Source organism: Hibiscus syriacus, unplaced genomic scaffold (genome assembly GCF_006381635.1).
Source record: "Hibiscus syriacus cultivar Baekdansim isolate YM2019G1 unplaced genomic scaffold, ASM638163v2 tig00111832_pilon, whole genome shotgun sequence".
Lineage (NCBI taxonomy): Eukaryota > Viridiplantae > Streptophyta > Magnoliopsida > Malvales > Malvaceae > Hibiscus > Hibiscus syriacus.
Window position 1 is genome coordinate 670,512 of NW_024063190.1, and position 144,179 is coordinate 814,690.

At 35.1% G+C, this 144,179-nt stretch overlaps 14 protein-coding genes and 4 pseudogenes across 14 annotated transcripts; 13 read left to right on the plus strand and 5 right to left on the minus strand.

Annotated features, from left to right (window-relative positions):
* The first annotated feature begins 11,573 nt into the window (after nt 1-11,573).
* LOC120171291 lies at nt 11,574-22,947 on the plus strand. The gene is made up of 5 exons (XM_039179014.1): nt 11,574-12,256; nt 12,341-12,391; nt 12,492-12,564; nt 15,782-15,954; nt 22,927-22,947. Exons 1-4 carry the CDS (start codon nt 11,574-11,576, stop codon nt 15,938-15,940), a joined length of 966 nt encoding a protein of 321 aa, XP_039034945.1. The 3' UTR covers nt 15,941-15,954; nt 22,927-22,947.
* On the plus strand, nt 20,071-20,757 carry LOC120171292 (protein NETWORKED 3A-like). Its single transcript, XM_039179015.1, has one exon. The coding sequence runs from the start codon at nt 20,071-20,073 to the stop codon at nt 20,755-20,757; it is 687 nt and encodes a 228-aa protein (XP_039034946.1).
* A 15,405-nt stretch (nt 22,948-38,352) lies between the features above and the next one.
* LOC120171327 (serine carboxypeptidase-like 45) lies at nt 38,353-40,682 on the plus strand. Its single transcript, XM_039179038.1, has 9 exons — nt 38,353-38,870; nt 38,953-39,048; nt 39,213-39,305; nt 39,394-39,473; nt 39,562-39,843; nt 39,924-40,048; nt 40,154-40,246; nt 40,325-40,442; nt 40,520-40,682. The coding sequence occupies exons 1-9, from the start codon at nt 38,516-38,518 to the stop codon at nt 40,667-40,669; spliced, it is 1,392 nt and encodes a 463-aa protein (XP_039034969.1). The 5' UTR covers nt 38,353-38,515; the 3' UTR covers nt 40,670-40,682.
* Nucleotides 40,683-43,806: 3,124 nt separating this feature from the next.
* LOC120171325 lies at nt 43,807-45,062 on the plus strand. Its single transcript, XM_039179037.1, has 2 exons — nt 43,807-44,236; nt 44,936-45,062. Exons 1-2 carry the CDS (start codon nt 43,847-43,849, stop codon nt 44,984-44,986), a joined length of 441 nt encoding a protein of 146 aa, XP_039034968.1. The 5' UTR covers nt 43,807-43,846; the 3' UTR covers nt 44,987-45,062.
* Nucleotides 45,063-51,212: 6,150 nt separating this feature from the next.
* LOC120171294 lies at nt 51,213-54,293 on the plus strand (annotated as a pseudogene).
* LOC120171267 lies at nt 54,281-56,964 on the minus strand (annotated as a pseudogene).
* A 4,742-nt stretch (nt 56,965-61,706) lies between these two features.
* On the plus strand, nt 61,707-63,600 carry LOC120171295 (ethylene-responsive transcription factor ERF113-like). The gene is made up of 2 exons (XM_039179016.1): nt 61,707-61,956; nt 63,017-63,600. Exons 1-2 carry the CDS (start codon nt 61,722-61,724, stop codon nt 63,598-63,600), a joined length of 819 nt encoding a protein of 272 aa, XP_039034947.1. The 5' UTR covers nt 61,707-61,721.
* Nucleotides 63,601-70,114: 6,514 nt separating this feature from the next.
* On the plus strand, nt 70,115-73,142 carry LOC120171266 (uncharacterized protein At4g14100-like). The gene is made up of 3 exons (XM_039178999.1): nt 70,115-70,567; nt 70,637-70,768; nt 73,068-73,142. The coding sequence occupies exons 1-3, from the start codon at nt 70,231-70,233 to the stop codon at nt 73,121-73,123; spliced, it is 525 nt and encodes a 174-aa protein (XP_039034930.1). The 5' UTR covers nt 70,115-70,230; the 3' UTR covers nt 73,124-73,142.
* A 149-nt stretch (nt 73,143-73,291) lies between these two features.
* LOC120171339 (protein NRT1/ PTR FAMILY 6.1-like) lies at nt 73,292-75,809 on the minus strand. The gene is given in 6 exon segments (XM_039179048.1): nt 73,292-74,270; nt 74,354-74,934; nt 75,022-75,239; nt 75,342-75,480; nt 75,482-75,590; nt 75,768-75,809. Coding segments are annotated over 5 exon segments (1,911 nt in total). The 5' UTR covers nt 75,581-75,590; nt 75,768-75,809; the 3' UTR covers nt 73,292-73,396.
* Nucleotides 75,810-77,287: 1,478 nt separating this feature from the next.
* LOC120171296 lies at nt 77,288-83,442 on the plus strand (annotated as a pseudogene).
* A 275-nt stretch (nt 83,443-83,717) lies between these two features.
* On the minus strand, nt 83,718-84,940 carry LOC120171341 (probable beta-1,4-xylosyltransferase IRX10). The gene is made up of 3 exons (XM_039179051.1): nt 84,659-84,940; nt 84,338-84,579; nt 83,718-84,264 (listed from the first exon to the last, which is right to left on the minus strand). The coding sequence occupies exons 1-3, from the start codon at nt 84,923-84,925 to the stop codon at nt 83,751-83,753; spliced, it is 1,023 nt and encodes a 340-aa protein (XP_039034982.1). The 5' UTR covers nt 84,926-84,940; the 3' UTR covers nt 83,718-83,750.
* A 2,716-nt stretch (nt 84,941-87,656) lies between these two features.
* Nucleotides 87,657-90,176, minus strand: LOC120171340 (indole-3-acetic acid-amido synthetase GH3.17-like). Its single transcript, XM_039179049.1, has 5 exons — nt 90,067-90,176; nt 89,536-89,909; nt 89,350-89,451; nt 88,442-89,268; nt 87,657-88,363 (listed from the first exon to the last, which is right to left on the minus strand). Exons 1-5 carry the CDS (start codon nt 90,094-90,096, stop codon nt 87,792-87,794), a joined length of 1,905 nt encoding a protein of 634 aa, XP_039034980.1. The 5' UTR covers nt 90,097-90,176; the 3' UTR covers nt 87,657-87,791.
* A 12,276-nt stretch (nt 90,177-102,452) lies between these two features.
* Nucleotides 102,453-103,353, plus strand: LOC120171333 (ethylene-responsive transcription factor LEP-like). The gene has a single exon (XM_039179043.1). The coding sequence runs from the start codon at nt 102,497-102,499 to the stop codon at nt 103,265-103,267; it is 771 nt and encodes a 256-aa protein (XP_039034974.1). The 5' UTR covers nt 102,453-102,496; the 3' UTR covers nt 103,268-103,353.
* A 1,615-nt stretch (nt 103,354-104,968) lies between these two features.
* Nucleotides 104,969-107,431, plus strand: LOC120171297 (annotated as a pseudogene).
* Nucleotides 107,432-108,017: 586 nt separating this feature from the next.
* Nucleotides 108,018-108,909, plus strand: LOC120171307. Its single transcript, XM_039179024.1, has 4 exons — nt 108,018-108,151; nt 108,231-108,309; nt 108,394-108,489; nt 108,571-108,909. The coding sequence occupies exons 1-4, from the start codon at nt 108,036-108,038 to the stop codon at nt 108,877-108,879; spliced, it is 600 nt and encodes a 199-aa protein (XP_039034955.1). The 5' UTR covers nt 108,018-108,035; the 3' UTR covers nt 108,880-108,909.
* Nucleotides 108,910-114,705: 5,796 nt separating this feature from the next.
* On the plus strand, nt 114,706-117,942 carry LOC120171331 (acyl-coenzyme A oxidase 3, peroxisomal-like). Its single transcript, XM_039179041.1, has 13 exons — nt 114,706-115,212; nt 115,391-115,508; nt 115,575-115,682; nt 115,771-115,943; nt 116,026-116,125; nt 116,200-116,274; nt 116,370-116,500; nt 116,600-116,735; nt 116,817-116,936; nt 117,015-117,161; nt 117,239-117,343; nt 117,426-117,527; nt 117,622-117,942. The coding sequence occupies exons 1-13, from the start codon at nt 114,755-114,757 to the stop codon at nt 117,865-117,867; spliced, it is 2,019 nt and encodes a 672-aa protein (XP_039034972.1). The 5' UTR covers nt 114,706-114,754; the 3' UTR covers nt 117,868-117,942.
* Nucleotides 117,943-122,793: 4,851 nt separating this feature from the next.
* On the minus strand, nt 122,794-123,326 carry LOC120171298. The gene is made up of 2 exons (XM_039179018.1): nt 123,178-123,326; nt 122,794-123,121 (listed from the first exon to the last, which is right to left on the minus strand). The coding sequence occupies exons 1-2, from the start codon at nt 123,324-123,326 to the stop codon at nt 122,794-122,796; spliced, it is 477 nt and encodes a 158-aa protein (XP_039034949.1).
* Nucleotides 123,327-140,009: 16,683 nt separating this feature from the next.
* LOC120171278 (optic atrophy 3 protein homolog) lies at nt 140,010-143,013 on the plus strand. Its single transcript, XM_039179007.1, has 4 exons — nt 140,010-140,324; nt 141,270-141,404; nt 142,214-142,300; nt 142,595-143,013. Exons 1-4 carry the CDS (start codon nt 140,196-140,198, stop codon nt 142,799-142,801), a joined length of 558 nt encoding a protein of 185 aa, XP_039034938.1. The 5' UTR covers nt 140,010-140,195; the 3' UTR covers nt 142,802-143,013.
* Nucleotides 143,014-144,179: the final 1,166 nt, after the last annotated feature.

Genomic DNA, 144,179 nt, shown 5'->3' on the forward strand with positions numbered 1-144,179 from the left:
TCTGAAAAAAGGAAAAATCACAAATTTAGTCCTCTAACGTGGAAACAGTTGGCGTCCACGTAACCATAAACTAATAATTCTGTTAGTCAAAATGGTCAAAGGTACAAATTGATGCAATTAAATAATTTAAAGGGTAAAATTGATACGAAAATACGATACGAAAGAAATTGATAAATTTGGTCTATTATAGGGGCATCTATAACCCAAACCTTAAAAATTTGAATTATTATATTAACAACACAAATATAAAGAACAAATTACTTTTAATAAAAATAATTTTATTAAAATTTAAATTAATTATATCACTTAAATTTTTTAAAATATTATTCATAATACCTAAAACACAAAAAATAAATAATTATATTATAATAACTTACTATTTACTATAGAATATTATAAAGTTAAATATTTATACGAAATTTAGAAAAATATTTTATCATTTATATGATTAATTGTTTAATGTTTTGGAACACCAAAATATTTAATCTTAACTCCTATATAATTTAACAATAAGATTTAGTGGATAAAGTAAAAACAAAAAAAATTAAAAACTACATGAGAAAAATGTAGAATAACTTATTTTAGATTTTATATCATGTTGTTAACAAATATAATATAAACACTCTACTATGCCGAAATAAACTAACACCATTACGCTTTTTAACTCATGAAACTAATATGTATTAGATTGTATTATTGACTCTTATAGTTTTATTTTTTTATTTTTTTAATATATATTTTTTAAAATATGCTTTACATGTGTACTTCCGAGTCATCATAAAACACTTAGAAACTTGAAGAAAGCTCATCCCCACGATGAGCTTCCCAATCAAGGAGCGTTTCCCTCAACCGCACCTTTTCATCTCATACTCTAAAAGAATGATATTTTGATACATATTTAACATGGTGTTGGCAAGATAATTAGGGGTGTTCGGTTTAAGGAATGTAATATTTTTATAGGATGGGATCATATTTTTATGTTTGGTTGGCCGAGAATCTCATTATCGGTAATGTTTTATTACCAATAGTAGATTTTTTGAGGTATATTAACGGGAATGTCATTACCTCACTTTCCTTAGGTATTGTAACATTACCGGCGTTTTGGACTAAAATACCATTAAATTTTTATTTTTTTTCAAAAATATCATTCTTCTGTCATTGAATAATAAAAATTCTACGAAGGTTAAATTACAAATTTATCCTTAAATTATTTTAGATTTACAAAAAAAGTCTATAATTAAAATTTTATATGAAGTTCAGGGGTTAAAAAAATTTACCCTTTCATTAAACCTTTTTTATATTTTTAATTTTATAAAAAAATTATATAAATATTATGAATTTAATTTTTTAAAGAAAATATATAAATATTTTACAATTTTTAATATTATACAAAGATATAATAAGGACAATTTGGTCAAATATACATTCCAATAATCTTTTATTCCTTTAACCAAACACGGTAATCTTACATTCCTGCTAAACCAACCAAACACAAAATACAACATTCTCAGTAATCCTATTCCTTGATAATCTTTTATTCCCACTGATAATCTTACATTCCGTGAACCAAACGCACCCTTAGGAAACGCGTCCAAAGGGATGAATTTTCCTCAAATTATCATAAAGCATATTTAATAACATATACTTTAAATTTTAAAAAAAATTATAAAGATTAACAATATAATTTAATACATATTAGTTATATGAAATAAGAGCTTGTTAGTTTATATAGACATGGTAGAGTCTTTATGCTATATTTACTAACAATGTGAGACATAATTTAAAATGAGTTCTTTTATCTTTTTCTCATGTAAATCTTTTTTCTTTTAATTAATACATCAAGTTAAAGTTTTTTTTTTATTATTATTAAGTAAAAATATTTTAGTTAATGAAAATAAAAAACTATGACTTTATGTGTTAAGTAAAAATAAAAAAAATAAAGATTAAGAAAAAGATAGAAAAACCAATTTTCACTTATATCACATATTATTAGCAAATAAAACAGTAAGACTCCACCATACTTATATAAACTAACAACCTTATACTCTTATTTTATAGAATTAATATATATTAAATTACATTATTAGTCCTATAGTCCTATCATGTCTGGTAAGACGCTCTCCTAGGCGCACCTTTTTACCTCAATTTCAAAAAGAATGCCAGTTTGTTATATATTGAATAAATGGTGTTAGAATATTGTTTTTATTTTTCCGGGTGATATTTGAATAAATTATATAGATAATATTTGGATAAAAACTATAATTTTTAGAAATAATTTTATAAATAATTTTTTTTTAAATAAAACAAACGAAAAAAACGATTAAATAAAACTGTTTATTTTAGAGAATTTGAATATAATTAGTATTTGATTATATTCAACTTAATCAAACTTCAAATGTTAATCAAATATTATATAAAACATGGAAACTCGATTGAGAAAAATCACCAAATTTTAGTCGAAGGAAGCGTTAGTCAGGCTAAACACTACTGATCACCGCAAGAATTTAGAAAACTCAGCTGTAAACGCTTATCGGAAGCTAAAGACCAACATTATAAAAATCGAAGTGATCAGATTTATGGGGGAAAGAGCCTTTCTTCGTGAAACAGAAGAGAAAACACGTTGAAATAATACTGCGAAAATTAGAAGAGGCGAAGAGATATCTGAGCATCAGGTTTAAAAAGCTCGATTATGAAGCATCATTGCTATCAGTGAAACTGTAATATCATTCATCATCTGCTGAGATCTGCATCCTCTTCGCTTCCAATCACAATAAAAAGATAAAAATCAATTGAAACTAGATAACAAAAATGTCATACTTCGATGCTAAGAAAATATGAAGAAGATAATGTGAAGAACGGTGGCTCGTACGGCATATGCAGCTCATTATATATACCGCATACTCAGCCTCAAAACCCTAATTGCGAGGCAATTATCAGCCGCAACGACGTCGTCTGTTCACCGAATAAAACGGGTCGTTTAATGAGCTTCTAGGTTACCTAGTTTTATTGCTGAAGGGTAAAAATTCCTCTAACTCTTTTTAAAAAAAATAATAATAAAGGATAAATTCTGCGTTTAGTATCTAAAATATCAGTTTTAATATTTAAACTTTCAATTTTTTTAAAAACATACCTAAAGTTTAGTTTCTATTTTATTTTAGTACCCTATTTAAAACTTATTGTTAAATTTAAAAAAAAATTGAAAGTTCAAGTATTAAAACGGTCCAAAATTGATAGTGTAAGTACTAAACGCATTAAGTTTTTAACGGCATGGTACTAAAATAAAATAAAAACTAAATATCATGTATGATTTAAAAAAAATTAAAGTTTAGATGCTATACAAAACTGATAATTTAGATATTAAATACGTAGTTTAAACAAAAATAAAATATGGCATAGTATAAAAACGCATCCGAATTGATTTTTATACGTTAAAAATGTATTAAATATTTTTAAAAAATAATAAAATATATTTTTAATCAGCATAATACAGATATAATGGTCTCTTTTATATGCAGTCCATTTTGTACGTGTGACATAATATAAATGTTTATTTAAGTTTAAAAGAAATTTTAATGAAATTTAATTAGCAACTAAAAACTAAAAATTAATACAATTATCAAAATTTACATGAACCGTGCTATAAAGCTTCAATTTTCTATATAATTAGAATGTTTTTGAGATAAAAATATATATTTGAATGTATCAACAAACAATGCCAAAAGGAATCAAACTATTGAATATCACCGATAAACTATAAATCAGAGTCTAGTGATCTTAGAAAATTATCAACGAACACAAATCACGTATCCAAACTCAATTCGATGGTCTGAAACATGAAAGATCAACAAGATAACAAATAAACACAATCTTAATCAATCAATGAAATGTAAATTCAACTTTTTAAAAAAATTAAAACAACCACTAACAAAAGACCGAATATATACCAAAGGTTAAGTTATTAAAAACAATAAAAAACAAAAGTGTGATAAAAAAAATAAAAAATAAAATAAAGAATAGCTATGACCAACGAACAACACCAAAATTTATGTATTCTCCTACAAAAGAAAGTTGAAAAAAAGAGGTAATGGACGCTTTATGATTTTTTGATGGAGACTTGGAACGGAATAGTTAGTCCATAGAGCTTCAACTTTACGTTAAGCAATCTGATCTGAACTCATCAACTTAGCCCAGACTCCTAGACATGTATAACCCATTATCCTGAACTCAGATTTTACCTGAACTGACCCAGACCCATTACGCAAGCCTGTGAAAATTTTGGATTCTTCAAGGTGGGGACAATTTCAAGGCTAGAATCTGAAGCTATCAAGTTCTTATTCCTTTACCACGTTGTGGGAAACGGAAACCAAGACAGCCAATGGCAATAAAAGGGTTGGTCCCGACGACAATGTCTGTTGGGGGGGGGGGGGTTTGTAGTTCCAGAATGCGCCGATGGATCCCTTCGCAGCAACTGTCGCTGCCGTCACCGATGATGTTCCATTAAGATTCTTTTATCTGTACGATTGACTACTTAAGTAGTTTAGTTTTAGGTGAGTTTTAAACTCGGTGGCAACCAGAAAAATGAAGACAATGATGGGAATTAAGAAGATTGATTAAGGTCTGCTATGCACGCGCAGTCAGGAGAGTGGGGCCGGCGACAACCCCCCACTCGTACGTCCAAGCAAAGGCGTGGAATTTTATGGCCCATCCCTTGCCCCTTTCCCTTCACGTGCTTGAATTCCCGGGAGGCGTGGGCGTAGAAAAGGGCGTAGGCCTGCCCTCCACTTCTGCTCAAACTATAATACTAAATTGTGGCTGAAACGCGACTCGCATCGTAACGATTTTAAAGTTTATCGTGACGTAATATTAGCGTAACATAATAAGGGAATCGCATTACAATTTTTACGGTCTAAAAATGTTATATAATACCGCAATAGGCAAAAAATTGTGCCACAACACTGCAACAACGCCGCAACGAACATTCAAATTATTCGAAATATAAAATTACATAGATAAAATACTTGAATATTTTGATTTAACAAAAAAATAATATTAAATATTAACAAACATTTAACTTATGATGCATCTGTATATAATTGAAGATTGACTATAAGAATATGCCATTAAATAATAATTAATACTATAATATTAAAATATGAATGTAAAATGTATAAATATAATGTTTTAATAATAATGCGAATTTTTAGACACAAATCACGCCTAGAACAGTCGTTACGTAACATTGACAGCGTTCGCAACCGCTACACCGCAACGGAGACTACTACTATGGCTCAAACCATCAATCGTTCAAAAACCTAATTTTCTCTTTTCATCTGTTCTGTTAATCAGCCACAACATGCGCATTGTTGTTTATGATCTTTCTAATCAGATAGAATCTAATCTAACCTATCATCATTGTTTTTTTTTCGTGGAAACCTGTGACTGAGATCGGCATCTTTTTATGCTCTTACGGTCCCAAGACACGGTGCTGTCGTGTTTTAATTCAGTTGAAAGAATGGCTGCAAGTGATGTTATCATGGTTTTAATTAGAATATAGTATGTAAAAACATAGCAATCATAGCAGGCTTTGCATGCATAATACATAATATGTGTGCATGCTTGCATAGTTTTGTACAAAAAAATCACACCATGGAGATGCTTTAACTAAGAAGAAAATGGCAGGGAAAAGTAAGAAGAAAATGAAAATGAGAAAAGGTCGGTTTGAGTGTAATTACCGGCACCCTTTTGTCATTTGACAGTAAAAGTAATAATAGCAATGATGAAACCAAAGAAAGTGGAGAGTAGGTTTTGAAAGAAAGAGGGAAAAGCCGAACCCAACCGTCCTAGAATAAATGAAAACAGATGCCCAGAAAACAAGAATGTTGGTTCATTTATGTTTTCCTGTTTGTTTGTCTCTCCAAAGTTGACTAGGAGGAATAGCAAACGGACACGAATTGGAATATTTGGGTTGGCATGCAAAGGTCCACGGGTAAGTAAATATTTTCTTTGTATTTTTATTAATAATTTATTCTTATCTATTAAAAATCTTATGTCCGTCCTCTTTGCAACTATGACCTTATTGACTAAGCGAAAGGCACGAAAACCCTGTCTGTAGGGCTGCCCCTTCTTCCAAGCTTTCATGTTTTACTTTATATCAACACATCAAAATTATCAGAGCAGTCATGGCGGATTTCATCAAAACAGAGTAGAATACTCGTGAGACGTGGGAAAAGTTTTGTTTGCATTCGAAGGGGGGCATGCGATGCAATGCAAAGTGATGATCAGAAAAGGAAGGGGTTCCTATAGAAAGTTGGCCCCCTTTTTACTTTGGAACGATCGCCCCACTCACAGCACCAGGCCAAAACTCTGCACCAAAGCCTACAAATTAAGGGCATCTCCTTTTTCCCCAAGACCAGTCTATCAAAAGGTTGCAAACCAACCTTTTTTTTCTCTTTAACTGATTATTTATTTTATGGTTTTCATCCTCAGAATTTATTTTTTTCTTCTCGTACAAAAATTTTACGTTATATATATATATATATATATATATATATATATATATATATATATATATATCGATTTTTAAAACAAAATTCTGAATCCACCGCTAAACCCAACCTAATTTACAAGCCTATAATACACATAATTATTACTTTATGTCAAATTGAATGAATTACAGAGGTCTTCCTTCTTCCAGCTTACAACTCATATTAAGCACCCCCCATGATTTATCGCGGTTATGACGAGGTGAGCCTCCATTTTTTATTTGAGTAAGAATATTTGGATTCGTTCATCTTTATTTCTTTATATTTTATCGAATCACAGTTGATATGCGATAATATGAAAGGAGAAGAATGGGGACAGGGACGGAGCCACCTTATGTCTAGGAGGCCACCGCCTCCCTCCCCTCCCCTCCCAAGTTTTTTATTATTAAAAAAATATAAGGGAAAATATGAAATTAGAGCTCTAAATTTTAATTTATTTTAATTTTATCCCCTAATTTTTTATTATTAATTATATTTTCCCCTCGTTTTCTAAAATTAATTATATTTTATCCCTTAAATTGGAATCCAAATTTAAAATTTCACATGCATATTCAAGGCCATGCATTCTCTCTCTCTTATCTGTTTGTCTCGATTTCAACAAATCAAACCCCCACTTGTTTATCACATGCATTTGACTAACAGCGCCACTCATTAACCCGCATGCACATGCATTTGTCTCCCTCAATAGTTGGTAAAATGGTTAGTTTGCCCTCTTAGAACCGCACTTGGATTTATAAAACAATCCCGTATGTGCTATGATGATGGCATTGATGATGCCATGATGACAGCTTTTAAGCCTTTTAAGTTTTAATCCCTTGTATTGTCTAAAAAGAAAGAAAAATTAGTGGGCTGTGGGCGTATGAAAAAATTAGAGGAACAACCCCCGCACTTTCTCTAATGGGAGCACTGCACATTGCAAAAAGCTAATGATAGCCGTGCACGTACATCATTCTTTCTTTCTTTTCAAAGTCTAAATTTTGAGACAGGATCCCATGCATGATGATTATGTATACACCAATACTTGCACCTCGTATTTGTTTCTTTCCTCTGTATATATCGTTTGGAGACCATATTCATAATCATTCAATTCACCTCTTTCTTGCTGTCGTTTTTCTCTTTGTACTGTCCTCTCCATCCATACCTTTGGTACCAATATACGCAGAGACACAGCTTGGAATTAGACAATCGATACATAACTTTCACCATCTTTAACTCCACTTTTTTGGTATATAAAAGAATCCTATAAATATCATAGAAGTTCTATATTTTGAGTTCAAAACTTTTGAAAAAAATCCAGATTTTCTTCAAAAAATATTATACACACATTAGTATGGTACGTATAAAAACACGTAATTATTATAAGCATGGTTTTCAGAATCGGACCGGTCAGCGAACCGACCGTGCTATCGGTTCACTGGTTCAACCAGTTAAACTGGTCAGATCGATCGGAAGAACCGGACGACGTCATAATTAATTAATTATTTAAAAAATTAAATAAAAATACCAAAAACATTTAATAAAAAATGGTTTTTTATATCACAAGTCATATTCAAAGCAAGTCATAACATATATAAGTTGAAAACCATAAAATCAAGTGAAACAAAATGATTCAAATCAACTACAACATAATATTTAAGGTAAAACATATTAAATAATAAATATAATTATATAACTATAATCAAAAAATAAATTTGGGGCAAAAAAATCATAACAAACGATGTAGTTTGGTTTAATTTAAAAAAAAATCTCACATAGCTAAGAAACATAGAAAAGCATCACAAAAGTCTAAAGTGTAAAAATATGAAAACAAAATAATCTCACATGACTAAGAAACATAGAAGAGCATCCCAACTGACTTCTATAAATAATAGAGGTAATTTGACATTCAAAATCATAGAGCTTTTTGGTGAGCACAGAGCGAACTATTCATTCGCTTCAATCGAGCTCAAATTTCAGGCTTTAATTGAGTTTCTAATATTTTTTTGAGTTCGAGCCTTTTTGAGTTCAAGTTTCAATATTATATTTCGAGTTCGAGTTGAACTTGATAACTTTTAGCTCGTGAGTTTTTGAGTCGAGTTGAGTTTACTTTTAAAGTTTTTGAGTTCGAGTCGAGCTCAGCAATACTCGAGTTCGACTCGGCTCGTTTAACAAACGACATCGTTTGATTTAATCTTTTTTTAGAAAAAAATAGAATATCGATTTTCAACCGGTTCATGGTCCGATCCGGTTCGAACGGTTCACAGCCAGTTCAGCGGTTCCTTCCCGTTCACTAATAGCGGTTTAACCGGTGTAGATTAAACCGAATCAGACAACGGTTCCCGGTTGAACCGGCCGATCCGGTCCAATTTTCAAAACATTGATTATAAGCCATGAGCGAGATCGGACGATCGGTGACAAAAGCACGCATTTGCAAGAGATATGTCCATCAATTAATCAACAACGACAAAGAAAAAAAGACAGGGATAATACATAAACCAACACCAAATTCTTTCTTACATATGAGATTTACTTTGTATTCTTAATATTTGTAACCGTGTCTATGCAAATTACGAAATCACTCCCAAACAAAACCCAATGTATTATATATATACAAAAGTATAATTTATGTGGGGCACTTTAATGGAGAGACGAAATGGGGCTGAGGGTGTCCAGTCCACTTTTTGGAATCTTGAAGGTGAATGACATCAATCAATGCTTTTGTTCCAAGGTAAAGGTCATTCCAATGCCATGGACTGGCATCCGGAGGCCACGCTTCCCTATATCTTTTATTGCTCCTGTGCTCCTCCCTTTACTTAAACCCTATGACACCAACATACACAACTAAAAAGGTTTCCTATGAACGCATTTGAGTAGAAAGTCAGATCGGACATTAATTGCAGAAAAAGAGCTGCGTTGTTATTAATGAAATGGGGTACCAATTGTCTCATCATCCCGGATCCAGTTAAAGGGAATTTATTAATCAAGGCATGTTTGATGGGCTTGAAAGAAAGAGTAGCAGCTTTTCAGGTCAGGCATCTAACACCAGCCATTGTTTTGAACCAAGTATTGTATTAGCTCTTTGATGTTATATATTATAACGAATGAGAGCACATGCATGAGCAAGGAATGTCGTAGCCAAGCCCACGTCGTGGTGTTTGAATTCTCGGGGTCTGAGGAAACACCATCATGCGTGCATGCCAACCCAAGCCCTTACTTCTTTCTTTTAAGGAATACTATAATTTAACTCTTAATAACATACTCCAAATATTTCCAATTTCTTAGTATTATTTGAAAGGTAATCTCATCATGCCATGCCACTCCTCTTGTCTTCTCCGCGTGTCTTATTTCCAGGACCCAACAACCATAGTTCTTAAAGGCTGCTGCAATGAACCATAATTTTTGTGATGAAAACTAAACAGCTAGCTTTGTCGCTAGAGAGATTTGGCCAAACGTTTGTTTGTATGATATTTTCTTAGGAATTAATAAGAATGAAATGTATTAAAATATTAATTTTTAATTAATAAGAAATGAAATGCACTATACTGCTAACATTAATTATTATGATTATGATTCGCAGCATCGTACGGTATGAGACGCGTGGGGATATTTAGAAGTAAATGTGAAGCATATGGGACGACGTGATTAGGGTTTAACAGTTGTCTGATTTTAAACATTCCAATTGTAATTTTTAACTTCAGTAGGGACGGGATACATTTATCCATAAACCTTCTATTTCATTTAAGAGTGAGTATTAAATCTAATTTAACCTAAATTAATAAATTTTAAATTAATTAAGCTGATGAGTCTTACTTTAATATTTAGAATTTATCTAAAATTTTTCAAGTAGAGTCTAATCAAGTTAAATTTCTATTTAAATTTAATTATAAGTATTTATAATGTTACGTGATATATTAGTTTAATTTAACGATTTCTATAATAATATAAGATATATATTATATTTTTTTTTCAAATTATAATGTTATTTAATAAATTAAATTTCATTTAAATTATAAAACATATTTATAATTTTGTTTTTTAAAAGAAGATATTTATGGGAAAAGTATTGATATAAAAGAATAAAAAAAGAAATGTTGGAAAGAGAATTTGCACAAAAAGACAATAAAAAACAAATTAAATAAAATGCAACGTTGAAGACTAAATTGTAAAAAGAGTAAATTTGTTGTTAAAAACGTGAACTTGAGTTACATATATATTTTATAGTGTTAGAGAAATATGTGGTTCAAATTTGATAAAAATATACTTAAAGCGAAGTGTTCGAGTTAGTCGAGTTGATTCAAAGTTAAAAAATTTGAGTTAATTGAGTTGATAAGTCATATTTTATCACTTGACCTTTAATTGAAATTTTTTGAATTGAGTCTAATGAATAAATTTTGATTCGAGTCAGGTTTTTGAATCGAATCGGGTTTTACTCACCCCTAATTCCTTTAATGCCCAAAAAGGACCTTTCTGTGATGTTCTTGAAAGAAGTAGACTTTTCTAGCTATTTTACTGTCCAAACATGCCTTAATGCTTAAAGTTGTTTCCTTGGGGGACCCCTATATTATTTTCCGATTAGAAAAAAAGGGGTATGAAATTCGTCTTAATAAAGTCAAAAAATCAATTACAGTTGGACCTCCCTAAGAATTAATTGTTTAATCTGACTGACTGACCGGCCACCATCCCTCTCTCTCTCTCTATCCCTTCCTGCAACTATTTCATTTCCGCAACCTTCCAATCAAAGAGAATTAATGGGAACTGAGATTCACAACGTTTATTATTAGACTCTTCCATGTCTACAATAAAACACAAGATCCTGGATATTGGGTGTCTCATGCTTTTTTGATTTCTTAACTCCAAAATATGGTTATGGCAATAACAGTTGATTCTTCGACCGGAAAGATCTTGTTCATCCATGGCTGATGTTGAGTTCAGGACTAATCCGGGAATTCGTTATCAATATCAATATCATCAGCAGCAGCAGCAGCTTATTCTTCTTTCTCCTTGTTATAGTCGAAGCCGGGTGTTCGTGTTTCTGGGTTTCCGGATATAACCATGGTTCCTGCTGAAAACCTTCCTCACGGCGGCGGCGAATTTTATGGTTTTTGTGGCGGCGGCAGTATATACACGGAGAGTTTTGGGCATATGAGCCGTCTTCGTGGTGGGTATGATTTTCACACCGAAGCTTGCTTAGGAATAGGATCTGATTTGGAAGCTAACCGCATGGATAATAGCGTTAATGAGGCGGGGTCCAACTCCAAGGATAATAGCCATCAAGAAATAGAATCAGAAACAGATGAAGGTTGGCTCCAACTCAGTATAGATGGTCAAGCTCAGGCAACAAGATATGATCGCAACAAGCACGACCTAGACGATCCAACGGCCAGAACAGGAGGGTTGCTTGAGCTGGATCTATTACCCGGTGGTAGCTCGCAACATGCGAGGCCATTAGCCCCAATCTTTCATATGCCCGAGTTTCGAGCACCACCACCGCTCATGCATAGTTTTAGTACATCTTTATTCTATCAAGACCAACAACAAGAGAGCAGCTCCATGTTTAGGCCGATACCCTCATCTTCATCTTCTTCTTTGATGCCATTCGGGTCCTATTTTGCCAGACCATTTCAGGTTCAATCCGAAATGCATGTTGCAAGACTGAGCTCGGATGTTACAATCATTGATCCTCCTAGAAGACTCCATTCTGGCATTTGGTTTGTGCTTCAAGCATCGCAAAACCAGTAAGTTGCTCAAAACAATAATCCTCCTCAGCCTTTTCTTTTTGTTTGAAAATTTTTGATGAAATTCGCTCTCTCTTTGTTCAGAGCAAAAGAACCGTTCCTGCCTCAGATTCCAAAAAGCTACCTGAGAATCAAGTAGCAATGCTTATCCCTTTGTTTTACTGCAAATTTACCCCTTTCTACGTACTTATTTCGTGTGTTTTCTTTTTGTCCTCATTTTTGTTCGAATCTTCAGGGGCGGGAAGATGACAGTGCAGTTATTAATGAAGTATCTGGTTAACAAGCTGGTACTGGAAAGCGAATCAGAGGTATTTAAAACAAAAACACTTAAAATCTTAAATGCAACTCCCTTAGTTTAATTTTTCATTTTAGGACCACATCTCTTTTGCTTTAGATTACCAAAACAGCCAAAAAGAGAAAATCAACCCATATCTTTAACAAGAAAATTTCTAACACGACTTTATAGGACTTGGTTCTGGTTGGTGCTAAAGACATGACAGAAACAGCAGAACTAAATGCATGTTTTTCCCCCTTCTTCTACATTAAGGTGGGAATTATATTATTTCTAGGAGACCCATTTTCTAATGGAATATTCATTAGCCCTTTAACCCGTAGTTTTTGGCTCTAAAGATTGCCAACATGTTTTAAGCATTAGGGTAACCATTCCATTAGCTAACTGAAAATAATCGTATGATCCATCGGTATAGCATCTCAACTATTAATTCCAATTTTCACTTACTAGAATTCAAACTCTGATAGTATAGAAACAAGTAAAAGTATACGATAATTTTACGATGATTCGCCTATAATATCTAGATCTCTTATCACTCATAAATAAAAGGATGTTGAACACCTGTAATACTTGGACGTCTCACCGCCTATAAACCAGAAGATGCCAAGTGTTTAAACATCTTGTATTCTCATGTACAATATACCAACAATGATAACAACTAAACAAAACTCAATTGTTTTACATCAATATTTTGTTTTAGACATCACCCAGGACAAAGACAAAGAGGGAGATCACGAGTTTATTGATTGAATCCTTGATTATCTAGCTAGGTTAAAATTACGTGCTATAGTCTTTTAATACCGAAACATATATTATATAATTAGGTATCTCCTAGTGTTACATTACATGCTCTAGTCTTTTAATACCAAAACATACACACACGTATTTAGGTATCTTAGAATTGGGATGAAAATGGATCAAATTGTTCAACTTCAGAATCAAAAAGAATTTAAGAAATATTTAACAAAAAAATAGGACTAGGGCTTAGTCTATCTAAATTTAAAACTATCATGGATATAAAATATAATTAAATCAAATTTACAAGATATAACTTCACTAGTTTCAAAACTGAATAAACTTAAAATGTAATTAAACCAAAAAAAAAAACGTAGCTCCATCTCTGTGTGTATAGGTATGTTTCCAATATCAAACAACAAAAGTTGATGTCTTTCGGGTAAATAAATGTCATGCTCTTTGCCTTAGCTTAAGAAACATTATGCTTCTTTTTGTTGTTGTCTTTCGGGTACGCCAAGCCATGTTCACAAGATATATGCCCACAATTGATCAGTGCTAACCAACTCTTCTCAACATTTCATCTAAAAATCGAAACGAGACAAAGATCTTGAGACAGCATGATTTTAAATCATTAGATGTTAGTTAACAGTAGTTTGGCCTTCCTTCTTTTGTCCTTTGCGTCACCTCCAAAGTATATAAAAAATATCTAAACCATGTTAGCTTGGACCTTCTGTTTTGCTGTACCAGTATCAATAATGTATTCTAGTCTTATATATATCTTTAGGTCAACTCTAATGCCGTGGATCGATCCATATATAAATACTTTATTCTAATAATTATATAATATAATAGTAATAATAATAACTTCCCGTGTATAGTCGTTTCGGTCAACATGTGCCATGCCATTGGTTTTTAAGAATTCTTCACAACCTCCAGATGATATACCATCTCTTCTGTCTTAAATATAGTATATGGTATAGAATCAAGTGTTGTAGTCGTCTCGTCTAGGAATAGTCTTGATTGGACGAGGATGGAGGTGTAATTACATCGTAGGGCCATGGGAATCACACGTGGCCCCTCTCAGTCTCAAAACCCTCCCCATCTGCATGTAGTGGCGGATGTATAAATAATTTAGGGTTTACACGTATCTATTTTAGAATTTAAATTATTTTATATTAATTATTTATTTTATTGAAGATGTCCATTCGTGTGCTCTGTCGTCTCCTTTCGTCATGCTTTCGCTTCTTCAATCTCAGCTTCCAGACAGGCCAGCTCATTGTAGTCCCTCTTATTTTCTGAAAGTGTGATCGAAAATTACCACAAAAAAAATATAGTAAGTGCACCACTTAGATGGAGTTTTTAAAGAGCCCATCATCACACCACGACCAACCACCAAAATACATTAAAAAAGAAAAAAAAAACATAGCCCCACGTATTTTACGTCGGGATAAAGCAATGCATGAGGGATAATTCCACAACAGAATCATTCCCAGTTGTTGAAAAATAACAAAATAACAAATAAATAAAAGCATGAAAAGACAAATGAAGAGCCTCCCCATGAAAATGATTTGTTTATTGTTGGTGAACTCAGTGCATGCAGCATGAAATATTAGGGTTTTTGTTTAACATTGTCGTTTTTTTAAAAAAAAATCTCGTTTTTTAAAATTAAAATATTAATTAAACTAATTCCATGTTAACTTTCTTTGATATTTGGCTAATTAAATTGATTATTTTAGGTGATTTGTTTTAATAAAAATCCACGGGATAAATGATTTTTCCTTGGGAGTAAAGTCTAGGTGGGTGCCCTAATGATTATTTCGGGCAGCTAAGTAGTAGAAATAACGGGCAGGGTTTGGACTTTAGACGGCCGATTTCCATGCACGACCGCTGACCTAAGTTGTAGTTATGTTTTTTTTCCTTCAATTTTTGTGGGTCTTTAGAGGGATGAGTATGAAAAGTTTGAGGGAGAAATATTTGATGGGTAAAGTATAAGTTTCAAAGAGATGGGGCATAGCACATAGCTTAGACAAAGACGTATGCCACTGACAAAGCATGACTTCACCACTACATGTATACCACTAAACCAAACAACAATAATAAAATACTAAAAAAAATAGATAAAAATCATCCAAGAAAGAATAAAATTGCATATTCCCCCCCCCCCAACATTCTCATGTAAGATATATTTGCTGTAAAACAAACGGATTATCACAGATAAATACTTTGATTTCATCATAATCACATGTTTAAAATTCAAAGATTAAAAAAAACATTTTAAACGTATTACCATATACGTATAACACTAAATTTGTTTACACATTATAGATGATGGTAATAGAGACATGTACATAAATTGGGGACTGATATAGATTGGGATTGTTCTCTTGTAGCAGTTTTGCTGTATTTTTTTTGGATGGAATATAACTTACTTGTCCAAAAAATATAACACTAAATTTTATAAAAACAGACATTCGCATTACTCACGGTTGGTACCGCAGGTAGAGATAACATGCAGAGGGCAACAGCTTCAACCTTACTTGACGTTGCAGCAAGTAAGAGATGAAATATGGAGTTCAAGGGACGCAGTGACTTTGCTTCCACATACGTCAACATCTGATCATCTCATGGTTTTGCACTATGGCAGGAACCCTAATTGAATCTTTCACCTTTAAATTTTCCTATGATTTTAATCTCCTACGTTTATGCCATGTATCATTCTTATTTAAGTTGCGGAAACCCTTTTTTTAACTTTTTCTTAGGCTTAAGGGTCACATTTTTTTTTGCTCAACAAGAAATTTTTCGCCTAAATCGTAAGTCTCGTTAAAAACCTCCCTAAACTAGGTGGAGGAAAAGAGTACTGACGATTAGGATCAAAACCACACACATAGACCAACTATCACTCGAAAGAAAGAACGACAAATAACAGAAATCACCCCAACAACAACCATCTAAACCGGCTGCCTGCTCCCAACATTGAGCGTCCATGTAAATGCCTACCATAGAAACAAAAAGATAGTAACGAACAATAAAGAAGTTTTCCACCGCGACCATCAAACATCCAGCTTGAATATAGCAGCACCTGATTTAAACCAGCTCTCAATTACCATCAACCCCAAAGTTTGAAACGAGATTTTCGATGCATGCCCGCTATTGCCACGAACACTTCACAAACAAAGCTCCTCACTACCCAATCAAACAAACAACCAGCCACAAGAAAACTCATAAACATCTCAAAGGAACAGACCAAGACAACTCAGAAACAACACCAGACAATCTAATTGCAGAACAAACATAACCCTGTACAACCAGCAGCCAACCACACTCAATACTACTTTGAGAGTAATAATATTAATACTCACTCGTCCAGCAACTCAATCTTCAAAACCTTATGGGACAAAAACGGAATTAATCAACCAGATCAACTACTTCTCAACCCCAAGTCAAGCTTATACTTTAAAAATCCGAGCTTAAAGAACGAACAAGAACTTTCCAACAAACAGTACGAGTTAAATATGATTTCACCATTGGAACATCCAAATAATTGAAGCCAACCAAACGCTCGAAGAGCTACTGCTATTGATCAAAACCACCACATCACAGCTTATCAGAGATTGAACTGAAAAACCATACATAGATTCCCCTGAAGCAAACAAGAGCTTCCACTCAAAGCCCCAAGAATGGGAAGATAAAACTAGAAAGCAACCAAAACAATAACCCCTGGAAACTAAGATCTCTAAGACTTCAAATCTCGAATCTAACCAACAAGGGGAACTAGCAGAACCCTCCCACTAAAATCGACTATAATCCCACTCAGACAGTAGACCCTCAGCTTTAGCCACTGCTTACAATAATCTAAAGTCAAAAAAATCATCACACCAAAATCTCACTATAATAGTTTCACTAAAAACCTCTTGTTACTTGAATTAACACAATATCAATTCTATACGTCCTAATAATCCTCCTTAGTTCAGAAGTTTAACATTTGAGACCATATTTATCCCTGTAATATACCCTCAATTTATCATTTTTGCTCCTATCATATTTTCTTATAAATTTAACTCTCAAAGTTACTCAATTGGATCATTTTATACTTTCCTCTAACTTTAAATCCTAAATTAGGTTATAATTTAGGGTTTTTTAGTTATGGATAAAGTACAGAATAATGCAATTGAACAATTTCAAGGGTTAAATTGATACGAAAATACGATATAAGTGAAAATGATAAATTGAGTCTATTACATGATACACTTTTGCCTTTTTTTTAAAAAAAAATCTCTAATTGATGGATAAAATAGCTTGGGAGTTGCTCTGAGTGGCGACTGGCGAGGGCAAATAGCGTACGCAAATTGTATTTTTTTTTTCTGAGCTCTGCTGGCTTTCATGTTTTAAAGTATTATCATTATGTGTAAACTTGTACAAATTTTACTAATTGATCCATTCCCCACGCATAAACTCGTGTCTTAATTTATTATCTTCGTGTCCAATCAGGATTAGGTAAACGAATTGGGAGTTAGTTTACTATATCGATTGTAATATGAAAGGGCATATTTATATTTTTAATTTATATAATAATTTATTTTAATATGAAAGTGTTTATTAAATTTCTTAAGACACTATTCCCTTTTCAAACGTAAGAGACATAAAATTGTTATGATTAAATATTTGATTAAATATTAAATTTATTTTCATGAAATATAATTTTTTTAGTGATTAAATATTTGAATTTATAAATATATAATATGTTTTAACCTTAAGAATTATAAGAAAAGATTTTAGAGACATAATTGTTATGATATCTCTATTTGACAGATAGTTTTGTAAGAATGTTGTGAGAAGTAAACATTATATTTGTAAAATATATATTAGGTTTTAAGATAAGAATATGTATATATATATATATATTTAAATTCTTTATAATCTACATTTATTTTAATCTTTTATATAATTTATTTTATATTAATTTTATTTTAATACATGGCTCAAAAATTAATAAAAAAAGCCAAGTCAATACACGATTAGAGAGTTAAATAATCAAGTGATCAAAATAAGAGCAATTCAAACGTTCAATGATTAAATCTAAAAAGTTAAACTTTAGAGAGTAAAATAAGAGTGAAAAGAAAGTTAATGATAAAATTTGTAATTTATCCTTAAATTTATCAAATTATTGCAAAATAATCATTGTGAAGCTATGATAATTATGAAATTTTGATAACTTTAAAGATCTTTTTATACAAGTTAATAAAATTTAATGATTATTTTATAATTATTTGATAATTTTAATAACTCATACTCATTTGATAAATTTTAAAAATTTAATCGTTTAAATATAATCGAATCGTCTCTGAAATACCTTATCCTAAAAACAATAGACCTGTCATGTATGTGCCACTAAACGAAGCTTTCGTGACCCATTTCTTTTCGGTAGAAAATGCCTTTAAAGCATAGAGAGAGAGAGAGAGAGAGAGAGTTCAATTTCTTTTTCATGAAAAAGATCAGCCAGGAATTAAGAATTCAATCCATGACCTCACCTTTCATCACGTTTGTAGTGGATTAGTGGGTGGCCGAGATAGTTTGTTGGTGACCATCCAACATTAGATCAGGCTAAATTCTTGCTACCAAATACTTTGGATAAACATTATGGGCTATGTTAATGCATGGTCTGCCATACAACTTACCAAAGCTTGTTTGCATTTTCCAAGTCTTGTTTCCAAATGATAACTTTGGGATATATATAGACACAGGGACAGAGTCAGGATTTTAATTTAAGGGAAAAAATATAATTTACAATAGAAAATAGGGAAAAATCAAAATAAATTAAAATTTAAAGGCCTAAGTAGGTAGTTGTCCCATTATTCTTTAATGATAAAAAAATTAGAGGGAAAATTCAAGATAAATTAAAATTTAAAGGCCTAAATAGGAATTGTCCCTTTATTCTTTAATTATAACAAAAATTGGGGGCACCCCAAGCACCTGTGTAACTCCGTCCCTATACAATATATATTTTTCTAATTTTACATAGATTTAAGATCGTTAGATAAGTATAAATAGACAATTGAAATTAATAATAACAAATGATAATATATTCACTCAAAAAGAATAATAATTTAATCTCACATGTCTATTTGCACTCATCTAACGATTTATAACCTATAAAAAATAAAAATATTTACATTGTATAAATGGATCCTAACCTTATGAATTTTGATTCAATATGTAATGTTATATACAAATTTTCATACGATACAACCATGCACGTAAGACTTTAATTTTATTTAATTATACACATAAAATTTGTATTTTAATTTAACTATATATTTAAAAAAACATAGTACCAACTTATTTTTCTATTGAATTAAAATGGTCATTTGTCTCATTCCCAATATTAATAATTTAGGGCCTATGCATGTTAACAAGTCTAGCCAACTCGTTTCCTTCCAGCAATATGTGTATGTTAAGGGTTGCATTTGCTTCAACAAGACACAAGCTCGATAATAGTCCTTGGCTCAAACAAGAAGGCAAAATAAATTTTTTAACTTTATTCCTACGCGTTTGAAATCAATTTGTCTTCAATTATGTGGGGTTCTTTGCCCCTTGCCCCCTACAGTTTCTTCTGCTTTTATCTTTGGCTCATCTCGGCTCATGTGCTGCTTACAAGAAATATACATTATTCAGTCGAGATTGGCGATATAATAGATTCAAATGGAATGCATTAATGTTACTGCAGCCTCCAATGGTAATGTTATTTATGCTTATAATTATATTGCTGCATGTTCAGACTTTGTAACATATGGTTTGTGAAATGTTTATGAATTGTTCAGACTTGGTTGCGAAGGTAAATGCGATTCTCAGCATTATCGTGCAAGACGACGGGGATTCATTCGCCAAGAGAGCTGAAATGTACTATCAGAAGAGGCCTCAGCTCGTCGAAATGATCGAGGACTTGCGCAGAACCTGCCGCTCCTTGGCTGATAAGTATGACCAGCTGAGATCCCAACTCAACTCATCGAGTCCTGTCGGTCGAGTTCGAGGTAACGGATCGGTGCAAGATCGTGATCTCGGGGATGAATCGCTGGACGATGATGTCTCGAATGTGCAAGCTGCTGATCGGGACTCCATCGAGGACTCGAAGATGACACCGGAAAACGAAAGCTACTGGGAGAAGAAGAATGTGATCAATGGCATTGGATTCCAGCGCAATACGAGTGACGGTTATAAAGATGCCATGTTAGAGCATGAGAGAGTGTGGAATGAACTAAGGTTCAAGGTGTCGGAACTTGTAGAGGATAATTTGAGTCACCAAGCTGAGTTGATAAGGAGAAATGACGCGAAGAGAGAAACCATTAAAGATCTTTGTTCCAAGATGAACATGAAGGATGAGAACAAGGCCATGAATGGAAACCATAGAGTTACCAGGAAGACTCAGTCTCATGTATCAAGATTAAAGTGGATATTCCTTGGAAAGTTCATGAAATGAAATACAAATGATTAGGTAGGTTTGTTGGTTTTTCTTTGGACTGGAATATTAATATTTTACTCAATTGCTTTTCATTTCTCTTGGAAGGCGTTTGACTCTTGAAATATAAAATTATTATAAAAATATTATATTAGTTTGTTTAACACCAACGTAATATTACATTGTTTGGTTGGAATAATATAAGATTATTTGAACCGTAATATTATAGTATTTAGCATGGATTTAATATTACATATTTACATTGTTTGCACTATCTTAAGGGACCTTGTCAATAATTGTGTTTATTTTTTAACGGAGAATAATCAAAACAGAACAAAAACATGATGTAACTATCATTTTGAAAAAGAATAATTGAATGACCAATATGAAACCGCTGGAATAAATGAGTGACTAAATAAGTTATTTATCCTATAGAAAATAATTTAGATATATATAATTTGGATAAAATCATGTACAGACTGATGCTTTGTATAGAATTTCCGTTGGACCGTAACACAAGCCCAGTGATTTGATGGCTTGGAGATTTTTTTGGGTTTGCGGTGCATATATATATATATAGGATCCACGTATACTATGCAAAATAAATAAGTTTTACACTAATGTATTATTATTTGATTTAAATAAATAAATGTCTTGGATTTAATTAAAATTTATAACCCATAAATCAATATCTTTTAACTTACTATAAAACAATATATCTTTCTACCTCAATCCTAAATTTTAAATTTTAAACCCTAAAATCTCAAACCCTAAACTTATATGTTAAATTATAAACCCTAAACCATAAGCTCCAAAGCTTAAATATTAAACCGTAACCCTAAAAAGAAAAAGTATTATTTTATTATGAGTTGAAGAAATATTCATTTATGAACTATAAATTCTAATTAAAGGTAAGTCATTTATTTATTTAAATCTAACGACTATAAACCAATGTAAAACTTATTAGTTTACATAATGTAAGTAGATCTTAAGTCATATATATATATATTAGTTTTACACCTTTTTAGGACTACTGGACGAGATAAATTAGAGGATGTGATTAACAGTAGAAAAGAGAAGATATTCATTGGAAAAAAAAGATGAGAAGATAATCTCAGACTTTGATTTCCCTCAATCTAACGATCCTATGTAAAACTAAAAGAATTTTAAATAAAAAAATAAAATACTTTAAAAATAAAAAAATAATATATGTGCATTGATAAAATTTTGAAATATTCTGATGTTGACCGTTTATTTTGAAATTTAAGCCATTAATTATTGTACATTGTACATGTGGAACTCATGTTCATATAACGAATTTCATAAAAAATATTAAAGAAATAAAATTAATCATTTGATCGAACAAAAATTATATAGAATTCGTCATATCTTCATGACAAATTCGAATTATTTATTGTATTTTTTTGAAACTCATTATTTCCGGGCAACAGATTTTAAAAATACAATAATAAATTACATAAATTCTAAATTAATTTTTAAAAATTTATATTTTCTCAATTTTTTTCCGCTGGGGTTATTTACTTGACTGCAACATCTGCACCACATCATATTAATGTTCCACTTTCATAGCATAAAGGAAGGGTTTTAAATTTTGTCATTTACCTAATGTACCGTTGCAAAATGCCCGTTGAAATATTGGAGCAGTTGGGGCAGCTCTTCTTTAATTAAAAACAAATACACCAACAGCGGCTCCAGCAGAGTATGGTACTCAGCACGCGCTGTATAGTCTGTGCTTTAAGCCCCCAAAGTCCCAAACCAAATCCTCCACGTCATGTGAGTGTGGCCGAGAGAAAAGATGGACGTAAAAAAAATTGCACTCTTTTTGTAAAAAGGTGCGCATGGGAAAATGAGAGAGAGACCCAACAAAACACCAATGAGGCACGACTTGTTCTTTTTTTTACTTAAATTGATCTTCCTTGTCGGATTGCCCATATAGCTCAGTTGGTAGAGCGTAAGACTTTTAATCTTGTGATCGTGGGATTAAGTCTCATTGTGGACAATTCATAACGGAGGTCTTCTACGGAAGCTGCTCTCAACCTGGCGTTGTGGGCAGCCTACTATCTTACCTCTCTCTTACCCTATTACATATGGGAATAGGGTTAGCTAATTTTTTTCTTGTCCATTACCAATTCTAAAAATACTAACATTGAAACAAGGTTGTGGATATTTAACCCTTCTTTTTATTTTTCTATAAAATGATTAGATGGAGATGATGGGGACAAGCGGCCCCTTTAATAATTTTTTTTAAAATTTTATAAACTCGTTCTCGTATAAAATTTTATATCTATCAATGTGGAGGATTATGTTGGTGTAAAACTAATATTCAAATACACCTTGTGTGTATGGAAGTTAGTTGAGGTGGTCCAATCCACTAGTGAGACGAGGGGAGGGTGGTTTTATCTCAAGGAGGTATCGAGATGGATGAAGATCTGTTGGTATTGGAATGCATGCTTTTGGCATGATGAAGATTGAAGATGTTTTTTTTCTCCAAACATGCTCAAGTGGAAATCATTCACATCTTGACCCCATCATCATCTGCCCAACTAAAAGACGGGGCCAAGTTTCCATAGTCTTAAAAGTAGTCCACATTTGGTTGATTTCTCGAAATCGATATTTGATTCAAATTTGATGAATTCTAATCTAATTTAATATTATTTTTAAATTCATGTTCAAATTGAGTTTTTATAAGGATATGGTCGGGTTAGGTTTGAGTTTGGAGTAAAAAATCGAACCCAATTTGACATGATCAAACCCAAATAATAATATAATGACTACTTGTATATTTAAGGATAATTACAATAATACAATTCCTTATATTATTTTTTCAATTAATTTATTTAATAAAAAAATTATATGTGATTGTGTGGTGTCGAATCGAGTTGGGTGTGAGTTTTAACCTCAAAAACCGGATCGGGTGTGACCCTCCTAAATCTGCATCGAGTCGAATGTGGATAGAGTTTAATTTTCAAGTTACAGGTCAACTAAAAACTAATCCGACCCGACCCGACCCGTGACCATCTATTTATGTGACATTTGCACCCATCATTCCCCCATTCTCTTGCAAACAAGCAACTTCAGCTTTTGCATACAGATGAATAGCTAAGCTTAACTGTGGGAAATGGCCTTTTGAATGGTATATCAGATGAGGCGATATTGTATATATTATCTTCAACCAAAAGGCCCCTTTTAAAAGGTATATCATCAAGTGATTACAACAGATCGAAAAGAAAAAAGAATTTATTAGGGTCAGAATAATCAAAACTATGATTGAAGGAATATGGTAAAACATATATTTGTCTTGTGGGGTCTTATTTCTACCTACAATGTCCATTATAAAACTGGGCAAAAACTTCAATATCGGATATTTCTTTCTTTTTAAAGTTAAGTTGCTTTTCATCTGTATGTTACTCGGTAAAATACAGTATTGATTTGGTTGGAGGAGGGGGGAAAGGAAAAGAGAAAACCCTAAAAAAGTAGCAGAAGAAACCAAAATGATGGAAACTTAACTTTGCTTCCAGTTGAAGACTGAGTCCACCACAACCCACACAGGCGTGAGCTTTATGCTCCACTTCCTGCACATTTTCCCAAGCTAACTGTTCTTTATGTCTCAAAAAGGCACATGTATGTATGTATGTACACATACATGCATGCATTTTTCTCAAGCTTAGTGTTCAATGGAGAGGCTTGTAGGTGGGACAGGTACATAGCTAAGGTAATTCAATGCAAAAGCGGAGATTTGGTTTCAACAGGAAGCACACAGTTGTGGGTAGGTTTACTTTTCCACTCAACCAAAACCAAAAGTCTTATTTCCACGATAGACGGAGTAAATTTTGGACTTCTTTATTGTTAGATTTTCTTCTACCATTTAATACGTTTCTCTTATGTTGAACGTGGATTAGGGGCACTGGTACATGCATATAATTTATGGGTAAAACATAAATTTGTAAAAAAAATAGGATAATTTTTAGGGATGGTCAAAATACCCGGACGGGTCCTGATCCGACCCAATCCTATAGGTGCGATTTTTTGTTGTTGAAATTTTGGGATTCGATGCTGGTCGGGACGATTTATATAATAGATAAGTTTGGGACTGAGTAGAGCCAAATTTAAGGTGAAAAATCATTGACCCAGTATAAACCCTTCTATATAATGGGGGTGTTTGACAAACAATTGATAGCTGATAGCTGATTTCAGTCGTTGGTTTGACCAACTGATTTGATTAACTGTTTATATAGAAGTGTTTGATAAAATTTAGTTGATATCTGATATGGGTGAAATGACAACTAAGAGTATGATACATTTAGTTGTTAAGTACATATATGTTTTATAATACTTTAGTCTTTATTGGGGTGAAATTATTCGGATAAAATAATTTTGACAAAAAATTAAAAATTCCATAAGAAAATTAATGAATATATTTTTGAAATTTAATATTTACAAATATTAACATTGTGAGATTGATATATACTATTAATATTTTATAAAATGTCAACACTAGATTTTTTATACTTTCATGTTTTGCTATATTTTTTAAATAAAATATGTTTGAGAATCTGCAAGTAAAAAATAAAATAATAAAATAAAATTTCACTAAAATATATTAGGATGAAGGCTATTTCATTAAATTAGGTTTTATGGTAAAGATGTAATTATGAAAATAATAAGGTCAAATTTGTCATTTAACATCTTATTTTGCAATAAACTCTCTCAAACCGTTGGATTTTCCAACGTTTTCATTTTAAGCTTATTTTACACAATATGCTCTTTCAAAAAAGTGTTTACCAAGCACTAAAAATAGAGCGTTTGACAATAAGCTATTGATGCTCAAATAAGCTAAAAGCTATTCAAAAAGTTGTTTATCAAACGCCCCCAATATATATTTAAGAGAAAATAACCTCGGTGACCAAAAATGTCTTATAATATACGATTTTAACCAACTTTTTTTGGATTTGCCAAAATTACCAACTAAATCGCAATGCGATCGATAATTCGCAACGCGATCTCCGGTATCGCAAATCAGTTTCCAGATTCGCAACGCGATTCTGACTATCGCATTGCGGTTTTCCAAATTCGCGTTGCAATTTTCCGACTATCGCAATGCGAATATGTAAATCGCAATGCGAGTATGACTATCACAACGCGATTCTGACTATCGGAACGCGATGCTGACTATCGCAATGCGATTTTCAAAGCGCCATTATTATTGCAACGCGTATTTTTTTTTCAAATTCCAAACACGAATATTAATATATCGAAACATTAAACCGTCAACAGTATATCCTGTAATCGTAACTCATAACTTAAAACCCTAAATCACAACTCAGTCCCATCTCCATCTCTCACTCTCTAAGGCGACATCCGTCCCCATCTCCGACGAAATCAGTCCCCATCTCCGACGAAATCCGTCTATCTCCATCTCTCAGAGCCACCCTCACAATCATTCACCGTCAGAAATGGAAAATCAACCAAATCAACCACCGAGGGTTAGTTTTTTTAATTATTTTTATTTTGAAATTTTTGCATTATTATTAGGTTTTTCATATTGAAATTGATGATAAGTTTACTGGTAATTTCAATAATAGATTAACCATTTCATTTAGATTGCTTATTAAATTCATTCAATTGCTGCCAATACTGCTAAACTGTTTAGTCTTTAAACCCTGTGAATTTAGTATTTGTCTTTGTTTTATCTTTTGGTTGAAGTAATGCAATCTATTCAAGTTTCAATTTTAGTATTTGAAACCGAGAATCACAACGCGAAATGAAAATCGCAACAACAGAATCGTAATGCAATTTTAGTTTCGCGTTGTGATTTTCATTTCGCGTTGTGATTTTCATTTCGCGTTGCGATTCTAACATTGCGATAGTCAAATTCGCGTTGCGATAGTCATTTTCGTGTTGCGATTTTCATTTTCGTATTGCGATTTTAAGTTTCAGAAACTATTCTTCTTCTGCAAATTGAAACTTGAATGAATTGCATTACTTCAACAAAAAAACAAAGTCAAATACTAAATTCACATTGTTGCAAATTTAAGTTTGAAGAATAAACTACTACTCTTTATGTTTATTGTTCTTGGTATATCTTCACAGTGTAGTTTTTGGTATATCTAACTTGGTATGTTTATTGTTTTTGTAGAACTTTTATTCGGCTCAATTGACCTTAAGAAATAAATTAAGCCTGACCAAAACAATTGCGTCGAAGTTTTAACATGCACAAAGAAAAATATTTGAGGATACTTGCTTCGGGCCATGGATGAAAGTACAACATCCGGGTGGAGATGCTATGTTGACCCATCTGTTTCTTCAAACCATGACTAGTGATCTACCAGAGACTATACAACGTCGTGATGAAGAGATATGGTTTGATTTTCCACCGGCGTATACGTGTTTTGGGCGGGAGGAGTTTTGCTTAATCACCGGCCTACGCTTTGGACACGATGATGTAGATCGGTACACTAGACATATTACCCGCCTATCATGGTTATCCCGGGTTTTTCCTGAGCTGTCAATGGAGAAGCCGAATTTACACGTGGAAGACTTGACGAGATTATTGAATAAGAAAGATGGTTTTACTCGGATGGATGACGTCGATGTTGTCCGAGTATGCCTTCTAATACTTTTGCATGCCGGCTTTTTAGGCAGAGAGGCCAGACAACCTATTCCTAATGATCTAATTAAATTGGTAGAGGACCTAAATGCATGGAACCTGTTTCCGCGGGGTTCATATCTATGGAAAGCTACATGGAATAAGTTGTCGTCTGCCTTTGATGATCGAAAAAGTTTGTGTGGCGATGGTTTCAAATACACTTTGTCAGGCTTTATTTGGGCCTTTAAGGTAAGAATTTTTATATAATGTTTCTAAAATTATAATTAATTATTATTGAACAATTACTAATGTTTGTTATTATATTGTTTGTAGATTTGGATATTTGAGGCCTTTCCCGCCATGCAGACATATGCATTAAAAACTTTTAATGATATTCCTAGGGCTATTTCCTGGAAGAGGAAACGGACCTTGCAGCAATGGGAAGATTTACTACCGTATACGACAATAAATAATATAAGTTAACACAAATACTATCATATGTTTATAAACAAGTTATTACTAGTACACGTTTAACTTTGTTTGAGCTTTTATATTGTTAGAAGTCCAACACTCCATTACAGAGGCTGACACCCACGGAAGTTGAGCTTGCCACTGATTGGTGGCAAGCTAGTAAGCGTTTTTTTGATGGCACGGATGATGAGCAGCCTCCACTTCGAGAGCTATCACCTCACCTAGAGCCATCACCTGATCGACCCGACTATACACCTCCACAACGAGAGCCATCACCTATTATGTCACATCATTGAGCCTCTTCTCCACCATCACCTCGTGATAGGCGACCGAAAAAGATGCCACGACGTTTATCTCCCTATTCTCCACCTCCACCTCCACGTGATGAGTTAGGGGAGTTACGTGATGAGGTCAATGCCTTGCGTGAGGAGGTCGGTACTTTACGCGATGACAATGGTGCATGGCGTGTTGAGGTGTCTACTTTACGTGGTGAGGTAGCCACTCTACGTGAGATGGTAGTATTGTTGCAGAATGAGGTTCATACTCTACGCAACGAGGTAAGTTTAATATTTTTCATATTTAACTTGATGATAAATTTACTCGTAATTTCACTTAGATTAACCATTTCACTTAGATTGCTTAGTAAATTCATTCGGTTGCTGCCAATACTGTTAAACTATTTATTCTTTAACCCTGTGAAGTTAGTATTTGTTTTTGGTTGTCTTTTGGTTGAAGTAATGCAATCCATTCAAGTTTCAATTTGCAGAAGAAGAATAGTTTACTTTCGCAACGCGAAAATGACTATCGTAACGAAAGAATCGCAATGCGAAATGAAAATCGCATTGCGATTCTCTCGTTGCGATAGTCATTTTCATGTTGAGATAGTCATTTTCGCGTTGTGATAGTCATTTTGGCGTTGCGATAGTCATTCGTATTACGATTTTAAGTTTCAGATTTTATTCTTCTTCTGCAAATTGAAACTTGAATGAATTGCATTACTTCAACCAAAAGACAAAGACAAATACTAACTTCACAGTGTTGAAAATTTAAGTTTCAAGAATAAACTACTACTCTTTATATTGTCATTGAACCTGCACTAAACCTATATGTTATCCTTTTAAATATTTATATAAGTGATTACTTCTGGAATGTTATCTGATGCATTTTGTGAACAATGATAGAATAATGACTTGGGTGAATATCGTGCAAGTTTGAAATATATTTGTCTTTGTTTTCACTGTTTAATATCATGTCTGTTTATTTACTGATTTATGTATTAATTTATTTTTAGCGGCCCGCTAAGGTGGATGCTCTACGTCGAGTTTTTCTTGCAAGACGGAGTTCACGCATCAGACGGCGTGCACGTGCCATTAAGTCTCCGTTCAACCCAATAGTACGGAGAATCCGTAAGAAAAAGCCCGACTCACCTGTCATCATTCAAGAGGCCTTCCCTATCGTTCAAGAGGCCTCTATCATCCCTCAAGAGTCCCCTCTCACCGTTCAAGAGGCCACTGTTATCGTTGAAGAGGTCCCTCCCAACATTCTAGATCCCGATTCACACGACATAATATATCGAATTATTGAGAAACCCCCTCACATGCCGGACATGATGGATGACTGTTGGCTTTCGTATAAGTTACCGGCCAGTAACATTCCGGCAGATGAAGTGGAGAGGAAACAACTACCGGAAACAATTCTGGATAATACCCTTTGGGCTAAGACTGCAGTTGATTTTTATCTACAGGAGCGGAGCCAAGGGTGTTACGCTGATATATACAAACTCAACGATGATATGCATTTGTTGATTGAATGGTCTTGGTGGGGTGTGTTATTAGGGTTGAAGACAATGGCTATTTCGATGGGGGGTAAGTCTTATATTTCTTCTTATATTTCATTTTGATTAATTTTTTTTAAATTTATGTAATTCACTAATACATGTCTTTTTTTGTAAAACAGCATATTGATGCATGGGTGTCACGTCTTCTAATAGTAAGGGCTTTGAAGAAAAAAAAAATACGCGATATACAATTATGCCGACGTCTTTTCACGTAGTTCACTTGAAGAATCAACGACAGGAATCATATGTGTTGCCTAATGGACAAGCTAAACTTTATCCTGTATGGTGGGAGGTAGATAAGGTTAGTATTTATTTTTTTAAATATTTTAAAGGTGTTCATAAATAAGTGCGCAATTTGAATTATTACTTATGATTGCATGATAAATAACATATCATTGTCTGATTTAAGATATATTATTAAGGGATGGAGCTCTCATTTGGCTAAATTCTTGGATGCGATTAATTATTGGACTTATTCTGGAAACAAGAAGCCAAAGAAGTTCAATGTTACAGTTATCAGAAACGAAACCGCGCCACAACAAACGCCGGAAGCCAGAGAGGATTGTGGTCCTCTCGTATGCATGTGCTTGGAGCGTTTGACGACAGGAAGTACACAGTTTCTACCTCCCACCGATAGAGATATAAGTGCAGTAGGCTTGTGGTTTCGGCATTTTATGGCTAGAGCGATATATTCGAGACGCTGCCTACCTGCATCTGCGTTATGAAAGTGTCCATAAACAATTTGTAAGTCAAATGCAAGTGTTTTTAAGAACCTAGAATTCAATAATAATTTGCTGTTTGTTGGTTTTAGATGTGTAGAAAGTGTTATTTGAGCAAAAGTTTGGTTTCTGCAGGTTAATCCTTGAAGTGAGCTGCGTGAAATTGATGTATGAGTGCATAAACAACTGTATGGGGTACACTTTTTTTGATTGTTTAATTGATTTTTAAAAGTCTGATTTGTTTAATTGATGAGGAAAATAAGAATTATTATCATTTTTCGCTTGTTTAATTGATTTATAAAAACTGATTTGTAAAAGTTGATTTGTTTAATATTGATGTGTAAATAATTCTTATTTGTGCTTGTTTAATTGATTGAAATGTAAAAGTTGATTTGTTGATTTCAATCTGCATCATATTGAAGGCAAAAGACCTGTTGGAGGTACACTTTCGCAACGCTAAACTCAAAATCGCAATGCGAAAGACAAAATCGCAACGCGAAAGTCAATTCGCGTTGCGATAGTCTAATACGCTTTGCGATTTTCTCGTTGTGATAGTCAAATACCCGTTGCGATAATCAAATTCGCGTTGCGATACTCAAATTCGCGTTGCGATTTTCTCGTTGCGATAGTCAAATAGCCGTTGCGATAGTCAAATTCGCGTTGCGATAGACAAATTTGTGTTGCAATTTTCTCTTTGCAATAGTCATATTCGTGTTGCGATAGTCAAAGTCGCGTTGCGATAGTCAAATTCGCGTTGCGATAGTCAAATTCGCATTGCGATATTCAAATGAATGTGTAATAAGTGATAACAACTGAACAGATCATAGCAATGTTCAAACTCAAGTTACTAATACATGCCTAACTGAAAATGTTAAAAGTTTACACATAATACAACGTTTGCATTTAAAAATCACCTAAGTTAATAGTCCCAAAAGGTGAAGCCGGTTGTGATTGGGATTTTGATTTTGATTGCGATTTTGATTGCCTTTTTCTTGACACCATATGAGCTTTGAATTTTGATAATGATCCATATTTTGGTAGAGGAAAAGATGATTGTGATGGCACTGGTGATCCACATATCAACCTTGTATGACCACTTTCCTTGCACCGACTACATGTCGATCTCTTATTCTCTTCACCCTTAAACGGTATACGATCGTGACTTTTTGGTCGGCCAGGTAGCCTTCTGTCCATGGCTAGTGGCAAAACTATTTGTAAGTCATCTGGTATGTCCCACTCAGAAGGATATGGAATAGGGTAGATAATCTCGGCATAAGTCTGTCGATATACTTATGTAGTGTAGCAATCCATAGCGTATGCGCTTGAATCATCTTGGTTTAGATGAAGAGCAACTTTTATAACATGCCCACACGGATAACCAGATGTTTGCCATTTCATACAACTACACGTTTTTGTATTTAGATCAACAAGCCCATTTAAGTTATTATCCAGTACTTCAAACAAAGTGTTTGAACATGGTTCAACTCTCCATGACGTTGACTTCACAACACGTTTCGTTATCTTTTTTTTTAAGTTCATGGTGTAACACGATGTTCCAATGTTCCTGTAAATTTAAATAAATAATACTTAGTAAAATATATGATAAGTTACGAATTTAAAGAAATAATACATGCATGGTTTCTTTTCTTGTAGTACCACTGTTGAATAGAGGCTCGAAAAAACTCCATTAATATAGTAATAGGTAATTTCCGAGAATGACGACTTAGAGCGTTGATTGATTCTGCACTATTAGACGTCATGAAACCATATCTTGCTCCAAGTTGATGTACTCTTGACCATCTTTCAAACCCGACATCTTCTAGTGTTTGAGCACACTGAGGCAAAACATGTCTTAAACAATTTATATGCTTATTAAAATCCACATCCTGATAAGCTTTTACAGCCTTCCAGTATGTCCATTTGTGATTTTTTATACCAGCAGACTTTGATTTTAGATTTCTATATAAATGAACACCACAAATTCCATGAAAAGCATCTGAGAAACACCTTCTAACAGCGTTGTCAATTGAGTTTGCCCTATCGGATATGATTGTCAGATTGCTAATAGGACCTATGCAATCCCTAAGATGCCCCATAAACCATGTTCATGAATCAGAGGTTTTAGATTTGCCAACCCCGTAAGCTATTGGTAGTATCCCATTGTTAGCATCCATGGCTACTGCTAATAAGTTTACTCCAAGGTATCGATATTTTAAATGTGCTCCGTCAACTATAATAACTGGGCGCATGAAAGTAATAAACGAACGAATCTACAAAATCATATACACAAGAAATATAATCATTTAAATGTGAAATGCATGTAACTAACAAAAATGAGTCAACATAATTATATTGATTTACTAACCGCAGCACCAATGGCGATAAACAGCAACTCAAAGCGTCCATCTCTATCTGTTTTGTTATGAGTTACCGACCCAGGATTTTTCAGCTTTAAATTGTGACAATAAGCCGGCAGTTGGGCAAACGATGCTTCTGGCGACCCCCTCAATAATTCCAAGGCATAACATTTGGCTCTCCAAGCTTGAGAATATGAGATACTAATCTTGAACCGAGCATTCATGTCAGTCATAATTTCATGTCCCTGATATACCCTGCCATTCAAAAACATTAACTCAGCCAAAAAACCACCCAACACCTTTTTGTTTGCCTGTCTATGGTGAGGAAAAACTTGGGTTCTTGAACATGTATGTTTATCAATAAAATTCCTATCTTGAAACATTTCGTAATCTTTTATCCTCTTTGCAATCATACGCCACGTACAGTTTTTGTCAATCATACACATTGTTTCGAAACGATCTTTGCTTGATTTGTTAACTTTTAGTTGATAGCCATCTTCCACACATTTCGTATACAAAGCTATCTTCAAGTCTTCCTTTGTATCAAAACAATCATCTTTCTTGATACGAATACTTTTTGTGTAACAATCAACTGCTATTTTTACCAACTATTCTTCCGGTATCTGAAGTAATTCTGGCATATTCCAGTTATACTCCCGTGGCATTTTCTTCGGGGACTTTTCTTCGGGGATTTCTTCTTCTTCTTCTTCTTCTTCTTCTTCTTCAGGGTTATATGAATTACAGAATGGATGTTCAACATGTTCATTCACAGTCGTAACTTCCTCCTCCTCATCATCAACAACATCTTCCTCGGCAACGGTTGTTTCATCATCAAAATTCGGGTATTTATCAATATCAAAATCATTACACGCAGGGTCTGTTTCTTCTTCTGAAACATCATCAAAATCCGAGTATTGACCAAGATCAAAGTACGGGTATTGACTAAGATCAAATTTCGAATACCGACTAGTACTCACAATTTTTTCTGTTGGCTCATCATCGTCTAACTGGTTAATACGAAAACTAGAATTTGGTGCTGAAAGTTGATTGGGATTTGGATTAAGGAAAGGTTGTGGGTTTTGAGATTGTGTTTGGTATTGGAAATGTGGTGAAACAAAATTTGCTTGGTGATGAAATTGTGGTGAAACCATTAAATTTTGAGCACCATAAACTGGGGTTGAAAAACTTAGTTGATTACTACCCGCTACTGACCCAACTTCACTACTTCTAGGTTCAACAACATACAATGTAACATCATCTTGCGAAACACTAATGTAAGCAATGAATCGTTCAACATCTTCATTGTCGGTTAACAAATAAACTTTACATTTTCTCTGATAAGATAGCCTAAATCCACTTAAGGGCTCTAAATTCAATTTATTTGCAACACGTAACATTAGAGGAAGATTCATGGGTAAAGGCATATATTATAAAACACCATGAACATTCTCCCATGACCCTCAAAAACACAAATCTATCCAAACATGGTCAACATTAGATGATTTCATTATTGTAAATTAATTTACTAAACAAACGAGCTACGAAACTAAAACTTGTTGCCGGATGGGGAAGGATGTCGTTGGATATATGAACGGATGTCGCCGGAGAGAGTGATAGATGGAGATGGAATGAGTTGCGATTTAGGGATTTAGGTTATGAGTTGTTTCTGCTGCGTAGTTATATATCCAAAATATTTGTGTTGCGAAACTAAAACCTGTTGCGAATTTGAAATTCAGTGTTGCAATTTACATACTCGCATTGCGATTTACATATTCGCATTGCGATAGTCGGAAAATCGCAACGCGAATTTGGAAAATCCAAAAAAAGTTGGTTAAAATCGTATATTATAAGGCATTTTGGTCACTGAGGTTATTTTCTCTATATTTAATATCTTAAAGATTTTTATTTTTATTGTTAAAATAGTTTTTTAATTGTTAAAAATGTAATAGATTTTTATAAAATATATTATTTTGATTAGGGGAGTTTAAAATGGGTATCCATATTTTTGGGGTACTCGATTCTTCGGGTAGTATTGTCGGCCAGTGTCCCGGCCCGTTATATCCGGGTACTTGTTACTCGGGTACCAATAAAACCTGGATACATGTATTTTCAAGTCATATGTATTAATTTATATATTCTTTTATATTTTTTAAATTCAATTTTTTTTTAAAAAAAAGTCACATATGAAACACGTAAAATTTAAAAGTTCATAAACATAATAAATACATAAAATTAATTATTTCAAGTTAGTTTTAATGACAAATATTTGGACATATATATATTTAAATTTATTTCCAAAAGAAAATATTAAAAATATTAATATCAATCGTGATTTTTTCTTCAAATCTCATATTGATAAATTAGTGTTTTTTTGAAAAAAAAATAAAACTTAAAAGCATATATTACAAAATTAGAAAGAATTTAAGGATTTAAATTTAATTTTAAAGTAAAATATTAATGAACTTAAAATAAAAAATAATTTAAAACTAATATATATATATATATATATATATATATATATATATATACACACACACACTACCGTGTTGGATTGGGTATCCGGTTATAAAAAAAATTGGCCTAGATCCGGCCCAACTCTCTAGAAAAATCATGGGTTGAGTATTTTTTTTTAAGAGAGTTACTCAAGTTTTTTGGATTTAGGTCGGTAGGTCAACGGGTTGAATATTTTTGAACAACCCAAATTTTAAATAGTTTAAAATATAATAAATAATTATAGGCTTAATTAGAAAATAAGTGCCTAAACTATATTATTTTTCTTAGGTTCACAAATTTTTTTATTCATCTAGGTGTCTAACATTACAAACGTTATCATTTTAGGTGTCTCAACCATAACATTAGTTAAAAAACTCGTTAAGTGACACGTAACACGTTCTGATAATTTTAAAAATTTTATTTAAAAAATAAAAAAGTATTATTTTAAAAAACATCTTCTTAAAATGATTCCCATCACTGTTGGTTCCCCATCCCGAACACCCTCCGTCCCCCAACACCCTTCGTTCCCCTTCAAATTTCCAATGGTGATTTGGGATTAGGTTTATTAAGGGCTATTAAGTTTCCAAATTAAGGGGTATTAAGGTTTATTTCCAGATTAAGGGCTATTAAGTTTTAGGGATTGGATATTTGGAACTTTAGAAATTAGAGATTTAAGTTTAGGAATTTGAGAATTTTGAAATTTGAGATGATAACAATGGCGATGGTCAATCATTGGGTGGTCGACAATAAATGGATGGTCGTTTAGCGACGGATGGGTGATCGGAGATAACTAGTGACCAAAATAAAGGAGATTAGAATAAGATAATTTATGAATTGTGGGGTATTTTATACAAAATAAAAAAATTAGAGTTTTTTAAATATAATAATAATATTTTAAAGTTTTTCTAAAAATAAAACATTTAAAATTATCAAAATGTAACATTGTCATTTAACGAGCTCTTTTAATGGCTGGCACAAACCAGACGCCTAAAATTGTAATATTTGTAACGTTAGACACCCGGATGAATCGAAAAAAGTGTTGACACCTATTTAAAAAAAGGGTATAGTTTAGGTATTTATTTTCTAATTAAGTCATAATTATAAATATATTATTGTAGAATATATTATTTAATTATTTTAAAATATTAATATATTTGAGACGAGACGAGTCAGAATTAGGGTTTTAGTATAAAAGTCGGAGCGAGTTCAGATGAGAAAAAACTAACAATTATCAGGGCGGGTCAAAATCAGGTGTAATCAAAATATTTTTGGATCAGGGTTAGATGGAAAAAAATGTCCCTCCCCATCACGTGCATATCCCTAATAATTTCTAATTATCTTAAAAAAAAGATTAACTACTAAAATGATAATTTCTAATTATCTTTAAAAAAAAAGATTAACTACTAAAATGAATCAAATGATCACTTTAGTTTCAATTTTATTCACGTTTTTAAAAAAGTTATATCTTATTAATTATATTATTAATTTATTAAATTTTTATCTATTATATCATCGATTCTTATACTTTAGTCATTGAATAATTATTTCTAATTAGATTTTTGATGTGACATTAATAAAAGAAGTTAATTTTTAATTTAATTCATAAATTTTAGATAAAATATTATTTTAATATTTAAACTTTAAATAAAATATCATTTTAACAATATATTTTAGATATAATATCAATTTAATCATCATTTATGTAATATTTTTTTCTTTGTTAAGTAGTTAAAGGAAGTGTTATTCTTTCTTAAGATTTTAGATTCGAACAATTATATTCGTAGGATTATTCTTAATGACTAAAAAAATCTTGAACATATATTACTATATAATCCCATAAAGTATTTAAAAAAATTCCTTAAATATTATTTTCTTCATTTGTTTTCTGCCCCTGCTATGTTCACTGTGCTGTGGTATTTGTAAAGCAAAACTAAAAACAAATGTAAAAAGACCCAAAAAGTAAACAGTGGGAAAGCATTAAGCATTTGGTGTGAAAGAGAGCAACTTCCCCTGCACACGACACAATATGCAGGTTCTATCTTGCTAATAAACCAAAGCTGATACAAACAACTTTGGCTTTCTGGATTTCTTTCCTCAGTCTTTCATGTTGAGTTTCGTAGATTCAATACAGTATAACAAGTAGAGCAGTAGAAGAAGTAGTTCCTGTTCACGGTTCAGCATCCCTCAACTGCCACAAGCCATCTCCAAGTTCAAGAGAAAGTGAACAAAAAATGTACCCAACAAGCATCTGTTTCTGCTCCTACAATAAAATACACTCCTTTTTATGTTTATCATTAGGCTTAATTCTCAAATAAGTACCCAAACTATCTCTTTTTTGTCAAATAAGTGCCTATGGTTTTTTTACTCATCAGAGTGCCTAACGTTACAAACGTTACCCTTTTATGTGCCTATATCGTCAACGCCGTTAGTTTTTTCGTTAAGTGACACGTGTCAACACCTAGTAATTTTAAAAAATGTACATAAAATATTAAAAAAATTATATTTTTTAAAAAGAAAAAATATAAATTTCAAAATAACCCCTAAACTTTGAAAAATTTCATTTCAATCCCTAAACCCACGTCGATCATTGCCATTTACCGTCGAAGAAGCTCCATCCAACCTCCCCTTCCCCCAGAGACCATAACTCCTATAAAATCGTGACCAGTTGACGATCAATCGACCACAAATTAACATTTTAAATCTCGCAAACCCTAAGATAAAAATCGTGATCCCACGCAATTTCGACGGTTAATCGGTGACAACTATGATGACATATAATTAGGATTATGTCAACGTCGGCGATGGAAGTGGTGGCTGGAGAAGGCGACGACGGCATATTAAGATTATGATTTAGTATTTTGGGGATATTTTATAATATAAGAAAAGTTAGTGATTTTTTTATAAACAAAATAATACTTTATTATTTTTTATAAAAAAATAAATTTTAAAATTATCAAGTATTGACACATGACACTTAACAGGAAAACTAGCGCGGGTGACGACTTGGACACCTGAAAGAGTAACGTTTATAACGTTAGAAATCCGAATAAATACAAAAATACCGTAGGCACTTATTTAGAAAAAAATCGTAATTTTAGCACTTATTTGAGAATTAAACCTTGTCATTATTATATAAAGAAAAGTAATAGAATAGTAACAAAAGAACAGCGACTCTCTTTATAAAATTCAACCCCGTCCGGCAAACATTGTTGTTTAACTCGTTTTTCTCCTTCTTCTCTCCCTTTCTCACTCCGGGGTTTCCTTTTTAGTCTTATCTGAGGAAAAAGAAGACACCATGGATTGTTTAAGCTGGAGATCAGTGGCATTGGGTTTATTTCTAGTTGAGGTTTTGTTTTCTGTTCAAGTCGAGTGTTTTCCAGGTCTGTTTGATCGGATATCTGGATTACCGGGTCAACCCAAAGTCGGGTTCCAACAGTACTCGGGCTACCTGACCGTCGATGAGAAGAAACAGAGAGCTTTGTTTTACTACTTTGCAGAAGCTGAAGTAGATCCAGCTTCAAAGCCTCTAGTCCTATGGCTCAACGGAGGGCCTGGATGCTCTTCACTTGGGGTTGGAGCCTTTTCTGAGAATGGACCGTTTAGGCCTAGTGGTGAAGTGCTGGTCAAGAACGAATATAGCTGGAATAGAGGTATACTTTGTCTATTTATTGTGGTGCGTTCTTGTTTATTGATCAGTTACTGACTTTTCTTTTTCATCTCATTGTTTTGCAGTGGCCAATATGTTGTATTTGGAGTCCCCAATTGGAGTTGGCTTCTCTTATTCTGCAGACGACTCCGCATATGAGGCTGTTGGTGACAAGATCACTGGTAAAAACTCTCCATTCTAAACCCATTTTCATAATATTTACAGTAATGCAACATTCATGCAACATTCATTGCTCACCGTTCTTGTTTTGTTTCTTGTTTCTCTCTCCTTGTTTTCTGTAAAAAGTTCGTCTTTTTTCAAACTTTGTCTCTCTTTGTTATTGTAGCTAGGGACAATCTGGTTTTTCTGCAAAATTGGTTCCTCAAATTCCCCCACTACAGGAACAGAAGCCTCTTCATTACAGGAGAAAGCTATGCTGGTATCATTTTGCTACATGTTACTGTTTCTTTTGGTGTGAAATTGACACAGCACTGATTTTGTGTTCTTCTTTTTATGTCTAAAACCAGGTCATTATATACCTCAGCTTGCAGAGCTTATCACTCAGTTTAACAAGAAGGAAAAACTGTTCAATTTGAAAGGAATAGCCGTGAGTAGTTCGGTGAAGAAATTTTCAGTCCTTGTTCTGGTGTTGTTTTTTCTCTTTTAATTCGCTTGTTTGCTCCAATTGATTGCAGCTTGGTAATCCTGTTTTGGAATTTGCTACTGATTTTAATTCGAGGGCTGAATTCTTCTGGTCTCATGGGCTGATATCGGATTCAACGTACAAATTGTTCACAACTTCTTGTAACTACTCGAGATACGTCAGCGAGTACTATAGAGGGAACGCTTCTCCAATTTGTTCAAGGGTGATGAGCCAAGTGAGTACCGAAACCAGTCGATTTGTCAACAAGTATGATGTTACACTTGATGTCTGCATATCATCGGTGTTCTCGCAATCCGAAATCCTTGGTCCCCAAGTGAGTTCAATTGTAAATGTCTAACGTTCTAGTCTAGGTTTTGTTACTTGTTTCTAACTCTGGTTTCTTTGCCTAAACAGCAAGTTGGTGAGAAAATAGATGTCTGTGTGGAAGATGAAACGGTTAATTATCTAAACAGGCAAGATGTGCAGAAGGCTCTCCATGCTCGTCTCGTCGGAGTCCGTAAATGGGCTGTTTGCAGCAAGTAATTCTCTACTGCAGAACTTATATCCAATGATTCACCTTGTTTATTTGGATTTGAGATTTGAGACTTTGTGCTTATGCATTCTTCCTTGTAATTTTCTCGTAGTGTCCTAGACTATGAACTGCTAGATATTGAGATACCAACGATCACTATTGTCGGCAGACTCGTGAAAGCTGGAATTCCAGTCATGGTGTACAGGTAAAATGGTCCACTGTGAAAGCTTTTCTTCATGTTTCTCTGAGTATAGTACTCACAAGAGTCTCTTTTTAAATACAGCGGAGATCAAGATTCTGTTATCCCATTGACTGGGAGCCGAACATTAGTCGATCAACTGGCCAAGGAATTAGGCTTGAGGACAACCGTGGCTTACCGAGTTTGGTTCGAGGGACACCAGGTAAATTTCAATGAAAGACTTTTGAATTCTGAACTATGATTGTATTATTATATGATGCTATTACCATTTGCTTGCAGGTTGGAGGGTGGACTCAAGTTTATGGTAACATCCTATCCTTTGCCACAATTAGAGGAGCATCTCATGAAGCCCCGTTCTCGCAGCCGGAGAGATCACTGGTTCTGTTCAAGGCATTTTTGGCGGGGCGTCCGTTACCGGAAGCATTCTGATCTCTCAACAGTTGAGAGTTCTTGAGAATACAGATGGAGATCGTAAGTGAACTGAAACTGAAAATTTGAAAATTGCATTTGTTTGTTTGTTTGTTCCCAGTTGCTTATCACTCAATGTTGTATATATACATATATATATGCATTATGATGGGAGCTTCAAGTTGCATTTCCAAGCAATTGAATTCCAAAGCTAGTATAGGCTTCAGTAACATGACCGATCAGGTGTATTTAAGCATAATATGTTGCTTCCATACATCAAAATATAAGCTGCACTATCATCTTCCCCAGAATAACTGTTCCCTATTTCCCAGATGAAGCATATCGGTTAAACATCAAAATATAAGCTGCAGTGTCGTCTAGATTCAGCTGAGGTTAGATTTCTGTAGCAGTATTTTCCCAGCTCATGATTCCTGTGCCTGCTAATGAGTTCAAAAGATTTGAGCAATGACTTTGAGTTCACAGTCCAACCTTACGTGAATATTAATTATTTTTATTTTATTTTAATGGTAAAATTTAAAATTTTTAATATAAAATTATTTATTTCAATATTTATCATATTTTAGATAAAAATAAGTAATCAAATGAGTCAAATTTAGGTCAGGGCTAGAGATGCACATAGCCGGATTTAAATCCGATCCGGATCGGATAAAAACCTATCCGGTTTTTTCATTAAGCCAAAAAATCGGTTTATAAAAAAATCGGTTTGGATTATAATCGGTTTGGAGGGCCGGATGATGTAACCGGTTTTCAATCCGGTAAAAATTTCGATTTTTAATCTGGTAAAAAATCCGGTCATCCAATTTTTTAAACTCCAAATCGGATTTTTAAACCCCAAATCGGATTTTTTTTCGGATAAAAAATTAGTTTTTTATCAGGTTTTTTTCAAACAGGTTTTTTATCTGGTAAAAAATCCGGTCGTCTAATTTTTTCCTAAATCGGTTATACTATCATGTTTTAAAATATCTGATCAGGTTTAAAAAAAAATCGATTTTTTTTAAAATCCGATTTCAGATATTTTTTTACGTAAAATTGGATATTCATTTTTTTTGTGCGCGTCTAGGGCTATACATTATTTAAAATTGAATCTCAGTCAGTTTCAGCCCGTGGACTTCTCTAATATTTAATTACATATGCTACATAAATATCAGGAAAATATTATATTTCATTTATTTTTAAATAGTGAAATGAATAATTTACCAGGTCAAGTTCAGAAAAATTATAGAAGTCAACACAACTCGATACATAAACAAATCTACTCCCAAATACTATCCCCCAATTTTCTGATTAAACTAGCGATTATAAAGTAGTATCAAATGAAAATAAATTTTAAAAAATACTTTCACAAAATATAATATTTTACGTAAAATCATTCAAACATCAGAAGATATTAATTAATCAATTTTTATAAATATTTTATTTTGAATTTTTTTATTTTCACCTTTGAACGTAGATCAAACCAGCAAAAAATATATAGGTTTAATTAGAAAATAAATTTATAAACTATACTTTTTTTTTTCAAATAGGTACCTAAACTTTTTTTTGTTTCATTTAAGTGTTTAACGTTACAAACGTTGCCACTTTAGGTGTTCGGACTGTAACGATCGTTAAATTTCTCCGTTAAGTGACACCTGTCACATTTAGATAATTTTGAAAATTCTATTTTTTAAAAATAAAAATATTATTATTTATAAAAAAACTCTAATTTCTCTTAAATTAAAAAAAATCCTAAATCTCTAACATGTTGACATCGTTACTTTCGGCCACTACTGTCGACGTCTTCCTTGCCATCTTCCTAGTCATTCGATGTCATCCTTATCGTTGATTAGTCGTCAAGATTGCTCGGGGTCACGATTTGCAACATCGGGTTCGTCATGGTACATACGTCGATTAGCCGTTGATTAGCTCTTGTTCTAGTGGCTTTTCATGGGGTTATTGAACTTCAAGTGGAGGTTCTTTGATGGAAAAAGGCGGCGGACAACATGAGTTTAGGAGTGTAAATTAGGGATTTCAAAGTTTTTTTTTGTTGAAATTTTTGGGGGGTTTTTAAAAATAATTTTCAATTTAAATTTTAAATAAAATTTTAAAATTACCAAAACGTGACACATGTCCTTTAACGGTCGTTACAACCGAGGCATCTAAAGTAATAACATTTGTATCGTTTGACACTTGAATGAATAAAAAAAGTTTGGGCACCTATTTAGAAAAAGTAGTATAATTTGAAAATTTATTTTCTAATCAAGTGGTGTGATGAAAACAAATATTAAATTGCATGAACCACAACTATAATATATAAATTGAATGCACATGATCACATAATTGCACAGATATCTAACCTCAACTCAACAGCTACATCCAACTATTACACAACCCATTGCATTATTACTTTATAATGCCAGCCCTCGCCTCCTCCCCTCCCCCCCTCCCCTATAAACCATTCTTTCGTGCATTTAAAACCAGCTTTCCCTTTTGGTTACCAAATGCCCACGGCACAAGCACAACCTCCCACTCCCTAACTTTTTACTCTTTTTAAATGAGTATTAATTTTGATGTCACGTGTCATATGAATATAATTAGACATTAATAAAGAAATATTATGACACGTGACATCAAAATTAATATTCATTTGAATATTAGGGTAACTAGAATTAGAATAAAGCAAAAAATTAATACTCATTTGATAAAAAGCAAAGACTTAGATTAATATTCAAATAGGTACCCAAGCTTTTTTTAAAAATAAATGAGAACAAACCGGATATAATTAAGACATGTGACATCAAAATTAATAATCATTTGAATACTAGGGTAACCGAAAATTTAATTTTGGTTACCCCAGTATTCAAATGAGTATTAATTTTGATGTTACATGTCAAAATTATATTAATAAAGAAATATTAAAAAATAATACACGGAATGTTAATGAGAAGAAAAAAAAATGGAAATAATGGAAAATTTTAAAAATAAAAAACCATTATCTCAGTTCTATGTCTGAAAATAAAAATAAAAAATTGATTTCGTGACCAATATAGGATAGAAGCAATATATTGGTGACTAATGGGTCTAATTTACCCTTAAATTTACCCCAAATAATTTAAAACAGAACCCTGAGCGAGCAAAAGGCGGTGGATTGAAACATTAAAATCCCCAGAGCCGGTTCCCAAAGCCAACTTCGAACGCACCATGGGCGATAACTTTAAACTCCGAGTGCAAAAAATCTTCGGAACTCTCCAATCTTCGCAATCTTCATCTCAGCCGCAGCAGCAGCAGCAGCAGCGACCGCCTCTCTGGTCTCTCTCAGATGATGAGGTCGAGAGGAGGGAATGGAGGAGAGAATCCAACGCCGATCGGGAGGATACGTTGTGTTCGTCGTCGTTTGATGAGTTCTTGAAGGAGGAAAGGAAGTATAGGAGTGGAAGACGTAAAGAACTGGAGGATGATCTCGATAACGATAACGACGACAATGAAGATTATAGAGGTTCGAGTCGGTCGCTTAGTAGAAAAAATGACGATTATGGAGATGAGTTGGAGATCAGATCTTATATCGGAATGGATTTCACTCTCGAAAACGAGGTATATTAAATTTTCTTTCGTTTTCTAAACTGTATAAAATTATTTAGCTATTCTTTAATTTGGTTTTTAAACGTTTGTTCTGTTTGGTTATTTATTCCGCCTTGTACGAAAATTATCTGGTTATTTAGGTTAAGAAATTTTGATTATCACGGGCGATTAAGCTGAGTTTTTTAAGGAAATACTTAGATGAGTGGTCTTAGAAGCTTTTCGGCCTAGAAATTGGATCTTATGAACGTTTATTACTCTAGAATTATACGAATAAATCAGGTTAATTATGGAAGAAGAAGAAGAACCCTTCATTTCTGAGATGATTGAAAACCTGCAGCCTTTACAATTTTTTATGGACGGATTGAAGGCGTTAGGCACATCTGGAGTAGTATACGAAGATGGTTTGAACTTAGTATCATGCCTTTACTGTGCTGAATTAACTAAAATACATTGTTACTTATGCTAACTTCAATGGTTCTCAAATCTCATGTGATTTGATTTATTTATTCTGCGCTCTAGCTCCATAACAAGAAAAGGAATCTTACGTTGAGTGAGTATGGGGGAGAAATTGTTTCAGTTGTTCAACGCATTTGAAAAGAATGTGGTGAATATTATGTGTGCAGAGTGCCTGTGTGTTTTACACCCCACCTATTCCTTTTCTCCTTCAATCTATCTGCGGTTGAGCTGATTTTTGTTTACTGTGTGTCATAGGAAGAGGAAGACCAATATGACAGTGGCTTCAGGCAGAGAAAATGCTGGTGAACGCCTTTATATGAATGACATTACTGATCATGGGTCTTTTTTGAATTCTCATTATATCCTTCAAAGAGCATTGAACCATACTAGTAGCAAGGACCACCGCGCAAATCATATGGTAGCAAAAATCAGGCTGAAAGAAGATGATGAAAAAGGTCAGAAAGTCAATTATCGTGATATGCCAAATTCAGAAATTAGGGAATCATTAGACGTGAAGGAAACCAATAATGTTTGCCAATTTAGGTCTATATTAAAAAGGAAAGACATTGGTACGGGTTTCAAGCCGCAAAAGAGGGTGAGGTTCGACTGTGCTTATAAAAATGATCCGGAAGAGCAGTTTGAAGAGTCTGAGGACAATCATTCTGAAGGTTCACAGCTGATGTAGCTCTACCGGCTGAACATGCCAGATCTCTTCCAGATTATTTACGAAATCCTTCCAGGTATACATGCTATAGTTTCTGTTCATCAAGTGAAGTTGGTGAAGAATCTAATGCTCAAACTTGGGACGATGTCCTTAAGCTTGATTCAAGCTCAAAATCTACAGAATCATTGTCAGAACACGATGATGCACCTCGTGATCTTCTGAAGTCGTTGACTTTTGTCCCAAAGAGAAAATCAGGCAATCTTCAGCAAGGAAGCGGTATCTGTGACCTTCAAGAGAAAATCACAGCCAGAGGAATTCGACCTAGAGGGCTGAAGAGAACATCTTTTAACTACTTAAAGGTTTGCTACTGAAACATGTTGAATTAGTTTTAAGTTGATACTGTTTTCTCGTGTGCCCAAAACTCCTAAAATGATATTATTGAAATGTAAGGAAGGTACTTGAAGTATTAATTATAATTTTTCTTGGTACATATGGTTGAAATGTGGGATTACTAGTTGGATAGAAAATTATTTATAAGCACTTTTGATTAAATTGTATTTGTAATTATTAAAGAATCTTCAATATTAAATTAAAAAATATTGACATGAATCTATAAGATACTAGTTTTTTTATTAATCTAAGGTGATTGCAAAGTAATATATGTTTCTATGACCTTTAAAAACAACGATCTTCTTCCATTTAGTTAAGTTATTCATGCTGTAAGATACTAGTTAAATTCTATAAATTTGATTAACTTAAATACTACTATCTCCTTTCCACTTAAAATGTCTATTATTGACTCTTTATTTTTTAAAATTTATTATTGATAAAAATATACAAAAATATTTTAAAAGAACTAAACAGTAGTTTTAAAATATATAATTTATAAAATTTAATTTTTGAAATGTATAAAATAATTATAGTTAAAAAGTTTAAAAAATTTACTTTTAAAAAGTTAACAAGAAACAATTTTAATAGGACGGAGTAGTATTTTAAAAATATCTATAAATGATTTAATATGATTTTACATGAGCGTGGGATTTTAAGTTAACGCTTTTTGTTATGATATAAGTTAATTTAATTATTGTAATCAAAATTTACTTATATTTTAAGTCAGTAAAACATTTAAAATTAGATAATAAAGGAAAGAACGATGAAGAAAATAGTATCATCTAAATCATTGTAAAAATTTTGTATGAAGAACAATTTTGATAGCAGTTTAATACTATTTTTAATTATTTCTTTATTTTTTATTTGAAATAATTAATTTGATAAAATGAATAAATTTCAACAATAAAATTGTTAGTCTTACATTATCTCAACAATAGACGGTACCTATATTTCAACCCATATTTTTTATTTTTTTATTTAACAAAACAACACTTAAAAACTATTATTTAAAAGAATAATATAATTTTAGTAACACGTCATGATATTTCTAGTATTATAATTAATCTAAAATTAAAGTTTAATGTTTACATTGAAACGTTTTTTTATCTGGTGTGTCTCCGGTGATCCTTCTTAATCCGTCTTGCTCTCTCCTCATTTTGGTGTTGTTTCACTCTCTTTCAATGGACTGGAGGAAGCTATTTGGATGTCAATATGGGCAAGAGCTACAATATTTCCCCCCTGAAACACGCGACTCAATCCCTATTGTCCAGCCACCACCAGAAGTTTTCGAAGCAGGAATTGCTGAATGGGGTTCTTCATTGGTGGGTCAATTTCTAGGGGTTGCACCCAATTTTACAACAATGCAAAGGATGGTCGAGAATTTATGGAACAACCATTCAAAAGGCGTACGAGTCTAGGTAAGCTTCCCAGACAACAATCTTTACATTTTTTCATTCAATAGTGATTCTGCGAGGGATTGGGTGCTGCATAATGGTCCATGGCATATCTTGAATAAGCCTCTAATCCTAAGGAAATAGGAACCTAATACTAAAAGACTTCAATTCAATCTTTGTAAAATTCCTCTGTGAGTGCATCTCTTCAATGTACCTCTCGAATTGTTTTCGAGAGAGGGCCTTTGCTACATAGCTAGTGCCATAGGAAACCCACTAACCATGGACTCAGTCACTGCCTCAAAAGCAAGATTAGAGTTTGCTAAAGTATGTATTGAGGTTGGAGTGAAAGATGAAATCTCTAATTCTATAGATGTTATTCTTGCAAATGGCCAAACAACAACTGTTTTTGTCGAAGTTCCTTGGCTTCCACATAGTTGTCAAAAATGTAACAAGTTTGGTCATAATGAGAAAGCCTGGCTCGCTTCTAAAGTTTCAGCTCCTACTAATTTACAAATTTGGAGGAAAAAAGGTGAAACACTCCCTGCTGTGCAATCTAATCTTCCTGGTAACTCTGATTCTTCCTAAGCTCATTTGTCCTCTGATTCTCCTGCAGAGAATGAGAATCCTTTAAAACAAAAAGAACCTTCTAAAGAAACAGTTAGCTCTTCAATGACACCCTTTGATCCTGCTGTCAATAATGATCAACTTCTATCTTTTCCTGATATTAAAGAGGTCTGCAATACTTCAATATCTTTTGTACCTCAAATTGTATCTATTGTTTCTGATCCTTCTGCCATCAATGATTCACCTTCATCATTTCCTGATTCTACTGAAGTCTGCAATACTTCTATAATTCCTATACCTCACACTGACTCTACTGCTGAAGGACTGACTAATTCTCCTCTTGGAAATGTTATTGAATCTTCTAATGTTCCTAAAAGAGGAAGATGTCGACCTGTAAAAAAAAAAAGACATCATTAAAAGGATCCTCCAATAGATTTGAGGTCTTAAGTACAGTTGATGAAACCTCTCCCTCCTTAGAGAATCTCAGCAAAAAACCTCGATCTGCTGCTTTAGAAGTGGCTTTGTTAATCAAAGACTTAAAATCTAAAAAGAATGAACATCTAGACAAGTCTAACTATGTATCTGACAAAGTTATTGGGGGTGAATTAACTTCTTCATCTCAATGATTTTCTGCTTCTGGAATGTTAGAGGATTGAATAATCCTAAAAACCAGAATAAAATTCTGCACAGGGACATTCTCTACAAGGTTGATGTTCTTTGTCTACTAGAGACCAGGGTTAAACTTGAAAATTTTGAAGCAATTCTAAAACTCAAATTCAGTAATTGGAACTTCTACAAAAATTATGATTATGCTTCAAATGGAAGGATTTGGTTCATTTGGAAAAAAGAATTGGATTTATCATTCTGTCAAGCTACTGGCCAAAGTATCACTGCTAAAGGTCTTCGAAATGGTGTCCCTTTTTTTTATCTCAGCTATTTATGGTAACAATGATGGTACTAAAAGAAAACAGCTTTGGCAACACTTAAAAGATATTGACTCTAATTTTGGATCTTTTCCTTGGATCTTAGAGGGTGATTTTAATATCTATCTTCAATCTTTTGAAAGTTCTGACCATGACATTCTGAGTCCTTACACTACCAATGATATGAAAGATTTTCAAGACACTATCCATGATCTTCTTCTTCAGGATCATCCTTTCTTTGGGCCAACTTTCATATGGAGCAATAAACAAAAAGATTCTTAACTTGCTAGGAAACTTGACAAAGTTCTTGTTAATTCCTATTGGGTAATCTCCTTTCATAATTCTTTTGTGGAATTTCTTGCACCAGGGCCCTCTGATCATTGTATGGCTCTTGTTTGGCTCAACAAAGATTCCTATACTAATCACCCCAAACCTTTCAAATTTTTTAACTTTTGGACCAAGCACCCTAGTTTCATTCATGAAATTCAGAGCTCTTGGCAACAATCAACACAAGGAAACCCTATGATATCAATTTTCCTCAAACTAAAGAATCTTAAGACTTGCTTGAGGAATTTAAACAAGGATTGTTACAACAACATTTATGCTAGAGTCAAGCAAAAGAAAGCTGAGCTTGAACAAATTCAGCTCTCTACTCTCAACAGAACTACTTCTATCGAATATGAGCTTATTATTCAGAGTGAGCTCTATTCTCTTGAACAAGCTGAAAACATGTTCTTAAAATAGAAGGCTAAAATTCAATGGCTCAAGGAGGGTGACAAATGCTTCATCTTAATCTGTCCTCTGAAGCTTTAGTAGATTTAGAGAGATACGATTAGAGTTCTAGTGAATGATCAAGGCAACAAACTTGAAGATTTTAATGACATGGCCTCTGAAGTTATTCAATTTTTTAAAAAACAGTTGGGCGATGTTGATCCGAATATAAAAGGCAGTGATCCTCAAGTTCTAAAAAATCTGCTTCATCTTAATATGTCCTATGAAGCATTAGCAGATTTAGATGGCCCTGATGGTTATACTCATTTTTTCTTTAAATCAACCTGGTCAGTGGTTGGTGAGGATGTGATAAAAGCTGTAAAATACTTCTTCCATAACTCTTTCATTTTACCAACTTTTAACTCTACTATTATTGCCCTGGTTCCTAAGATCACTAATCCTAGCAAGGTAACAGATTATAGACCCATCTCCTGTTGCTCTGTGGTCTATAAGGCAATAACTAAAATTCTTGTCAAAAGGCTGACAAACTTGTTTCCTGATATAATTACCCTAAATCAAACAACCTTTGTTAAGGGTAGAAATATTTTTGACAATACTCTTATAGCCCAAGACCTAGTTAAAGGCTATGGAAGAAAGTCTATTTCTCCAAGGTGTGCTATCAAGATAGACCTTCAAAAAGCATTTGACTCTCTTGACTGGGGATTCATTTCTTCTATCCTCAAAGCCATTGAACTGCCTCCAAAATTCATTGCTTGGATTGAAGCTTGTTATTCTAAAGCAAGATATTCAATTTCTCTCAATGGTTCTTTAATTGGCTATTTCAAAGGGGAAAGAGGTCTAAGGCAAGGTGACCCATTATCTCCTATTCGTTTTGTTCTAGCAATGAATATTCTCTCAAAGCTCCTGAATCTTACTGCTGCCAGAGGTTTATTCGGGTATTACCCAAAATGCAAAAAAATTGGTCTCACCCATCTTACTTTTGCAGATGACCTTATTTTTTGCAAATGAAATTTGGAATCTATTGCTGGTGTTATTTTTGTTCTTAATAAATTCTATGATATCTCTGAGCTTCAACTTAATGTGGCCAAATCTGAAATTTTTGCAGCAGGAATTTCTCCTAGGAATCTTGAAATCATTAACATTTCTACTGATTTCAAGTTTGGTCTCCTGCAGTGAGATATCTTGGAATTCCTTTTGTCTCTCGGAAACTTACTACTAAAGATTGCTCATCCCTTATTGACAAGATCAGATTAAGGATCCACCAATGGTCTGGAAAGCATTTAAGCTATGTTGGTCGGTTAGTACTTGTCAAAACTGTTTTACAAAACATTGCAAACTTTTGGTGTAGACAATTCCTGCTTCCCCAATCTGTTATTAATAGAATCAATCATCTTTGCTCAAGATATTTATGGAAAGGCTCTGACACTTCAGCCTCTGGTGCAAGAGTTAGTTGGAGAATTATCTGTAGACCCAAATCTGAAGGAGGGTTAAACTTAAAAGTCTTAAAAACGTGGAACAAGGTCTGCATGATGTAACTCATTCGAAACCTCCTTGTTGGTCAAGGCTCCTTATGAATTGCATGGACTCATACCTATGTGATCAAATCTAATGATTTTAATCACATGTTTTCAGGTGCTTCCTCAAGTTACACATTCAATAGACTTTTGAAGCTGAAAACTGAGGCCATCCCTATCCTTAATGCATGAATTACGAATACTAAAGGAATCTGGGAAGAGATTCGAATCAAGCATGACAAAGTTCCTTGGCATAAGCTTATTTTGTTTCCACTTCATATCCCTAAATTCAATATTATTACATGGTTAGCAATCCTCGATCGACTCCCTACTAGGGAGAGACTTTTACGAATGGGAATCACCAATGCTGGTTATTGTATCCTTTGCAATGATGCCCTTGAAACGAGAAACCATTTATTTGCTGAATGTACTATGGTTACTGCTCTTTGGAACGGTATATTAAATCTGTCTCACTTGTCCATACCTTATGTGTCATGGGAAAACAAGCTTGCTTGGGCTTCTTCAACTTGGAAAGGTAAATATCTTCAAAACAAGCTTGCTTGGGCTTCTTCAACATGGAAAGGTAAATATCTTCTAACCTCCATCATGAAGATTGCTTGGCGTGCTTTCATTTACAAAGTTTGGGAGGAGAGAAATAGACGTATATTCCAAGGAAAGACTCTAACTGTTGAAGATTTACTTTGTTCTATTAAAGAGATGGTTGGTGCTCAACTTAGGAATAGAGAACTCAATAGACTTGACAATTTTAATATACTTCTTTGTAACAATTAGAGTATAGGCTAACCATTTTTGTTGTAAATATCTTTCTTTGATCCTTGCATGGGATTTTTTTGTAAAGAACTCTTATTTAGATAATAAAAATCTTACTTATCCAAAAAAAAAAAAAAAATAAGTGCCGCAGCCAGAGGCGCCCCCAACTGATCTTACACGTGAGGCAACGTTGCTTTTCCATTTAAAAAGTTTGTTTAAATTTCTCTTAATTAAGCCAATTATTTCATGACATACATACGTTGGTGGAAAAAATACTTCTTTACTTATTGACAACGGCAACTATGCAGCCAAAATTCCAAATACACTGAAACTAGCGTCTCACCTCCGTACACGGAGCCTCCGTTGTTGGCTGTTGCGTGCCTCATTCCCACATTGTTTAGAAAGAAGCAACCAAACGCATGCATGCTTCATTACAAAGTGATGGGCTTTTGTCATCCTCATCTCTTCGTCTTCGCTAATTCTTTAACATTACTCCGCACATTCATCTTTAAAATTCAACCCATGCTTAGATGTATATATTGTTCTCTTTGGCCATCTTAGAGTGGACACAACCACACTAAAAGGTAACGATCATGAGCCTAATATAAAGGTTATCGGTTTTAGTAGCCGTGGAGATGGTCGGTGGCTTCACAAAACTATGGTGACGCATTGACGAAGAGTATTATGTTCTATGAAGGCCAGAGGTGGGGGAAGTTACCTTCTACTCAAAGAATCACATGGAGGAAGGATTCCACTCTTCGTAACGGGTTCGAGATCAGTGTAAGTTATTTTCGGTGTCTATATGGTGCAATGAGCTAATGATCTTTGCTAAACCAGCTGTATTTTTTCGTTGTAAGGTTGATTTGGTGGGAGGTTACTATGATGCGGGTGATAATGTTAAGTTCACTTTTCCAATGGCTTTCTCCATAACTATGCTAGTTTGGAGTGTATTAGAGTTCGGCCAATCCATGGGATCGGATCTGCAGCATTCCATGGAGGCGATTCAGTGGGGAACCGATTACTTGCTGAAAGCCACTAGCATTCCCGACTTCGTGTTTGCTCAAGTCGGCGATCCTTACGGCGACCAAAACTGCTGGGAGAGGCCTAAAGACATGGACACCCTCGAACGCCGTATGAGGTGAGTAAACAGTTTCCGGGATCAGAAGTTTCAGCCGAGATAGCAGCTGCCCTCTCGGCCTCTCGATGGTGTTTAGACCGATGAGGATATTCTGCGAGGCTACTCAAAAGAGCGAGAACGGTAAACGGTAGCACTAAATTGATCTTCTTCGGTGTATCCAATTATGTTATAGTTATGTCCAATGAGTAACAGAGCAGTTTGTCTGGGGTCAGGTTTTCGAATTTGCAGATAAGTACAGGGGATCATACAATGATAGTCTTGGACCATGGATGTGCCCCTTTTACTGTGATTTTAGTGGTTATCAGGTTATGTTACATTTAAATTATCGGCATATATAAATGTCGACTCGAATTGAATTCCGATCTCAAACCGAAGCTTTCTGTGGTGAACACAGGATGAACTAGTTTGGGGTGCAGCATGGTTACTGAGGGCTACAAAGGCTCCCTATTACTGGAATTATGTTTTGGCCAACATTCAAAACTTGGACAAGAGTAGTAGCTTTTCAGAATTCGGATGGGATACGAAGCATGCCGGCATCAACGTGCTCGTTTCCAGGGCAAGTAATTAAACTTACTGTCGTAATTTCTACTTGTTCTTGTGAGAAACTAACATTATCTGAAAACTTACAGCTGATTAATAGCCAAACTCCATTTGTTCCTGAAATCGTTCATTACAAATGCAGACAAGTTTGTGTGCTGTGTTACCCGAGTCACCAACTGTATCGGTCTCCTACTCACCGGGCAGGCTCCTTATTAAACCCGGCGGAAGCAATTTGCAGCGCACGACGGCTTTATCGTTCCTTCTTCTCGTGTACAGCCGCTCTCTGAGTCGAGACGACCAAGCGGTCCATTGCGGCAATGTTGTCACCAAGCCTGCCAGGCTAATACAAGTTGCAAGAAGCCAGGTAGTATATAACATGTCTATATCCCTGTCTTGCTCTTTGAATAACTATCATTACTAGTTATCGTAATTACATCAAACTGTAATTACGATCACTCTCTTATCTTACTTCTATTGTCAATCATCTTCACCGGCGTTCTTCATTGAACGCGATGATTATTCCGATACAGCTGTTTGAACATTACAACCGTTGAATATGCAGGTGGACTACATATTAGGAAGTAATCCATTGAAAATGTCATACATGGTGGGATACGGCAACAAGTTCCCGGAATAGATATATCATCGGAGCTCGTCTTTGCCGTCCGTTATCCAACATTCCCAACACATCGATCGCGAAGTTGGAGGAACCTACTTTTTGAGTAACAATCCTAATCCTAATTTGCTAACCGGAGCTATCGTCGGAGGAGCCGATATCAAGGATTATTATGCTGATTCGAGAGCCGATTTTACACACTCCGAGCCGACCACATACATTAATGCACCACTGGTCGGCCTCTTGGCTTACTTCTACTCACATTAGCCTTGGTCAATTTCTAGCAAGTACTGATTAGCAAACAAACAGTTAAGAAGCACAAACAGTTTAGCAGCATGAGTAACTGCCCAATAATGAGTGTATGATTTTGGCAGTCGCATGTCAGCCTGCACGGTAAATTTCCCCCCAAAGACCGCTGATTAGGACATTGTCAACAACCTGCAAAACAAACAAACAAGCACACAAATCCCCTTTAGACGTATAATAGATGCTTATCAGGGTCGTGGAAGAAAATCGGCCTTTGTTACAACGGTACGTCCACAGTTAGTAGCATCAAGCTGCCATCAAGGGTGTTAGTAGCTCCGAAGTTAAGGGCAGTGACACCCCCAAATACCATATGAATTATTATGTTTTCGAGCCAATCAACCTAGTCACTAAAAAGATCGGAGTTTGTATGTAGACCTAGGTTCCATTGAAACACTTGATATCCGAAAAAGAAGTGAAGAACCACTTACTAGAAAACGCAATCGCGTCATTTTGGATAGAGAATGCCATAGTGGCCAGGACGATACAGCAAGGTAATAAAAGGCTTGACAGGAACAGTACTACCACTTGCAGCATTTGACTTGTCACCCGAAGGAGGAAGGAAATCATGATGGTTTACATTTACACCACCGACATCACACGAGCTCTGATCAAAGTACACAACACGAATTGGCACACCCAAAGCATCTGAAAGGGCAGTAATGTGCACACGATCACTCTCTTCACCCATTGGCTCTACGGATGATATGCAAAACTACAAAACAGATTATATTATGAGAGGGAAATTTAAAGTCACCAACTTACCAGAATGAATACGTATTGAAGAACGCAGTCCAGCTGCTCAAGGAATAACTGAAATTTTTTCACATTGAAGCACAGATAAAATAATGGTGTTAGAGATGGGAAACCATAAGCAAGGTGTTTCATGAAGAAAACTGTCAGCCTAATAAACGATATATGAAGACATCAGTTCTCCCAAAAAGTGCTTGTCAAATAGGAAAAAAAGACCTCGCACCAAAAACCAACACGGGAAAACTAAGCCTTCAGGTACAGGAGACTAAGCCACAACATAGAATTTAAAATAATTTTAGCTTCCTTGCACATCGGCATTAGTCCGGGAGTTATTTTAAACAAGATAAATGCTAAGGGCTTTGTCCTGGAGAAAATATGAAAATGCATGAGCACAGAGCAATAAAACATCTAATAACAGGGTAAAATAACCCCCATAATGTCTTGAGTTTATAATTCATGTTTGGAATGGTAAAGAAGACCCCTATGTTTAGCAATACTAAAAGGAATTGAAAATGGGGCAAACTGCACAATAACCAAGACAGCTAATTGCCAATCATATAAAAATGGAATAAAATGAACTATTTCAGCTAAGAAAAGGGGGAAAAAAGAAGGAAAATTTTATATTTTACCACAAAAAAGTCCTCAAATGTAAAATCTGTATAACCTAAACCTTGAAGTGTCTTTCTTCATTCTTGAACATTGCCTTTGATACGGTCAACCTCCAGAGGAGGGGCTATGACCGCACAATATGTGCGACGGAACATGGCCCCAAAATAGTAAGAGCATCAAAAAAAATTAGATTTATTACTATTGTTACAATAATAGGTACTCTGACATACAAGGTATGAGAACATAAAACTCCGGAAAAAGCAGTTTCCATCTCCTCGTGTTCTTCTAATGGCAGCATATTGTTGCTCAAGTACATGCATTCAGCATAACCATCAATGTCTCTTCTTTAGAAAAAGATAAATAACTAAATAAATAAGCAAACAATTGTCGCATCAAGGATTAAAATGGACATAAACATGAAAGAAAGATACCTTTATTTTTTCTAGCAATATAGGGCTTCCTGATTCATATTCAGCTGCCAACATAGAAAGTGGCTCCTGCAGTTCCATATAACAAATTTTCTTGGCATCACATGGAACCAGTAAGTTTAGCAAAAAGAATGGAAGTTGTCCTTGCATCATAATACTCATGCAAAGCGAAAATGGGAATCAATCAGACAAAAAGGCCCAATGATTTCCAAATATCATGCTAAGTAAATGAAAGGGAAAAAAATCATTCCGGCATGTAAATAGGGGACAACTAAGCAACAGCATAATACCACGACTTGCGTTCTAGTTATTTAAGCTCCTAAAAGTGGTAATGTCTCGGCATGAATATATGTAGAAATATTGTCCATTCTTCATTGGCATGGCCGGATAATCAGCACTTGACAAGGAAACAACAACCGAGAAATGGCCTTGGGGATAAAGTGATAGCATAAAGAAAATAAGATGCAAAAACTGTCATATTGCGACACAAAAGATACTGCATATATGAACTGGTAAATTCAAGAACCGAAAATGGTCAGACAGTTTTTTATATAACGCACAGAGGCAAACTGAATGTTAAAAAAAGGTAAGAAAAGAGATTCAAAATACCATGCAAGAGCAGTTATGCAACAATGCTTAGAAATCTCAAAGAACCATGTGCTTTTCTCACCTTGTCACCTACAAGTGGAACTTTCTTGGCTTCCTCAGCATGAATGGCAGATTGTTGCTGCATGATATCATCATCTGCGAAATTTCCCCAGTCATCAACTTCAGAAATGGAAATGGATACAGCAGACTCCTTTTCCCCATCAGCTACCACTCCATCTTGATTTCGCATCTTTCCTTCACACAAATTCAAGTACGTTCAGGTTTATCAATAACCCCTGCCTCCTAGCGTGAATTTGATATCTGCACTTCCTCAGAGAAAAGTGAAAAACATGCATCAGAAAAACGAAGAAATTTCCCGAACAAACAAAAGGTTATGGCCTCCACATAGTGAAAACTACACCACATTAAAGTACTATGCATCTTCATATCATATCATGAACCAAACCAATCAAATAGAAGATCCCAGGCCCCATGCGTTTCTTATATTACGATTTTACGATTCTACAATGAAGCAAAGGAGTCGGAAAAGTCCATATAAACTGGTTTCATGTACTTGTTTGCAGAGTTCTCACCAGTGTAAATTATAAGCAGTCAAGAGTTTATAACAAGTCATTATGAAAATAACAAACGTAGCGGTGAACAACTATACAATTTAGACATCCATGCATGATGAATCGAAGTTATTTAAATTACCGTGAAAATTTACAGAATCTATATCAGCGTGATTCTTATTTTTCCACTTTCCATACCATTAAAATATTTTTCTTGGAATAAGCATTAAGCAGCAAGCTTTTGCTAAACAAATTCAATACGAACCACTATTCTGAATCTGAAGTAAAAATCGTAACAAAAAGGAACCCATTTCAATCATTAAACGAATAGAAGAACAAGAACAAGTAGGAGTGTGTAAAAAAAAGCTGAGCTTACAAAAAGATGAAATTCAATTGTGTTGCTCAATTTATGAGAAAAACTGGATAAAATGATAGATGAAAGAATGTTAATAACACTTCTTTCCACGTCCATAAATTGGTAATTTAATAATATGACCATGTTGTTTCACTCTTTAAGAAAAAAAAAATGAAATACAAAAACAATATCAATGAAAATATGTCTTTTAGAAAATTACACTAAAAAATATAGTAACAAAGAATTGATAGGGATTATCATTTTACTCGATCCTGATGAGTTTTGACAGGTTTTAATCAAGTCAAGATGGTTTTGAGAAGAATGAGTTTTTTTTTTTTTATTAATCTGGGATAAATATAATGTAGTATATGTTCAAAGATAACTCTCAACTATTTGACATTAAACGTTCACACTCCTAGCATTCCTAAAGCTTGAACCCGAGATCTCAAGGAATTACAACAATTCCCAAAAAGAATATTCAACTTAGCCACTAAATCTTGATTTTAATCAACTTAATCCTCTAAAGGTCAAATCTAAACTCAATTAGGTCCAAACAGCTTGCATTTCATTCAATTGAGCCTCAAATCCAATTTTTTCAATATCAAGAATTCGATTTATTTAGGAAATTTTTTTAGGTTAAACTATACCAGAGACCACTCAACAACAGCCATTTTTCATTTCGATCACCATTTTTTGAATTCTTGTCAATCAGACCACATATGTCATTACCTTATTTTAAATATTATATTAATTTTATTTTAAAATTTATTTTTATATAAACAAATTTTAATTTTTTTAACATAATAAATAATATTTATATATTATATATATATAATTATTAAATAAACCTTAAATTATTAACTATATTAAAAAATTATTTGATGATTATATAAAGGATTGTATAAAAGTTAAAATATAGTTTAAAAATATAAAAACCTAAAATTTACTTTAAAAAAAATATATGTTAATTTCTTAGTTTTCTCTACCATTGTTCATAACATATTATATATAAAACAATGTAATCCAAAATTGATTGAGGGACTTAGGCCAGCGGTTTGGGCGTGCTTTGAAAATTGTGGGGGTTGGAGGTTTAATTTTTTTTTTTGGATAATTTTAATTTTTATTATCTAAGATGTAGAATTCTGCTACATAAAATCTCCCATCAATGGGATAAAAGACGACCTACTACAACAAAAGTGGGTGGTCAACACCCCAACTATTACAAAGGTAAATATTGAGACTATCTAATCTATTTATATTATTTCCTCTTAATTGATTACCTACAATCTCCTTAATTGAACTCAGAATTTCTTTCTCACTTCTTGTGCTTCCTCGGTACAATCTTCTATTTCTTTCCTCCATAAGGAGTAGATTAAAGCGCACAAAGCAAGTTTCAAGATAGTAGTGAGGAGAGACTTACCTTTCCAAGCACCACTGGCCCAATCTAACATGCTCACCCATGGTAATGAAGGAGTGCTTAAGCGGAAGAGATTCAGAATAGCCTTCCATAAGGAAACTGCCAGAGAGCACTCGCTAAACAAGTGGTCCCTATTCTCCGTAGCCTCATTGCAAATTATATATGAACCATCGTTTATAATTCCCAATCTTAGGAGCCTCTCTCTAGTTGGGACTTTATTTAGAACAGTCATCCATGCAATCATGCTATGTTTGGGAACGTGTAGAGGAAACCATATCAATTTGTGCCATGCGACTTTATTTCCTTTTACCCGTATTTACTTCCATAAATCTTTTGCCGTCGTAGCTCCTGTGGATAAAACAGAGATTGCAATTGCCTTTAGTTTAAGTAAGCGTCTGATACACCAGCTAGAATTTGTTATATCTTCCACTAACAGAAAGTCTACATCTTTGACATAAAATAAAATAAATTAAATAATTAAAACAGAGATTGAATGCATTTAAATAGTTGGGTGATCTCTGGTATAGTTTACTCAAAATTTTATACTATATTTAAGGGTGTTACATATTTACTTATCACTCCATCTAGGGTTGTAAACGAGACGAGTCGAGCTCGAGTATTGCTGAGCTCGACTCGAAAACTCTGAAATAGAGCTCAACTCGACTCAAAAACTCGCGAGCCTAAAATTTTCAAGCTCGACTCGAACTCGAAATCATGAACTGGAGCTCGTAAAAGCTTGAAATTAAAAAAAAAAGTCTTAAACTTAACTCGACCCCTCAAACTCGAACTTGAACCTTAAATACATAAAAACCTTATACTGCATTTTAAAAATCAACACATAAATGTTAATATTATTAATAATTTTTTAAAAAATAAAATTTTAATACATTATATTTTAGAGTTGCTTATGAACTTTTTGAGTCGAGTATCAAGTAGATCGTTTAATCGATGAAAACATTTTTAAATCGTTTCCAATGAGTATAATATCATTGTATGCCAGTAGATTATCTTGTTGTCTCTGTTATCAACACTAAGATTCAATATATAAACTCGTGCAAAATTAAGGAGGTCCTATATCGATTCTCTCTCATTCCCTAGGTATTCATCTTCTTCACAACATCATCTTGTTTTTATTTTCAACAAATCAGTAAATGTAATCATCCACCTAAGTCAGAATGAATAAATCGTCTATAAATGTTGTAACCGTAATTAATCATCAATGAAGTTTAATATCATTTGCACGTATCAAAATCAACCAGCAATATCTTAATTATTATTATATACAACTATATAATAAAATATAAAATAAAATACATGAGTTATCGTATATCCGAAGGGGAAAATATCTATTTCTATTCTTCCCCTACAAATTAAATAAAGTTAAATGAAAAGCAATTGAATCCCAACCACATATTAATATATATATATTTATATTTTAGACAAATAATCAGTGGTGGACATACGTTGATGATAAAGTAGGTATTTGTCTATTCTGAAATTTCTTAAAATTCGAATTATTTTCTTTAAAACTTAAAGTTTTCTTTATTAATATACATGTATCCATCCTAAAATTCTATGTCGTCCACCTTAAATTTTGATCGAATAAAAAATTATATTATTAATATATATGTGATCACTTTTAAAAAAAAAATTAGGTCCTTCCCTGCCAATTACTCGCGTGCATGCGAGAATTATGTGCACCGTTGGTTGCCTACTTGCCGTTACATCACTATTTACTTTATTTATTTGCCTTTTTGTTTTCAAGTGGATTTGTAAATTCAGTGTCTGATATTGTCTTAACACCACATTGATTTATTCCTTTATTTTGCTTTGGATTAATATACTATCTAATACATGAAATTAATTTCAAATTTTAAAATGGTATGCATAATTTTTATTATCTAAATCGATAATTTATACAGTTTCTTATTTAAATTGATATTTGAATTTATTTGTGCCGCACATATAGGTACCAAGCTAGCACTAGAATATATGAAAAAATTCAAATAATTGTTCCAATTGAGACAAAAAAAAGTATAAATTTGAACCATATTCGAAAGTTCAAGTACCAAATAGTATATTACCCCTTTTTTATATTCCTTTTTTAAAAGGTTAAAGGTATAGTTTTAGTAGTTAAACTTAATTTTAAGGTTTTCAATTTGATATTTACTTTTTTCTTTATCCAATTAAGTACCTAAACTTATTTTCATGATTTAAATTGGTACTTGAATTTATTTATTTTAGTTTAAAATAGTTTAAAAAAGTATAAGTACTCATTTGGAAGAAAATACAAAGTTCATGATTCAAGTTGAAGCAAAAAGTTAAGTTCAAGTATCTAATTGAACAAAAAAAAGTTAAGATACCAAATTAAAAATCTTAAAACCAAGTTGGAATAAAAAAAATAGGGACCAAAATGAACCTTAAACCCAAGTTTAAACACCGAAATACATATTTACCCATTTAGAAACTGTCCTTGTAACGCTGGAGATAAAGCAAGAAACTCCAAAACAAGTTTCCAGTATCCGGTCCAGCAAAACCCGAAAATGTCCTCTTCTAAATATCCTCCCCTTATTTACCCCATTATATAACTTAACCCCAAATATAATGCACCCTCACTTCAATCTCGCTGTCTCTCTCTGATCCTCTCCTGTCTTATTCCCATTCATAATCACACGTATTCCCATTCATAATCCCACGTATTCCCATTCATAACCATTCTTCCGATATCCGCCAACTATTTACATAGTACTTTCAGCTTCTGTTTTTTGAGATGGCAAAAAAGGTGGATCGAAGGTATGGGAAACGTCCACTTCCATCCGAAATATCGGAGGATCAAAGCAAATCAGCAGCATCTCCATGGCCTGAACCATCGGACATGACGGCCATGGTCACTGCTCTTACTCGAGTCATGGGATCCGATGAGCACCAGCAGCAGCAGCAGCATAGCTTCCCACAATCATCACCGGCACCCTCATCAACGCCACAATCTGCGGTTCAAGATCAAGGTATATACACATCTATGGCCGAATATACCTATTTAAGTTAGGTAGCAATTAGGGTTTGCCGCCGAACAAGTTTAAAAGATTACGTGTTAAAGACGGCCTCGTGTTCCTTTTGTCTGCCGACTTTCTGATGCTTTAACTTGTTTTGTCCGTATCAGCCTCGATCTATCTCTATATATAGTGAAAGTGAGAGAGATCTAGGCAGAGGTCGTCGAGGGAAGAAAATGGAAACTAAGAAAATCTCCACGCTAGGGTTAGTCAAGTTCAATGTCTCCAACGGCTAAGTCCAAAGCCTACTTTCCGTAAACAACCCTCTTTCTCTTTCCACCAATAAGATAAAAACCAGTGTACTGTACTGCGTTTACACTATATATATTCTTCTTATCTATTTACTACTGGATAAGATCTTGGAGTTTCCATTACGTGGGATGCTATCACTTCTTTTTGTAGTTTCTTCTTTGACCCTGGAAAAGTGACTGCTCATATGAAATCTGGGTTTCGAGATTCTTTGTTTCTTGTGGTGCTAAAACACCTGGAAAATTGTTTGTTGATTATAGGAAGGAAAGTAGTGATATAAATTACATTGAAACAGTCATGATTGCATGTAGCTTTCCTTTTTTTTTTAATACATTTGCAAAAGGTGTGGTGATAAACCATTGATCAGAAGTAGTGCAAATGCTTGTTTTAGATGATTAGAAGGTAGTATTTCTTTAGAATCTTTCTTAATTATTAGTAATTCTATATTCTATAGAACAGCTATTCGAACTGGAGACTATAGGAAGAACAACATTCATCCCATCACTGAAGTTGCTTAACGAATATTTATACGAGACAAATGTTTTTTTTTTGTTTTGTTTATTGGGTTTGGTTAACTTTAGTCCAACATTTCGACAACTCTAGAATTAAGAAAAGGAAACAAAGTTTGGTGACCAAGTTGCGACACAAAACTACTTTCATACACATTAGAGCACTGCCAATTGCCATGCAGAACCCTTGTATTTGTAAATACAAAGATATAAATTCTTTCTTCTTCATGTGCATTGCCTGTTTTTTGTATGTGAAGAAAACAAGAGGAAAAGACATTACAGAGGAGTGAGGCAAAGGCCATGGGGAAAATGGGCAGCTGAAATTCGTGACCCGAAGAAAGCAGCCCGAGTATGGCTTGGCACTTTTGACACAGCTGAAGATGCAGCCCTTGCTTATGATAGAGCTGCTCTCAAGTTCAAAGGCAACAAGGCAAAGCTAAATTTTCCTGAACGAGTCCAAGGGAACCGGGAGGTGAGCCATTTAACTGGTCCCGGAGACTCGAGCTCGGTCCGTTCCGAACAAAATCCTACACCGGTGGTAGTCGAACCTTCATCATGGTCGACTCAGGATTCATACCCTCACTTGTTTCAATATGCTCAGCTGCTTTCAAGTAGTAATGATGCTGATATCTCGTATTACACCTCGAATCTCTTCAACTTCAATCAAGAATCTTTATCTCCTCAATTCTCTTCAATGTCTGCACCATCCACACTACCATCACAGTACTACCAGCCGGACCTTACAAGATTGCCGACCAATTACGATGGCTCTTCGGGTCCTGAATATTATCATCCTCAACAACACGGGAAGGACTTCGATCCCAGAAACAGAAGCGAGTAGACAAATTTAGCTTCTCAAGTTTTTCAAGAGGGAATTTGCTCCAATCGAGGAAAAAGAACTCCCCATTCCGAGTCCATCGCTCCCGCTCCTTGATCGCTATGCTCCTACGTACTAAATTTTCTTTAATTCTTATAACATGCATGATTTCAACTGGTGCCACCCCTTGTATAAGAATTACACATGTACACTGTAATTCAGAGATACGAATAGGGAGTGAGAGTGTGATTCATGTTTCCTATGAGCACCATAAGTTTCAAGTTTTATGATCTGTTTTCTTCTATTTTATTGTTTTCTTAATGCATCAGAAGAATTAATAGAGGAGGAGGGAAACCTATGAAGGTCCTTCCAATGTTTTTCTTCATCTTTTTATGTTAAACTATCTAGAGACTTTCCTTTAATTAATTAAATTAAGATGTAATTAACATCCCGATGAATTATATACTCCAGCAAGTTCATGCAGTTTTTGACTCGTTGACTGCAGGCAATGGCAAATCCATAGTGTGAGGGTGGCCACGTGTTCACTGAAATCTGAATTTTTTTATTAATTATTTATTTTACTAATAATATTTATCTTAAAAATTTTCGGTATCTATTTTAAAATTTAAATTTTTTTATTAATTAATTATTTTACGTACAATACATATCATAAAATTTTATTTATATTCATTCTATTTAAAAAATTTATATTATTAACAAATATATATATCTATCGTCAAAAATATTTATAAATTAACTACCAACTGCAGGAATCATATACCGTAGCTCCTCGGGACTTGATAAAGTTCAAGGCTAGCAAATTAAGCACTCAAAATTCTTACTTATCTATTCGATTGATATTATAATAAAAATTGGACAGACATGCCGTGCCAGCTTTTGATCAAATGTGTACGTTTAACTGGTTAATATATTCTTGATTGAATAAAGGTGTATTTTTTTATTAATTAAAGAAGTGAGAGAACTTAAATCTTCAACTTAGGATTTATTACCTATTCTATATCTTAAGCTACCATCTCCTTTCTGTATACATATATAGCATAGGTGAAAGTGTAGTAACGATGATAAAACATCGAGGGAACAAATATATCTTAATTTATACCAACTTCAGCGTTGGATCGTTTCAAAAATATAAAATACATCATTCATGCAGTTTTACTGTGGGGGGCATGTGTCTGGTATGGAGAGCCGGTATCGATGAATTGATGCGCACCGCTTTCCGATGGAATAGGAATGGGAGGTCTATCAATCAAAATCCAGAAGAAAAGTGGGGGTCACTTCATATACGATTATGTACTCGAATAGATTGATGGCGCCTGCCTTCATGTTGCCTTTCACCTTGATTCTCATTTATTGTGTTCACTTGATCAGAATCAAAACGACGCGTTTTCCACTAACCGCATCACCGTCGTATCAAAAACTACACCGTAAACTACTTTTTTTATTTTTGGATTTTAGTGATGAGAATATTAAGAATGTTTTTGTTTCCAGATTATTATCAATTACTGCTGATAACATATTTTAATTATTATTTTGCATGTAATTAGCAACTTTAAACATTCTCCTCCCTTTTGAACTCTATCTACATGAATGGCGGTGACTTGGATTTTGTCCCGTCTCCTCTTTTAAAGAAGTGGGTAAGTGATTCGAGAGATATCAAACGAATAATAAATATATGCTTTTTTAGTTAAAAGAGTGTAAGGTGGGTCCATATTAATTGTTAAGTAATAAATAAAATTGTAGTCTTTGGAGAATTTTGAGTTCTCTGCATTCTTTGGAACGTGGCTGATGTGTCCACGTAATATAAGGTTAATTTAATAGGTTTTCATACATTATTTGTGTTAACTTATTGGTACCTTATTTATTATCTGGGAAGATTTTCAATACCATAAAAGAAGTTAATGATTATAATTTCAAAATGGAAAAGAAATTTTATGCATGACGGTCCTTTAATCCACTTTTGAATAAAATAATAATGTGTTTTTTGTTTGAAAATGATACGGGTGTTTCAATGATGAAATTGACCATTAAACAAAACGCATGCAAAAGCTCGAGTGGGCCTTGGTCTAATTGTGGAAGAAAACCATATTTGGTGGGACATCATGATCCTTCAAAGCCCAAGAACCCACAAAACGACAATACAAATAATGGGTTTATAGCAGGGATGCCCCCTGTACCTTTTTTATATATAAAAAGGTAAACCTCTACCCTTTACATTGTACTCATGCACTTAATGTCGTCCATCAATATTGCATTGGAGTCTAGCGATATTGAATATTAGTAATTTATTGACGCTTGACATACGTTGATATAACACGATAAAATAATATAACATATGTTATGTCATCTAATATCATAACATGATGTGTATCATATTATTCGAAATAATAATGTCATGTGTCATATCAATAATAAAATACATATAAAATTAATACGTCAGCCATATATGTCGATCATTAGTGAACTAATTATTTTCTTTCGATGTAATGTAAGATATTTTAATTAAAAAAATATTAGGATCTAAAATACTTCAATAGAGAAATAAGAACCAAAATAAAATTTATACAAATAATTATAGATGATTTTATCATTATGTCTAATAGGTAATTAGAGTACAAGGACAAATTAGATATTTAGAAAGTAGAAATACCAGATAGAAAGAACCAATAAAACACAGGGGCATCGATGTCATTCTCCCAATAAGAAATGAAAAGGATAAGCTTCTTCCTTTTTGAAAGCCCATTAATTAATAAACAGAAAGAGAGTAATTAAAAAAAAAAAGGGGGGGAGAAAGCCGCGTGAAAAATGACGTGACGTGCGGCTCCTCTTCCCTAGGCAGCGATAAAGTCTCGTTTCAATCAGGGGATAGGGGACCAAATGCAATGCATCTTCACTATCCTGACGTGCGGTATCCTACTTTCGGCTTCAGCACGTCAATTCTTGCGGCTCATCATCATCTCATCCCTTGTCTTCCCTATTTTTCTCCCATTTTACTTTGAGATCTTATTACTTTCGAAACAATGTTAATAGTTTAAACAATTAATTATAATTGATTTTATAGTCTCAAAATTTTCTGAGTAAATTACACGTTCAATTTTAAAATTATCGGTTTTGATCTATTTAATTTTAGTATTTAAACTTTTAATTTTTTTAAAATTATACTTAAAATTTAATTTTTATTTCATTTTAGTATTCACCGTTAAAATTTAGTTTCTGTTTCATATTTGTATCTCGTTCAAAATTTAACTTTAAGCTTTGAAAAGATTAAAACTTTAGGTAGCGTTAAGTTTTTAACGACGGATACTAAAATTAAATAAAAACTAAACATTAGGTACGGATTTGAAATAATTGAAAGTTTATGTATTAAAATAGATCAAAACTTAGAGTTTATGTACTAAAATAAGTCAAAACTTACCATCTATGTATTAAATGTGTAATTTACCTTTTTTACAATGTTTATAAATAAATCGTTGGACTAGATTATAAGAATTTATATTATTTTTGTTGGGATTGAATTGATGAAAATGATTGGGTTGGGATTTGGGATCGAATAAAACGGGACACATAGAGCATATAATTTTCTGGGCTCATCGTGCGGTAGAGAAAAAAAGGAGTCGGGAAAGGAAAATCATACCATGATGATTGCAGACGATATGCGTGAGAGAACACAAAAGAGAAAGCGAAAACCAAATTGACATGAAAATGGTTAAATATTCGGTGGTGATGATTGAAGCGTGTATTAACACTATAAAACAAATGGGTGAATGGACTCATTTTGTCTTGTGTCAATTTTTGGTAATTAAAGCATACAAGCATGATATGCTACAATAGCATTATAATTAGACAAAACACATGACGTGATACGAGTAAATGAAATATTCTCTTATAAAACAATAATTATAAAAATAATTTGTCAAAAGAGTTCTTAAGAGATTTTTTTTATATAAATTATAAAAATTATTTTAATATAATTATAAAATTAACATTTTTATATAATTTTAAATGACATAATAATAAACAATTTCTTTGGAGGTGTAGGCTGTTTTTTGACGCTTTGTTACCAAGTTTTTTCGTAGCTTCCAATCGCAACTTAAACATGGGAAAAAATATATAGTTGTTTATTTATCACGTAAATTTTTATTTATTTTAAAAATATATAATCCCACATAGATCGGATTAACTTTTTCTTCTTTGATTTTGTTTAGGTGGTGACGACACTGGTTTTAATATTGGTTATCGACTGTCGGTTGTTTTTTTTATGTTTATTTTTTAATTTTTTAATAAGAATAATCATGTCTTTGTGGCACATTTATCTCTGTCTTTTGGTAGTTTTCGATTTTTTTTGTCGTTGTTTTCGTTATCTTTTTTTCTCATGGTTGGATTTGACATTGCCACATCTTATCAAAATGACGCGTATTTATTATCATATTGATTTTTCTGCTTTGGACCCTTGGATTAATTTGGATACGTGTATTGCGTTCGTGAATAATTTTCTCACGTCGCTTTACTCTAATTTACGATTTTTCGGTGGTCTTTCAGTAGCTTCATTTTCTTGTAGTTCGTTTGTCGATGCAGCCAAATTTATTCGTATCTTTATTTTATTCAAAAAAAAATTTGTTAGATTTTTTAACATTTTCCTTCTTTGGTCATTATGATCTAGATGGTTAATTTTGGTCTAAATGGTAATAAGAAAATGTCATAGTTATATTTTAGGTTTAAAACTATGCTTGTAAATCTTAATTGTAATTTTGGATATTTTATATTTTTTAATAAAACAAACCACTTTCTATAATATATATATATAATCCCACGAGTAATAAAAATAAATTAGTCAATTTAGTTTTTTGTAATAAAATATCATTTTATTTTTTCATTGATATTAGTTAAAGATTCGATTTTGAATAATTTTTTCTCATATAAAATAAATAAAAATAAAATACTTAGAAATATTTTCTAGAGAGTAGAATAATAGTTTCATTAAAATCTAGCATAAACCCAAAAAGAGGGTTTGGAAGATAATGGACCTGTGAATGGGCAACGTTTTGCAGGCCGAAACTGATGCAGGGATATTTTTTGTCCCAATAGGGTAAACGGTTAAATTATTTGGGAAAATAGAATAAGTAAACGTTTATTTTGGGATCTAAGACATTTTATATAATGTTCGACGTGATGAGTTTTAATAAAAAAATATTTTTATTAAAATTTGCTACCTCGATATGACGAATTTTAAATCACTATAGTAAATACTGTAAATCTCTAAATTGACTTCTATATACTCTATTGGGCAATTAATTAAACTGTCCGCGAAAAAACAAACCCCTTGAGGCGCAACTAAGGGTTTGAACAAGCTCTGTTCAATCAACCAGGCCATATAAATTGAGCTTTTGCAATTCCTAAAGTTTCTGCCCCATGCATCGAATTTACTATTTTCCCTCACATTTTCTATCTGAAATGAGATGATTTTATTGACATTTTTAGCTAAAAAGTAATAACAAGGAACCTGCATCAGACCCTGATTAATTTTCATTCATTAATACGTAAGAAGAATAACCATCAACAGTAAAAAAATGTGTATTTTTATACACAAATTTACATATATGCCTGATTTTATAAGATTCAAACTATTCAAAAATGGTGCAAGGGGATGACAATCAACATGTAGTAGGTGATAGGAAAACGCTAATAATTAGATTATTATTTATGAAATTTATCCAAAATAAATAAATATGCAATAGAAGAAAAGAAAGGAAGGAGACGAGAGTTGGTAGAGGGAAAGAAATGAGAACAAAGAAACAAAGAGTTAATTTCATTGGAGGTCTTTAAATTATGATCTCTATTTAAAATTGGTCTCTAAATTTCGAAACTTTTCATTTTAAAGGTTGCATTTAAGGACCAAATTAGAATGATGTTATAATTTGAGGTCCTTATTTACAATTATCTCAAACAGATACGTTATGAAAACTGTACATGCGCATATTTCATTGGTTTGTTAGTTGTTACGACTTGAAACGACGGTCAATTTGATTATGTATTTGCACAAAAACTGGAAGAAGTAATATAGAAATCTAGCTTAGTATAAAAATAATTGTCTAAAGAATATCTTGAAAAATATTTTAATGATTAAATAATTTTTCGTTAAAAATAAATGTCTAAAGTTTTCTATATTATATTTTTATGTGTCTATTGTTAAAAAAATCATTAAGTGACACATACCACGTATATATACTTTTAAAAATATATTTTTTTAAAAATTGAATTTGACACGTGTCACTAAACGAATTTTTTTAACCAAAAATTACTAAAAATTTAACAAATAAAACTTTAATTATATATTTTTAACGAAAAAATCTTTAAGAATCAAAAGTTAATTTAAATTATAGTTTAGATATTTATTTTTACATTAAGCCTATAAATCTTACCTACCTGCCACGCGTCATCTTCATAATAATAGAAACGCCGAGAACAAAAGCAAACAAAGATGGCATCCGCTGACCAAAATTCGAAGAAGCCCATGCCCAGTATCATCGTCTTCCTCATTATCACTTCGTTTGACTTGTGCAAGTCCAAACCCGAACAAGACGACCTGACCCCCCCCCCCCGACTCCATGGCCGCCCCAATTCCACTCCATTCTGGTCATGAACAACAGTGTTATTCACGAAGTGATCGACCTCTGGTACGATTGGCCCAACGGAAGAAACTTCAACATCATCCAGCACCAGCTGGGGAATGTCTTCCACGACCTCGAGTGGAACAACGGGGCTTCCTTCTTTTACACCCTCGATTCCTCCAAAACCTGCAGCAGCGTTCAGCTCGAGGTCGGGATTTTACGCCCCGACTGGCTCGACGGAGCTACGTACTTGGGTCAGCGAGAGGCGGACGGGTTCGTTTGCAATGTGTGGGAGAAAGCGGATTTCATCACTTATTTTGAGGATGTGGTCACTAAGAGACCCGTTCTCTGGATCTTCTACACCCGTGAGTCTAACTGATTTCGATTCAGTTCAGTTTTAATCTGATGAATGAAGGTGAAAATTGAAAGTGTAGGGAGGGAGGCGCATGTGATAACATTTGAGGCGGGAGCAGTTCTTGATGATTCCAAGTGGCAAGCCCCCATATACTGCTTTCACAACACCACCAAAACCACCACCCACAGATTGCTGGGTGGAGCTCTCAAAGGTTCTGCTATTCTATGAAATTTCCTGCTTACATATTTATTTAAATTTGAACTATTGTTATACTTTTATTGTTACCCAGTTCCCCTAGGCTTCCCCCTAATTGTTTCCTTCGAAATATTGCATCATCTTCAATTCATATTTGCTTGCAGTTTTAGATGGAGATTCTTCCTTGTACAGCTCTGTGAATAATACAATAAAAAATAATAGGGTAAATTACGTGTTTAATACCTAAACTATTAGTTTTGGTTCATTTTAATACTAAACTTTCCAGTTTTTAAAATCATACTTAAAGTTTAATTTTTGTTTCATTTTAGTACCTATGTTCAAAATTTAACGTTAAGTTTAAAAAAAATTAAACGTTTAGGCACTAAAACGAACCAAAATTGATAATTTAGATACTAAACGCATTAAGTTTTTAACAGTGAGTACTAAAATGAAATAAAAACTAAACGTTAAGTATAATTTTAAAAAAATTAAAAGTTTAGATAGTAAAACGGACCAAAACTGACAATTCCTAAATAATATTTGAAAGACACGTGATAAAAAATCTTCCAAAAAAAAGTTTTTTGAATACTCTATGATGATTAAAAGATAATATATATTTATAATCTTTTTAGTTGTTATCGACAGTACACACACTTTATAGATTCAATTGTTTAAAGCCATAACCTTTAGGAATAACAACTCATGTAATTACTTACATTGCTTGACGAGTTAAAAAAATAACAAATATGAGAAGCTCGTATAGAAATGCTAATGTGTAATGAGGATAGAAAATTGTATGCCACGTTGTCATGATTGTATGATGAAAAAGAAAAATCTTTGAATTCTAAGTTAATTGAAAAATTAAGTGTTTTTTGGGTAAAAAAACTAAGTGTTTAAATTATATATTTTAAAATTTAAAATTAAACTATGTGTTATACATTCATAGGTTAATTTTTTTTAATGGATGTTAACAATTTAATCATATTTAATAATAGAATAAAACTTTGAATACCTATTTTAGAAAAGAAATTAAACACTCAAAAACAACGAAGTAATAAACCTTGATTTCTTAGGTTTATTGGTCATCTTTCATAATTCGGAGGTCTCCTACGGAAGCTGCTCTCAACCTGGCCTTGGGGGCAGATTATTATCCTACCTTCCTTTTACCCCATTACATATGGTAATAAGGGGTCAGCTAATTTTTTTTTTAGGAAAATAAATCCAATATGAAAAATGTAAAGGTGGGAAATGCAAAGGTCGGTCCATATTTCAAGGCCTCATAAAATTGTATTGTAAGGGTGCCCAATATTGATTTGAAAGCTCAAACCGAGTGAAAAAAATGAGGCCCAATATGCAGATTATTTGTTTTTTTATTGAATAGTATGAAGTGGTTACGAGATAATATATGTGTGAAAAAATTTGTTTTATTTTATTACACTTTGACGGAAAAAAAAGTCATTGAAACTATTTTTGTTTCTCTATAACTACATATATTTAATTTATTGATCAATTAATTTGAATTTGATATTCCAGAGGTTCGTGGAAGCAACCCTCACAAGGTTTGTTCTATTCACAATGCTAAGATTCAAACCTCCAATTCAGTTTGTTCCATTTATAATGCTGAGATTCAAAGATCCGATCTTGCTCAAGAGATCTAACGCCTTGTACTACAAGATCAATGGGTAATTGGTAACGTTGTTACTTCTTTCTTTCTTCGTTTGCATTTGAAGTGGGAAATGTTCAATGTGTATGCTTAAACTTATAAATTTGCTTTATTTGAAGAGAAACTTGCATAATTTTGGCTAAACTAATGGCATGAAATACCCAATGGTAGTGGCATGCATCAATCTCCTAGTGTATGAGATTTATGTGAAGTTATATTATTTGCTTGCGAACATAATTATCGTGGAAACAACTCAGTGATGTGTAATAATCAATGTTAGCTATCATTTACTGCATATTCTAAGCATGCCGATTGTGCAAAAAGTATGAGGATTTGTTCTGGGATTATGTTAATCTCAAACGCCATGTTGTTTGTGGTTCTTGAACCAACAGATTAAGGTTGATTATTGAAATTCCAGGGAATGCAAGTTACTATGCATTTAAGATGAGTTACCAATACTAATCTCCATCTCTGTAAGCCATTATTCTTGCAGATATGACATCCAACCACCTTGATTAGATATGTAAATGCTCTCTCTTTATAACATAGGACCCATCATCATTAACATATCTGACACAACACCAGTTATCTATTAATGAACACATGAATTGAGAGGCCATGGTAGGGCCACTTGAATTATTAATGAACACAGGGAGCATGAGCCATCAGCCTCGGCTGGTAGCAGTTGAAGAACGCAGAAACCTCTGAAAACCCCGTGTAACCGACCCGAAAATGACCTTAGGGAGAGCTAAGATAAGATAACATAAGACGAGCTGATGCCGCCACCGTGCCGGTGTGGTATTTGTTGTGTAGATGATGAAGAATTGTAGTACATTGTGATAGTGTAACATAATGGGCATAAGGAATGCATAAACATACAAGAAAAAGTAATTGACGTGAATCTGAAACTTGTGGAACTCGGTTTAGAGCATTTGCTCCATTTGCAAACCCGAAAAAAGAACATAAATTTTATATCCTTATTTAGCTATCCTCAGCAGGGATGTTTTGTTTGTTTTCGCTGACCTCGAAGTTCTGCTCTGTCCTGTACTTGTACCTATGTGCTGAATACAGGAAAATGCAGAAATTGATTATAGAAAGAACTGTAAGCAGCCAGTAAAAGTAATCAAATTTCGCTTGGTTTATATTCTGAGATAGCCAAGATTGCTGCTTATTCTCCGGATTCCTTGTAGCTGATTTGACGATACTGTTGATTATACTGGCAACGAAACAACCCAAGCCGCCGGATAGAGCAGCATACGCGGAGCCTATACTCTTCATTGCATCCGGAGCTTCCTCGTAGAGGAATTCCAGTAGGCCGACAATCGAAAACACTTCGGCTATACCGATAAGGCAGTATTGGATCAACAACCAGTATGCACTTAGATCAGGCATGGGAGTTAGGAAATTAAATTCGTAGCCATGTGTTACAGCGTAGCCTCTTCGAAACCTTTCGAAAACCCCGGCCCAGGCCACGGATAAGATGGAAATAAACAGACCAATGCCTACTCTTTGGAGCTGAGAAGCACCGTGTGGATGACCGGTGATGCGTCGTGATATAGGAACGAATACAGAGTAGTAGAGACATAGTATGAGAAATATGCTGAGGCCTGGAAACACAGGCATGCATGTTATTGGGAGTTTCAGTTTACCCATGTGAGTATTCAACGTATATGCCTGTTGTATTGAGAGTGTCAAAAATTCTGTTAAGATAGCATTAAGCATTATCGTGCAAGCCGGTATCGGAATAAGTTTCATGAGTATCTTGACTTCCTCTACTTGAGTCACTGTGCAAAGCCTCCAGGGACTCGGGTTGCCACCTTCTTCTTTCAGCTTGAGAGCCGCCTTGTCCAAGCATCTGCAACACGAAAAAGCAGTGAAATCTTGTGAAACAAATCAATTTGATCTGCCATTGATAAATGGAATAAGAGCAGCCTATACCTGAAATCATCTGTATGAGGTATTTTTCCACTTCCCTTTATAGCAGATTGTCTTCCAGGGAGTTCATATAGGCCGACTAACTCGCTCCTCGTAAAAGGGACATGTCGTTTCTTGAAGGCAGCGACCAGCACCTGTGCGACTCGGGTTAGGGGACTGCCTCCGGGCAACCTATGCCTGTATAAAGGAGTACCTGCAAAGAATATCATGTTGGACATTCCCATAGCTATAGCTAATGAACCGAAGGCGGCTCCCCATCCATGCTCCATCCTAATGTATACTACCAGAGTGAATGCTACAATTGCCCCAATAGTAACACATAGGTAAAAGAAGTTGAAAAATCTATCCAGGAGGGACTTATAATCTCTACTTCTTTCATCAAACTGATCAGCCCCGAAAGAAGAAACACAGGGCCTTATACCCGCGGCTCCGAAAGCAGTTATATAAAGGACTGTATAAATATAAACCATCTGCCATGGTTTTGCAGGCTCACAACTACCCAAAAGCAGGGACAGTTGATCGCATTGGTCTTGATTCGGCATGAATATCTTCATTGATGCACATAAAGTTATCCCTATCAAACACTGTAGGAAACAAGGATGACAAGTGATGAAAGTCGAAAGTCGAGCACTTAACAATGGATTCTATAGGTAAGGGATATGATGTCTCACCGCAAGATAGACTGTGGTGAATATCGCTATCGTCCAATATCGACCAAGATAAGCATCGGCAAGAAAACCACCAAGGACAGAGGACGCTTGAGATATCCTCAGGAAGTTGTTAACTACATTTGAAGAACTTGAAAAGGGTCTATGCATAACATAGAACATAAAGGCCACCATGTTCACCGATAGGCCGAAATAAGCCATCCGCTCGGCCATCTCGTTCCCTGAATTGATGGATAAAGAGTAAAACATACTTTAATTTTCACAAAATCACACACGTGCAGCATACAATAGTAACCTAAAGCAGAAGAAACTATTGGACGTACCAAAAATAAAGAAGGCAGCAATCCATCCACCAGTCTTTGAAAGATCTGCTATAGGCTTCCCATGGATATTAACAGGCGTTGTTCCCCCGATATAACCACGCCCGAAAGCTGTTCGCCGATTTTCAGACTCGATAAAAAAACACTTCCAGTTTCTTCCTGGAATTTCCATCCAAATCCAAACTAGCTGGTGTCTGAAGCAGATCTTCAGGCGACTTGATTTCTCTGCTGGTGCTACCCATATCCCTTTATCTCCCAGAAAATAAATTTATAAGCCTTCCCGAGGATCAAATCTGACTGCTAGAAAACCGAGCATTCCAATTAATGTCGAAAAAACATGTTAAATGCATGGTCTATATAAGTTCTACCACCGATCACTTCAATTGAATGACTGAAAAACAGAAACAAGAGCAGGTTTACTTTACATACCTCAATGCCAAGGAACTTGCAGCTCAGAGTTCAAAGAGTAACCTACTTGACCAACTTTAATCTCAGAGAAGAGAATTCAAGTAGATGGAGGGGACAGTTAGTAATCACAATCAATTTTCAAATATTTTTTTTAAATGATAAGAAAAAACAGTGTCTCATACACCATAATAAAGGGAGATCCAACAGTCCATGAGGACCTATCAGAAAAAATAGCCAATAGTGTAATAAATGGAATGAGAGAAAGTAGAAAGGCAATGTATAGACAAATAATAGTGTTAGCTGGAAGGTGGCATTAATTGCGGCTGCTACAAGCGTAAGATTTGTGTAGTTAACGTCACTAACTCGGCGTTTTGAACTGTACCGAGACGAAAATGGTGGCATTTATAGCTTCGAATTCAAAGGGCTAAAGACTACATATCTCTACTCTTTGCTACTGGTTTTGCACCAACGGCCATACAAAATTGGCGGCTTTTAAGTTTGATTGAAATGGAACTGTGAAAATATAGGTGCAAGGCAAAGCAAATGTCTACCATTTTAGGAGGCTTTTATGTTCAAAGACATGATGCTTTTCAGGGTTATTGTCATTGTCTTATGAACATATTTTTTTGCCCCGCATACGGCGGTGGTGGATCCAGAAATATTTTTAGAGATATATTAAATTTGAAAATTTTTATATTGGGTGGATACGTATAAAATTTCAGGGTAGACACCAATAATAAAATGAATAACTAATATAAAGAAATTCAGATTTCAAAGTGTACATGTGCCCACCATCAATCTGCTTTGCGGCTGCCACTGCCCCCATATAAATGCCGACATGTATGTACAAGCTTTCTATTCTCTTTTCTTCGACCTTTAAATTCACCATTGTCTACTAGAATTTCAGTGTTTGATTCTTAAAACTTCTTATTAGAAATTTTCAAGTGAAAAATAATCGGAACAAAATCGATGCAGAATAAAAATATACAAGATATGAAATTTAATACACCGAATTTAACATTAAAAATTAAGATAAAAATTAATTCTATCGTTTTTTATAAATAAATAAAATAATTATGACAGTATAATTTAAGGTAATTACAAGTGTTTCTCTCCAGAATTGGAATAATGGAATTTAAATATAAAACATGTAATTAATGTTAATAACTTGCCTTTTATATTTAATTTTGAATTTAGAGATTAATCTCATAGAAATTGATATGGACAGCCTACGCCATTAACGCATGCACTTAGTTTTAAAAAAAATCATTATATGAAGTAAAAATCATAATATGGATAGCCTACGCCATTGACGTATGCATTTTAAATGACGAATTCTATTAAAAATATAATTAAAGATAGTTTCAAAAAATTTAATTAAAGACAACTTACACCATTGTTTTTTTGTTACAAGAAGAGCCACTAAGAAAACTAGTGGATTAAACGATAGATATGCTTGTAAGGTCGGCCTGGAATAGCTCCAGAACCTCCTGAGGAGGATTTTGAAAGACCAATACTCTCTGATTGTCATCATCTCCAATATGAGCTATGGTATCCGCAAGCTGATTCGCCCCGCGATTGATATGCGCAAAACGGACCCTCCATTGCTGGTTAACACAACTACGGATCCTACGGATAACGCCATCGTCCGTGACTTGTTCCGGAGAGTTGAGGCACTTCACAACTTCACTATTATCGATCTCTACGGCCACATCGCGATAATCTTTGTTCCAATCTATATATAGACCATAAAAAATCACCCAAAGCTCCGCTTGAAATATGGGATATCGACCAATCTTTCTATGGTAGCCAGCTAGCCCCATTAGTGTTATCTTCCCTTACCTGCCTATCCATGCTCATCGCTGTCGTGATTGAGCTCGAAAGAAGCTTGCATAAATCTTTGCAAATATCATTTCTTCTCGTAAAAGTTCCGGCTAGTCGAAAAAATGACATGTTGCAATGTTTCATTGTATCTAAGTACAAAGATGGTCGCCCAACTACAGAGGCTGAAGTAACCGGCTTGCTTATTGCTGCGCTCTTTGCTGGTTAGCATACCAGTTCCCTCAGCTTAAACAGGTGCCTATCTCCTTCGTCATAAGGAGTTCCTATCAGCTGTGGTGGACGAGCAGAAACAACAAATGCAAAAGCATGGAACCAAGGTTGATCATGATGTTTTATCCGAGATGGACAACTTGTATCGGTGCATTAAAGAAGCCCCGAGACTTCACCCTCCACTTATCATGCTTCTACGTAGCTCCAACACCGATTTTAGTGTAAAAACCCGAGATGGGAAAGAATACGACATCCCGAAGGGTCATATTGTGGCGACATCACCAGCATTTGCAAACAGGCTTCCTTACATCTTCAAGGATCCAGACACACATGACCCTGACAGATTCCGTGTTGGGAGGGAAGAAGACAAGGTGGCGGGTGTTGGTTTTTGGCAAAAGTCCCACATTGGTTGTGTATAAGGAGGAGGGGAAATTCTTTTGTTATAAATAAAGCCCTTCTCCTCCTTAGTTAATCATCCCACAAATATAAGCCTTCTTCTATTTTAAAGGCTATTTGTATTCTTTCTCTCTTTGTAATATTTCCTCTATTAGTGAAATATTTTGGTGTTCTCTTTTATGTCTATTTAATAGCTATTGTCGGGTATAGTTGTTGTCAATTATTGTCCTATTAAAATTACTTGTCTTGGTAGTTCTGTCTAAGGAAAGTGGGTTTTAAGAGGGACCATTGTGACCCCTCCTCTTTCCTGGGAATCTACCTTGGGGTGATTTTTAGTACAATCGTTTTCACACTAGTCACCTAGATAATAGTTTTCAAGGTGAATCTGTTATTGGTGGAAATTAACCCGAATTTCACAACAATTGGTATCAGAGCTCTTGGTTTATTTTAGTATGCTCTGTGGTTGCGGCTTAGGCTGATCTTCCACATCAGAAAAATTTCCTTGGGATAATTGACATTCTGCATTGGCAGCTATTAAATAGAATTTGTAGCAGAAATGACAGACGCTTCTTCATCTTCAATTTTGGCAAGAAATGCTGTGACAAATGTTAGATTTGCAGTGGAGATTTTTGATGGCACCGGTCATTTCGGCATGTGGCAAAGCGAGGTTCTAGATGCCCTATTTCAGCAGGGTCTAGACATTGCTATTGAAGGAGAGAAATCAGATGATGTTGAGGAGAAAGAATGGAAGAGGATCAATAGAATGGCATGTGGTACTATTCGATCGTGTCTTTCTAGAGAGCAGAAGTATGCATTTTCTAAGGAAACTTCTGCAAGTAAATTGTGGAAGGCACTGGAGGAGAAATTTTTGAAGAAAAGCGGTCAGAACAAACTCTACATGAAAAAGAGACTGTTCCGCTTCAACTATGTACCAGGTACCACTATGAATGATCACATTACTAGCTTTAATCAGCTGGTGACTGATCTGATGAATATGGACGTGACTTTTGAAGACGAAGATCTGGCTCTGATGTTGATGGGATCACTTCCTGATGAGTTTGAGTATCTTGAAACTACTCTACTTCATGGGAAGGTTGATGTGTCTCTCAGTGAAGTAACTGCTGCCTTGTATAGTTATGAATTGAGAAAGAAAGACAAACAAGAAAACACAAGTGTCGAAGCAGAAGCTCTTGTTGTTAGAGGCCGTTCCAAGAGTCAGAATAAAGGAAGCAGAGGGAGATCGAAGTCAAAGTCCAGATTGAGCAAAGATGAATGTGCCTTTTGTCGAGAAAAGGGCACTGGAAGAAAGAATGTCCCAGGCTAAAGAATAAAGGCAAACCTGAAAGGGGGAAGGCTGTCTCAGAATCAAATGTGGTCGAGTATGATGATGGAGATTCAGATTTCGCATTCGCTGCTACGCCATCAACCAGCTGTTCCAGTTCATGGCTGTTAGATTCAGCTTGTAGCCACCATATGACCCCCAATAGAGAATGGTTCTTTGATTTTAAAGAACTAAAAGGTGGAATTGTCTACACAGCAAATAATTCCCCTCTTGACACACTTGGGATTGGTTCAATTCGCTTGAGGAATCAGGATGGATCAATCAGAACCTTAACAGGTGTCCATTATGTACCAGATTTAATGAGAAATCTCATCTCTGTGGGAACCTTAGAGTCAAAAGGTTTAGAAGTGAGGGCAAAAGATGGGATTATGAGGATTATCTCTGGTGCACTGGTGATAATGAAGGGAATCCGAAAAAGAAACAATGTGTATTACTTTCTGGGTAGTACAATTGTTGGGACAGCAGCAGTGGCAGCTTCTACTGATGAACAGGAGTCAGAAGCAACCAGGTTATGGCATATGCGCTTGGGGCATGTTGGTGAAAAATCCTTGAAATTACTGATAGATCAAGGATTATTGAAGGGTGCTCGGGCTTGCAAATTAGCTTTTTGTGAGCATTGCATCAAAGGGAAGAAGACGAGGGTGAAATTTGGAACAGCAATCCATGATACTAAAGGTATTTTGGATTATGTTCATTCAGATGTATGGGGCCTTCCAAGACAACTTCATTGGGAGGAACACACTATTATGTCACCTTTGTTGATGATTTTTCCCGGAGAGTTTGGGTGTATCCAATGAAGACAAAGGATGAGGTGCTAGGATTTTTCCTTAAATGGAAAAAGATGATGGAGACTCAAACAGGCAGAAAAATCAAACGTCTCCGTACAGACAATGGTGGAGAGTACAAAAATGATCCATTTCTGAAAGTCTGTGAAGAGGAAGGTATTGTTAGGCACTTCACTGTCAGAGGTACACCACAACAGAATGGAGTGGCAGAGCGTATGAACCGGACATTAGTGGAGAAGGTTCGGTGTATGTTGTCTAATGCTGGGTTAGGCAAAGAATTTTGGGCTGAGGCTTTGGTCTATGCTTGTCACCTTGTCAACCGCTTACCATCGACTGCTATTGGTGGTAAAACACCATTAGAGAAATGGTTTGGAGTACCTGCTACAGATTATGATTCCTTACATGTGTTTGGTTCCACTGCATACTACCATGTTAAGGAGTCAAAGCTGGATCCAAGAGCAAAGAAGGCGATTTTTATGGGGATCACCTCTGGTGTGAAAGGCTATCGTCTTTGGTGTCCAGAAACAAAGAAAATAATCTTCAGCAGGGATGTTACCTTTGATGAATCTACCATGTTGAGAAAGGTGACTTCAGAAAAATTGGAGCAGACAGATGGAACTCCCAAAAAGGTGGAGTTTGAAGGAAGCAAATTTGTCCCAACCAGTAAAGAAAATGATGTTGACTCTCCTATGGTAGAAGAAGAGTCAGATGAAGAAGAGGTTCAAACCCAAGAACCTCCACAGCAACATGAATCAATTGCACTCAGAAAGGGAAAGAGGACCATTAGACAACCTGCTCGTTATGCTGATATGGTCTCTTTTGCATCACCAATTGCAATTGATGACGTTCCTGCCACTTTTAATGAAGCAGTTCAAAGTTCAGAACATAAAAAGTGGAGGATTGCCATGAATGAAGAAATACAATCCCTTCAAAAGAATCAGACGTGGAAACTAGCTAGTCTTCCCAAGGGAAAGAAGGCAATTGGGTGCAAGTGGGTATATGCAAAGAAAGATGGATTTCCTGACAAGAATAACATCCGCTACAAAGCAAGATTGGTGGCTAAAGGCTACGCTCAAACGGAGGGAGTTGATTATAATGAAGTATTTTCTCCAGTTGTAAAACATTCCTCCATCAGAATTTTGTTGGCTTTGGTAGCGCAGTTGGATTTGGAACTAGTTCAGATGGATGTAAAAACTGCATTTTTACATGGAGACTTGGATGAGGAAATCTACATGACTCAGCCAGATGGATTCAAAGTTGCTGAAAAAGAAGAGATGGTGTGCAAATTAGAAAAATCGTTGTACGGATTGAAGCAATCTCCAAGGCAGTGGTACAAGCGATTTGACAAGTTTATGATAGGGCAGAAGTACACAAGAAGCAAATATGATCATTGTGTGTATTTACGCGAGCTAGAAGACGGATCCTATATATATCTTCTTCTTTATGTTGATGATATGCTGATAGCTTCCAGGAGTCAGACAGAAATTGTGAAACTAAAGACTCAATTGAACAGGGAGTTTGAGATGAAGGATCTTGGTGAAGCGAAGAAGATTCTAGGCATGGAGATATCAAGGGATAAGAAATTGGGGAGGCTTTGTTTGTCTCAGAAAGAATATCTGAGGAAGGTACTAAAATGTTTTGGCATAAATGAGATGTCAAAACCAGTTAGTACACCTCTTGCTCCTCATTTCAAGCTCGGTGCATCCATGTCACCTAAGGATGATGCAGAACGGGAATACATGTCAAAGGTTCCGTATGCAAGTGCTGTTGGTAGCTTGATGTATGCAATGGTGTGTACGAGACCCGATATTTCACAGGCAATTGGGGTTGTGAGCAGGTATATGCATGATCCTGGAAAGGAGCATTGGCAAGCTGTGAAATGGATTCTGCGGTATATTCTGAACACCGTAGATGTTGGTTTGGTCTTTCAGCAGGACAAACAAGATGGTCAGTGTGTAGTTGGGTATTGTGATTCAGACTATGCAGGTGATTTGGACAAGCGTCGATCAACTACTGGTTATGTGTTTACATTTGCAAAGGCACCAGTCAGTTGGAAGTCCACCTTACAGTCAACAGTGGCTTTGTCTACTACAGAGGCAGAGTATATGGCAGTTACAGAGGCTGTGAAGGAGGCAATTTGGCTTCAAGGGTTGCTTGGTGAATTGGGAATGGAACAAAAGCACATCAAAGTGCACTGTGACAGTCAGAGTGCTATTCATTTAGCAAAGAACCAGGTTTACCATGCAAGGACGAAGCACATCGATGTTCGATATCACTTTGTACGAGAGATTCTAGAAGAAGGTGGAGTCATAATCCAGAAGATTCGGACCACTGAGAATCCTGCTGATATGTTGACAAAAGTGGTAACTGCGGTCAAGTTTAAACATTGTTTAGATTTGGTCAATATTGTTACAAATTAAAAGATTGTTTTTTTTAGAGATGTGTGTGGAATTTGCCAAGGTGGAGATTTGTTGGTTTTTGGCAAAAGTCCCACATTGGTTGTGTATAAGGAGGAGGGGAAATTCTTTTGTTATAAATAAAGCCCTTCTCCTCCTTAGTTAATCATCCCACAAATATAAGCCTTCTTCTATTTTAAAGGCTATTTGTATTCTTTCTCTCTTTGTAATATTTCCTCTATTAGTGAAATATTTTGGTGTTCTCTTTTATGTCTATTTAATAGCTATTGTCGGGTATAGTTGTTGTCAATTATTGTCCTATTAAAATTACTTGTCTTGGTAGTTCTGTCTAAGGAAAGTGGGTTTTAAGAGGGACCATTGTGACCCCTCCTCTTTCCTGGGAATCTACCTTGGGGTGATTTTTAGTACAATCGTTTTCACACTAGTCACCTAGATAATAGTTTTCAAGGTGAATCTGTTATTGGTGGAAATTAACCCGAATTTCACAACAGCGGGGGCTTTCTCGTATATTTCCTTGCAGGCATGGTTGCCTTGGCGAACCGTTTGCTTACCTTCAGATAAAGGCTATATGGAGCAATTTGTTGAGGAACTTCGAGTTGGAGCTTGTGTCACCTTTTCCTGAGATCGACTGGAACGCCATGCTGGTTGGCGTGAAAGGAAAGGTGATGGTTCGCTACAAGCATCGACAGCTCTCTATTTATTAGGAAGGGATTATGTTTATGTTGATTTGCAGGTTTAACTCATTTTCTTTAGCATTTTGCTTATTTTGTTCTGTTTTCAAACTTTGGTTTCTTTATTTGAGCATTCTCTGGATTCTATTTTCTTACTGTTTTTTGGCCATGGGCATAAATATTCATGATCAGTTTGAGGCTTCATAAATGTATATATATCCAGGTATGTATTTCCATACGTAAGCTTCTATACAAAACTAAGAATTTGGAAAAAAAATCAGAATTCAGTAAAAGGCAATGAAGTGGCTAGGTGAGGCAGTGAATGTCAAAGAACAGTTGCATCACCAAGGTTTTAAGTCCCTGACCGGTCCTGCTGTCCAGTTCAAAATCTTTTCACCGGGCTTCAAGTTGATACTCTTCTGATGCGGCAATTTCCAAGCTATGCCGTTCAGTATTTGATGGAAAGCTTCTCCCGGCAGTGCAGGTTGTGAGAACAACGTGGCTCGTTTCATCAACGGATTAGCGAGAAGCCTCTGTTTCCTTAAAATTACTTCCGGCAGTATCGACGTGAGAATCGTATCCAACTTGAGAACATCTTCTTCTGCAACAAACACTCCGATTTCCTCCCAGGGGATAGCATCAGCGAAGGGTAAAACTATATCATCAGCTATGATAACAGGAATGCAGCCTAATACCACAGCTTCGACTAGCCTCGGACTCCAGGGTGCCCACCCTAGTGGGCACAAGCAGAATACAGCTCGTTGCATATCCTCGTAGTAAGTCGTTGGATGTTCGGTGGAGATGTCGAAAAGTGGATTGTTCTTAAAATTTTCCCAAACAGCAGCCCGTGCGCCTCTGCCAATCAGCACTGGATTCGGTGAGGGTTAACAATCAACCTAACAGACTCAAAGCTGCAAAAGAAACATACCTTGCATAGTAGCCACCTTCTGGATCATTATTCACATCATAAAACAATTCCAGAAAGTAAACAAAGATAGACCGACGAGTATCGAGCGGAATCTTGCGTGCCTGCATCTTTTGATGCGGAGCATAAGGAGGAATCGTAATCGAACCATCATTCAAGCACACATGGTTCCGTTGTCCGAAAGTCTGAACCAAGGTAGCACGCTGGAGAATAGGAAGGATCCCCCGCTCGATAGCTTTCTCTTCCTGTGGAAAATCCATAAGGTTATAAACAAAAGTATACAGTTAAGCACCAAAACAACAAAACTAGTACAGAATCAGTCACCTGATAATGAAAGCATGGTCCGAAATCATGCGGCACGAAGAAATGATTGGCACCCTCGGTTCGATTCCAGCAAGGCCAGCTACAGGAAATAAGCTGAACTGCACTTCTCACCATCCGTGGGGACTTGAAGGGCAATGGCAAGCCTGTAGGTGTAAGATCACAAGTGGCGTAGATAGGGGTATAAAACCAATCAGCTTCCCCTGGATTTAGAGTTCGTACATGACTGGATAAAAGAAACCTGTGCATGTAAATCTCGGCAGCAAACATGTGCGAAAGACATCTAGGATCCTTCTGAAGGATTTTCTTGTTGTATTTACTCGGAAGCTCATATACGTAAACTTTTAACTTCCCTCAGGTCATCTTCCAAGACATCACCAGCACTTCAATATTGAAATCAACAAACAACTTTTAAGTAGCAGAAACAGCAAGCCAATGCTTGAAGCGAAAGCAAGAGCAATTAAAAGAAAACCCCACGACCATTCTCTCATTTTTGTTGTTGTTGCAGAATATGCAGCACAAGGAAGACAGATGGATGAAGAAATGAAGAACATGTATGTTTAAGAGAAATGTAAATATGACGTGTTTCATCGAAGTAGTTGGGTGAGTTTTCTTAGAGTTGAGGTTTTATTGGTTTAGGGTGGGGTGAATAAGAAATGAAGGTTTCCGGTTGGGGAGTTGAAAGTGAAAACTGGGAGGCATTGCTTCAAGGAACAGAGTTTTAATTTGAACTGTTGTGTAGAAAAGAAGGTAAAAATGAAAGCAGCGTTTGTTTTGCCGGTTCGACATCCGTCTGCTTCGTGGGAATCAAGCATGTCGAACCGTGTCATGTTTTCCAGTAGAAAAATGGGCCTCAACATCCAGATAATTGGGGTTTTTTCCCCGCAAACTGTTTTATTAATGAGCACAATAGTACATATAGAAATTTATTTTGAGCCATTTGCTACAATGTTCAAAGAGTTTTGCCTAAATAATATTTTTTTATTCAAACTCATCACGTCGAGATGACGATTTTTAATAAAATATAATTTTTTATTAAATTTTTTCACATCGAGACAAAAAGTTTTAATAAAAAATATTTTTTAGAACTCGTCATCTCGACATAACAAGTTTCAAGTTACTGTAGCAAATATTATAGATCCCTAAATAAACTTCTATGTACCCTATCAGACTAATTAGTTAAGCTGTTTGCCCCAATGGAGAAAAAAAACACGAAGATAATTGAGACATTTTGGGCCTATTTCTCTGCTTTAGAGGTGGCTGTTATTATTATCGCTTCTATCTTCTGGGATAAATTTCAAGCCTCTTTGAGAATCGCATGATGGATCTTTGAGTATTATTTAACTTGGTTTGATTTCAATTAAAGCATTAAATTTTTAATCTGATTTCAATCAAGTCATCCACTATTAACTATTAATGCAATTACTCAGGTAATAGTACTTACATATTCTATGAATTTGATCATTATTAAAATCATCTCACATTTAATCTTCATTATTTATGTATTTTATTAATTTATTCCTAATTTTTTTACCCTGTGAGAGGGCTGTCGTTAGTGTTGTAGTTTTCACCCTGCCTATCAGCTATTTCTTGGACCGCAATTCTGATAGAATAAGTGGTATGGAAAAATTAATTTTGGGCCAAAGGCTACAGTCAAGATCAGTAGGTGTTATCTAGAAATGAAAAAGGGAGAGGAAAAAAGTAACATATCTGAAACTATGTCCCTTCCCTAATTGCCCAGATTAAGGAGATCGTCAAGCACATGCAGGGACGGTAGGTGTTGGCAGTGCTCAGTCACTAAAACTGAGATTAGGGAAAAGGCAACAATGTCCCACATGGCAAGTCCTTTCACTTTCAACCCCGCATGGCGCTAGGAACATTGCCTTATCCCCCAATTTACGCCAAGGGAAGGTCCTAATCTCCTACTATTTTGATCTTGCATTCATTTGCAGCCAGGCCCATCAAAAAGGACGCTCAACCCTCCAGGTCTGGGGTCAAAAAAGGCAGTTACAGAGCTTGTCTTTTTCTCCCAAGTGTCTCCAACACACGTGTGCCTGGTCTTGGTTACTCTTTACTAACCGCCAAAGAAAGACACCTTGTACCCCTTGCTTTTTAGCTTGTGCTTCTGAACTCTTTTTCATGTACCGTTTTACTAGGGTAAAAACACCCGTGGCAAGGGGATCAGCCACCGATGGTGGAAGGATAAGCCCATCTGATGGGGCGGAGGTGCCGGTGGTTAAGGCCACACGTTTGCTCATAAATGCATCAGAACCGCCTGCCCATCCAGTCTCTCCCCCCTTTCGCTTCTACAGTTTTTCATGTCTCCTTGTGTTGTTTTCCTTGTCCCCTACCGCCTTGTCCATAGCCCATGGATCTCCGCCTAACGTTCGTCGTGGCCGCATCTTGGCCTTTGCCTGCATTGCCAATATGTTTTGACTCATGGCCCCGCTGTAAAACTCCTGACACCACAGACATGTCGACCCCTACTTTTGAGTGTTCGCCACGCAATGCAAATGAGAAACGCACGTTTTAGATATGCCGGGAAATAGAGACAAAAAGCGAGAAATCATGTGTCTGTAAATGAAGTTTAAATGTGCCAACCTATCTTGCAACTTGCATTATCATCGCTACCCCCATGATCCTTCGTGAACAGTATCTCATTAGCTAAACCATATTTATATCTCTTACTATGGTCTGAATTTACTCCCCAGAAAAAGATGGATTTCGACAGCGACAATTGCAAAATGACAGTTCATAAAGCACAGCTGCAGTTGAGCCATCTTACTACAATGTCTGATTACTGATAAATGGGATCATTCCCCCTCCACATGATGAATTTTAGGTGCATGGTGGATCATTGCTCACCACTAATTAATATCCCACCATTTTTCCTTTCATCATTTTAGCATGCAAGCATTGGAAGAAGAATTGTCTTTGATTTTAGACCAGACAGAGAGTCGTACAAAAGGAGATTGAGTTGTCTCATTAGTCTTTATGTCTGGTTTTAATACACAACAAGCAGACACTGAAAAAAGAAAAGAAACTAAAGGACAAGAGAACTACGATACAAATTATTCCACAGAATTCCAGGAAAATTAACCTTGGGGAAATGCAAATTTCAGGTTCATTTCCCACTCTAAACAGGCTCCCAAGATGGTGCGTTTTGGCTGAAAAACCTTCCCACCACCCTGGAATCTAATATATTAATGGCCTCCCCAGATTTAACGCATCTCGGAGTTTTATATTGGTTAACTGAAGATCCCTGCGACACACAAAAATCCATGAGTGCATCAAATGTTCTGTGTCGCACCACTCGAATCTCTAACGGCCCGATCGAATTGTCCTTTCTCCGACATCTTCTATAAACAGAATCCAGAGATTCTTCCACCACGGAGCAACACTGCTCCATTAGCTTAGGATCAAGTACAGGAACATGATTGCTCCCTTTGCTTGTGAGCTCCCAGAATATAACATAATGACCTGGAATGGAGGAAGTGTCGGCATAGCTTGTGTACTCGATTAACAGGAAACCGAGCGACTCGACTAGGAGCTTTGCCTTTGTCACTGCCTTTAACAGGTCCTCCTCATTGGTTTTGTCTGTGTCGACACTTAAAACAACGTTCCGCCGATGCACGAATCGGAATTGAGGAGCTTTGTTGTAGAATCCGGTCACCATTAGAATGTCTCCGACTCTATATCTATACAGGCCTGCTAAATAACATTCAATTAAACCCCAGAAAAAACTTACATATGAATGGAACGTGTAACAAGAAGTTAAAAACTAGCCTGTAAAAGTTGTGACAACGAGTTCATAATACTGGCCGAGCTTTACATCCACGAGATCAACCGGCTCGACGTCTTTGCTGCAATTTTCTTCACAAACACCATTGCACTGGACATCTTCATGGTTCTTCTTCACCGGTAAGAACTCGAAGTAGGCCATATTCGGGATGAGCGAGTACGAGACATCCGAAGGCTGGCTCAGTGGTTTCAAATTGATTCCAAAATAACATTCTGAAGAAGCATACATCGTGGAAACCAAAGGCAGCCCTCCACTGTAGAACTCGAGAGTCGAAACATATTGTGCCATGGAACCTGTTACAATGACTTCAATGTATTTTGTTCTAGGCCAGAGTTTCTTAATTATCCCTTCCCATGATTCACTGCTGCATTCATGTTCGATCGTGTCGGCTAATTCGGGATCCGGTTCGCTTAGAATTAACGACACGACGTTCCTGCAACCGGGATCGGTGATCCAGTCACTCAAATGACCGGCTCTAATGTTGGAGCAGAGCTCTTTCCAATTATCTTCCAAGAACTTGATGGCCCGTAAGAGAGCAGAAGCGAAAACTGCACCGACTCTTAAAACCTCTCGTCGTTGTACTAAACCGCAAAGTAATTGACAAAACATGCTCTTCTTGCTGTCGGAGCACAAGATTGTCTCATCAGGACTGGTGTAAACATTGAACCGGTTGAAGGATCGGTTCTTGAAATTTCTACTTTTGTAATAACTTGTTAAAACCGGCCTCGCCATTAGACCAGAAGGAGTTTTGGTCTCCGGTTTAACAAACAAAAGATACATTGCTTTCCCTTCGTCCAAGCCATCTACATACCTGCGATTATCATCTTTTTCATGAGAAAAACGACAATAAAGAACATAATATGTCAAAAAGAAACAGAAATAAGAATTTCACTTGTTCATCACAGGCACAAGCAGATTATAAAAGAATGTCTTCCTATGCAGGTCTTCAGCAGTTGAAGGCATCATGTTCGGCCGGCCACCCGAAGTACCGGAGCTTCATCAAAGAAAGATAAAAATGATTATTGAAGTAATATCATACATGATCATATAGATAGTTAAAGCAATATATTATATATACCTTGTGAGCAATTCAATAATTGGTTCAGCAGAAATGATGTTGGAGGAATCCCCATTGGCGATTCGCTCGATATAAACTTTGATATCTTCATAATTCACCACGGGAACTTTGTTCTTGAAAGCCTGCATGTCGCACTGTCCATTAAGGAAGCCCTTGAGATACTCCGTATGCTCATTTCGTGTTATTATTTCCTCCAACACCAATTGCTGTATTTGGTGAACATTTTGAGTCAGGTCCTCCAGGATCTTCATTCCGGCTTCATTGTCGTTTGGATCATAATCCGGCAACATGGCTGGCCACCGGCAAGGATTACTTCTCGACATTTGGTTACCGTCTTTGCTTATACTAGAACATTTCCTCAACTGCTGTTTAACCTACGAAAAACAACATAAAACACACACACACACACACACAACTTAGTGTCTTTGAAGAAACAAGTAAGAGATGACAAATTTTATAAAGCAACCTAATTATCAACTTTAAACGAAGACAATGAGAATGGTAAGAGAAGAACAGAGGCATGGAACATACCGCTGTGCAATTTATGGGGCATGCACTCATATTTAAAAGGCAGGCCGTTCTCTTTCTCTCTTTGGGAGCTGGAATGTGTTCCTAGGGAAGTGCTGATGAGAGGAAGGAGAAGGAGGGGGGAAGTGATAAATAACATATTCTTGGAGGCTTTTTAGAAATGACGTATAATAAAAAAATGAGTAAACTATTCTCATTCACCACTCAACTATATTTTCACTACTATTTTGGTCACTTATACATAAAATTTTTTAATTTAATAATTAAACTTTTAAACTACTCATGTTTCATCGGATTACTTTATCAATATTTTTACGATGTGACTTATTTTATATTTCAGATTTTTTGAGGTAGGAAAGGTTAATGAGGGTGAGGCCATCGACGATCGAGTGGGATAGAGATATGTGATTTGGAGTTTAATATTTAAGGTATAATTTTGAATTTGGATATAGGATTTAGAATGTCACATGATAGAATGACATTAATAAAATAAATTAGTCACCAGAGCATGAAAAGTTTAGCTATTAAATTCAAAAAATTTAAACATTAATAACCAAAATAAAATTGACAAGATAATCAAGTGATGAAAGGTATAATTTACCCATAGAAAATCTCTGCCAAGATGAATAAATTAAAAATAGGAAATGTAAGGGAAGTAGAGAGTGCTGGTCCTACACACGTGGTGTTGTCCACCTAGCTGTGTGATTAGATGCGGCTATTGCTGGTCAATACAACCTATAACTATAACCTACAAGTCACCCTATTTTTCCCCATCATTAAACTAATTCTCGAGGGATTTTGAGTAGCAAACCATAAGATGAGGCAGATGGGATGGGGGAGAAAAAGAAGATAATGATTTAGAAACAAATCCAAGCTTTCCATGAAAGGGTAGGACAAAGTTGCAATCACGAAAATCGGCCATCACAGACCCCTGTATAACGCCACTGCCAAGGGATCTTAAGGGAGGCACTACTTTAATCCGCACATTATTCTATCATCTATATCAGCGACTTGCAAGTTGTTGGCAACGAGTTTAGGTGGCATTACACATGGCGGATATGAATCATATAAGAGAAAGAGGTAGATTTACATACCCCAAATATATCTGTATAGCTGACTCTCCTGGTTGACCCCTGTTGATTGTAGCTTGTAGAAATGTGTTAGTTGTAGGCAGTTCACGCTATCTGATTCGTCAGAGTCGCAGTTAGTTATTTTTCTGATGATGAATTGTGTAATGGAGAATGATAGAGAGAATTTTTGTGATCCCTTTATTCATTGTACCAGGTGATTTATGTACGGACCTTTAGTGTATGTGAGTGTAGTTTAAGGCTATAATATTTATATTCGTTGGTTGATAAAATTAATTAATATGATCTAATGTGACATAATTTATTGGTAATGAATTTAATAGTAGTCGAGTTAGAAGGTTATAGTTATTGAAAATCTATAATTATTAAAAAAATTATTTAGACGATATAAAATTTTAAAAATCTCAATAAATGAAAGATTTCGAGAAAAATGGAAAGAAGTGCAACAATCTCAAGCTGTCGAAAGAATGTGGACTGGACAAAAGGGTTCGTTCCTCCATACAGGATGGACGTAGGCGGGACGAGCGAAAGCGAGCACGGCTTGAAAATTTAAAATTACTATATATTTTAGATATTATTACATATTCTTATTAAAAATATTTTTCGTCCCCTTTATAAGTTTAAATTCTACTTTTATCTCTACTTGACTTGATAGATGATGTAGATTTCTATTAAGTCGTCACCACAACAAATTGAATATAACGTTGAGCGATGGACTCTGCCTGGAATCATCAAATTTATGATTGGAAACCAATATTTATTTTAGTTCTAAACCACGAACTCTCCCGCTGGATTTGTAAAGTAAATCTGGGGTCAAATAAGTGTTTTCTTGCATCTTACACTGTGACACACCCGGTTTTGAAGGATCCAAGACACACCCAGTACTACTCTAATAAGCATGCAACGTCAAAGTTTATTATATTATATATAGGTAATGTAAGTAAAACGATCGTAAAATAAGAAAAGAAATAACTTAATTTTACGTCAACGAGTGTTGATACAAGTGGTTTTGATTCTGAAATTTGAGTTTGTAAAGTTAAGTTCAAATTCTACCACCGTCACTATTAGTGGGTAATCTGTAAATTTCCATATAAATCTCAATTGAATCTTAAATATGCTTTAGTCCTGAACTGGGAAAGCCACCCGTGAACCTAAACTTCATGGTACCAAAAAAAGAAATATATTAATTTTATTTTAAAAAATTCTATAGAAAAATCATATGCAAAAGAATAGTATTAAAAATAAGAAAACTATAAAAGGGTCGTATGCATAATTTTTTATATTTAATAGAATTTTCTACTCTAATTACATATACCTATTTATATGAATAATAATTTGATTACAAAAAAATTATATTACAAGAAATTTATTTAAATTAAGTTTTTACTCTTAATCAATGTTTAAATATAAAAATATAGTCTTATATGTATTCAACATGTATGACTAGGGATGTGCATTTAAACTAAACATGTTTCGACCTAATATGATCATATGAGGTTGTTTTCTTTTTTTAAAAAAATTGAGTTATATCGAGATTTTTTTAAGAGAAAGATAGGGTTCGATTCGAGTTTAAGATAACATGTATTTGACATACTTGAATAATAATATAAGAGACATTTATATATTTAAAGATAATGGTTAAAATGCCTTTCTATCTGTATTTTTCCAAATAAATCTGTACACCCCAAAATTAGGATCAAATTTTGAAACGGGTGATGGGTAGAGGAGTCCAACCCGACCTATGATCATCTTTATAGATGACAAGGTCCGTATTAGGCCGGAGGACCTCCACCGCCACATATCCCCAATCCTTCCTCTCTATTTTATTTAGAGAAAATAACCTCAGTGACCAAAAATGTCTTATAATATACGATTTTAACCAATTTTTTTTGGATTTGCCAAAATGACCGACTAAATCGCAATGCGATCGATAATTCGCAACGCGATCTCCGGTATCGCAAATCAGTTTCCAGATTCGCAACGCGAACATCGACTATCGCAACGCGAATTTCGACTATCGCAATGCGATTTTCCAAATTCGTTGCGATAGTCCAAGTTCGCGTTGCGATTTATTCTAAATTCGCGTTGCGATAGTCCAAGTTCGTTGCGATAGTCGAAGTTCGCGTTGTGATTTATTCCAAATTCGTTGCGATAGTCCAAGTTCGCGTTGCGATAGTCGAAGTTCGCGTTGCGATTTATTCCAAGTTCGTTGCGATAGTCGAAGTTCGCGTTGCGATTTATTCCAAGTTCGTTGCGATAGTCGAAGTTCGCGTTGCGATTTATTCCAAGTTCGTTGCGATAGTCGAAGTTCGCGTTGCGATTTATTCCAAGTTCGTTGCGATAGTCCAAAATCGCAACGACGGGTGGTATTGCATTTGTTTCTTAAGAATTTTCTCTAAAAAAATAGTATTCGCGCGGACGTGTCGAAGACACATATTACCACGACCACGATCACGACCCGAGACGAGACGGACGGCGGCGACGCGCGAGAGTCCCCCTTATTCTCTATCACTCAACAAGGAAGTGAGAAAGCCAAGCCTTAAATACCATTCCTAATAGTATTTCCAATAGAATTACATCGTAAAATTTTCGTTTCGAAATCAGATAGAATTCAGACGGTACAACTCTACCATTTGAATAACTCATGAGTCTTTGATTCTGCGGACCTTCTTCCTGGATAAAGGGGGTATATGCATGAGAAGTCACCTCAGCTACAAGATTAGGCCGTGTCAAAGCACAAATCCTCATTAATTTGTTGGGTGAACAGTACAGAAGAGAAGAAGAAATACGAGTTAAAAACAATATTATAATACGGAATCAGTGTGTTTAAGACATAGATATCGGGATTTGCTAGATAATGTTTCAGAGGTTTTGACGTTGAAAGGTAGAAAACAAAATAGGTGCCCTCTGGAGGGGACAGCAGGAGCAAAGGAGGGGAGGTCTCTTCCTACATGTATGCATTCTTTTATGTCATTGTTTGACCCAAAAAACTTTGGTTCTTTGATATGAGAGCTTGAGAGTTGAATCCAATTGAAATGATTCAACCATACTATATAATTGTTTTGGATTCTGGATTCATCTTTAGACGCTATTTAAACAACTAATAAACGACATCACTTTCATCCCAATCTTACGCCTTATACAACTGTTGTATACACGTGATCCATAACAAGCTTTTTTTAATTAATATAATCTCGCAATTAGATTAATCGAATTCTAATTTAATTGATATTATTTTCTACATCAAAAAATTATAAATATATTGTATGAATGGAGAGGGTGGTGCAGCAAAACGGATGAGATGGGCTTATTTTTATCATTTTCCCCATCAAAGATCATCAGATGGCATTCAGTGATCACGTACTTAGACCGCCAACATCAGTCAACTTTTTGCTTTGTCTTTCATCATTCATTAATTTCCCATTAAGTGCTACTTAATCATAATTATATTTGGCTTCTTCAATTTATTTAATTCTCCTAGCAAGAGGTGGGAAAGAGCACATGTTAGTACCATGATCATGCATGTGGGTGTGGGTGTGGTGGGGGATTATTTTGAGAATTTTGCATTTTTTTTTTGTTTTAAATGAGATAGAGATGATATAAGTTTAATGGATAATGGATTCAAACTCATCATGAATAGTGAGTAGATTATGGATTTAAGACTTTATCCATCTTGTATCCGTCCGCTCCCCATTCACCCATCCACTAACCATTCATAGTATAAAATTTGGATTATTATGAAATTTAAGTATAATTTCATATACTATTCTATAAATCTTAGGATTTTATAGGAAATGACTTGTAATTTAACCAAATGTTAGGGTATAAACATTTTTAAAATTAAAGACCGTTGTTTCTACTATCTCAAATTCTCAATCTTTAGAATTGAGTCTGCTAAGCGGGTATGAACGGGTACATACGGACACGAGATGAGTGATGAGTATCCAGTTGGGTAGCGGGTAGAGGTGTTCAAATTCTTGTACTCGCATTTTTTGGTACCCGAAATACCAGGTACTCAAGAAATCCGGGTTCTAAAATGTCAGCCCGTGCCCGACCCATTAAGTTCGAGTACCCATAAAACTTGGGTACTTGCATTTTCAGGTCATGAGTATCCGGTTTATATTTTATTTTATACTTTAAATTATATTATTTTTTAAGAAAAAATTACATAGGACAATTCTAAAATTTTAAAGTTTATAACACATAATTCACTCGTAAAAATTAAATTACATAATTAAAAAAGAAAACTTATTAACCATAAAATTAAATAAATATAATTATATTTAAAACATTTTGAAATTAAAAGAAATAATTTAGATTGTTAAGATGAAATAGTTTAAGAAACTAATAATTTAAAATGTTGTGGTAAAATAATTTAAGAAATTAAGAATTTAGAATGCTATTGTGAAATAATTTTAGAATTAGGAATGAAATTTTTTAATATAGAATAAAATAAAAAATAAAAAATATATAAGAAACTGGGTACCAGGTTGGCAGGTATCTGATTAAGCATTATTTTTATGACCCAAATCCGACTCGGAAACCAGCCAAAAATAGCAGATCGAGTACTCGGATCTAAAATTCGAGTATTCTAAATATAAATACTCGATAATTTTAGATCATGTCGACGGATCAACGGGCAGAACCATCCAAATCGGATATTTTTTAACACCTCTAACAGTAGAATTAACATATGACGCGAAAATAGATTTTAAAGCCCAACAAACTTGACTTGTCCGCATTTGGACCCCGAAGTCTTGTAAGAAACTAATTAAAGGCTATTGCATTAATGCATTTAGAACCAAATAGATCTCAGTTAGTATCTACAAATTTAGTCATCTGACTACTACAATATTTTTATTTTGGTCCCTTAACTATTAAAAATTTCATTTAGTTATAAATATTCTTGTTTAATTCTATTCTAATCATCAATAGTTAAAAAGATAACATAATGATGAGGTGAAGTGATTTAATAATATATACAGATATTAAATCTGATATATTTTATCAATTTAATTCTACTTTAAAATAATCTAACAAACTTAATTATTTATATTTATCAGTTCTGTCCATTTTGACCTCAAACGCTTCATCATTATCATATCGCTAGCCACTGTAAAATTGCATTTCAGAAAATAAAAATGAAATACCACCAAGGCACCAACCGCACCATTATTTATATTATCTTTTTAATGATCATTGATAAAAAATAAATAAAATGATTTTTTAATAATTTAAATATAAAAATAAGATATAATAATAATTAAATGATTAAATAAATAGTTTATCACAGATTTTAAGGTAAACTACGTATTTTGTATTTAAACTATCAGTTTTGGTCTGTTTTAGTACTTCAATTTTTAATTTTTTAAAACCATACACATCACTTAGGTTTTTGTTTCATTTTAGTACCATGCCATTAAAATCTTAATACATTTAATACCTAAATTATTAGTTTCGGATTGTTTTAGTACCTAAACTTTCAAAAAAAATTCAAAACTTAACGTTAAATTTTGAACAATGTACTAAAATGAAACAAAAACTAAATTTTAGGTATGTTTTAAAAAAGTGAAAGTTTAGGTATTAAAATATATCAAAACTGATAATTTAGGTATAAATATATAATTTATCCTATATTTTATTCAACCATGAACAGCTCGTGTCTCGGTCATGATAATGTGAATTAAAGGTCTATTAGTATACCCAACAAAATTTACCCACCGTTTAAAATTTAAATTAAAACACATTGCAGGTGACATCTCAATGGATTTTATGTTAACATGTATCACGGAAATTAATTCAAGGTCTATTAGAATACCCTACAAAATCCCCAAATGCGTGAGACCATTGATTAAAATTGTCTGTTTTTTTTTAATTTTTTGAATTATTATTTAAAAATATTGTAAAAGTATCAAAATCCCCAAAAGGTGTAGCGTATGTTTTCAGTTTACTTGTGCTAAAGGGAGGGATATACCCCATAAGCTGTTTTATTACTAATGGTACGTTCAAGTGGTAAGCAGTTTAATATCGCTTAAGTAAGATATCAGGTTTGAGTCCTTGTGTATGTAGAAAATCCCCGCTGGGAGACTCCCCCTCCAAAGTCAGGTATGCGACTCGAGTTGTTCTAGATTAGTCAAGACGAAACGTTAGAATGGAGGACAAAAAAAAAAGGAAAAAATATATATTTTTTATTATTAATATAGAGTAATTACCATGGTTTTCAGAACCGGACCGGTTAGCGAACCGACCATTCTACTGGTTTATTAATTCAACCGGTCGGAAGAACCGGACGACGCCATAATTATTTAAAAAATTAAATAAAAATACCAAAAATATTTAATAAAAATAATTTTTTATATCACAATTCATATTCAAAGCAAGTCATAACATATATAAGTTAAAAACCATAAAATCAAGTGAAACAAAATGATTCAAATTAACTACAACATAATATTTAAGGTAAAACATATTAAATAATAAATATAATTATATAACTATAATTAAAAAATAAATTTGGGGCTAAAAAAATCATAACAAAATGATATTGTTTGGTTTAATTTTTTTTTAAAAACAATCTCACATAGCTAAGAAACATAGAAGATCATCCCAACTAACTTCTATAAATAATAGAAGTAATTTGGCATTCAAAATCACAGAGCCTTTTGGTAAGCATTGAGTGAACTATTCTTTCACTTCAATCAAGCTCGAATTTTAGGCTTCAATCGAGCTTCTAATTTTTTTTTGAGTTCAAGCCTTTTCGAGTTCAAATTTCAATATTATATTTCGAGTTCGAGTTAAACTTCATAATTTTTAGCTCGTGAGTTTGAATCGAATTGAGTTTACTTTTAAATTTTTTAAGTTCGAGTCGAGCTCAGCAATACTCGAGTTGGACTTGGCTCGTTTAACAAACGACGTCGTTTGGTTTAATTTTTTTTTTAAAAAAAAAAATTGGCGGTTTTTTTTCAGTTTTCAGTCGGTCCGGTTTGAACGGTTCAGCGGTTCTGGCCGGTTCACTAGTAGCGGTTCAATCAGTCTAGATTGAACCAGACTAGGCAACGATTCCCGGTTGAACCGATTAAACTGGCCGGTCCGGTCCGATTTTCAAAACAATGGTAATTACAAAACAATATATGTTAAAAGATAACTATAAACTATCAATCATTTGACATTAAGTACTCACAACTCTGACATTCCATATACTTGAACCTGAAACTTCAAGGAATAACAACAATTCATTTACTAGTAAGATCGCTCCGTGAATGAGATGACATGAACAATTTTTTTTTATATAATTAATAATCCTTGGTCTCAAAGTTTGCTTAGGTTAGGAATTAGGATTTAACTTTTTTCAATTAGGAACAGGAAACATGATACAAATCCAATTGCTCTTAAACAAATTAACATGTAGAGACAAAATAATGGGGCTAATGGAGTCCGGAAACCGAGAAGTTAAGTGAGGAAAGACCATATTAATCAAATCCGAAAATGGACGACAAATGAGAAAAGTGGCAATTATTAGATGGTCAGAAGATAGTGCATGCATGCTCCATCTCCAAATCCCAAGGCATTTTCACGTTAAATTTGGCGCCCCTTATAAAAATATTCAGTCTCTCCTCAAAAGTCTTTGCACATTTTTTACCTAATAGTGTGATCAAATCTTGCCAAGTAGTGCAAAGGATAAAGACTAAAACGAGGGTCCAAACGAGGATAACATGTGATGTGTAATTTATGCATAGTTCCAATAATGACACATTTCATAATGCTGCCATATTTCTTTTGACTTATCATCATAATCAAATACGTTGATTTGTAACGAAGATACTTTGGCTAAAACATTATGACCTTATAATATTAAGCAAAATACTGGTAGCGTCTATATATTTAACGTGGGTCCAATTAGGTCAAGCATGCTGCTAATGTTGATTAATTACTAAGTAAATAGATAGGTCTTCCTAGTGAATTGTTTTGTTCAAAAAAGCATGCCCTATGTGTCCTTCCCAAATGCATCCCCCCCCTTCATTTCATTTAAATGTGTTGATATATATACATGCTGATGTTGATGCTCCAATGCTTCAAAAGCAAAATTATCGACGAAAGTACACATTTTAGGTTAAAAAAAAGCTGAGAAAGAGTGTGGAACGTATCAATATTATATTTGGTATGCACATGGCTGAAATTATATGATATTGGAGATAAAATACCTTCACTCCAACCAATGACCGTCTAACTATAGACTGCAACTCTTCATTCAAACAAAAAAAAGGTGAACTGCTTATAGCCGTCAAAACCTATTTATTTCCATCAACAATGATATATTAACTCTTTTTTATCTTTTATATTCAGTGTTCATTATACTCAATTTCAACAACATCATTTAAGTTTAAATTCAAATTCTCTTTTTAAAAATATAAAATATTTTATGATTATATATTTACTTAAAAAATATAATATATATAATATCTAGTAGGCCTGTAAATGAACTGAACGTTCAGCGAACCATTCATGAACCGTGCGGCGGGAAGTTCGTTTATGTGCGTTCATTTATTAAATGAACGAACATGAACAAGATTTTGTGTTCGTTTAATTAAATGAACGAACATGAACATAGGTCTCGTTCGTTCATTTACGTTCGTGAATGTTCGTTTATGTTCGTTCGGTTATGTTCGTTTATGTTCATTCATTTATGTTTAACCCAATCTTCTTAAATCAATTTTGGTGACCAATTTGTAAGTATCTTAAAAATATTAATTAACCTGATATTCTGATGACCAACTCCATAAATAACCCAATTTTATTTGGAAAACCCAACAATATTAACATGGTTTAGTTCTTTTTGAACGATCCATAAGCTGCATACCCAGCACCGTCAACATCCACTGCGCCGGAACCCTATGTGACTACGCGATCAGCTTGAGTCTCGAGTTTTAATTGAGCTCTTAATTTTTTTTTGAGTTCGAGCCTTTTCGAGTTCGAGTCGAGTTTCAATATTATATTTCGTTCGAGTCGAGCTTGATAATTTTAAGCTCGCGAGTTTTCGAGTCAATTCGAGCTGACTTTGAAAGTTTTTGAGTTCGAGTCGAGCTGATTTATACTCGAGCTCGACTCGGCTCGTTTACACCCCTAGGTAGGGTCTCCAACGTTTATGTTCGTGTTCATTTATGTTCATGTTTGTTTATGTTCGTGTTCGTTTATGTTCGTTTATTTATTAAATGAACGAACATGAACAAGTTATATTCTTTAATAAACGAACATGAACAAAAAAAAAATTGTTCATTTATGTTCGTGTTCGTTTATTTATTAAATGAACGAACATGAATATACCTCCGTTCGTGTGTGTTCATGTGTGTTCGGTTCGTTTACAGGCCAAATATCTAGAAAGAACACATGATTTTAAGTTAGTAGACGCACTTATAAAATTTCAGAAGATAAAAATAAATTCTTAATAAAAAAAAATACAATATATATATATATATATATATAAATTTATGATTTTCAAAATGAAAATCGCATTTACCCACTATCCCTCAATTTCTTTCCGCATAATATGTATTTTAAGTTCAAACTCATACCCTCTCTCGCGCATGTTAGAATCTTTGAAGAGATATTTAGAGTCTCGACATTGGAAGTCAATGAAAATTTGCTAGAAAGTTTATTGAAGCAGCACTTGTCAATCATGGTGATTATGTTAAACCGGTGATGAGCCCATGATAGCACTTCCTGCAGGAGAAATCATCAGAATGCTCAAGCTCATGGTCCAAAGGACATGATTGAGCTCCAGGTACATGAATCATGAGTTGTACTGATCATAAAATCACCTGAATACTCCCTAGTCAAACCATGGTTACAGGTCAAAGGATATGATATCCGTTATCTTTTTCTAGATTTTTTTTTGCTTAATAAACTTTTAAATGTCAAACTATATTTAGATTTAGTATCTAAAGAAATTTTTTCTAATAATAGGTGTCTAACATTACAATCGTTATCATTTTAAGTTTTCGGGCCATAAAAACCGTTAAATTTAGCCGTTAATTGACACGTGTCACGTTCTGGTAATTTAAAAAATATTAAAAAAACTTAAAAATATTATATTTATATAAAAATTTAAAATTATAAATTTAACCCCATATCCTAAAATATCTAATTTTAATCACATTTCAACCGTCGTCGGTCATCATCAATCACCGATCGCCATCGGCGACATGGGATGATCACCCATACATCACAGTTCATCCAATAATTGATTGTGGTTCTTACCATTGTCTAATTACTAAATCCCTAATCATAAATCCTAATTCCCAAATTATAAAATTCTTAATTTATAAATCAAAGGCGGGACACGTGTCACTTAATAACTAAATTTAATGGTGATTATGGTCCGATCACCTAAAATAGTAACGGTTGTAATGTCGTGCACATATTACTAACATCTTAATTGTTGTTCTTTCATTTAAGTTTTTTAAAAAATATTCAAAAAATTTGAAATTTTATATTCTTCATAGTTAGTTATATATTACTGACATGGCCATTAACAGACTCATATGATCTATAAGTTACATATGATAGTCATGTATATGTGTCATGTCAATCTACAAATAGTCATGATGATCCTTCTAAACCTAACATCAACATTAAAGATTTAAGATTAAAAATGGATCTGTTTTTTCTCTCCCTTGATTGGTCGCTCTTTCGAGCTCAACCTTCATATTATTCATCATCTTCATCAGATCATCTATTCTCTATCTCTTTCATACAACAACTAACCACGATTCTTTGTTCGAACAAAAAAGAATAAACTGTAAAAAATTATCACAATCTCATTTCTTTCATCATCAATTTCTGTTTACTTTTTATATACTTTACAGAAGTACAAAACCATCAATCGTGACTCTCTATTCACCTAAAAAATATTAACAATATCATTTCTTTCTTGAACAATATCTTAACTAAATTCATGCCGTTGGGATGCCCTTTAGTGCAAGCACCTCATTAGAAACAGGAGCAGAGGTATAATTCTGAAACATCATGTATATCATCAGAAATACTAGAAAAGTGCCTTTATTATTGAACAACTCATAACGAAGGCAACTGTGCTAATAGGAGATTACAAGGGTCCAATCAGAAGCAATGCCCCACACTAGGATCATTATGCTAGCATGGGAGAGGTGGTTCTTTGCTCACTCATATTCTCGGAATTAGAAGAACTAAACTTTCCTCCCTATTTAAACACAAATGCAAATGGCTGATAAACAAGCCCCAAGACCCAAGTATTATTGCTCTATTCCATTCCCAAGAACTAGAAAGGCAGCAGAAGCACAAAAGTTCTATATTTTCTTTCTTTCATCTTCATGGATTTCAATAACTTAAAAACCAACTCTCCTTCTCCTTCTAAAACCAAAAGAAAGCAACAGCAACCTCAGCAGCAGCAACAAGAAATACGATTCTTGGGAGTAAGGAGGAGGCCATGGGGACGATACGCAGCGGAGATAAGAGACCCTTCTACGAAAGAAAGGCATTGGCTCGGCACGTTCGACACTGCCGAGGAAGCGGCCTTAGCCTACGACCGTGCCGCTCGCTCCATGCGTTGCTCCAAGGTTCGAACCAACTTCGTTTATTCCGATATGCAGGTCGGCTCATCGGTCACCTCCATAATTTCCCCTGATGAAACACACCATAACATGTCATCCATTTTCCCCATCAATCCACCTTTTTACCAACAAATGGATACTAACTACCAGAACCAGCTTTTCTTCACTCAAGACCCTTTCAATGCCTGGAACCAAGAGAGTAGTGATACATTAGTGTTTTATAAGCCCATTCCTGGGGTCACGGATACTGGAAACTGTGGTTCTCAACTGTTCAACGATGACTGTGAGCTGCCACCTTTGCCCCCCGATGTCTCTTCTACTTGTTATGCATCTGAAGTTGGAGGTTCAGATATGAGTTATGATTCGTGGAGTGGCTCGGGCTTTCTCGGGTTTGACTCGGGAATGGGTGAACCATATTTCGGCTTTAACTCTTACGAGTTCATGCACCACATGATACCCTCGGTTCCTGATACGGTAACCGAGGGATTTGATTTGGGTTCATCTTCATCATCATCGGGTTACTTCTTTTAATAGATACCATAGTTAATTAACAAATGGTAAATTGCAACTACAACTTCTGTCTTATGGTTTCAAAAAGAAGAATGTGTGGGTTTAGTTTTGGGATTTTGTTTGTAATATGACTTTTGTTTATTTAATGATTTTGGTGGTAATTAAGTACAGGTTTATTGGGTTGTTGGATTTGGGTCCAATTTGTCGTTTGGTGGGGGGGAATGGTCCTGCTACCAAGTCTTTATTAAATATAGTTTAATTCATAGAGAAACAAATGATCATTCAACTTGGTTGTTAGAGCACAAGATTCTTAATTTTGAGATCGTGAGATCAAATTTCACGAAGGGCATTTTATAATTTGGAGGTCTCCCACGGAAGTTGCTCTCAACCTGGCGTTGGGGGCAGCCTACTATCTTATCTTCCCCTTACCCCATTATATATGAAAATAAGGGTCAGCTAATTTTTTTAATTAATTGAGAATTTTAAATCATTCTCGTAAAATTATAAACCATCCTCACATATTTCTATGGTCTATTTCTTCTTAATTTAAAAATTGAGAAGTTATTTTCTATACTAATATTTCTGTATAAAGTCGCAAGAATCAAAAGATTTTATTACAATTATGCCCCTATATATATCTTTCAAGCAGTGGCAGAGCCATATATATTCGAGGTGGATACGTGTCCACCTGAAATTTGAATTTTTTTCATTTAGCTCTTTATTTTATTGGTATCTACCCTGAAATTTTAATTGTGCCCACATATTCGAAAATTTTATATTATCAAACCATGTGTCCGTGCAGTAAAAAAAATATCTCTGGATCCGTCACTACCTTCAAATGAAATTATATAAGACGTAGTGAAGAAGAACACTACCAAATCATTATGCTTAGAATTGGAATAACTTTATATGTTAAAAATTCTAATTAGTAAATTAAAGCACGTCTTTAGCAACAATCAGTTGGTTTAGTGAGATGAAGCATTAGATACTTTAATTGGGTTGCAAATTGGGTTCGAATTATGTTGATTACGAGGGAACAAATTGGGTTGAGATTTGGGAGGGTCGATTTTGCCTCTACAGTACCCGATCCGAATTAGTTGATTTAATAGATAAGATATTGATAGTTATACAAAAAAAAATTAAAGCATGTCTAACAAATACAATCGGGAAACGCTCAAAAGCCTTATTAACTAACCTTTCAGCCATTAACGGAGAAAGAGCAATAAGAAAATCAATCAGAATATTATCTAACGCACCCAACTCCTACAAATTATGTATGCCTTCAATGTGTCCTTTTAATCTTCCTTCCTAATTAGTTTCCATAATTACAATCCCCATCCTTCTCCCATTTCTTTTATTTAAACCTGATCCAGGCGTTTGCAAACAAGGTTCATTCCTATCGACCACTCGCTGCACTTACACATTGGATAAAATGGCTTTTAGAGCAACGGTATATATGCTTCTAACGTTGGTCTCCTCAGTTTATTTTGCCATACATGATATGACAAAATGAATGGTGTTGCAGGGTTACTGGAAATCAATGATCGCCTCATTGGAAAGGAGTTCGAACCGGTCCTTTGCCTCATCGACAATGACATCTCAGAAGGCGAAACAATATTCCACCGCCTCGAAAGCGGATCCAAATCATCGCCCTGCTAACAAGTCAGTTTAAATTTTAATCAGGATATTTGTTTTGTTTCTTTTTTTTTAATCAAGAGATACATGGTGAACATGTTGTGCAGGCATTGGGACAATATGCCGATTTATATCGTGATGGGAATGGTTTCGGTGGCGGTAATGATCGCGGCTCACACGGCGAAGCAGCAGTTGAGGCATCACCCTAATGTGGTGATCACCAAGACGAAGAGGGAGTCTATATCTGAGCTTGACAACCCTGATCAAGCTAGTGCTTCTGGCCATAAGTTCTTGGACAAATCTTTCCTCAGAAAAGTTGCTCACCTTCAGGACCGCAAACATTAAACCCTTTCACCATGTTAATCATTTAAATTTTTGGTTTAACTATCAGTATTCTATCTATTAATAGATTAATCCGAATCAGATACTACCGAATAACTACCGAATGAGCTTCCTCTTCTTGGTGATTTCACTTTGTTAATAGCTTTCATGTGTTGGTTCTAGCCCTTTTCGGCTAATTGTTAATAACTACCAAATGTTTTGTTTATAATTATAATTGTAACTTAAAATAAATAAATAAAGTAATCTTTCCGGCGAATATGCTGGCGTCTCATACAGTAATAACATTGTTAAATCCGAAATCATGAAACCCCATCCATGGATATGTCCAAAGACAAATGCAACAATCAAGAATGACAAACACAAACATGCCAGTTTGTGATGCTTGGTGGATCATCATGGAAGCGGGTAGACAATTAATATTACATGCATGATATCATTTTAATAAGTTCCATCAGAAGGCAAAACTTTGTCTCTTTATTTGGACATTTCTCCTTTGGCAATGGCTTCACCTGCAAAAATCTGGTTAAAATGCAGACAAACAGTGGCTAGTAGGTTATTAATGCTTCAGTTCTACAAGTTCACTTACTTGTCACACACACGACAAACACACCCAACTTTCAACGTATATTTTTTTGATAGTTGATGTTTACAGAATTATTAGATGGATTGATGTTGCTATCAAAGAATTCTAATTCTGGATTAATTTTGAATACAAGGACCATGGTGTTTGATCGTGATTGGTATGGAAATTTTCTCTTCTTTTTGTCTGCTACCTTGTCTGATTCATATACTATCAGCTGCCTGTTAGCATTCATCAGTGTCGAGTCCAGCTAAACATGTCAAACTTTGTGCAGCATTTTGGAGAAGATGAACATCACAGCACTGTCGTCTCGCAGTCTTCTAACGAGAATCCGAGTCCTCTTGAGCATCCTATCCCCACAAGCTCGAAGAGAAAACGAAATCTTCCGGGGAATCCAGGCAAGCATGCATTCCTTATCTTTATCTTTGATTTAGATACTTACGCGAACTTTAATCACCGAGTCAATATTCAGTTCTTGGAAAATTTTCAGATCCTGATGCGGAGGTGGTAGCCCTGTCGTCGAGGACTCTAATGGCAACCAACAGGTACATAATGTGAAGTCTGTCATAAAGGATTTCAACGAGACCAGAACCTTCAGCTGCATAGGAGGGGACATAACTTGCCTTGGAAGCTAAAGCAGATAACAAATACTGAGGTGATGAAGAAAAGGGTTTATGTCCTGAGCCGAATTGTGTTCATTATCATCCGAGCCGTGCTCTAGGCGACTTGACCGGCATTAAGAAGCATTTCTGCAGGAAGCATGGAGAGAAGAAATGGAAGTGTGATAAGTGCTCTAAACGATATGCTGTTCAATCAGACTGGAAGGCACACTCAAAGATCTGCGGCACCTGCGAATATCATTGCGATTGTGGCACTATTTTTTCGAGGTATGTAGCATATTACTCTGTAAATGATCTGAGGGGGTTGTAATTATTTTTCTTTTCAATCCATTTGTTTCTTACAGGAAGAACAGCTTCGTTACACATAGAGCCTTCTGCGATGCACTGACAGAGCAAACTTACAAGGCGAACCATGCTACCACAGGAGGAATTTCGCCACAAGAGACGATGCCTAGTTCCGATTCATCCTCCAATGCCAACACGAAGATGAACCTGTTGATTTCAAACGAGAACATGAACATGTCCAGCAACAATTTAAATCAAAAGTTCAATCCAGGAACATCCCTATCTTCTACTTTTGCAATAGGGTCCGCTTATACATCCGCAACGGCCTTGTTACAGAAAGCTGCAGAGATGGGTGCTCGGTGATACTACAATTGCCCCGATACTACTCCGAGGTTTTACCGGACACTCTACCGGTACCATCTCCTCAACCGTGTGGTCCATGACGGTTCTTCCATGATTGGTAGTCACATAGAAACGAATGGGCCAGCACCAATGTCCTGTATAAGGGAGAAGAAACATATAACAAAAGATCCCACAATACTCTTGCTCCGTAGTCATTTTCTACTGGCTGAGAATGGGAAATCCGGGAATCTGTTGGGAGAAATGTACATGGAAGGCGGCGAAAAAACGACGGTCGATTTCTTAGGTGTGAAGCCAACAGGGGATCAGAATGTGGATACAGAAAGAAGCTATGACGGAAACATAATGAACTTAGGGTACTAAAATGAGCAGCAACAGCTAAGCCTAAACGATTTGCATGCAAACTGGTAAACTGCTGATTGTTGAACTGATATTTTGGAGTTGTTAAGTTATTAGTGATCTTCTCGTTTTAGTATTTGGTTGACATAATCGGAAAGAAATAACCATTTTAATTGAATTTAGCAGTACATGGGAGATGATGTAACATACATAGTTGCTGCTAATATCATTTTAACCAGTGATCATTATTTAAATGTCATTTTGTGAATGAAAATGGCATCGATCATCAAGCATTTACTACTAATTACAAATATAGTATCACTGTGTCAAATAATATATTTTTTAGAAATAAAAATATTTATATAAATACATACCGCGCTCAAATTCATGTCTAAGAGAACATAGATAATAAGCCTTGTTGGTAATTCAACTAATAATTACAAATACAGTGAAAAGCCAGGATTAAGCTTTATGAGAGGAGAACAAATTCGTGTTTATCAATCAACCTTTATTCCCCCACTAGTAAAATCAATATTCAATTCCATCCATCTGCTCCTGAAAGTAGAACTGGATTCTATCCTTTTAATTGATCACAACAATCATTCATAGCCATAAACTGAAACCAAAAATGGCTAATCCTGATTTAACTGTTCTGGTCCTCAACCTTTCTCCTACAGCCACTCTCGGAGACCTCAATGCATATTTCTCCAACTGTGGCCATGTCGAGAAAATCAAGCTCCTGGGGTAATTAATTCAATCTTCTACACCTTAATTAAACGCTTCATATCTTTTGTTCTCCTTTCACTTTGGTCATTTTGAGCAGTGCCAATAGAGACCAATCACAGTCAGCTTTGGTATCTTTTAGGCAGCCATATGCTTATCAAGCAGCTCTTCTCCTTAATGTAAGGAAAAAAATTACGTTCAAATTAGCAATTTTGTTCGTTTGTATTTGATGTGTGGACTTGCACTTGGTTTCCACTTTGCAGAATGCTGTTTTTGCAGGCCAGACAATTCGAGTTCTGCCGAAGAAGGACGAGGCGGATCCTCCTGTCTCATATAGAACAATTCCTATTGTTTCTGAGGTAACTTCCTTTCCCATGCCAAAGAAAGTTTATGAATCTGTATTTATTTTCATCTTATACATTCGATGCTGCAACATTTAGAACAACATGACCCGAGGTAACGTTCCCCTACTTCGAGCCGTGGCGGATGCATTAGCGTGCGAAGGGGTTCAATTATCGGGGAAAAGTAGAGCGGTGGTGGACAAAACCAGGGTAGCAGTGCGCGCGGCTGATGAGGCGATTTCGGCAGCCGAGGAGGCAGCAAGAGATGTGGTGCATAGGATCAAGAACACTGATTATGTTGCGGTTGGTGCTACTTTGTTGTCTGGTGTGCTTCAGAAAACATCCAAGCTTGTCTTGGAGCTTGGCAATAGGAAGGGTCAATGTCCCAACTCCAGGGATCGGATATGAGTTTCTTTTTATAATCGAACAAATATGACCAACGTGTATTTGATTTGTTTATGTTTATGAACAAATTTATTTATAAGCTTGTTTACTTAAATATAGGCATAGCTTTCTCCTATTGGTGTGCCATTCATCTTTTTCTTTCTCGTCTTTATTAATAGTTGATATATTTTATCTGCCTGTGTTACATATTTTTATATGTTTTTGTGACATATTTTCTTATGCGTTTTGACATGTTTTTCTGTTCTTTAGCCATTTTTTTCGTTTATCATTTTTCTAATGGTTGATTTTATATTGTCACGATTGACGCTTATCTGATATCTTGTTGATTTTTCCTTCTTCGGACGCTCGAATTGGATTTGGATACCCGATCTGCGTTCGTGGATAGCTTTTCACGTCGCTCGATTCTGATTTACAGTTTGTCGGTGGTCTTTCAATAACCTGATTCTCTTTTGTGATTCGTTTTTCGATGCAATCAAATCTGTTTATCTATTTTTTGTTTGAGTTTCTTAGTTAGATTTAATTTTTCCTTGTATGATACTTACGTGATCTTAAGTTTCTAGTTTTATTTTTAATGATTATAGAATTTTTTTTAATTATTTGTTTAATTTACGATTGTGATTGTAAATCTTTATTTTAATTTGATATATTTTTTTATTTTGATTAAAATTAGTTACTTCTACTTAAATATAAGCATAAGCATTCGCAAAGAAACACCGGGGATTTTTCTGCTTTCTCATCTTGTTGTTTCGTTGTTTGGGCGGTGGTGGTCGCCTCTACCACCGCCCTTGCTGCTTTATGCTATCTCTTGACCGTTTCACTCAAGATCTCAAAAGGCCATCACAGTGTCGCTGAATCTCCTTTGGTTCTTTGAATATGGGATTGGTCGGTCTAGCCATGTTGTTTTTGGGGATTAGGGTTCGTTTGGCTTCCATCTCCAAACTTGCTACTCGATTATTTGGGCGTTCTTTTCTTGCTTGGTGAGATCGTTTCTCTCTCTACCAGCTGTGATGTTATCCCTGTTCCTATTTGAGTGATGTTTCATGCTTCAGATATGGTTTTGCATGTTTAAGTTTCACAGTTTTGTGTTTCTGTGTGGGTTAATAGTTTAGCTGCTGGAGTCAGAGTGCGATAGTTTTTTTCTGCATGCAAGTTGTTTGTGTAAATGACATAGTGAACCAGTCTATTGCACGCTTGATTTATTTCAACATATGGGAGAGTGTTTCAGGTCGTTCGTCGGAATCTGTTGTGTTGTTTGTGGTTATTCCTTCATATACTCTTAATTGTTTAGGTTTATGGCAAAAAGTGAGTTGTTTAGGTGAGGTTTCGAGTGTGTTTATTTCAGAGTAGAGGAGTCGAGTACGAGTTTTTGGGGGCGTGAATGTCAGGTTGTGGCGGTTCATGATTTTGGTCTTTGAGGTTGTTTGTCGTGGTTTTTAAGAGGAGCTGGAGTAGTTTTAGAATTTGTATTTTAGTGTAAGATTTTCAGTAGTTTATTCTTATTGTTAGTCTGTTTTCCCGTGGCTAGAGTGTTTTTGGTTGACAAGCTGTTTTCTGGTGGATTACTTCATTTCTCCGTTCCCTGTTTGGTGGGTGTGGTTGCCCAGTGGCCTGTGCTGTGGTGGGTGGTGTTGTTTCTTGTGCTTTGAAGTTCTTCCGAGGTTGAGTGTGCGTCGTTGCTGCTAGCCGTCTCGTGTTTGCTTTGGCAAGCCTTTTGATTTGTGGTGTTGCTTATAGATGTTGTTCACCGTCCGTTCCTGCGTGTGTTTTTGCTTTGTGTATTCATTGTTGGCTCTCCGACCAATGTTGGACCGGCGAATTCAGCAGCAGTTGCTGTCGAGATGTCTCCTAGGCTGCAGGTGGGTTCAAATGCAGATGCTGGTATCGAGGTAAACTTTATTGAAGAATGTTTCATTGTAATACTTTAAAAGAAAAGTGAAGATGGTGCCTTGTTAAGTTGTTACCCGCATGAAGTTATTGTTGTGGAATATGGGGGTTGTCGGTAATAGTTTATTCGATATGCCCATAGTGTCGTCGGATGGGTTGTTTTACCAGTGGGTGGAGGAGAGCATTGGTTTAGTGGGTTTTATTAGACTTGCACGTGTCTTGTGGTAACTTTTGCAATTTGGGTGTTGTTTCCGCTAGTAGTACTGCAAGCTACCTCTTAGTTTGTCGAGTGATCTCCTTTTTATTCGGAAAGCTTTTGTTGTTGATTGTGATGTTTCTTGATGGGTTTCTTTTCGTTTTCGCCAGATGATTCAGGTTGGTTGGGTAGTCTCGTGTAGTCGTTGATATATGGTATTATGCTTCGGTCTTTGGCCGTGTCTAATGGTAGATAGTGTTAGTTTTAACATGTGTGGTACTCCATGAATCAATGTTAGCCTTCGTTCCTGTTGATGTTCTGTTTGATGTGGTGGTTCGTTCCTTTGGTTTGCTGTCGGTGTCCGACCTCGGTTTAGTTCTCAATTCATTTTATGGGTTGTTTGTGTTGTATTTTTCTTGAATTGATTTAGGGTTGTGGTAGGGCTGGGGTATGGTTTATGTGATGTTACAGCTTTGTGCCTTTGATTCTTACCACCTCAAGGTATACTCTTTTTCCTCTATTTAGGATCAGAGAGATTTTTTAATGAGGCCTTTGAGGTGGTGTACTTTGTAACATTTCTTAATACAAAGTACCCTATTTTAAAATATATATATATAAGCATAAGCATAATATTCATTAATTAAGAGGCATAAGCATAGGATTTATATTTCTATTCATTGGACTATAATTTCTCAATTTTTTTTATCAAAGACAAATATTATATTTTTAAAATAAATATTTAGATGTAAATTCACATAAAGCAATATGATAATACAATATGAATATCATTAACCATAGAAATCTTAACTATAACATACCACTTTATTAATAAAGAACAATATTTAAAATAAAAATAAATATCAATTAAACATTATTAATAAAAATATAAAATGATAGATTCTCGTTGTACCCGTCAAAGATCCCTTGCACATTATATTTTCAGCCGATAGCCTATCGAGGACCAAGAAACATATTTGAATCTTCGGCACTTACGAAACTCTGAAAGACAGAACGTTTCTTAAAGGGAGACCTTAAATATTTAACATAATTTGAGAAGTCGTGACCTTTGATTGATTAGAATTAAATTTACTATCACCTATTTATATCCACATAGTCTACTAAAATACGGGTAGTCATAATGACTCTAAATCTAACATTCACATTAAAAGTTATTATAATATTTCTGGACCAAAACGGAGATAAATTATGTAACCTAGACAGAACTATTTTACCTTCACTCACTTCTATACTATCTCATCACGGGAAAAAAGTATCGATCAATAACTATTTTCTCATCAATCATGTTTCTTCACCTAAACCAAATAAGATAATAATCTATACCCATCATAACTCAATTAATCTTTTGATATATGAGATTCATCACATGGAAACAACCTAGTAAATTGCTACAAAACCAGTAATTAATGCTATAATTGTTGGTGTGATAAAATCTCATTAATATCATATCCCTAAAGGAAAAAGGTATGGGGCACCCAAATTCGAATTATCCCTTCCTTCTAAAATTTAGGGTAAATTATACGCTTAATACCTAAATATCAGTTTTATTTCATTTTGCTGTCTAAACTTTCATTTTTTTTTTCAAAATCTTTTTTTGTTTCGTTTTTATACTTCACCGTTAAAAACTTAACGGAACTGTTACAGCATGACATTTTTTATGGGTAAATTACATCATTCATCACTCTACTATCTTCTCACTCCTATTTTGATCATTTTTTTTAATTTAATTACTTAATTTTCAAATCACTCAAAATTTCAAAATTAATTTTTTATTTGAAGTATATATTAATAAAATAATAATAAAAATGTCATGTCACAAAAATTATCAATAAAATAATTAGAGTGACTAAAACATTAACAATTTGAAAGTTGGGTAGTTAAATTGAAAATTTTTAAACTTTAATAACTAAAATAAGAGTGAGAATATAGTTAAGTGATGAATGATATGATTTACTCATAAAAATGTCAGTGCAATAGTTTCGTTAAGTACTAAAATAAAATAAAAAGTAAACATTAGGTATAATTTTAAAATAAATAAAAAATTAAGTATTAAAAGAAAAAATTAATAATCTAAATACTAAATGTGTAGTTTACCCTAAAAATTTTATAAGCATAATTAAGACAAACTTTCAAAGACGCGATGAGAAACATAAATACTACGTACTGATCAATGTAGGTAAGCGATACCCTATTCGGCACTAATACAAAGTTAGCGATATTACTAATAACATGGGGGCTCTCTCCATCGATTCCTTACGGTATTTTCTATGATAATATAAAACTCATCAAGTCGAGGTGATAAATTTTAATAAAAAAATATTTTTATTTAAATTTTTTATCTTGATATAATAAAAATTAATAAAAATATATATTTTATTGAAATTCGTTATTTTGAGGTTATAAGTTTGAATAAAAAATATTTTTTATTAAAACTCATTACTTCAAGATAACGTATTCTATTGATACTATAAAAAATTTATAAATCTCAAAATAAACTTCTGCTTACCTTATTTTCTTAATTAAATTATTCATTTGCTCTATTGAAAAAAAAACCTTTGCACATTAAAATTCGATGATGATTGATATAATATATATTTTTTCAACATATATTATTTGGACTTTACGAAAATCTCTCGGTATTTTCAACGTCTCTTTGATTTTAGGCATATAAGTAATATTATATTCTTTTTCAATTTCATTTATCTTTGATTGAATTTAAATTTTAGATTTAAATCTCCATCGCTACACACGAATAAAATATTAATATTTTTAATTCATAAAATGATTTTAGTGACAAAAGGAAAAATTATTCCATCCTAAATTCGAGCAGTTGTATTTGTATGGTGCGTAAACATTGTCAATAAATTTAAAAAAATTATTAAGCAAGATCAAGAGTTCGAATTTTTGTGTTTGTAAATAGAGTAAACTATATTGAGAGGGTCACCATCACCTATACAATATTTGATCTGAATTAATTGATTAATATATAAAATACAAGTGATTATATATAAAAAAAAAGAAAGAAATTCTGAACAATACTACCTTATAACCCCTCTAAACTAATTAAAGAAGGATAAATTACACGTTTAGTACCTAACCTATTAATTTTGGTCTATTTTAATACATAAACTTTCATTTTTTTCAAAATCACACCTAAAATTTAGTATTTATTTCATTTTAGTATCCCACCATTAAAAATTTAAATAATTTAGTACCTAAACTATTAATTTTGGTTTATTTGAGTACCTAAACTTATTTTTTTTTCAAAATTTAATGTTAAATTTTGAATGAGGAACTAAAATTAAATTAAAATTGAAGTATAATTTTGAAAAAATAAAAATTTAGATATTAAAACAAATTAAAATTAATAATTTAAATATTATATACATAATTTACCCTAAATAATATTTTTGTCTAGCTCTAGCGCGTAAATGAACAGTTAATCAAAAACTTTCTTTTATAAACTGTCAATGTCTTCTGATTAAGTGACGGATCTAAAAATATTTTTAAAATTAAACATATGTTGAATAAATAATTTTTTTTAAATGGACGAACATAATTAAAATATAAAATGATTATAAATAAAATTAAAATATAAATCATTAATAAAATAATAAACTAATCAAAATCAATTCAAATTTCAAGACGTGACCACCTTACTTATATATGGCTCCGCCACACTGCCAACGATCATCTAATCTACCCTTCCTTTCATCATCATCGTCTTCTTGAATTTCATCGTACGCAACAACACGCACACAGAAACGCACTGTTTCTCCAATGGATCGAGTACTTCAAAGGACCAAAATCCTAAACAATCATCTCCTCCAAGCGTCTCCTTCTTCACCTCCTCTTTCTTCAAACGCATGCTTGAATTATTCTCCCCCTGAACTTTCCGAAATTTGCGCATTCGATGTCAAAGAGATGCGGCGGCTAATCGACTGGCACCACATGGAGTTAAGGGACCATCTGTTCGGGATGATAAGCCGGAGCAAGCTGTTCAACCCGAGGGTGAGGGGAGGGAAGGTGTTCGTGTCTCCCGACTATAACCAGCCCATGGAGCAGCAAAGGGAAATGACGTCGAAGCGCATCGACTATTTGTTTGAAAGAGGGGTGTTCAAAGGTTGGTTAACGGAGGAAGGAGAAGAGGTCGAGTTGAGAAAGTTCGCTTCCTTCGAGGTTCTGGCTATCTGCGATCATTCCTTGGGAATTATGCTCGCAGTTCACTTCTTCTTGTGGTATGTAATTTCAAAGCTTGTTCTGTTGTTTTACTAGTTTTCAAACTGTACAATAGTTTGCATCGGCGGATCCTAAAATTCGAATTTTCTTAGGTTCATATATAGTTGTCCACTCTTAAAAATAATTTTAGATCCTCCGCTTATAGTTCTGGTTGTCGTAATTCGTAAATGTTATCAGGGGTGGTGCCGTCCAAGTATTCGGCACAAAGCATCATCATGACAAATGGTTGAAAGACACAGAAACGAACGTCGTCAAGGGTTGCTTTGCGATGACAGAGTTGGGGCATGGAAGCAATGTATGTAAGAATCGAGCTTTTTCCCCCCCATTTTTCCCTGATTGATTCTCACATTACTACTTTTAGGTGCGCGGAGTTGAAACAGTAGCGACATATGATTCGAACGCAGGGGAGTTCGTCATTAACACACCTTGTGAATCAGCTCAGAAGTTTTGGATTGGTGGAGCTACCAATGTACGTTTGTCTTGCATGTGGAGTTTTTGTTAATCAGTTTTGCCTGTATGCTGACATAGTACGCTTCTACTATTGCTTTGCTCTTTAGTATGCAACACATGCAATAGTCTTTTCACAGCTAAATATCAACGGAACCAGTCAAGGGGTTCATGCATTTATAGTCCAAATTAGGGATGCTAATGGTAAGGTATGTCCGAACATTCGGACTGCAGACAATGGTCGGAAAACTGGTTTAAACGGTGTCGATAACGGTCGAATCTGGTAACTCTAAACCTACATTTTTCACTATGATATGGATTCATTAGTATTTTCGTTTCCCTGAGGTTTATATCTCTGATTTCAGGTTCGACAATGTTCGAGTTCCCAGAGACAACTTGTTAAATTCAGTCGCTGATGTTTCACCTGATGGAAAATACCTAAGTTCAATTAAAGACCCTGATCAGGTACTCCTATTAGGGAGACTACTATCTGTTTCTAATGTATTGGTCACTCTTAAATGCTAGTTGCTTTAATGCAGAGATTTGCTGCATTCCTGGCCCCTCTGACTATAGGTCGTGTGAGTATTGCATCCTGTGCCGTTTATCTGTCGAAGGTATCTTCAGTGTTTTTCTTTAAGCATCTGATCTGATCCCTTTTTATTGGCAGATGAGCACTGTAGGCAACTGATATCATTTCTCTCGGTTTTAGGTTGGTTTAACGATTGCCATTAGGTATGCGCTAACAAGGCGGGCCTTTTCTCTTAAACCGAATGAACCCGAGGTCTTATTGCTTGATTACCCTAGTCATCAACGACGACTTTTGCCTCTTATTGCAAAGACGTAAGTATATAAGGTGCAAATGAGTAGTTCTTCTATGTCCCCCATATATCACTTCCGTTCAAATCATGTCACGTAATAAATTTCCGACTTCTGCCGCAGCTATGCTATGAGTTTTGCATCGAAGTACTTGAAAACGTTGTATGTGAAGAGGACACCTCATTCATACAAAAACATTCATGTATTTTCAAGTTCGTTCAAAGCTACTTTTACTTGGAATAACTTGCACATACTTCAGGTGAGCAACAAGATGATCATGAACTGATGCTGTGTATTAAGAGTAAGTGTGTTATCAAGGTTCCATTGTTGAATGCTTCAGGAATGCCGTGAAGCTTGCGGAGGACAAGGATTAAGTTCCGAGAATCATGTCGGTCAAATGAAAGCCGAATTCGACGTGCAGGCCACTTTCGAGGGGGACAACAACATTTTGATGCAGCAGGTAAATATGTGTTTCTAGTTTCGTGGCTATTGTGTTTCATTTCTATTCACGTGGATCGTACACACCATGTAAACTCAGGTCAGCAAGGCTCTACTTGCCGAATATGTGGTTGTTATGAAGAGAAAGAAGGTTTTCAAGGGTCTAGGCTTAGAACACATGAATAAGCCCTGCCCTGTCATTCCATCACAGCTTACTTGCACAACACTCCATTCAAGTCAATTCCAGGTAATATAACCAGTTTTTCCTTTCTTATTCTTCCAAATTAAGATTTGTGGGTATCTCTGACCATTGGCATGTGTCAGATGGCAGCCTTGTGCTTAAGGGAGAGAGATCTTTTGAATCGATTAGCATTCGAGGTCTCGCAGCATCAAGCCAAAGGACTAAGTAAAGAGCATGCCTTCAATATGGTGAGGAAGTAGTTATGTTTTTGTAAGTTGGCTAGCCTTTTCTTCACCTTTTAGTCTTCTGACAATCACTTTTGTACAACAGAGTTATCAGCTAGCAGAGGACTTGAGCAGAGCTTTCACAGATCGAGCGATATTCCAAACGTTTTCCGAGGCAGAAGCAACTTTAGCTTCCGGTCCATTGAAGGTGAACATAATATGAGTATCAACTTGATGTCCAGTCTAAACTATGGAAGTGCACATTAGTCAGGGTGTTGAGTCTTCATTTTGGTCTTGTGCAGGATGTGCTAGGCATATTGAGATCATTGTATGGACTAATATGTCTCGAAGATTCAGCGTTTCTCCGATACAGGTACCTATCGGTGGACAACAGTGCTCTGGTGAGGAGAGAAATAATGAAAACATGCGGCGAAATTCGACCACATGCACTTGCTTTAGTGAGTTCCTTTGGCATCCCTGATGCTTTTCTGAGCCCTATAGCTTTCAACTGGATTGATGCAAACGCATGGGCTTCAGTTCAGCACTGATAGGGTGTTCTCCCTACCAATTCGAGCTAAACGAAAGGCCTACTCATTTTGTAATAAGCGAGCCTTCATCGGATGCTATAGCCAATGCAGTAGTGTGTACACTGTTTATTATTTTAATAAGGCATAATAACAAACAAAATTAGCCAATGTTTACGTAAATAATCACTTTGCCCTTTTTTTTAAGCATTTTAGTTCCAACGTTTTATTTTAGATTAAAATATTCTTGATTAGAGGAAAATTGTTAGTTAATTAATTGTTAATGTTTCATACGGACGTAACAAGTTCATGTGTGATGTCACTTCAGTAAAAAATATTTTTGGAGTAAATTATAAATTTATAATCATAATTAATTATATAAACATTTATAAAAATATATTTAAGCATTACACGTGGACCTGCCACATCAATAGGAAGCGTTGATTGTGAATCAAGTAATGATTTTTATCTACCCAAATGACATTTTACTCTAAAATAAAATATTAGCTGTTAAAATGTTTCAAAAAAAATGATATAGGATAAATATACTATTTGTGCAAACGTTTGGGATAATTTTATTATTTTGCCTTTTTAATAAATATATAGTCTATTATTGAAAGGCTTGTGTCACGTGTAAGACTATGAATGAAAGAGAAAGATTGAGTTACTAGAGTTCGATTAAATTAAAATTCGTTCAATATTTGATTTAAACAGGTTTCACTTGAGTTTTTAATGAATCAAAATGACTCACTTAATACCTTATTAAAAATCTTCGAGAACAATTTGAAAAAATATTAAAATTTTAATTTTTAAATTAAATTATTAATAAATGAACATTTATATATATATATATTTAAAAAACAATATAAAATTTTAATGTATCTATTCAAAATTTTTTAATCATTGACAACATACATAAATACAATTATTTAAACTCAAGGGTTAATATAAATATTATGAACTCAAGGGAATCTCATTCCCGGTAATGTTTTATTACCAATAGTAGATTTTTTAGGATATATTACCGGGAATGTCATTACCTCCCTTCCCTTAGGTATTGTAACATTACCGGCGTTTTGGACTAAAATGCCCTTAAATTTTTATTTTTTTTCAAAAATATCATTCTTCTATCATTGAATAATAAAAATTCTACGAAGGTTAAATTACAAATTTATCCTTAAATTATTTTAGATTTACAAAAAAAATCTATAATTAAAATTTTATATTAAGTTCAGGAGTTAAAAAAAATTTACCCTTTCATTAAACTTTTTTTATATTTTTAATTTTGTAAAAAAATTATATAAATATTATGAATTTTATTTTTTAAAGAAAATATATAAAATATTTTACAATTTGTAATATTATACAAATATATAATAAGGACAATTTGGTCAAATATACATTCGAATAATCTTTTATTCCTTTAACCAAACACGGTAATCTTACATTCCCGCTAAACCAACCAAACACAAAATACAACATTCCCAGTAATCCTATTCACTGGTAATCTTTTATTCCCACTAGTAATCTTACATTCCGTGAACCAAACACACTCTAAACAGAAACCACAGTACAACCAAGAAACCCTGGAATAGGTAAAACAAATAAAACCCTGGAATAGGTAAAACAAATAAAACCCATACAGAGAAAACACCTCATTCCAGGGATGACGTAAGACCGGCTATCAAAAAACAAGAGAAACTCGGAGTGCAAGATATGCAGATAAAAAGGGAATCCGAGTAGACATGACCCAGCCCACCAGCGGAAAACAAACGAGACAGAAGACTAGAAAGCTCAAACTCAAGAGGACTGCTAAGCAAGATGCATCTGTTCTTGATCCATGGTTGCTGCCAATGTCGTTTCAGGAGGAGCCTCTTCTATCCAGCACATCATTTGCAGCTGCTCCCTCCCTTAGCGAGCAAGGACATGGGCGATATTGTTGGCTTCACGTCCCACATGACAAAAGGCGATATCATCAAAGGACTTAGACACCTCCTTAATATCACAAATAATCGAATTAATTCGGGAACCATCGATTATCGAATTTTGCAGCTTCTTAATAATAGTGAGGGAGTCTCCTTCAACAACAACTCTTCGAAAACTCAAGTCACGGGCAAAATTTACTGCTTGATAACACGCAATAGCTTCAGCTATAAAAGCATCTGCCACATCACAATGGGGAAAAACACAAGCCGCCATATAAAGCCATCACTGTCACGACAGATGACACCAAAAATTGCCTACTTAGACTGAGCGTTATACGCTGCATCAAAGTTTACTTTAATTACCCCTTAGAAGGCGTTCTCTAACGAGGTGGACTCACTATGGACGTTGAAGCAACTGAAGCATGGGCATCCTCATTTTGTAGCAGAAAAGCCTGAATAAAGGAGAGGATTGCAGGAACCGACACAACATAGCGATCATGAATAACCCTATTACGGGTGTTCCAAACTGCCCAATAAGTTACCATCAGCTTACGTTTCTGATCAGCATGCAACATGTCGAGAAAAGGGATCACCCAATCCTCCCATTGCTCTCCATCACCATTGTTAGGAAAGCTGATATTCTGGTCTCTACAAAGCCTCCTCGTCAACCAGCAATCCCTCATGATATGACTCACTGTTTCGATCGAAGAGAGACAAATAGGACACTCATTATGAACATCCAACCTCCTTTTTTGGAGATTTGCAAACGTTGGAAGAAAATTATGGACGATTCGCCACATTGTAATCTTCACTTTCTCCGGCAACCTAACAGTCCACATATCTCGATAAAATTACAAACGATCCGAAGAGAGGGTGTAATGGTCCTCTTGCAATAATCTAGACCAACTCTTAACCGAATAAACCTCACATCCATCATGTCTCTTAATAATCTCATTGTGTAGGCCAGTTCTAGACAGCGGGATGGAACAAATGGCATTCACCTCATCAACATCAAACAACCTGGACAGCACATCACGCTTCCAAGTAATTGTCTGTGAATCAATAAGGTCCGACACAGTTGTAAAATTGATATCAATGTTTCTGCTTCTAATTCGACCATGACCAGGCCCCGGTAACCATGGATCATTCCATAAGTTAACCCGTTCACCAGATCTGATACGCCAACCATAACCTTTTACGATAAGACCGCGGGCGCTCCACAGACTTCGCCAAATAAAAGACCAGTGAGACCCTAATCCGGAGCTTAGAAAGTCTTTGCCAGGATAGTACCTAGCTTGGAGAACCTTAGCAAGAAAATTTTGTGGTTGAGTTATAAGGAGTCAACAATGTTTCGCAAGGAGAGCAACATTGAACTTGCCAAGATCGCGAAAACCCAACACCCCACCCGACTTTGGCCGGACAAGATAACTCGAAGTGCACCAGTGGATTCTTTTTCCTGACCCACTACTTCGCCACCAAAACTTAGCCATTGCTTGCTCCATTTCCCAACATGGCGTGGACGGCAAAAGAAAACATTGCATAGCATACATGGGGATGGCCTGTAGAACACTTTTAATAAGCACTTCCTTAGCCACAATAGATAAGAATCGAACCCCCCAGTTACTAATCCTCTTATTGATTAGGTCCAAATAGTAGCTAAAAGTCTCCCTCTTATCCCTTCCTACTATAGTCGGTAACCCCAAGTATCTCTCAGAATTTGATGACACCCGCACACCAAGTAAGGCACCAATTTGATCCTTAACAGACGGTTGAACATTACCACTGAAAAATATGAGGGATTTATCATAGTTTACTCGCTTCCCGGACACAACACAATAGTCATTTAAGACATTCAACATATTAGAAGCACCCGAGATTGTGGCATCGCCAAAGAGAATGTTGTCGTCCGCAAAGAGTAAATGGCCTACCTCCAATCTTTCTCGTCCCACCGTTGACCCTCTGATAAGTTTATGCCTATTTGCGGCATTCGTTAGGGCAGATAATCCTTCAGCACACACGAGAAAGAGGTAAGGGCTTAAGGGATCCCCTTACCTTAAACCACTGGAAGGCCGAAATTGAGATCCGATGGCACCATTCAAACCAACAGAATAGGATACAGCGTTAACACATTTCATGATGAGACTAACCCAACCTCAATATCATTTTTTCTAAGAAGGACCACTCAACTCTATCATAGGCCTTACTCATATCTGCTTTGAGAGCAAAAGTTCCCCGACTTCCAACTTGCCTCTTTTGCATAGCATGTAAAACCTCATAGGCTATAACGATGTTGTCCGTTATTTGCCGATTAGGAATGAAAGCACCTTGCGCCCTGTCGATACAAGCATCCAAGACAGAAGAAAATCTACAGGCTAAGACTTTCGCCACAATTTTGTAGAAGACATTACATAAACTGATCAGCCTAAAATGCGTCATATTTTTCGGCTTGGCAATCTTAGGAATAAGAACAACATGGGTAGTATTAATTAATCCCACATCAGCGCTACCATTCAAAATAGACAAACAAAAAGAGATAACATCATCTCCTATTACATGCCAATAATTTTGATAGAACAGAGCCGAAAATCCATCAACACCGGAAGCTTTCAAATGAGCCATACCTTTTACCGCTTGCCATATCTCTTCAGCCCGAAAAGGAAAAGTCAGTAATTCGTTCGCCTCATCCGTAACGCGTGGTCGAACTTCGTCAAAAATATTAGATACATCCGTAGCGAAAGAAGATTGAAAGAGCTCCTTGAAATAATTTGTAGCAAGATTCAACAGCCCCCGGTTATCAGATATCCAATTCCCACAGGAATCGAACAAACCCTTCACACTATTCTTCTTCTGCCGATATGTTGCATAATGATGAAAAAATGACATTTTGGTCGCCGTGTTGAAGCTAGTTAATCCTCGCTCTTTGCTCCCAATAAGCCTCCTCTCTATCAGCTTCCATATTAAAACCCAACTTCACTTATACGAACTCCCTTAACATATCATCATTCGGATCAGTATGGGACAAATCTCAAAGCCGCTCTTGTAGAGAATTTTTCCTGCGCTTGGTGTTACGCTTTCGACTGGCATTCCAAGCAGCCAACTCACGAACCAATTTATCAAGTCGATCAGGAACAGTCTCGGTTGCAGACACCCAACAGCTCTTAATGATGTGCTCGGCCTCTTCCTCCAAGACCCAGTTTGCATCAAACCGAAATTTAGCAAGTTGTGGACCAACACCAACAAACTGATACTGCTTCGTTTCTGTTAATACAGGGCAATGATCGGAAATCGAATGGCCAAGATGAGTGACTAAATTCCCCGGGAACAAAAGCCACCAACTCGAATTCGCAACCGCCCTATCAAGACGCCCCTGGATATTATTCTCGGGCAAACGACCCTTTCCCACGTATACCAGTTGCCCTTGAACCCCAGATCAGCAAGATCACAATCACTCAACGCATCACGGAAGCCTGCCATATTCCTTTCCGAATGAAGCCGACCACTCTGCCTTTCAAACGAGAACACGATTTCGTTGAAGTCCCCCGCAACTAACCACGGCATCGACTGATCACTCCCTAACTGTAGCAACAAGACCTATGAAGCTTGTCGATCACATTCAACGGTATTTCTATAGAAGCCTGTAAAACGCCAAATTACATCATTGTTTTCCCTTAAGATCACGTCAATATGCGAGTGGGAATAACTACGCAGTACAACATCCCAATCCGTCTTCCATCCAAGAGACAAACCGCCTCTTGAGCCATCCGTCGAAACATCTATACAGAATAAGTAACCACACTTCCGTCGAACCCTTACCATTCTCCTCACATTCAACTTTGTTTCCATGAGAAAGACACGGTGGGGGTGAGTGGCTCTCAGGGTATTTCTGAGACGGTTAACCGCCCGTGGTGCCCCCAACCCATGGAGGTTCCAGGCTTCCAGCATATGCGTTTCATGGCTGCCGGCTGCCCTGTCTCGCAGAGCTAGCCGATATTTCATTCAAAACATTACACACACCAGAGTCGGTTCTGTTGGAAATAAAACACTCACACAAACAACTTTTATTGAAACTCAAACAAATATTACATGAGTACTCTCACTCAAAAACAAGAACTACAACTCACTCTTATAAGACTTTGCTTCTTCACTCACTTAGAAGCTCTTAATTTTTCTTGATGCTTAAAACTAAAATGGGAAGGGGTATTTATACTACTCAAGAACAATCCTACACCACACAAATAAACTAATTTAAACCATTACAAATTCAACAAATATCTAACTCTCACCTAACTAAATTGATGAAAGCAATGACATCATTAATTAAATGATGTAAGCAATGACATCTTTAATTAAATAATGTAAGTAATGACATCAATTTAGTTTGGGTTTGGGTTTAGGCTCCCATAATGGATCAAGTTTATGATCCAACACCCTCCCTTAAACTTGATCTCGTGACCCCTAGTAGGTTCCTTAATCTTAAGAAGTCTTCGTTGGTCAGTGGCTTGGTAAAAATATCAGCAACTTGATCTTGTGACTTCACATATTCAACTTCCACATATTTTCTTGCAACACACTCCCTTATATAGTGGTAGCGAATATCAATGTGCTTGCTTCGATCATGGAATACTGGATTCTTCGCTAAGGCAATGGCTGACTTGTTGTCGACACAAACCTTGGTAGGCTCTTCTTGTATCAAACCAATCTCCTTCAATAGATTTCTAAGCCAAATTGTATGACAAACACATGAGGTAGCAGCAACATATTCCGCTTCACAAGTGGACAATGTGACAATCGGTTGTTTCTTTGACATCCATGTGAATGCAATATCTCCCATGAAAAATACGAATCCAGTAGTGCTCCTTCGATTATCTATGTCTCCACCCCAATCACTGTCGCTATATCCAACAAGCTTGTAATCATTAGAAACTGAATAGAACAAACCAAAGTCAATTGTACCTTTCAGATAGCGAAGAATTCTCTTTGCAGCTTTAAAATGGGTGGTTGTTGGGGATTCCATGTAGCGACTAACCAATCCAACTGCGTGAAGAATACCGGGTCTCGTGCAAGTTAGATATCGTAGACTTCCTACCAAACTTTTGAAGAATGTTGGATCTACACTTTCGCCTTCTTCATGTTTGGTCATCTTGATCCCGTATTCTGCCGGTGTGCTTATTGGCTTACAGTTCTCCATCTTGAACTTCTTCAGTATCTCCTTTGCATAGCTTTCCAGTGAAATGAAAATTCCATCATTTAGTTGCTTAACTTCAATGCCAATGTAGTACGCCATGAGCCCCATGTCTGTCATCTCAAATTCTTTCATCATCACATCCTTGAATTCATTAAACATGCTTGGGTTGCTTCCAGTGAAGATCAAATCGTCCACGTAGAGGCACACGATCAAAATATCTTCATCTTTGATCTTGATATATAGAGCATGCTCGTAGGGACATTTGTTGAAACCATTCTCTTGGAAGTACTTGTCGATTCGGCTATTCCATGCCCTTGGTGCTTGTTTTAGCCCGTAAAGAGCCTTCTTCAACTTCAACACCTTGTCTTCATGCCCTTTGACTTCATAGCCTGATGGTTGCTGAATGTAAAGTTCCTCTTCAAGAACTCCATTTAGGAAGGCGGACTTTACATCCATCTGTTGTATCTTCCACTTGTTTTGAGCTGCCAAAGAAATGATTAGTCTGATAGTCTCCAATCGAGCAACAGGAGCAAATACCTCATCATAGTCAATTCCAGCCTTTTGACTATAGCCTTTAGCAACTAGCCTCGCCTTGTGCCTTTCAATCTCTCCTTTGGCATTTTGCTTTGTTTTGTACACCCATTTGACACCTATCGCCTTATGTCCCTTGGGAAGTGAGGTAAGTTCCCATGTGTCATTCTTCTCGATGGCCTTGATTTCTTCGTCCATCGCATCTCTCCATTTCTTTTCTTGTACCGCTTCTTGAAAGCTCACTGGTTCACAATCGGCAAACAAACAAAATAATGTAAGATTATCTTGTCGTTCAGTTACCTCATAGAGATCTCTAAGGCTTCTTGTGCGTTGCACAACTCTTTCACTTTGACTCCCACTTGACGATGATGAAGGTGATGAGTCTCCTTGAGTGGTTGATGTTGGTGAAGTGGGTGGAGTTGCAAGCTCTTGTTGAGATTCATCTAGTTGCTCCCTCATTGTATGCTCATCTTCTTCAAACTGAGGAAAGAAATTGAAGTCATCTGTATGAGAGTTAAAATCCCATTCTCCTTCTTCGTTGAATACCACATCTCGACTAATCACAAACTTCTTATTGTCTGGATTGTACAACTTGTAGCCCTTCGAATTAGCATCGTAGCCGATGAAGATAAAACTCTCGCTTTTATCATCAAGCTTCGTTCTTCTCTCGTCTGGTACGTGAACATGGGCTATACTTCCAAAGGTTCTCAAGTGGGAAATGCCAGGCTTTCTTCCATTCCATGCCTCTTGCGGTGTCTTTCCCCATACACTTCTTGTTGGAGATCGATTTGACAAGTAGACTGCACACGATACTGCTTCCGCCCAAAATTCTTTGGGTAGTTTCTTGCTTTTGAGCATGCTTCGTGCCATGTCGAGGATTGTTCTATTCTTTCTTTCTGCCACACCATTTTGCTGGGGGGATCTAGGAACTGTCATTGGTCGACGAATTCCATTTGCTTCACAGAACTCTTGAAACTCCTTGGAAGTAAATTCTCCACCTCGATCGGATCTCATGGCTTTGATCTTTCTACCGCTTTCTCTCTCCACTACTGCTTTGAACTTCTTGAAGACTTCAAAAACTTCTGACTTCTGTTTCAAGAAATATACCCAGGTTTTTCTTGAAAAATCATCAATGAAGAGAAGAAAATAATTATTGTTACCGAGAGAGCTTGGCTTGATCGGTCCACACACATCGGTATGGATGAGCTCAAGTGGCTTCTTAGCTCTTGTCTCTGACTCCTTTGGAAAGCTTTTCCTGAATTGTTTCCCGACTAGACACCCTTCACAGAGCTGGTCAGGATGGTTGATGTGAGGTAGTCCTTTCACCATCTCCTTCTTAGATAATAGCTCTAGACCTCCAAAATTGAGATGCCCAAATCGAAGATGCCAAAGCCATGATGCATCTTTGTAGCAAGCTTTCAGGCACTTTGCAACATCATTTTGTATGTTGATCAAGAACATTCTATTCTTTGACATCGGCACTTTAGCAATGAAGTTATTCTTATCATCTTTTATAGAAATATTATAATTATTTATATGAATATCATAACCTTTCTCTACCAGTTGCCCTAAACTTAAAATGTTACTTTTCATATTGGGCACATAGTAGATATTTGAAATAAATTGATGTCTCCCATCTTTCAAACGGATAAGAATGTTACCTCTCCCTTTCACTGCTATTGTGGAATCATCTCCAAACGAAACATTTCCACTTACTGACTCGTCTAGCTCCACAAACATGTCTTTCCTTCCACACATGTGATTGCTTGCACCACTGTCAAGATACCAGGAATTTGCTTGGCCACCATCAGTTTCCTTTCGTGCTAGAAGAAGAGTTTCTTTGCCATCTGTCTTTTCCTCCACGTAATTGGCCTTCTCCTCAATTTTGTTGTTGGGAGCTCTACATTCTGAAGCATAATGCCCAAATTTTTGACAATTATAACATCGAATTTGAGATTTGTCATACTTTGAGTTTGGATTAATTCTTCCACGGCCTCGTGTTGAGCTTTCTCCTTTCTCATAGTTATTGTTGGAATTGTTATTGTTGTAATTCCAGCCTCGTCCACGACCTCGACTTCCACCTCGTCCATGGCCTCTACCTCTGCCTTGGCCACGTTGGTTTCTATCATTGCGTTGGCTCTCATGCATATCCTTGAGTTGCAGCTTGAGGAGTTGCTCAGTAAACTCATGCTTCTTTTTATGCTTCTCTTCGTATGCTTGCAATGATCCTTGGAGCTGTTCGATCTTCATTTCTTCCAAGTCTTTAGTTTCTTCAATCGTCACGACGATGTGCTCAAATTTGGGTTCCAACGAACGGAGTATCTTCTCTATTATCCTCACATTGTCTAACTTTTCACCATTTCTTTTTAATTGATTAGAAACAGCTACTACTCTTGAGAAATAATCTGAAATAGACTCAGATGCTTTCATGTTTAAGGATTCGAATTCACCTCTTAATGTTTGGAGACGAACCTTCTTCACTTGCTCGGATCCTTTGTAAGAGGTTTGCAGCTTCTCCCACGCTTCCTTGCTAGAGCTTGCACTTGAAATCTTTTCAAAACCATCATCATCTAATGCTTGATAGATGAGGTAGAGAGCCTTCTTGTCTCTCTTTCTTGAATCCTTCAAAGTTGTCTTTTGATCTGGTGTAAGAGTAGCAAAAGCATCATCATCCGCAGGCTCGTTATAGCCTTTCTCTATGATATCCCACACATCTTGTGATCCAAGAAGTGCCTTCATTTTGATACTCCAATTGTCGTAGTTGTTGTTGTTGAGTGTCGGAACTTGGAATGGTGCCATACCATTTGCCATATCTCTCAATATAATGAGATTTTGTAAAAATCCGATTGCACGGATGAATCCGGAACGATGAAAAAAAACTTTGGAGGGACTTTGTTGAGTTAATCGAATGACGAAATTGGCCAAGAGGGGGGTGAATTGGCAATAAAAATTTTGTGGAAGCTTTTGCAGAAAATTGAAAGTAATTGCACAGCGATTTACAGTGGTTCGACTTTCTCAAACAAAGTCTACGTCCACTACCTTAGCTATCCACACTAAGGATTTTCCAACAAATTCACTAATTTGTTCTTTCTTTTGAGACCAAAGAGATAACCTTACAATTCCCTCAAGAGTATACCCCAACTCTTGAGAACACTCTTTTCTCAAAGAGAAGATTACAAATTTGCAAACTTACAAGAAAACCTCACAAGGTAAGATGTTTGCACAATTCTAGAACAAAGAAAAGAACACTCAAAGATGAATACAATTGAGCAAAAAAAGTGTTCTTGAAAGCAAAATGAATATTGAATGAAAATAGGCTTGAAATGCTAAAACTTGAGGTTTGATGCTTTCTCTTTGATTCTCTCTTGATTCTAGTTGCTTGATGTTTCTTGTTTTTTATCAATGGCTTCTAAGCTTGCTTAAATACACCTTGGATCACTTCTGAACGTTGGGGATAATTAGAGAAGATATTATAGCCGTTTTAGTGTGAAAACATTTAATAAAACAGCTTGGAGCGTGGGGGGAATCGGTTCCCTCTCATAGGGAATCGGTTCCCTAAGTGTAAAATTCAAATATTTCGACCGTTGAACAGGGGGGAATCGGTACCCCCTTGGGGGGAATCGGTTCCCTCCGAGCATTCTGGAAATCTCGGAGCCAAACCATTCAGGGGGAATCGGTTCCTCCTATGGGGGGGAATCGGTTCCCTCTGAGCAATCTGGAATTTTTGGCTTTGAATTGGTTCGAAATACTTTGTAAAATTATTTTGAAATTGTTTTATGATTAAAACTTAATTTTACACTTAAGTAAGGATTAAAATGATTTTTGAAATATTTGGAGTAATGTTTTGATATTCGAATAGTTATATCGAATATACTTAGAAAATCATTTGGAAAGTCTTAAAATCCATTTAACTTAATTTGTTATATCGAAATATCAAAATGTTTCAACAATCTCCCCCTTTTTGATATAACAAAACATTTTAATAATTTTAAGATTTTTGAAATCAAGTTTTGAAATTACTCCCCCTTACTTTAACACTCTTACTTTAACACTTCCTTCAATTTATCTTGTAAAACATTTAACACTTATTCTTCTCCCCCTTTTTGTTAAATCAAAAAGACATTGTAAAACAAGGTTTTGAAATCATTTAGCCAATTGATTTATTAATTATAAGCTTTAGCTGCTAAGATCACAATCAAAAGAGAGATTAGCCATTAGTTTCATAAATCAATATTCATAAATAATGTGATATGGCAAAATTGGTCATATTGCTAATGATGATGTAAATGATGCAAAAACGAATAAAACACACCAAACATATAAGTTCACACTATCCATAAATCCAAAATCCAACAATCCACAAAATCAAACAATTCAAAATGTTGAAACAATATTCATTTTGTTCAAAGTTTTAAAGCTAAACATAAAATCAAGCATCCGGATCGGTAGGAGGAAAACGGGCTCGCATAGCAGCCATTTCATGAGTTAGTTCATTGATACGAGCGTTGGTTGATTCATTGTTTGCACGCATCTCCCGAAGAATCTCTAATTGTTGAGCTCCCATTGTGGATAAATGAGACTCTATAGAGGAAAAGCGCGAGTCCATGGTAGCGTATCGAAAATCGAATGTCTCCATAAAGGATTGAAAATATGGAGGCATTTGATGCGTTTGTTGTGCTTGCTCCTCGGGCTGCTCTTCGGGCTGATCAGGCTCATCTTTGGCTTCATCGATATCTTGCATTAATTGCTCGAGCTCGGGATCTTCGTCAGCTTCGGGTGGAGCTTGTGAACTAGCTCCCGGAGTAGAAGATCGAACCCATTCACCGGTTTCTTTGTCCTTTACCCATCCCGCTCTCGTTAAGAAAAGAAGATTTATTTGTTTCTTAAGAGGAAAACGGCATCTAGACCGACTCTAAGACCAGCTTTGGAAAACAGATTACTCAAAAAGCAACCGTAAACTAGAGATGAACAGTGTTTCTTGTTAGGAACAAGATTTACGGTTTCAACAATTTCAGCAAAAATAATCTGAGGTAGATTAATTTTAATACGGTTTTCGAAACAATGTAACCACCAAAGATCCAAAGCTCTAAGAGTAGAATAACGACCTCCGGATGGTCGAAACCACCAAGAAATCATTAGATGAAGAAAACGCTCATGTAGGTCTAAGACACTCGCACTATCTCTTCTTTTATAACGAGAACCTAAAATTTGTTTTTCATTCGAAATACCATCATTATCTAATCCAAATGTATTGGCTATATATGCCGGGTCAATATATAAGAATTGTCCTAGAAGGTAGGAACGAATTCCTATGGTTTCGGTTTCAGCTTGGTTTTTAACACATACGGCATTAGAGTAGAATATACGAACAAGTTGATGGTAAACGATGGGTTCAAGATCAAATAGTTTATCAAATTTCCATTCTTGTAAAATAGGAAGATATTTAAAATCGATAGCTAACATAGCTTGACGAGAAGGAATACGTTCTTCCCGGATTTTGTAAGAATCGAAATATTGATAATACCAAAATCGGTGATTTCTAGACCCAGGATGATTGAAACACGAATTTTGAATAGTCAAGTTAGGATCAGTGGGATTGGGATTAGAAATTGGAATAGAAGGAGGATTTGGAGGTGGATTTGGTTGACGACTAGAACGACTAGATGAAGACCTAGGACGTTTAGGATTTGACATGGTGAAGGAAATCGGAATAGATAGAATAACCTGCATTTTCAAAACAAATGTATGCAACTCAATTGAGTCCTCAATATTTCAAGGTTCTCTAAATCAATCCTAATGGGCAAAGTTTTTGAGAAACTTTTGAAAAATATAGTTTTGAGAAACAATATATGTATAGTTTTCATAATAACAACATAATTTAATCAAAACACAATAATTTAAAAATAACATTTTTTTTTATTTCGAAAATTAAAAAAAATTGAAAAATTCTTGTGTTTTTGATGAAATTAGTTGTAACATCTAGTTTCTAATCACTAAATAATCAATGCCCGATCACTATTTCAACCTAGAACTAATTAAAACTAATCCTATGTTCAAAAATAATGAAATAAAGAGTTTAGAAAAATTACCTTGAAAGATGAAGATTGAGGGGATTTAGATGTTGTTTGCACGACTTTAATGATTTCAACAGGTTTAGAAGATGATATATGAAGTAAATTCCGATTAATATCGTCGATTTGAGACAAAAATGGAGATTTGAGGGTGTAGGAGGTGAAGAACGGCGAAAGAGAGAAGAAAATGAGGGTTTGGGATTTTGGGGGTGTTCTGTCGATTTTAACAGAACCCCAGGGGGGTATCGATTCCCCTGTGGGGGGAATCGGTTCCCCTTCAAAGGGGGAATCGGTTCCCTCAGGGGGGGATCGATTCCCTCTGCACCAAAAATGCTAAAATCCGATTTTTTAAGCACAAAATGCTAAATTAATCTTTTCTAGTGGTATTGACAACTCATATATCAAAAATTAATTATGTTCAAACAATTAAATTAATCTTTAATAGATTTTTGAACATAAAATTAATTTTCACTAAGAATCACAAACTCCCCCTAACTAATAGCAAGAATGCAATCAAAAAATTATTATTATAAGCATTTTTCAAGATTTATTAAAAGTGCTAAAATTATTTTAAACACTAAGTGAAGATAGGTTGGTCAAACCTAATTCTCTCCTAAGTGTCCAAAATCTTTCCTTGTCTAAGGGTTTTGTAAAGATATCCGCTAATTGGTGCAAAGTATCAACAAATTCTAGAACTACATCTTCCTTAGTGACATGGTCTCTAATGAAGTGATGTCTTATTTCAATATGCTTAGTTCTAGAGTGTTGGATGGGATTTTTAGTGAGACAAATAGCACTAGTATTGTCACACTTGATAGGAATAGTACCTACTTCAATTCCATAATCAAAAAGTTGTTGTTTCATCCATAAAACTTGTGCACAACAACTACCGGTTGAAATGTATTCCGCTTCAGTAGTAGATAATGCAACACAATTTTGTTTCTTTGAAAACCAAGAAATCAGCATATTTCCAAGGAATTGGCAAGTACCGGAGGTGCTTTTCCTATCTAATTTGCATCCTCCATAATCCGCATCAGAAAAAGCATGCAAGCTAAAACTAGAGTCTCTAGGATACCAAAGTCCTAAACTAGGAGTGTCCTTAAGGTATCTAAAGATTCTCTTAACAGCTAGTAAATGTGATTCCTTAGGACATGATTGAAATCTAGCACATAAGCAAACACTAAACATAATGTCCGGTCTACTTGCAGTTAGATAAAGCAAAGAGCCAGTCATTGACCTATATAATTTAACATCTACACATTTACCTCCTTCATCTAAGTCAAGCTTTGTTGAAGAGCTCATTGGAGTGTTATGAGGTTTCCCATTTTCCAGTCCAAACTTCTTGAGCATATCTTTGACGTACTTAGCTTGATTAATGAAGATGCCATCTTTTCTTTGCTTGATTTGGAGTCCCAAGAAAAATGAGAGCTCCCCCATCATGCTCATCTCAAACTCACTTTGCATTAGCTTAGAAAATTCTTGGCAAAGAACATCATTAGTAGAACCAAATATTATATCATCAACATAAATTTGAACTACTAATAAATCTTTACATTTTCTCTTTAAAAACAATGTAGTGTCAACCTTTCCTTTTAAAAAATCTTTTTCAATTAAAAAATTTGACAATCTTTCATACCAAGCTCTAGGAGCTTGTTTTAAACCATAAAGAGCTTTTTTCAATTTTAAAACATGATCCGGAAAATTTGAATCTTCAAAACCTGGAGGTTGTTCCACGTACACTTCTTCTTTTATAAAACCATTTAAAAATGCACTTTTAACATCCATTTGATATAATTTAAATTCATTGAAACATGCAAATGCTAATAACATTCTAATTGCTTCCATCCTAGCTACGGGAGCGTATGTTTCATCATAGTCTATGCCTTCTTCTTGAGTATAGCCTTGAACAACAAGTCTAGCCTTGTTCCTCACTATATTACCACTTTCATCAAGTTTATTTCTAAAAACCCATCTAGTACCTACAGTAGATTTATTACTAGGCCTTTCAACTAATGTCCATACTTTACTTCTCTCAAATTGATTTAATTCTTCTTGCATAGCCATAATCCAATGTTCATCTTTTAATGCTTCTTTGATGTTCTTAGGCTCTAGGCATGAAATAAATGCAACATAATTACAGATATTTCTAAGAGAAGATCGAGTAGTTACCCCTTTTGATGGATCACCTATAATTTCACCATCTTTGACATAGTTGTACTCTCTTGGAAAAGATACTTCCCTTTCTTCAATGGTTGGATTCTCGAGGGGATCATGAGTTTCCTCATCTTTTGTTTCTTCCTTTGATGATGATTCTCCAACGTCATATCTAACGTCATTTGCTTGTACAATACCTACATCATCATTAACAGAAGAATCCTTCCTCGGAAGGGGATTATCATCGAAAACAACATGTATAGACTCTTCTACAACTAAAGTTCTTTTATTAAATACACGATAAGCTTTAGAGTTTAAGGAATAACCCAGAAAAATTCCTTCATCACTTTTAGCATCAAATTTACCAAGATTTTCTTTACCGTTGTTTAAAACAAAACATTTACATCCAAAAGGATGAAAATAGCTAATGTTAGGCTTTTTATTTTTGAGAATTTCATATGGAGTTTTCTTTAAAATTGGCCTAATCATTACTCGATTTATAACATAACAAGCGGTATTTGTGGCTTCCGCCCAAAAATATTTTGGCAAATTATTTTCACAAAGCATGGTTCTAGCCATTTCTTCTAAAGTTCGATTTTTCCTCTCAATAACTCCATTTTGTTCAGGGGTTCTAGGTGCTGAAAAATTGTGGCTAATACCATTAGAATTACAAAACTCAATAAATCCAAGATTTTCAAATTCAGTTCCATGATCACTTCTAACACTAGTGATAGAGTAACCTTTTTCATTTTGGATTATTTTTGAAAATGTGATGAAATTTTCTAATGCTTCATCTTTAGTACTTAAGAATAGAACCCAAGTGTATCTAGAATAGTCATCTACCAAGACAAATGCATATTGTTTTCCTCCCAAGCTAGTAGTTCTAGTTGGCCCAAAAAGATCTAAATGGATCAATTGTAATACTCTACTAGTTGATACATCATTAATAGATTTAAAAGAAACTCGTTTTTGTTTTCCTTTAGCACAAGCATCACAGATTTTATCATTATCAAATTTAAGCTTAGGCAACCCTCTTACTAAGTCTCCTTGAATTAACCGTTGCAAAACACTCATACTAGCATGACCTAGTCTCCTATGCCATAACCAACTATCATGCTCATCCTTAGCAACTAGGCATAAATTAGTCATATCAATAGAATCTAAATGCACCATGTAAATGTTTCCTATTCTATGACCAACAAGCATAATCCGATTAGATGCAATGTCAATGACTTTACAACCATTAATTTCAAATAAGACATTGAATCCCTTATCGCATAATTGACTAATACTCAATAGATTATGCTTTAATCCATTCACATATAAAACATTTTTAATTTGTATGGAAGAGGTATTACCTATTGTACCAATACCTTCAATGTGACCTTTTGAATTATCACCAAAAGTCACTTCTCCTCCATTTTTGACGTTAAGCTCTATGAACCGGATTTTGTCTCCGGTCATGTGTCTTGAGCATCCACTATCAAGGTACCATGAATTTGAATTTGTTTCTCGTGCCTTGTAGCAATGCTCCTTTCCCTACAAACATAGATTAATTTTTGATTTTTGGTACCCAAATTCTTTTGGGTCCATATTCATTAGTTTCCAAAATCCTAGTCCCCTTAGGTATCCATTTGTGTAGGATATCTTTATCTTTAGTAGTAATGAGTCCTTTAGGAACCCATATACTTCTAAAGATTTTACCATTTAAGGTTCGTTGAGGATTTCTATGATTGTAGTTTCTAAAATCTTTTCTAACAAAGTTGGATTTTGAATTTTCTCCTTTTTCAAAACGTTTTGTTCCAACTTTATCAAAAGAAGTTTTAAGATCATCAATTTTCTTTTGATGATCATCATTGACCTTTGAAAGTAAATTTTGCAAATCTAAATTTTTCTTTTCAAACTCTTCTAGTTTGATTTGCAAATCTAGTTTTAAGATCATTGTTGGTTTTGGATATGAGTTTATTTTCATTTTTCAACTTTGAAACATCATTTTTATATTTTAAAAATAATTTCTCATAATCCGAAGTCAACCCATTATATTCCTCTAATAGCTCATCATAAGATAAATCATCAAAATCAGATGAGTTAGAGGTTACCTTAGAATCTTCCCCAAATGCCATCAAGCACAAGTTTGCTACTTCTTGTTCCTCTTCATCGGAACCTTCTTCATCGCTCCATGTAGCCACATGAGCCTTGTGCTTATTCTTTGATTGACCCTTCTTCTTCAATTGTGGGCAATCATATTTGACATGCCCTGGCTTTTTTGCATTCATAGCAAATGATCGGGTCCTTCTCTTTTGGTTCATCTTTGAGGCCTTCATTTCGTTTGAATTTTCTTCCTCGGTAAGGTCTCATCATTTTTCTGAACCGTTTGGCAAACAATGCCATTTCCTCGTCATCATCATCATCATTAGAATCACTCTCATCTTTTGTGGATTTGAGAGCAACTCCAATGTTTTTCTTCTTCTCCTTCTCCTTTGGTGTCTCTTCAACTTTATCAAGGTCCACCTCATCTTCAAGCATCATCTCATGAGTGAGGAGTGATCCGATAAGTTCTTCAAGAGTTAAGGACGATAGGTCCTTAGACTCGATGATTGTCGTCTTCTTTGATTGCCATGATTTTGGGAGGGAGTAGACTAACTTCCTCACAAGCTTTTCATTTGAGATGATCTCTCCATATGATTTGAGACCATTGACAATCGTTGAAAATCTATCCGTCATAGCTTTGATGTCTTCATTTGGTTTCATCCTGAAATTTTCATAGCTATGCGTTAGAATACTAATTTTTGATTTCTTTACCTCATCGGTACCTTCATGTGTGACTTGAAGCTTGTCCCATATTTCTTTGGCGGTTGTACACGATGAAACTCTTCCGTATTCATCTGGTCCAAGAGCACAAAAGATAATATGGATGGCTTTGGAGTTGAGCTGGAACATTTTTGTATCTCATTCACTCCACAACCTTGGATGAGTGATAGGCTTAATGTATCCTTCTTCTACGGCATTCCATGCTCCCATGTCACTTGCTTGAATGAAGTACATCATTCTATTCTTCCAATAGGCGTAGTTAGCTCCATTGAAGAAAGGAGGCTTGTTGACGGGCATCGAATCGAGACCGGAGTCGAAGTTTGAAGCGGAGGCCATTGATGACTTTAATAATCGATATAACTCTTCCCGAATCGACTCAAGAGGCGATAAAACCTTCAAATGAGTTAGGCTCTGATGCCAATTGTTGAGTTAATCGAATGACGAAATTGGCCAAGAGGGGGGTGAATTGGCAATAAAAATTTTGTGGAAGCTTTTGCAGAAAATTGAAAGTAATTGCACAGCGATTTACAGTGGTTCGACTTTCTCAAACAAAGTCTACGTCCACTACCTTAGCTATCCACACTAAGGATTTTCCAACAAATTCACTAATTTGTTCTTTCTTTTGAGGCCAAAGAGATAACCTTACAATTCCCTCAAGAGTATACCCCAACTCTTGAGAACACTATTTTCTCAAAGAGAATATTACAAATTTGCAAACTTACAAGAAAACCTCACAAGGTAAGATGTTTGCACAATTCTAGAACAAAGAAAAGAACACTCAAAGATGAATACAATTGAGCAAAAAAAGTGTTCTTGAAAGCAAAATGAATATTGAATGAAAATAGGCTTGAAATGCTCAAACTTGAGGTTTGATGCTTTCTCTTTGATTCTCTCTTGATTCTAGTTGCTTGATGTTTCTTGTTTTTGATCAATGGCTTCTAAGCTTGCTTAAATACACCTTGGATCACTTCTGAACGTTGGGGATAATTAGAGAAGATATTATAGCCGTTTTAGTGTGAAAACATTTAATAAAACAGCTTGGAGCGTGGGGGGAATCGGTTCCCTCTCATAGGGAATCGGTTCCCTAAGTGTAAAATTCAAATATTTCGACCGTTGAACAGGGGGAATCGGTACCCCATTGGGGGGAATCGGTTCCCTCCGAGCATTCTGGAAATCTCGGAGCCAAACCATTCAGGGGGGAATCGGTTCCTCCTATGGGGGGAATCGGTTCCCTCTGAGCAATCTGGAATTTTTGGCTTTGAATTGGTTCGAAATACTTTGTAAAATTATTTTGAAATTGTTTTATGATTAAAACTTAATTTTACACTTAAGTAAGGATTAAAATGATTTTTGAAATATTTGGAGTAATGTTTTGATATTCGAATAGTTATATCGAATATACTTAGAAAATCATTTGGAAAATCTTAAAATCCATTTAACTTAATTTGTTATATCGAAATATCAAAATGTTTCAACAGACTTGGACAACTCGGTCAAGGGCTCCAATTCGGCTGACTCGGCTCAACTCGGTGAGTCAACTCGATTTTCTGGCAGCAGTCTTCCGGCGGTGCGTGGCGGTGCGTCAGAACTCAGATTGAGAAAATTCTGGCGGCGGCGTATTCCTCTCGTCGAGACCTTCGATCTTTCCAACTCGCTCTGATACCATTTTGTTGGAAATAAAACACTCACACAAACAATTTTTATTGAAACTCAAACAAATATTACAAGAGTACTCTCACTCAAAAACAAGAACTACAACTCACTCTTATAAAACTTTGCTTCTTCACTCACTTAGAAGCTCTTAATTTTTCTTGATGCTTAAAACTAAAATGGGAAGGGGTATTTATACTACTCAAGAACAATCCTACACCACACAAATAAACTAATTTAAACCATTACAAATTCAACAAATATCTAACTCTCACCTAACTAAATTGATGTAAGCAATGACATCATTAATTAAATGATGTAAGCAATGACATCTTTAATTAAATGATGTAAGTAATGACATCAATTTAGTTTGGGTTTAGGTTTAGGCTCCCATAATAGATCAAGTTTATGATCCAACAGGTTCCACTTGAAGCAGATTGTCCCTGCCCCACAATACGTGCCTTTTTTTTTTCATCAGAGATGTTAATAGGGTTATCTTCAGCTTTAAGCTCAACTTCCATTTGGACAGAGGGTAATGGACCAAAAGAATTATCAGTAGGGCCCACATAACTAGGAATATCCTACAACGTGTTTTGCATGTTTGCACGTGAGGAAGTTCCAACGTTATTAACGTGGCTAAACAATTCATGCAAACTTAACTGCTCTCTAACTTCCACCCCCACGTTAAGAGCCACTACGCCAGAGCCTATAACTTCCTCTCTCAACCACCTGCTCGGCGCCGGCAGACCTCTTCTTCCCGGAGCACGAATAGACAAATCCCAAGTGAAAACTACCTGCTTCGGGTCCATCGATAGACGTAGCGGACAAAACTCTCCCCGTGCCCCAGTTTGCCACAGATGAAGCAAAAGAGAGTGATTTTTACTGAAACCGAGCATAGAATGTCTGTCCTTCCCCAACGCAACATTTTTCCGCCTTTTCAAAGGATTATTAACATTGAGCAGACCCCTAACGCGCAGATACTTTTATTGCCCCGATATCGCTAACTTCGAATCATACTCCAGAAATTGTACAACAAAGTTGCCAAACTGTCGGGCCATTGGCTCAGACATTAAACTCGGCGGAAGATCGTGAATTTGGACCCAAAACACAACGAAATCCAATGGAACTTTCATAGGATCCTCTCTCTTCACCATTCTATTCAGCACGAGTAGGTGGTTATTAAAAAACCAAGGAGAGCCCTCCATGACCCATACCAGATCAACTTCATGATAAAAACGAAAACAAAACCATTTCTCACCCAAATCGGTTATGGAGATACCTCCTAAGGGATGCCACATGTTTTCCTGTGTGTTCCGCATCGACAGAAAGAGCACAACACTTGAAGTTAGGAACCTTCCCACAAGGCATTGAACATATCCATCGGCCACCTCCTCAATCTCCGGGGGTAAGACCAAGGCTTCCTCCTCACCATCATCAATAGATAGCGTGGCCAATTCAGCATCCATGCAAGAAGAAACCAAAAAGCGCCACGAAAAAACCAGGAAGAAATCAGAAGAAAGTGGAGGCCAACAGCGTGCAAAAGTGCAGACAATTTTACAATTCCCTCCAAATTTGATGGGGGTAACGAAGAAACTAAAAAAACACGTATTTTTAAAATATTCACATATTAACATTTAAAACAAAATAATTAATGTTATTGATAAATTATAACATTATAAAAATGTAGTATTAAATTATGCCAATTAAAGTATAAGGACTAAATATTAAATGTTAGGACAATAAGGGACGATGACCAAAATTTGGCATAAATAAAATAGTTTCACTTTCTCGATTACAAAATGACCATACGCCAACCGTGACTCTCGCCAACGCTCTCAGTCTTTTAATCTTTATTCTTCTGGAAAGTTATTCCAATGTACAATCCCCCTCTTTGAATCAAATCATCGAACAGTTCATACCGGAGTTTAAATCTATAATTCAGAAACCCCGAAACCTGAAAAGAAAAGAAATCACTAAGAACAACAGAATTGGCGAGGAAAAAACAAAGCTTTGATTGAGCGGGAGATGATACTACCTGTAGTAAAGCTCGGGACCCTCGCGTTAAAAACCGCTTGCAAACCCATTGCTAGTCGTCTCAAGAAAGAGGCTGGTTTACATCCCAGATTCCGCCAACTCATCATCAATATTGCCCAGGTTCCCCTTCTTTTCTGTATCTCTTTCCTCTTTTGTTTTTTTATCATCATATATCTGAGTTCTTAATTCTTTATTGTTGTTTTAGAACTAGTTTGTTGTTCTTTTTGGATGTTTCTATTACTGGGCATTTAGTTTTTGAACTCTGGTTAACGTCCACTGCACCCCCCCCCCCACCCAATTGTTGTTTCTTTCTTCTTCTTTACTGTTGTTAAAGTACCCTGTATGTTTCCATCTGCGATGATTTATGCTTATAGTAAGATGTGATATCCAATGATGGAAATGTTTTGAAGTCTGAACTATGAGATTTAAACATGTTAACTAGTTCCATTTTATGTTGTAACACTCTCAATTGAACACATTTTAACTTGTAAGGCCTTTTTTTATGTTGGAGAATCATTTTTGCTATTTAACATGCTGATAATTATTACAATTTAGCCATTAATGTTCAGAGTATGACTTTGGTGTTGATTTCGGTATGCGATCTATAGGTAGAGTTTCTTGTCTATTTATGGGATTTCTTCCCTGAGTGAGATTGTGAGAATGGTCATATTTTGCATGGCATGCTCTTTGGTGTTGATATTGTTATGCGTTCTACAGGTAGAGTTTCTTGTCTATAGTTCAAAGATGCTTTTTATGGGATTTCTTCCCTGAGTGAGAATGGCCATATTTTGCATCGCATGCTCTTCTTCTTTAATGTTGTTGAAGTGCCCTGTATGTTTCCATCTGCGAATTATTTTTGCTTATAGTAAGATGTCATATCCAATGATGGAAATGTTCTGAAATCTGAACTATGAGATTTAAACATGTTAATTATTTCAGTTTTATGTTGTCCCTTCACTCCCGATGAAATTCAGGAGATTGCCTTTTATTACCCAGATTTGCAGATTGTAGTTTGTTTGTTTTTTTTCTCATTTTAAGGATGTTTTATTTTGTATGCTGAATCAGGCAAATCATCGATTCACAACCAATATGCAAAGACGGATTTATGGTCGTGCAACTGATGTTGCGATACGCCCTATGGATGAGGAGAAAGCTGTCCAGGCTGCTGCTGATCTTCTGGGAGAGCTCTTCGTGTTCACGGTACTTTCACTGTTTGTTTTACTATCTTGGCATCTTGTTCAAACTTACCACTATGATCTGTAATTACAATTCCTCCCGTCTATAGTTTGGGACCATTTCTTTCACTGAAAAAGCAAGTGCTAAAAAACAGAGCATCTTGACTATTTTTAAAAAAAGGCTGGTGTTCTTTATTAATCACCGATTTAGGTTCTGTTTGCCTAAAGTTCTGATGTAGCAAATGAATGGACATATTGAAAAGCCTGGTTGGTTTGGTAAATGAACCCTACTGATGAATGGTTTGAATTTTCAGCTTAATTAGTCTACTTGCTATGGCTTTATGTAGATCAAAGATGGAATTTTATTTGATTCAAATTGACCTAGGAACACATAAACACATGCCCGTGACTTTTAGGTTCTATGATCATCGAGATCTGGTAGGAAACAATACTCTCCTTATTTTTAATGAGCCACATGCTCTGATATGGCCATAACTTGATTGAGTATTGTCGAAAGGGCATATGAATGAGAGGCTGCTCTCACATAGAATCCTCTTATTGTTAACAGTGAGTTCCCTCGAGCAAACTTCTAAGAAAATTGCATTTCACTATTAAACAGCTCGGATAGATGCTAAACTGCTAATAGCTTTTAAGGTGAATAGAAACACTGGGACACAGAGAATCACTTCACTGTTTTTGATTGATGAATTTTACTCTCATACTTAGCTTAAGGGTGAAGCATATTTTACTGATACATACTTTTCCCACTTCTAATTCTTACATAGCTTATGGCACCAAAACTTTCTTTTCTTAAAATTCTCTCTCTTTCTTTAGGTTGCAGGAGCTGCTGTTATTTTTGAGGTACAAAGAAGCTCCAGATCTGAAGCAAGAAAAGAGGAGCAGCGCAAACAAGAATTGGAGGTATTTATTTATCTCCTATAGATGTTACTACACTAACGGATCCTTCTCTCTCATCCAGTCATCTGTTTTATTGTTTGATTAAATCTTTCTACAATGTCTTGTTGACTTTCAAGGCAATTAGCTTTTAGTACTCAACACCGATGGATTCAATCTTGCAATAATGCACTTTGAAGTGATTAATTTTTTATTAATGGTGTGTTCGTGCAATGATGCTTGCTGCCATCATAGTGAGGCAGATGCATATGTATTCTTGGTTTATTATAGCTCATCGTTTATCCATTGTCTACTGTTTAGGCAATGAAACAAAAAGATGAAGATCTAGCACGAGAAGTTGAGCTGCTTAAACAAAAAATTGAAGATCTGGAGCAGCTAGCCAGAGGACGGGGATTAGCCGGTTTATTCCACACTAGGCACACACATGGTGCCGAAGGTGTAAAAGCCAAACCATCTTTGATTATTCCAGGAGCCAAGCTTGAATCTGAATTTCAACGTAAGAACTAAGTTAGCCGAGCTATTTCGAAAAGAGCCTTCAGACGTTAAAAACGTATTTGAGAGAGAGAGAATAACATTTACCTGATATCATGCAATTGGCATGGTTCTGAAAATCATTCTCAGTTTGTTTTAGACAACCGGGAGTTGGAAAGTTTCAGTTTAGTTCAAGTCCCAGCATTTGATTGAAACAATTGCTATAAGGCTTGATGTTGGATAATGGATTGGTGTAGATGGTGGAGCTTTTGGGATTTTACACATGTTATAAAGCATGGCAGATCATTATGATAAATTCTTACCATTCATCGATTCTCCCATGAGATGTTTTTTCACCATTGATTTAGATATATAGTAATTCATGTTAAAATAGTTCAAGTATAGCAAAGTAGATAAATGAATCATGTAATTTTAGTGAGAAGGAATTCTAAATCTGCTGCTTTAATCGCAGATGCAGTGCAAAAATTCATTATTTAACTTTAAAGCATTTTTTAAAAGTATATTTGTTGAGTTCAAGTACCCTTAAACATGCAATATCTATGATTTAGGAATTTAATTTGATCTGTATATCATGTTTTACAGAGGAGAACATTAATCTCACATAGAAAGCTATTTCAAATTTAAAAGTGACAATAGAATAAAAATTTATTATAGAATATTTTTAGTAGTATAGAATAAAATAATTAATCATTTTAGTAATATGTCAAAATTCAAAACATCAAATTAATTTTTAATAATTAGTATGTAAATAAATATGAATTGATTGATATGGAAAGAGTTCTCTTTGCATGTGGATAAATATATAAAGAGATGAACTTCCGCAGTTGCATGGAACCTTTCACACGATAATATTCCTCTTTATTCAAGCCAAAGTCTCTTCAATTTCAGGAGATTTTCCCGATATATCACCGGTGACCGGTAATATTATCGATCTAACACCGGTCAGACTATATTTTCTGATTTAACACCCTTAGTAGTAAAGCGCGCCCCCTGTACCGCGCTATACGGTGAGTTGGCGTCACGTGGGTATAGCGCGGCCCCTGCAGCGCGCTATACGCCACATAGGGGTATAGCGCGGATCATGTACCGCGCTATACCTTTACTGCATAATTTTATATAGCGGGGCAGGTATCGCGACATACCTTTACTCCTGGCATAATTTTATATAGCGTGGGGCAGGTACCGCGTTTTGTATAACTTTCCTCGCTATAAATATCATTTTCCGCCGGTTAATTTCTCACATCTCAACTTATAAATTAATACAACAATTCTGTCAATGAATCAATAATTCTGGCAATCTTCTCATATTTTATTTATAAGTTCGTGAGATTTTTCGTTATAAGGTAATTTTGTTATAATTTTTATTATATTTATTGTTTATTATGATTATTTG

Bases quoted from the DNA above. Each gene is read 5' to 3' on its own strand.
- LOC120171333 (XM_039179043.1), top strand. From the start codon at position 102,497: ATGGATTTCAATAACTTAAAAACCAACTCTCCTTCTCCTTCTAAAACC.
- LOC120171340 (XM_039179049.1), bottom strand. From the start codon at position 90,096: ATGAGTGCATGCCCCATAAATTGCACAGCG. The intron at 89,910-90,066 runs GTATGTTCCATG...TGTTTTTCGTAG, and splicing joins GCCCCATAAATTGCACAGCG to GTTAAACAGCAGTTGAGGAA. The intron at 89,452-89,535 runs GTATATATAATA...TCTTTGATGAAG, and splicing joins ATTATTGAATTGCTCACAAG to CTCCGGTACTTCGGGTGGCC.
- LOC120171291 (XM_039179014.1), top strand. From the start codon at position 11,574: ATGGTTCCTGCTGAAAACCTTCCTCACGGCGGCGGCGAATTTTATGGT. The intron at 12,257-12,340 runs GTAAGTTGCTCA...CTCTTTGTTCAG, and splicing joins CTTCAAGCATCGCAAAACCA to AGCAAAAGAACCGTTCCTGC. The intron at 12,392-12,491 runs GTAGCAATGCTT...TCGAATCTTCAG, and splicing joins AAAAGCTACCTGAGAATCAA to GGGCGGGAAGATGACAGTGC.
- LOC120171341 (XM_039179051.1), bottom strand. From the start codon at position 84,925: ATGTTTGCTGCCGAGATTTACATGCACAGGTTTCTTTTATCCAGTCAT. The intron at 84,580-84,658 runs GTGACTGATTCT...GATTTTCCACAG, and splicing joins GACCATGCTTTCATTATCAG to GAAGAGAAAGCTATCGAGCG. The intron at 84,265-84,337 runs GTATGTTTCTTT...GCTGATTGGCAG, and splicing joins GAAGGTGGCTACTATGCAAG to AGGCGCACGGGCTGCTGTTT.
- LOC120171292 (XM_039179015.1), top strand. From the start codon at position 20,071: ATGGTTTGTGAAATGTTTATGAATTGTTCAGACTTGGTTGCGAAGGTA.
- LOC120171295 (XM_039179016.1), top strand. From the start codon at position 61,722: ATGGCAAAAAAGGTGGATCGAAGGTATGGGAAACGTCCACTTCCATCC. The intron at 61,957-63,016 runs GTATATACACAT...TTGTATGTGAAG, and splicing joins ATCTGCGGTTCAAGATCAAG to AAAACAAGAGGAAAAGACAT.
- LOC120171331 (XM_039179041.1), top strand. From the start codon at position 114,755: ATGGATCGAGTACTTCAAAGGACCAAAATCCTAAACAATCATCTCCTC. The intron at 115,213-115,390 runs GTATGTAATTTC...AAATGTTATCAG, and splicing joins GCAGTTCACTTCTTCTTGTG to GGGTGGTGCCGTCCAAGTAT. The intron at 116,736-116,816 runs GTGAGCAACAAG...TGAATGCTTCAG, and splicing joins ATAACTTGCACATACTTCAG to GAATGCCGTGAAGCTTGCGG.
- LOC120171278 (XM_039179007.1), top strand. From the start codon at position 140,196: ATGATACTACCTGTAGTAAAGCTCGGGACCCTCGCGTTAAAAACCGCT. The intron at 140,325-141,269 runs GTTCCCCTTCTT...ATGCTGAATCAG, and splicing joins TCATCATCAATATTGCCCAG to GCAAATCATCGATTCACAAC. The intron at 142,301-142,594 runs GTATTTATTTAT...TCTACTGTTTAG, and splicing joins AGCGCAAACAAGAATTGGAG to GCAATGAAACAAAAAGATGA.
- LOC120171327 (XM_039179038.1), top strand. From the start codon at position 38,516: ATGGATTGTTTAAGCTGGAGATCAGTGGCATTGGGTTTATTTCTAGTT. The intron at 39,474-39,561 runs GTGAGTAGTTCG...AATTGATTGCAG, and splicing joins TCAATTTGAAAGGAATAGCC to CTTGGTAATCCTGTTTTGGA. The intron at 39,844-39,923 runs GTGAGTTCAATT...TTGCCTAAACAG, and splicing joins CCGAAATCCTTGGTCCCCAA to CAAGTTGGTGAGAAAATAGA.
- LOC120171307 (XM_039179024.1), top strand. From the start codon at position 108,036: ATGGCTAATCCTGATTTAACTGTTCTGGTCCTCAACCTTTCTCCTACA. The intron at 108,152-108,230 runs GTAATTAATTCA...CATTTTGAGCAG, and splicing joins GAGAAAATCAAGCTCCTGGG to TGCCAATAGAGACCAATCAC. The intron at 108,310-108,393 runs GTAAGGAAAAAA...TCCACTTTGCAG, and splicing joins AAGCAGCTCTTCTCCTTAAT to AATGCTGTTTTTGCAGGCCA.
- LOC120171266 (XM_039178999.1), top strand. From the start codon at position 70,231: ATGAACAACAGTGTTATTCACGAAGTGATCGACCTCTGGTACGATTGG. The intron at 70,568-70,636 runs GTGAGTCTAACT...TTGAAAGTGTAG, and splicing joins TCTCTGGATCTTCTACACCC to GGAGGGAGGCGCATGTGATA. The intron at 70,769-73,067 runs GTTCTGCTATTC...TAATGAACACAG, and splicing joins GCTGGGTGGAGCTCTCAAAG to GGAGCATGAGCCATCAGCCT.
- LOC120171298 (XM_039179018.1), bottom strand. From the start codon at position 123,326: ATGCCGTGGTTAGTTGCGGGGGACTTCAACGAAATCGTGTTCTCGTTT. The intron at 123,122-123,177 runs GTATACGTGGGA...GCGTCTTGATAG, and splicing joins CTGGGGTTCAAGGGCAACTG to GGCGGTTGCGAATTCGAGTT.
- LOC120171325 (XM_039179037.1), top strand. From the start codon at position 43,847: ATGGGCGATAACTTTAAACTCCGAGTGCAAAAAATCTTCGGAACTCTC. The intron at 44,237-44,935 runs GTATATTAAATT...TGTGTGTCATAG, and splicing joins ATTTCACTCTCGAAAACGAG to GAAGAGGAAGACCAATATGA.